Source organism: Oncorhynchus gorbuscha, unplaced genomic scaffold (assembly GCF_021184085.1).
Source record: "Oncorhynchus gorbuscha isolate QuinsamMale2020 ecotype Even-year unplaced genomic scaffold, OgorEven_v1.0 Un_scaffold_537, whole genome shotgun sequence".
NCBI classification, from domain to species: Eukaryota; Metazoa; Chordata; class Actinopteri; order Salmoniformes; family Salmonidae; genus Oncorhynchus; species Oncorhynchus gorbuscha.
Genome location: NW_025745361.1, coordinates 126496 through 243995, shown reverse-complemented (window position 1 = coordinate 243995; position 117500 = coordinate 126496). Strand labels below are relative to the sequence as shown.

At 46.9% G+C, this 117500-nt stretch overlaps 4 protein-coding genes across 9 annotated transcripts in view; 2 read left to right on the top strand and 2 right to left on the bottom strand.

Annotated features, from left to right (window-relative positions):
* Nucleotides 1-38068, top strand: part of LOC124018518 (AP-5 complex subunit zeta-1-like) — a 59954-nt gene extending 21886 nt beyond the window's left edge. For all 4 annotated transcript variants that reach the window (XM_046333849.1, XM_046333850.1, XM_046333853.1 and 1 more), the window contains 13 exons: nucleotides 75-187; nucleotides 420-594; nucleotides 4040-4180; nucleotides 8926-8963; nucleotides 11089-11251; nucleotides 11335-11513; nucleotides 20402-20544; nucleotides 22759-22877; nucleotides 23540-23667; nucleotides 23932-24029; nucleotides 33453-33585; nucleotides 34797-34993; nucleotides 37441-38068. In XM_046333849.1, coding sequence (XP_046189805.1) covers nucleotides 75-187; nucleotides 420-594; nucleotides 4040-4180; nucleotides 8926-8963; nucleotides 11089-11251; nucleotides 11335-11513; nucleotides 20402-20544; nucleotides 22759-22877; nucleotides 23540-23667; nucleotides 23932-24029; nucleotides 33453-33585; nucleotides 34797-34993; nucleotides 37441-37690 — 1877 coding nt within the window. In that variant the 3' untranslated portion in view covers nucleotides 37691-38068. The remainder of the gene's footprint in view (nucleotides 1-74; nucleotides 188-419; nucleotides 595-4039; nucleotides 4181-8925; nucleotides 8964-11088; nucleotides 11252-11334; nucleotides 11514-20401; nucleotides 20545-22758; nucleotides 22878-23539; nucleotides 23668-23931; nucleotides 24030-33452; nucleotides 33586-34796; nucleotides 34994-37440) is intronic.
* Nucleotides 38069-43344: 5276 nt separating this feature from the next.
* LOC124018515 (monocyte to macrophage differentiation factor 2-like) lies at nucleotides 43345-87756 on the bottom strand. 3 transcript variants are annotated; one of them, XM_046333846.1, is made up of 8 exons: nucleotides 87630-87756; nucleotides 83087-83168; nucleotides 82806-82966; nucleotides 64113-64187; nucleotides 44419-44520; nucleotides 44260-44329; nucleotides 43951-44148; nucleotides 43345-43887 (listed from the first exon to the last, which is right to left on the bottom strand). In XM_046333846.1, the coding sequence occupies exons 1-7, from the start codon at nucleotides 87656-87658 to the stop codon at nucleotides 43966-43968; spliced, it is 702 nt and encodes a 233-aa protein (XP_046189802.1). In that variant the 5' UTR covers nucleotides 87659-87756; the 3' UTR covers nucleotides 43345-43887; nucleotides 43951-43965. The 3 variants fall into 3 exon arrangements, with proteins under 3 accessions (XP_046189802.1, XP_046189801.1, XP_046189803.1); XM_046333845.1 differs by having other exon boundaries at nucleotides 43345-44148; XM_046333847.1 differs by having other exon boundaries at nucleotides 43345-44148; nucleotides 64113-64184.
* Nucleotides 87757-94372: 6616 nt separating this feature from the next.
* LOC124018519 (WD repeat domain phosphoinositide-interacting protein 2-like) lies at nucleotides 94373-112380 on the top strand (the record flags this gene model as incomplete). Its single annotated transcript, XM_046333854.1, has 8 exons — nucleotides 94373-94409; nucleotides 100636-100832; nucleotides 101144-101240; nucleotides 108398-108495; nucleotides 108710-108802; nucleotides 109161-109231; nucleotides 110187-110294; nucleotides 112374-112380. Coding segments are annotated over exons 1-8 (708 nt in total), but the record flags the coding sequence as incomplete, so codon positions are not given.
* A 1548-nt stretch (nucleotides 112381-113928) lies between these two features.
* The window catches only part of LOC124018517 (caspase recruitment domain-containing protein 11-like), a 77587-nt gene continuing 74015 nt past the window's right edge, over nucleotides 113929-117500 (bottom strand). Inside the window, exon 5 of the mRNA XM_046333848.1 lies at nucleotides 113929-113948. Coding sequence (XP_046189804.1) covers nucleotides 113929-113948 — 20 coding nt within the window. The remainder of the gene's footprint in view (nucleotides 113949-117500) is intronic.

Sequence of the window (117500 nt, the reverse complement as noted above, 5' to 3'; positions counted from 1 at the left end):
GTGTGTGTGTGTGTGTGTGTGTGTGTGTGTGTGTGTGTGTGTGTGTGTGTGTGTGTGTGTGTGTGTGTGTGTAGATCATGTGACCCTGCTCAGTAAGAGGCTTGTCGATTGGCTGCGCTACGCCAGTGTTCAGCAGGGAGGTGTGGCTTCGTCAGGAGGGTTTTTCACTGGCCCTCGAATACGTCAGGTGACCTCTAATAAACCAATCAAATCACTGCATATGTTTACATGCAGAACTGTAATGAAACATCTGGATGTTCTGAATGTCTTTTCTAAATTGTGTGTGTGTGTGTGTGTGTGTGTGTGTGTGTGTGTGTGTGTGTGTGTGTGTGTGTGTGTGTGTGTGTGTGTGTGTGTGTGTGTGTGTGTGTGTGTGTGTGTGTGTGTGTGTGTGTGTGTGTGTGTGTGTGTGTGTGTAGCCGGGGCCGGTGGTGGAGCTGGACGGCTGTGTGTGTGGTGATTTCTTCACAGTGCTGTGTGTCAGCCAAGCCTTCTCAGACGACCAATGGATGAACCTCTACAGTTTCTCTCTGCTACGCCATTGGCTGATCACATACCACAATGTAACGGATGGCAACAACAGCACAGACGCAGGTGTGTGTGGGGGGGGGAGGTTCCATTGATGTGAATGGAGGGTTATATTAGGCTGTACCTCTGGTCTGCCAGCTCAGTCTCTCCTTCTTCCATGGTAAGGTGACTGGCTGACTGATTGGCTGATTGGCTAGCTGACTGGCTGGCTGGCTAGCTGACTGACTCGCATGCTGGCTGACTGTTTCCTGGCTGGCTGGCTGGCTGTCCAGCTGACTGATTGGCAGACTGATTGGCTGGCTGGCTGACCACAGGCTGACTGACTGTACTGGTTGGCTGACTGTACTGGCTGTCCAGCTGACTGATTGGCAGACTGATTGGCTGGCTGGCTGACCACAGGCTGACTGACTACTGGTTGGCTGACTACTGGCTGGCTGACTGGCTGACTGTACTGGCTGTCCAACTGACTGATTGGCAGACTGATTGGCTGGCTGACTGTACTGGCTGGCTGACTGTACTGGCTGGCGGACTGTACTGGCTGTACTGGCTGGCTGTACTGGCTGCTGACTACTGGCTGGCTGACTGTACTGGCTGGCTGACTACTGGTTGGCTGACTACTGGCTGGCTGACTACTGGCTGGCTGACTGACTGGCTGAGTACTGGCTGACTGGCTAAGTACTGGCTGGCTGACTGACTGTACTGGCTGACTGGCTGAGTACTGGCTGGCTGGCTGACTGACTACTGGCTGGCAGACTGTACTGGCTGACTGTACTGGCTGGCTGACTGTACTGGCTGACTGTACTGGCTGACTGTACTGGCTGACTTTACTGGCTGGCTGTACTGGCTGACTGTACTGGCTGACTGTACTGGCTGGCTGTACTGGCTGGCTGACTGTACTGGCTGGCAGACTGTACTGGCTGACTGTACTGGCTGGCTGACTGTACTGGCTGACTGTACTGGCTGGCTGACTGTACTGGCTGACTGTACTGGCTGGCTGTACTGGCTGACTGTACTGGCTGGCTGACTGTACTGGCTGACTGTACTGGCTGACTGTACTGGCTGACTGTACTGGCTGGCTGTACTGGCTGGCTGGCTGTACTGGCTGACTGTACTGGCTGGCTGACTGTACTGGCTGACTGTACTGGCTGGCTGACTGTACTGGCTGGCTGACTGTACTGGCTGGCTGTACTGGCTGGCTGACTGTACTGGCTGGCTGACTGTACTGGCTGACTGTGCTGGCTGGCTGTACTGGCTGGCTGACTGTACTGGCTGGCTGACTGTACTGGCTGACTGTACTGGCTGGCTGACTGTACTGGCTGGCTGACTGTACTGGCTGGCTGACTGTACTGGCTGACTGTACTGGCTGACTGTACTGGCTGGCTGACTGTACTGGCTGACTGTACTGGCTGACTGTACTGGCTGGCTGACTGACTGTACTGGCTGACTGTACTGGCTGGCTGACTGTACTGGCTGACTGATTGGCTGATTGGCTAGCTGACTGGCTGGCTAGCTGACTGACTCGCATGCTGGCTGACTGTTTCCTGGCTGGCTGGCTGGCTGACTGACTGACTGACTGACTGACTGACTGTACTGGCTGTCTTGCTGACTGATTGGCAGACTGATTAGCTGGCTGACTGACTACTGGCTGGCTGGCTGGCTGACTGGTTGACTGGCTGACTACTTGCTGGCTGGCTGTCCAGCTGACTGATTGGCAGACTGATTGGCTGGCTGGCTGACCACAGGCTGACTGACTGTACTGGTTGGCTGACTACTGGCTGGCTGGCTGGCTGACTGTACTGGCTGTCCAACTGACTGATTGGCAGACTGATTGGCTGGCTGACTGTACTGGCTGGCTGACTGTACTGGCTGGCTCACTGTATTGGCTGGCGGACTGTGCTGGCTGGCTGTACTGGCTGGCTGACTGTACTGGCTGGCTGACTGTACTGGCTGGCTGACTGTACTGGCTGGCTGACTACTGGCTGGCTGACTACTGGTTGGCTGACTACTGGCTGGCTGACTGACTGGCTGGCTGGCTAAGTACTGGCTGGCTGACTGACTGTACTGGCTGACTGGCTGACTACTGGCTGGCTGACTGTACTGGCTGGCTGACTGTACTGGCTGACTGTACTGGCTGGCTGACTGTACTGGCTGACTACTGGCTGACTGTACTGGCTGGCTGACTGTACTGGCTGACTGTACTGGCTGGCTGACTGTACTGGCTGGCTGACTGTACTGGCTGGCTCACTGTATTGGCTGGCGGACTGTGCTGGCTGGCTGTACTGGCTGGCTGACTGTACTGGCTGGCTGACTGTACTGGCTGGCTGACTGTACTGGCTGGCTGACTACTGGCTGGCTGACTACTGGCTGGCTGACTACTGGTTGGCTGACTACTGGCTGGCTGACTGACTGGCTGACTGGCTAAGTACTGGCTGGCTGACTGACTGTACTGGCTGACTGGCTGACTACTGGCTGGCTGACTGGCTGGCTGGCTGGCTGACTGTACTGGCTGACTGTACTGGCTGGCTGACTGTACTGGCTGACTACTGGCTGACTGTACTGGCTGGCTGACTGTACTGGCTGACTGTACTGGCTGGCTGACTATACTGGCTGGCTGACTGTACTGGCTGGCTGTACTGGCTGAATGTACTGGCTGACTGACTGTACTGGCTGGCTGTACTGGCTGGCTGTACTGGCTGACTGTACTGGCTGACTGTACTGGCTGACTGACTGTACTGACTGGCTGTACTGGCTGACTGTACTGGCTGGCTGTACTGGCTGGCTGACTGTACTGGCTGACTGTACTGGCTGACTGTACTGGCTGACTGTACTTACTGACTGACTGTACTGGCTGACTGTACTGGCTGACTACTGGCTGACTGTACTGGCTGACTGACTGTACTGGCTGACTGTACTGGCTGACTGACTGTACTGGCTGACTGACTGTACTGGCTGACTGTACTGACTGGCTGACTGTACTGGCTGACTGTACTGGCTGACTGTACTGGCTGACTGTGCTGGCTGACTGACTGTACTGGCTGACTGACTGTACTGGCTGACTGACTGTGCTGACTGTACTGACTGTACTGACTGACTGGCTGACTGTACTGGCTGGCTGTACTGGCTGGCTGTACTGGCTGACTGTACTGGCTGACTGACTGTACTGGCTGACTGTACTGACTGACTGTACTGACTGGCTGACTATACTGGCTGACTGTACTGACTGACTGTACTGACTGGCTGACTATACTGGCTGACTGTACTGACTGACTGTACTGACTGGCTGACTATACTGGCTGACTGTACTGGCTGACTGACTGTACTGGCTGACTGACTGTACTGGCTGACTGACTGTACTGGCTGACTGACTGTACTGGCTGACTGTACTGGCTGACTACTACATGTAAACATGTCATGGATCTGTTCCATTGGTGTAATGCTCATCTTACAATGTGTTGCTTTAACTGGTTAGTCCACCCCTGACCTCTAACCCTTGACCTCTCTGTGGCCCCAGATGACAGGTCGGAGGTGGACGGCTCTGTGGTTTCCATGGTATCAGCCACGTCGTCCTCCGGCAGACTCCTTCCTCCTAAAGAACGTCTGAGAGAGAAGAGTTTCCAGTACTGCCAACGCCTCATAGAACAGAGTGACCGCAGTATGTACCCTACACCCTCACCCCTACACTACTGCCTCATAGAACAGAGTGGCCGCAGTATGTACCCTACACCCTAACCCCTACACTACTGCCTCATAGAACAGAGTGACCGCAGTATGTACCCTACACCCTAACCCCTACACTACTGCCTCATAGAACAGAGTGGCCGCAGTATGTACCCTACACCCATAGAACAGAGTGACCGCAGTATGTACCCTACACCCTTACCCCTACACTACTGCCTCATAGAACAGAGTGACCGCAGTATGTACCCTACACTACTGCCTCATAGAACAGAGTGGCCGCAGTATGTACCCTACACCCTAACCCCTACACTACTGCCTCATAGAACAGAGTGACTGCAGTATGTACCCTACACCCTAACCCCAACACTACTGCCTCATAGAACAGAGTGGCCGCAGTATGTACCCTACACCCTAACCCCTACACTACTGCCTCATAGAACAGAGTGACCGCAGTATGTACCCTACACCCTAACCCCTACACTACTGCCTCATAGAACAGAGTGGCCACAGTATGTACCCTACACCCTAACCCCTACACTACTGCCTCATAGAACAGAGTGACCGCAGTATGTACCCTACACCCTAACCCCTACACTACTGCCTCATAGAACAGAGTGGCCGCAGTATGTACCCTACACCCATAGAACAGAGTGACCGCAGTATGTACCCTACACCCTTACCCCTACACTACTGCCTCATAGAACAGAGTGACCGCAGTATGTACCCTACACCCTACACTACTGCCTCATAGAACAGAGTGGCCGCAGTATGTACCCTACACCCTAACCCCTACACTACTGCCTCATAGAACAGAGTGGCTGCAGTATGTACCCTACACCCTAACCCCTACACTACTGCCTCATAGAACAGAGTGACCGCAGTATGTACCCTACACCCATAGAACAGAGTGACCGCAGTATGTACCCTACACCCTTACCCCTACACTACTGCCTCATAGAACAGAGTGACCGCAGTATGTACCCTACACCCTAACCCCAACACTACTGCCTCATAGAACAGAGTGGCCGCAGTATGTACCCTAGACCCATAGAACAGAGTGACCGCAGTATGTACCCTACACCCTTACCCCTACACTACTGCCTCATAGAACAGAGTGACCGCAGTATGTACCCTACACCCTAACCCCAACACTACTGCCTCATAGAACAGAGTGGCCGCAGTATGTACCCTAGACCCATAGAACAGAGTGACCGCAGTATGTACCCTACACCCTTACCCCTACACTACTGCCTCATAGAACAGAGTGACCGCAGTATGTACCCTACACCCTTACCCCTACACTACTGCCTCATAGAACAGAGTGGCCGCAGTATGTACCCTAACCGTCCAGTTGATGGTTTGGGATCAAAAGGACTCACTTGAACATCCAAAACCTGATAGAAAATGGAGAAATTATGATGGCCCAGTATGGACCCTAACCCCTACACTATAGTATGGACCCTAACCCCTACACTACAGTATGGACCCTAACCCCTACACTACAGTATGGACCCTAACCCCTACACTACAGTATGGACCCTAACCCCTACACTACAGTATGGACCCTAACCCCTACACTACAGTATGGACCCTAACCCCTACACTACAGTATGGACCCTAACCCCTACACTACAGTATGGACCCTAACCCCTACACTACAGTATGGACCTTAACCCCTACACTACAGTATGGACCTTAACCCCTACACTACAGTATGGACCCTACACTACAGTATGGACCCTAACCCCTACACTACAGTATGGACCCTAACCCCTACACTACAGTATGGACCCTAACCCCTACACTACAGTATGGACCCTAACCCCTACACTACAGTATGGACCCTAACCCCTACACTACAGTATGGACCCTAACCCCTACACTACAGTATGGACCCTAACCCCTACACTACAGTATGGACCCTAACCCCTACACTACAGTATGGACCCTAACCCCTACACTACAGTATGGACCCTAACCCCTACACTACAGTATGGACCCTAACCCCTACACTACAGTATGGACCCTAACCCCTACACTACAGTATGGACCCTAACCCCTACACTACAGTATGGACGCTAACCCCTACACTACAGTATGGACCCTAACCCCTACACTACAGTATGGACCTTAACCCCTACACTACAGTATGGACCCTAACCCCTACACTACAGTATGGACCCTAACCCCTACACTACAGTATGGACCCTACACTACAGTATGGACCCTAACCCCTACACTACAGTATGGACCCTACACTACACTACAGTATAGACCCTAACCCCTACACTACAGTATGGACCCTAACCCCTACACTACAGTATGGACCCTAACCCCTACACTACAGTATGGACCCTACACTACAGTATGGACCCTAACCCCTACACTACAGTATGGACCTTAACCCCTACACTACAGTATGGACCCTAACCCCTACACTACAGTATGGACCCTAACCCCTACACTACAGTATGGACCCTAACCCCTACACTACAGTATGGACCCTAACCCCTACACTACAGTATGGACCCTAACCCCTACACTACAGTATGGACGCTAACCCCTACACTACAGTATGGACCCTACACTACAGTATGGACCCTACACTACAGTATGGACCCTAACCCCTACACTACAGTATGGACCCTAACCCCTACACTACAGTATGGACCCTAACCCCTACACTACAGTATGGACCCTAACCCCTACACTACAGTATGGACCCTAACCCCTACACTACAGTATGGACCCTAACCCCTACACTACAGTATGGACCCTAACCCCTACACTACAGTATGGACCCTAACCCCTACACTACAGTATGGACCCTAACCCCTACACTACAGTATGGACCCTAACCCCCTACACTACAGTATGGACCCTAACCCCTACACTACAGTATGGACCCTAACCCCTACACTACAGTATGGACCCTAACCCCTACACTACAGTATGGACCCTAACCCCTACACTACAGTATGGACCCTAACCCCTACACTACAGTATGGACCCTAACCCCTACACTACAGTATGGACCCTAACCCCTACACTACAGTATGGACCCTACACTACAGTATGGACCCTAACCCCTACACTACAGTATGGACCCGAACCCCTACACTACAGTATGGACCCTAACCCCTACACTACAGTATGGACCCTAACCCCTACACTACAGTATGGACCCTAACCCCTACACTACAGTATGGACCCTACACTACAGTATGGACCCATAATATAGTTGTTACAAATCGGTCCCCAAAATGTTTTGTGTCCCTGTGTTGAATCTGAAAAGCCCAGTGTCCCTGTGTTGAATCTGAAAAGCCCAGTGTCCCTGTGTTGAATCTGAAAAGCCCAGTGTCCCTGTGTTGAATCTGAAAAGCCCAGTGTCCCTGTGTTGAATCTGAAAAGCCCAGTGTCCCTGTGTTCAATCTGTAAATCCCAGTGTGTCCCTGTGTTCAATCTGTAAATCCCAGTGTTGAATCTGTAAATCCCAGTGTCCCTGTGTTGAATCTGAAAAGCCCAGTGTCCCTGTGTTGAATCTGTAAATCCCAGTGTCCCTGTGTTGAATCTGTAAATCCCAGTGTTGAATCTGTAAATCCCAGTGTTGAATCTGTAAATCCCAGTGTTGAATCTGTAAATCCCAGTGTTGAATCTGTAAATCCCAGTGTCCCTGTGTTGAATCTGTAAATCCCAGTGTCCCTGTGTTGAATCTGGAAATCCCAGTGTGTCCCTGTGTTGAATCTGGAAATCCCAGTGTCCCTGTGTTGAATCTGTAAATCCCAGTGTCCCTGTGTTCAATCTGTAAATCCCAGTGTGTCCCTGTGTTCAATCTGTAAATCCCAGTGTTGAATCTGTAAATCCCAGTGTCCCTGTGTTGGTGTTGAATCTGTAAATCCAAGTGTCCCTGTGTTGAATCTGTAAATCCCAGTGTCCCTGTGTTGAATCTGTAAATCCCAGTGTCCCAGTGTTGAATCTGTAAATCCCAGTGTTGAATCTGTAAATCCCAGTGTCCCTGTGTTGAATCTGTAAATCCCTGTGTTGAATCTGTAAATCCCAGTGTCCCTGTGTTGAATCTGTAAATCCCAGTGTCCCTGTGTTGAATCTGTAAATCCCAGTGTATCCCTGTGTTCAATCTGTAAATCCCAGTGTTGAATCTGTAAATCCCAGTGTCCCTGTGTTGAATCTGTAAATCCCAGTGTCGAATCTGTAAATCCCAGTGTCCCAGTGTTGAATCTGTAAATCCCAGTGTCCCAGTGTTGAATCTGTAAATCCCAGTGTCCCAGTGTTGAATCTGTAAATCCCAGTGTCCCTGTGTTGAATCTGTAAATCCCAGTGTCGCTGTGTTGAATCTGTAAATCCAGTGTCCCTGTGTTGAATCTGTAAATCCCCGTGTCCCTGTGTTGAATCTGTAAATCCCAGTGTTGAATCTGTAAATCCCAGTGTCCCTGTGTTGAATCTGTAAATCCCAGTGTTGAATCTGTAAATCCCAGTGTCCCTGTGTTGAATCTGTAAATCCCAGTGTTGAATCTGTAAATCCCAGTGTCCCAGTGTTGAATCTGTAAATCCCAGTGTCCCTGTGTTGAATCTGTAAATCCCAGTGTCCCAGTGATGAATCTGTAAATCCCAGTGTCCCAGTGATGAATCTGTAAATCCCAGTGTCCCTGTGTTAACCCTAACCCTGTGTTGAACAGTAAAGACTGTTTTCTTCTGTTTCAGAGGCGCTGAAGAGAACAGACACAGAGCTACAGAAAGCAGTGAGCTACAACTTTTCCCCTACAATCACACACAGTTATACTGCTGTAGTAACCCTGTTATACTGCTGTAGTAACCCTGTCATACTGCTGTAGTAACCCTGTCATACTGCTGTAGTAACCCTGTCATACTGCTGTAGTAACCCTGTCATACTGCTGTAGTAACCCTGTCACACTGCTGTAGTAACCCTGTCATACTGCTGTCGTAACCCTGTCATACATTTAAGTCATTTAGCAGACGCTCTTATCCAGAGCGACTTACAAATTGGTGCATTCACCTTATGACATCCAGTGGAACAGCCACTTTACAATAGTGCATCTAAATCTTTTAAGGGGGGTGAGAAGGATTACTTTATCCTATCCTAGGTATTCCTTAAAGAGGTGGGGTTTCAGGTGTCTCCGGAAGGTGGTGATTGACTCCTCTGTCCTGGCGTCGTGAGGGAGTTTGTTCCACCATTGGGGAGCCAGGGCAGCGAACAGTTTTGACTGGGCTGAGCGGGAACTGTACTTCCTCAGTGGTAGGGAGGCGAGCAGGCCAGAGGTGGATGAACGCAGTGCCCTTGTTTGGGTGTAGGGCCTGATCAGAGCCTGGAGGTACTGAGGTGCCGTTCCCCTCACAGCTCCGTAGGCAAGCACCATGGTCTTGTAGCGGATGCGAGCTTCAACTGGAAGCCAGTGGAGAGAGCGGAGGAGCGGGGTGACGTGAGAGAACTTGGGAAGGTTGAACACTAGACGGGCTGCGGCGTTCTGGATGAGTTGTAGGGGTTTAATGGCACAGGCAGGGAGCCCAGCCAACAGCGAGTTGCAGTAATCCAGACGGGAGATGACAAGTGCCTGGATTAGGACCTGCGCCGCCGCTTCCTGTGTGAGGCAGGGTCGTACTCTGCGGATGTTGTAGAGCATGAACCTACAGGAACGGGCCACTGCCTTGATGTTAGTTGAGAACGACAGGGTGTTGTCCAGGATCACGCCAAGGTTCTTAGCGCTCTGGGAGGAGGACACAATGGAGTTGTCATCCGTGATGGCGAGATCATGGAACGGGCAGTCCTTCCCCGGGAGGAAGAGCAGCTCCGTCTTGCCGAAGTTCAGCTTGAGGTGGTGATCCGTCATCCACACTGATATGTCTGCCAGACATGCAGAGATGCGATTCGCCACCTGGTCATCAGAAGGGGGAAAGGAGAAGATTAATTGTGTGTCGTCTGCATAGCAATGATAGGAGAGACCATGTGAGGTTATGACAGAGCCAAGTGACTTGGTGTATAGCGAGAATAGGAGAGGGCCTAGAACAGTTATACTGCTGTAGTAACCCTGTCATACTGCTGTAGTAACCCTGTCACACTGCTGTAGTAACCCTGTCACACTGCTGTAGTAACCCTGTCATACTGCTGTCGTAACCCTGTCATACTGCTGTAGTAACCCTGTCATACTGCTGTAGTAACCCTGTCACACTGCTGTAGTAACCCTGTCATACTGCTGTAGTAACCCTGTCATACTGCTGTAGTAACCCTGTCATACTGCTGTAGTAACCCTGTCATACTGCTGTAGTAACCTTGTCACACTGCTGTAGTAACCCTGTCACACTGCTGTAGTAACCCTGTCACACTGCTGTAGTAACCCTGTCACACTGCTGTAGTAACCCTGTCATACTGCTGTAGTAACCCTGTCATACTGCTGTAGTAACCCTGTCACACTGCTGTAGTAACCCTGTCACACTGCTGTAGTAACCCTGTCATACTGCTGTAGTAACCCTGTCATACTGCTGTAGTAACCCTGTCATACTGCTGTAGTAACCCTGTCATACTGCTGTAGTAACCCTGTCATACTGCTGTAGTAACCCTGTCATACTGCTGTAGTAACCCTGTCCCTGTGTGTGCTGTGTGTCACACACAGTTATACTGCTGTAGTAACCCTGTCCTCTCTCTCTCTTGTGTGTGCGTGTGTGTGTGTGTGTGTGCGTGTGTGTGTGTGTGTGTGTGTGTGTGTGTGTGTGTGTGTGTGTGTGTGTGTGTGTGTGTGTGTGTGTGTGTGTGTGTGTGTGTGTGTGTGTGTGTGTGTGTGTGTGTGTGTGTGTGTGTGTGTGTGTGTGTGTGTGTGTGTGTGTGTGTGTGTGTGTGTGCGTGTGTGTCAGTGCTTGGTGGAGGCGGTGCGTATCCTGGACGGTGTGTGTGTGGAGGACGCAGGGTGTGTGTATCGTGCGTTCCCGTGTGTTAAGTCACTGTTCGGCCGTCTGAACTCTGACCTGTCCTGCAGCAGAGTCCTCCTGCCCATCGCTCAGTTCTACCTGAACCACGGTGAGGAGGTGTGTGTGTGCACGTGTGGAGGATAGAGCTCGTGTGTACTTACTGTGTGTGTGTGTGTGTGTGTGTGTGTGTAGGGGAGACTGCAGCGGTGGACAGTGAGTGTGTGTGGAGGTGTGTGTTTGGTGTTCTCCCAGCAGAGTGTTTCAACGACCCCTATCTGGCCCACGAGACGCTGTCCTTCATCAGAGCCAATCAGCTGCAGCTCCACTCCTCTGTACCACTGTACACACACTACTTCCCTAGCCTGCTCAAGGTAACACACACTACTTCCCTAGCCTGCTCAAGGTAACACACACTACTTCCCTAGCCTGCTCAAGGTAACACACACTACTTCCCTAGCCTGCTCAAGGTAACACACACTACTTCCCTAGCCTGCTCAAGGTAACACACACTACTTCCCTAGCCTGCTCAAGGTAACACACACTACTTCCCTAGCCTGCTCAAGGTAACACACACTACTTCCCTAGCCTGCTCAAGGTAACACACACTACTTCCCTAGCCTGCTCAAGGTAACACACACTACTTCCCTAGCCTGCTCAAGGTAACACACACTACTTCCCTAGCCTGCTCAAGGTAACACACACTACTTCCCTAGCCTGCTCAAGGTAACACACACTACTTCCATAGCCTGCTCAAGGTAACACACACTACTTCCCTAGCCTGCTCAAGGTAACACACACTACTTCCCTAGCCTGCTCAAGGTAACACACACTACTTCCCTAGCCTGCTCAAGGTAACACACACTACTTCCCTAGCCTGCTCAAGGTAACACACACTACTTCCCTAGCCTGCTCAAGGTAACACACACTACTTCCCTAGCCTGCTCAGGGTAACACACTACTTCCCTAGCCTGGGACAGTCCAGGCCAGGTATCTGACTATGTGATGTGTTGTAGTTCCTAGCGTGGGACAGTCCAGGCCAGGTATCTGACTATGCCACTTTGTTTACTTTGTCTACACACTCATCTCATATGTATATACTGTACTCGATACCATCTACTGTATGCTGCTCTGTACCATCACTCATTCATATATCCTTATGTACATGTTCCTTATCCCCTTACACTGTGTATAAGACAGTAGTTTTGGAATTGTTAGTTAGATTACTTGTTGGTTATCACTGCATTGTCGGAACTAGAAGCACAAGCATTTCGCTACACTCGCATTAACATCTGCTAACCATGTGTATGTGACAAATAAAATTTGATTTGATTTGATGTGTTGTAGTTCCTAGCGTGGGACAGTCCAGGCCAGGTATCTGACTATGTGTTGTAGTTCCTAGCGTGGGACAGTCCAGGCCTGGTATCTGACTATGTGATGTGTTGTAGTTCCTAGCGTGGGACAGTCCAGGCCAGGTATCTGACTATGTGTTGTAGTTCCTAGTGTGGGACAGTCCAGGCCAGGTATCTGACTATGTGTTGTAGTTCCTAGTGTGGGACAGTCCAGGCCAGGTATCTGACTATGTGTTGTAGTTCCTAGTGTGGGACAGTCCAGGCCTGGTATCTGACTATGTGATGTGTTGTAGTTCCTAGCGTGGGACAGTCCAGGCCTGGTATCTGACTATGTGATGTGTTGTAGTTCCTAGCGTGGGACAGTCCAGGCCTGGTATCTGACTGTGTTGTAGTTCCTAGCGTGGGACAGTCCAGGCCTGGTATCTGACTATGTGTTGTAGTTCCTAGCGTGGGACAGTCCAGGCCAGGTATCTGACTATGTGTTGTAGTTTCTAGCGTGGGACAGTCCAGGCCAGGTATCTGACTATGTGATGTGTTGTAGTTCCTAGCGTGGGACAGTCCAGGCCTGGTATCTGACTATGTGATGTAGTTCCTAGCTTGGGACAGTCCAGGCCAGGTATCTGACTATGTGATGTGTTGTAGTTCCTAGCGTGGGACAGTCCAGGCCTGGTATCTGACTATGTGATGTGTTGTAGTTCCTAGCGTGGGACAGTCCAGGCCTGGTATCTGACTGTGTTGTAGTTCCTAGCGTGGGACAGTCCAGGCCTGGTATCTGACTATGTGTTGTAGTTCCTAGTGTGGGACAGTCCAGGCCAGGTATCTGACTATGTGTTGTAGTTCCTAGCGTGGGACAGTCCAGGCCTGGTATCTGACTATGTGATGTGTTGTAGTTCCTAGCGTGGGACAGTCCAGGCCTGGTATCTGACTGTGTTGTAGTTCCTAGCGTGGGACAGTCCAGGCCTGGTATCTGACTGTGTTGTAGTTCCTAGCGTGGGACAGTCCAGGCCTGGTATCTGACTATGTGATGTATTGTAGTTCCTAGCGTGGGACAGTCCAGGCCTGGTATCTGACTATGTGTTGTAGTTCCTAGCGTGGGACAGTCCAGGCCAGGTATCTGACTATGTGATGTAGTTCCTAGCGTGGGACAGTCCAGGCCTGGTATCTGACTATGTGATGTATTGTAGTTCCTAGCGTGGGACAGTCCAGGCCTGGTATCTGACTATGTGTTGTAGTTCCTAGTGTGGGACAGTCCAGGCCTGGTATCTGACTATGTGATGTGTTGTAGTTCCTAGCGTGGGACAGTCCAGGCCTGGTATCTGATTATGTGATGTGTTGTAGTTCCTAGCGTGGGACAGTCCAGGCCTGGTATCTGACTATGTGATGTGTTGTAGTTCCTAGCGTGGGACAGTCCAGGCCTGGTATCTGACTATGTGATGGATTGTAGTTCCTAGCGTGGGACAGTCCAGGCCTGGTATCTGACTATGTGATGTATTGTAGTTCCTAGCGTGGGACAGTCCAGGCCAGGTATCTGACTATGTGATGTGTTGTAGTTCCTAGCGTGGGACAGTCCAGGCCAGGTATCTGACTATATGATGTATTGTAGTTCCTAGCGTGGGACAGTCCAGGCCAGGTATCTGACTATGTGTTGTAGTTCCTAGCGTGGGACAGTCCAGGCCTGGTATCTGACTATGTGATGTGTTGTAGTTCCTAGCGTGGGACAGTCCAGGCCAGGTATCTGACTATGTGTTGTAGTTCCTAGCGTGGGACAGTCCAGGCCTGGTATCTGACTATGTGATGTGTTGTAGTTCCTAGCGTGGGACAGTCCAGGCCAGGTATCTGACTATGTGTTGTAGTTCCTAGCGTGGGACAGTCCAGGCCAGGTATCTGACTATGTGATGTGTTGTAGTTCCTAGCGTGGGACAGTCCAGGCCTGGTATCTGACTATGTGTTGTAGTTCCTAGCGTGGGACAGTCCAGGCCAGGTATCTGACTATGTGATGTGTTGTAGTTCCTAGCGTGGGACAGTCCAGGCCAGGTATCTGACTATGTGTTGTAGTTCCTAGCGTGGGACAGTCCAGGCCTGGTATCTGACTATGTGATGTGTTGTAGTTCCTAGCGTGGGACAGTCCAGGCCAGGTATCTGACTATGTGATGTGTTGTAGTTCCTAGCGTGGGACAGTCCAGGCCTGGTATCTGACTATGTGATGTGTTGTAGTTCCTAGCGTGGGACAGTCCAGGCCAGGTATCTGACTATGTGATGTGTTGTAGTTCCTAGCGTGGGACAGTCCAGGCCTGGTATCTGACTCTGTGTTGTAGTTCCTAGCGTGGGACAGTCCAGGCCTGGTATCTGACTGTGTTGTAGTTCCTAGCGTGGGACAGTCCGGGCCAGGTATCTGACTATGTGTTGTAGTTCCTAGCGTGGGACAGTCCAGGCCAGGTATCTGACTATGTGATGTGTTGTAGTTCCTAGCGTGGGACAGTCCGGGCCAGGTATCTGACTATGTGTTGTAGTTCCTAGCGTGGGACAGTCCAGGCCAGGTATCTGACTATGTGTTGTAGTTCCTAGCGTGGGACAGTCCAGGCCTGGTATCTGACTATGTGATGTGTTGTAGTTCCTAGCGTGGGACAGTCCAGGCCAGGTATCTGACTATGTGATGTGTTGTAGTTCCTAGCGTGGGACAGTCCAGGCCTGGTATCTGACTATGTGATGTGTTGTAGTTCCTAGCGTGGGACAGTCCAGGCCAGGTATCTGACTATGTGATGTGTTGTAGTTCCTAGCGTGGGACAGTCCAGGCCTGGTATCTGACTCTGTGTTGTAGTTCCTAGCGTGGGACAGTCCAGGCCTGGTATCTGACTCTGTGTTGTAGTTCCTAGCGTGGGACAGTCCGGGCCAGGTATCTGACTATGTGTTGTAGTTCCTAGCGTGGGAAAGTCCAGGCCTGGTATCTATGTGATGTGTTGTAGTTCCTAGCGTGGGACAGTCCAGGCCTGGTATCTGACTATGTGATGTGTTGTAGTTCCTAGCGTGGGACAGTCCAGGCCTGGTATCTGACTATGTGATGTGTTGTAGTTCCTAGCGTGGGACAGTCCAGGCCTGGTATCTGACTATGTGATGGATTGTAGTTCCTAGCGTGGGACAGTCCAGGCCTGGTATCTGACTATGTGATGTATTGTAGTTCCTAGCGTGGGACAGTCCAGGCCAGGTATCTGACTGTGTTGTAGTTCCTAGCGTGGGACAGTCCAGGCCAGGTATCTGACTATGTGATGTGTTGTAGTTCCTAGCGTGGGACAGTCCAGGCCAGGTATCTGACTATGTGATGTATTGTAGTTCCTAGCGTGGGACAGTCCAGGCCAGGTATCTGACTATGTGTTGTAGTTCCTAGCGTGGGACAGTCCAGGCCTGGTATCTGACTATGTGATGTGTTGTAGTTCCTAGCGTGGGACAGTCCAGGCCAGGTATCTGACTATGTGTTGTAGTTCCTAGCGTGGGACAGTCCAGGCCTGGTATCTGACTATGTGATGTGTTGTAGTTCCTAGCGTGGGACAGTCCAGGCCAGGTATCTGACTATGTGTTGTAGTTCCTAGCGTGGGACAGTCCAGGCCAGGTATCTGACTATGTGATGTGTTGTAGTTCCTAGCGTGGGACAGTCCAGGCCTGGTATCTGACTGTGTTGTAGTTCCTAGCGTGGGACAGTCCAGGCCAGGTATCTGACTATGTGATGTGTTGTAGTTCCTAGCGTGGGACAGTCCAGGCCAGGTATCTGACTATGTGTTGTAGTTCCTAGCGTGGGACAGTCCAGGCCTGGTATCTGACTATGTGATGTGTTGTAGTTCCTAGCGTGGGACAGTCCAGGCCAGGTATCTGACTATGTGATGTGTTGTAGTTCCTAGCGTGGGACAGTCCAGGCCTGGTATCTGACTATGTGATGTGTTGTAGTTCCTAGCGTGGGACAGTCCAGGCCAGGTATCTGACTATGTGATGTGTTGTAGTTCCTAGCGTGGGACAGTCCAGGCCTGGTATCTGACTCTGTGTTGTAGTTCCTAGCGTGGGACAGTCCAGGCCTGGTATCTGACTGTGTTGTAGTTCCTAGCGTGGGACAGTCCAGGCCAGGTATCTGACTATGTGTTGTAGTTCCTAGCGTGGGACAGTCCAGGCCTGGTATCTGACTATGTGATGTGTTGTAGTTCCTAGCGTGGGACAGTCCAGGCCAGGTATCTGACTATGTGATGTGTTGTAGTTCCTAGCGTGGGACAGTCCAGGCCTGGTATCTGACTATGTGATGTGTTGTAGTTCCTAGCGTGGGACAGTCCAGGCCAGGTATCTGACTATGTGATGTGTTGTAGTTCCTAGCGTGGGACAGTCCAGGCCTGGTATCTGACTCTGTGTTGTAGTTCCTAGCGTGGGACAGTCCAGGCCTGGTATCTGACTGTGTTGTAGTTCCTAGTGGGACAGTCCAGGCCAGGTATCTGACTATGTGTTGTAGTTCCTAGCGTGGGACAGTCCAGGCCTGGTATCTGACTATGTGATGTGTTGTAGTTCCTAGCGTGGGACAGTCCAGGCCAGGTATCTGACTATGTGATGTGTTGTAGTTCCTAGCGTGGGACAGTCCAGGCCTGGTATCTGACTATGTGATGTGTTGTAGTTCCTAGCGTGGGACAGTCCAGGCCAGGTATCTGACTATGTGATGTGTTGTAGTTCCTAGCGTGGGACAGTCCAGGCCTGGTATCTGACTCTGTGTTGTAGTTCCTAGCGTGGGACAGTCCAGGCCTGGTATCTGACTATGTGTTGTAGTTCCTAGCGTGGGACAGTCCAGGCCTGGTATCTATGTGATGTGTTGTAGTTCCTAGCGTGGGACAGTCCAGGCCTGGTATCTATGTGATGTGTTGTAGTTCCTAGCGTGGGACAGTCCAGGCCTGGTATCTATGTGATGTGTTGTAGTTCCTAGCGTGGGACAGTCCAGGCCTGGTATCTATGTGATGTGTTGTAGTTCCTAGCGTGGGACAGTCCAGGCCTGGTATCTGACTATGTGATGTAGTTCCTAGCGTGGGACAGTCCAGGCCTGGTATCTGACTATGTGTTGTAGTTCCTAGCGTGGGACAGTCCAGGCCTGGTATCTGACTATGTGATGTATTGTAGTTCCTAGCGTGGGACAGTCCAGGCCAGGTATCTGACTGTGTTGTAGTTCCTAGCGTGGGACAGTCCAGGCCAGGTATCTGACTATGTGATGTGTTGTAGTTCCTAGCGTGGGACAGTCCAGGCCAGGTATCTGACTATGTGATGTATTGTAGTTCCTAGCGTGGGACAGTCCAGGCCAGGTATCTGACTATGTGTTGTAGTTCCTAGCGTGGGACAGTCCAGGCCTGGTATCTGACTATGTGATGTGTTGTAGTTCCTAGCGTGGGACAGTCCAGGCCAGGTATCTGACTATGTGTTGTAGTTCCTAGCGTGGGACAGTCCAGGCCTGGTATCTGACTATGTGATGTGTTGTAGTTCCTAGCGTGGGACAGTCCAGGCCAGGTATCTGACTATGTGTTGTAGTTCCTAGCGTGGGACAGTCCAGGCCAGGTATCTGACTATGTGATGTGTTGTAGTTCCTAGCGTGGGACAGTCCAGGCCTGGTATCTGACTATGTGTTGTAGTTCCTAGCGTGGGACAGTCCAGGCCAGGTATCTGACTATGTGATGTGTTGTAGTTCCTAGCGTGGGACAGTCCAGGCCAGGTATCTGACTATGTGTTGTAGTTCCTAGCGTGGGACAGTCCAGGCCTGGTATCTGACTATGTGATGTGTTGTAGTTCCTAGCGTGGGACAGTCCAGGCCAGGTATCTGACTATGTGATGTGTTGTAGTTCCTAGCGTGGGACAGTCCAGGCCTGGTATCTGACTATGTGATGTGTTGTAGTTCCTAGCGTGGGACAGTCCAGGCCAGGTATCTGACTATGTGATGTGTTGTAGTTCCTAGCGTGGGACAGTCCAGGCCTGGTATCTGACTCTGTGTTGTAGTTCCTAGCGTGGGACAGTCCAGGCCTGGTATCTGACTGTGTTGTAGTTCCTAGCGTGGGACAGTCCAGGCCAGGTATCTGACTATGTGTTGTAGTTCCTAGCGTGGGACAGTCCAGGCCTGGTATCTGACTATGTGATGTGTTGTAGTTCCTAGCGTGGGACAGTCCAGGCCAGGTATCTGACTATGTGATGTGTTGTAGTTCCTAGCGTGGGACAGTCCAGGCCTGGTATCTGACTATGTGATGTGTTGTAGTTCCTAGCGTGGGACAGTCCAGGCCAGGTATCTGACTATGTGATGTGTTGTAGTTCCTAGCGTGGGACAGTCCAGGCCTGGTATCTGACTATGTGTTGTAGTTCCTAGCGTGGGACAGTCCAGGCCTGGTATCTGACTATGTGATGTGTTGTAGTTCCTAGCGTGGGACAGTCCAGGCCAGGTATCTGACTATGTGATGTGTTGTAGTTCCTAGCGTGGGACAGTCCAGGCCTGGTATCTGACTATGTGATGTGTTGTAGTTCCTAGCGTGGGACAGTCCAGGCCAGGTATCTGACTATGTGATGTGTTGTAGTTCCTAGCGTGGGACAGTCCAGGCCTGGTATCTGACTCTGTGTTGTAGTTCCTAGCGTGGGACAGTCCAGGCCTGGTATCTGACTGTGTTGTAGTTCCTAGCGTGGGACAGTCCAGGCCAGGTATCTGACTATGTGTTGTAGTTCCTAGCGTGGGACAGTCCAGGCCTGGTATCTGACTATGTGATGTGTTGTAGTTCCTAGCGTGGGACAGTCCAGGCCAGGTATCTGACTATGTGATGTGTTGTAGTTCCTAGCGTGGGACAGTCCAGGCCTGGTATCTGACTATGTGATGTGTTGTAGTTCCTAGCGTGGGACAGTCCAGGCCAGGTATCTGACTATGTGATGTGTTGTAGTTCCTAGCGTGGGACAGTCCAGGCCTGGTATCTGACTCTGTGTTGTAGTTCCTAGCGTGGGACAGTCCAGGCCTGGTATCTGACTCTGTGTTGTAGTTCCTAGCGTGGGACAGTCCGGGCCAGGTATCTGACTATGTGTTGTAGTTCCTAGCGTGGGACAGTCCAGGCCTGGTATCTATGTGATGTGTTGTAGTTCCTAGCGTGGGACAGTCCAGGCCTGGTATCTATGTGATGTGTTGTAGTTCCTAGCGTGGGACAGTCCAGGCCTGGTATCTATGTGATGTGTTGTAGTTCCTAGCGTGGGACAGTCCAGGCCTGGTATCTATGTGATGTGTTGTAGTTCCTAGCGTGGGACAGTCCAGGCCTGGTATCTGACTATGTGATGTAGTTCCTAGCGTGGGACAGTCCAGGCCTGGTATCTGACTATGTGTTGTAGTTCCTAGCATGGGACAGTCCAGGCCTGGTATCTGACTATGTGATGTGTTGTAGTTCCTAGCGTGGGACAGTCCAGGCCAGGTATCTGACTATGTGATGTGTTGTAGTTCCTAGCGTGGGACAGTCCAGGCCAGGTATCTGACTATGTGATGTGTTGTAGTTCCTAGCGTGGGACAGTCCAGGCCTGGTATCTGACTGTGTTGTAGTTCCTAGCGTGGGACAGTCCAGGCCTGGTATCTGACTGTGTTGTAGTTCCTAGCGTGGGACAGTCCAGGCCTGGTATCTGACTATGTGTTGTAGTTCCTAGCGTGGGACAGTCCAGGCCAGGTATCTGACTATGTGTTGTAGTTCCTAGCGTGGGACAGTCCAGGCCTGGTATCTGACTATGTGATGTGTTGTAGTTCCTAGCGTGGGACAGTCCAGGCCTGGTATCTGACTATGTGATGTGTTGTAGTTCCTAGCGTGGGACAGTCCAGGCCAGGTATCTGACTATGTGTTGTAGTTCCTAGCGTGGGACATTCCAGGCCTGGTATCTGACTATGTGATGTGTTGTAGTTCCTAGCGTGGGACAGTCCAGGCCTGGTATCTGACTATGTGGATGTGCTGCCCTCTCTGGTCACGGCTGGGACTGCAGTTGAGCTGCTGCACTCTCTACTGGACTTGCCCTGTCTCACTGCTGCTCTCACCCTGCAGCTCAGGTACACACACACACACACACACACACACACACACACACACACACACACACACACACACACACACACACACACACACACACACACACACACACACACACACACACACACACACACACACACACACGTAGAGATAGAATGCTTATACAGTTGAACTCTGAAGTTTACATACACCTTAGCCAAATACATTTAAACTTAGTTTTTCACAATTCCTGACATTTAATCCTAGTAAAAATTCCCTGTCTTTGGTCAGTTAGGATCACCACTTTATTTTAAGAATGTGAAATGCCAGAATAATAGTATTTATTTAGTAGTAATTATTTATTTCAGCTTTAATTTCTTTCATCACGTTCCCAGTGGGTCAGAAGTTTGCAATCACTCAATTAGTATTTGGTAGCATTGCCTTTAAATTGTTTAACTTGGGTCAAACATTTCAGGTAGCCTTCCACAAACGTCCCACAGTTAGTTTGATGAATTTTGGCCCATTCCTCCTGACAGAGCTGGTGTAACTGAGTGAGGTTTGTAGGCCTCCTTGCTCACCCACAAATCTTCTCTGGGATTGAGGTCAGGGCTTTGTGATGGCCACTCCAATACCTTGACTTTGTTGTCCTTAAGCCATTTTGCCACAACTTTGGAAGTATGCTTGGGGTCATTGTCCATTTGGAAGACCCATTTACCACCAAGCTTTATCTACCTGACTGATGTCTTGAGATGTTGCTTCAATACATCCACATAATATTCCATCCTCATGTTGCCATCTATTTTGTGAAGTGTACCAGTCCCTCCTGCAGCAAAGCACCCCCACAACATGATGCTACCACCCCGTGCTTCACGGTTGGGATGGTGTTCCCCGGCTTGCAAGCCTCCCCCTTTCTCCTCCAAACATAACGATGGTCATTGTGGCCAAACAGTTCTATTTTTGTTTTATCAGACCAGAGGACATTTCTCCAAAAAGTACGATCTTTGTCCCCATGTGAGGTTGCAAACCGTAGTCTGGCTTTTATCTGGTGGTTTTGTAGCAGTGGCTTCTTCCTTGCTGAGCTGCCTTTCAGGTTATGTCGATATAGCAGTGGCTTCTTCCTTGCTGAGCGGCCTTTCAGGTTATGTTGATATAGCAGTGGCTTCTTCCTTGCTGAGCTGCCTTTCAGGTTATGTTGATATAGCAGTGGCTTCTTCCTTGCTGAGCTGCCTTTCAGGTTATGTTGATATAGCAGTGGCTTCTTCCTTGCTGAGCGGCCTTTCAGGTTATGTTGATATAGCAGTGGCTTCTTCCTTGCTGAGCTGCCTTTCAGGTTATGTTGATATAGCAGTGGCTTCTTCCTTGCTGAGCTGCCTTTCAGGTTATGTTGATATAGCAGTGGCTTCTTCCTTGCTGAGCGGCCTTTCAGGTTATGTTGATATAGCAGGGCTTCTTTTGCTGAGGATATAGGTTATTTGATGTAGCAGTGGCTTTTCCTTGCTGACGGCAAAGGTTATGTTGATTCAGTGGCTAATTGACCTAATCTGAGTCAATTCAGGTTAGCTTCTAAAACTATGTAATTTTCTGGAATGTTCCAAGCTGTTTAAAGGTTAGTCAACTTAGTGCATGTAAAATTCTGACCCACTGGAATTGTGATACAGTGAATTAATCTGTCTGTAAACAATTGTTGGAAAAATGACTTGTGTCATGCACAAAGTAAATGTCTTGTAATGTATTCTACGTTGATGACATTCATAGGCTAATTGACCTAATCTGTGTCAATCAGAAGTTGATGAAACCATGTAATTTTCTGTAGTGTTTCTAGCTGTTTAAAGGCACAGTACATACGTAGTGTATTCTAATTGATGACCCACTGGAATTGTGATACAGTGTATTCTATCGTTGATGACATACACAATACATGTAGTGTAATCTACGTTGATGACATACACAAAGTAAATGTCTTGTAGTGTATTCTACGTTGATGACATACACAATACATACGTAGTGTATTCTACGTTGATGACATACACAATACATACGTAGTGTATTCTACGTTGATGACATACACAATACATACGTAGTGTATTCTACGTTGATGACATACACAATACATACGTAGTGTATTCTACGTTGATGACATACACAATACATACGTAGTGTATTCTACGTTGATGACATACACAATGTTCCTAGAAGCATTTCAGAGAAACATCAGAGCAATATAGAAATGTAACATGGTGATCTGTGCGTGTCAGGTCTGCATGCTTCCCTGTGTCTGAGCCAGGGGGGCGTGGTCTGTCATCGCTGGAAGCTTTCCGAAGCCCCGCCCATAGAGGCCTCTTCCTGTTCCTGTTGAGAGGGGAGGCAGGGTCTGGTAATGTCACAAACTACTGTAATATTATAATACCACTACTGTAATATTACTACTGTAATGCTATAATACCACTACTACTGTAATATTACTACTGTAATGCTATAATACCACTACTACTGTAATATCACTACTACTGTACTACTATAATTCCACTACTGTAATATTATAATACCACTACTGTAATATTACTACTGTAATGCTATAATACCACAACTACTGTAACACTAATACTACTGTAATATCACTACTACTGTAATACCACTACTGTAATACCACTACTACTGTAATACCACTACTACTGTAATACCACTACTGTAATACCACTACTGTAATACCACTACTACTGTAATACCACTACTGTAATACCACTACTGTAATGCCAATACTGTAATGCCAATAATGTAATATCACTACTACTGTAATATCACTACTACTGTAATGCCAATACTGTAATGCCAATACTGTAATACCACTACTGTAATGCCAATACTGTAATGCCAATACTGTAATGCCAATACTGTAATACCACTACTGTAATGCCAATACTGTAATGCCAATACTGTAATGCCAATACTGTAATATCACTACTACTGTAATATCACTACTACTGTAATGCCAATACTGTAATGCCACTACTGTAATATAACTGTATTTCTCCCCAGGTGATACCATGGATAGACTGAGTGTGCTCCACGACCTGCTGATGGAGGCAGCTGATTGGTCCAGAGTCATCCAATCAGCTCAAAGTGTTCCAGTGCTGCTGCATGTCTACTTCAACACAGTTACCACGGTAACACACACACACACACACACACAGGCTACAACCAGAATAAGTCAGAGATAAAACATGTATTCTGTGTATATAAGTACAGCTTAGATTGTGTGTGTGTGTGTGTGTGTGTGTGTGTGTGTGTGTGTGTGTGTGTGTGTGTGTGTGTGTGTGTGTGTGTGTGTGTGTGTGTGTGTGTGTGTGTGTGTGTGTGTGTGTGTGTGTGTGTGTGTGTGTGTGTGTGTGTGTGTGTGTGTGTGTGTGTGTGTGTGTGTGTGTGTGTAGGTATCAGATGAGAGGTTGCTGGCCCAGCTGGTGTTGGTGCTGTTGGAGAGAAGCAGTCTGCTGCTCAACATCCCCAAATACACTGCAGAGATACACCGGTCAGTACACACACCTCATCGTACACACACTGCATCACACACACACTGGTCAGGACACACACACTGCATCACACACACTGGTCAGGACACACACACTGGTCAGGACACACACTGGTCAGGACACACACACTGCATCACACACACTGGTCAGGACACACACACTGGTCAGGACACACACACTGCATCACACACACACTGCATCACACACACACTGGTCAGGACACACACTGGTCAGGACACACACTGCATCACACACACACTGGTCAGGACACACACTGGTCAGGACACACACACTGGTCAGGACACACACACTGGTCAGGACACACACTGCATCACACACACTGGTCAGGACACACACACTGGTCAGTACACACACCACATCACACACACACTGGTCAGTACACACACACTGGTCAGGACACACACACTGGTCAGTACACACACCACATCACACACACACTGGTCAGTACACACACTGCATCACACACACACTGGTCAGTACACACACTGCATCACACACACTGGTCAGGACACACACACTGGTCAGTACACACACCACATCACACACACACTGGTCAGTACACACACTGCATCACACACACACTGGTCAGTACACACACTGCATCACACACACTGGTCAGGACACACACACTGGTCAGGACACACACTGCATCACACACACACTGGTCAGTACACACACTGCATCACACACACTGGTCAGGACACACACACTGGTCAGTACACACACTGCATCACACACACACTGGTCAGGACACACACACTGGTCAGGACACACACACTGGTCAGGACACACACTGGTCAGGACACACACACTGGTCAGTACACACACTGCATCACACACACTGGTCAGGACACACACACTGGTCAGGACACACACACTGGTCAGGACACACACTGCATCACACACACTGGTCAGGACACACACACTGGTCACACACACACTGGTCAGGACACACACTGGTCAGTACACACACACTGGTCAGGACACACACTGCATCACACACACACTGGTCAGGACACACACACTGGTCAGTACACACACTGCATCACACACACACACTGCATCACACACACACTGGTCAGGACACACACACTGGTCAGTACACACACTGCATCACACACACACTGCATCACACACACACTGGTCAGGACACACACACTGGTCAGTACACACACTGCATCACACACACACTGCATCACACACACACTGGTCAGTACACACACACTGGTCAGGACACACACTGGTCAGTACACACACTGGTCAGGACACACACTGGTCAGTACACACACTGGTCAGTACACACACTGGTCAGGACACACACTGGTCAGGACACACACTGGTCAGTACACACACACTGGTCAGGACACACACACTGGTCACGCACACTGGTCAGTACACACACACTGGTCAGTACACACACTGCATCACACACACACTGGTCAGGACACACACACTGGTCAGGACACACACTGCATCACACACACACTGCATCACACACACACTGGTCAGGACACACACACTGGTCAGGACACACACTGCATCACACACACTGGTCAGTACACACACTGGTCAGGACACACACTGCATCACACACACACTGGTCAGGACACACTGCATCACACACACACTGGTCAGGACACACACACTGGTCAGGACACACACTGCATCACACACACACTGCATCACACACACACTGGTCAGGACACACACACTGGTCAGGACACACACTGCATCACACACACTAGTCAGTACACACACACTGGTCAGTACACACACACTGGTCAGCACACACACTGGTCACACACACTGGTCAGTACACACACACTCGTCAGGACACACACACTGGTCAGGACACACACTGGTCAGGACACACACACTGGTCACACACACTGGTCAGTACACACACACTGGTCAGCACACACACTGGTCACACACACTGGTCAGGACACACACACTGGTCAGGACACACACACTGGTCAGTACACACACACTGGTCAGTACACACACACTGGTCACACACACTGGTCAGGACACACACGCTGGTCAGGACACACACACTGGCCAGGACACACACACTGGTCAGTACACACACTGGTCAGTACACACACACTGGTCAGTACACACACTGCATCACACACACACTGGTCAGGACACACACACTGGTCAGGACACACACACTGCATCACACACACTGGTCAGTACACACACACTGGTCAGGACACACACACTGCATCACACACACACTGGTCAGGACACACACACTGGTCAGGACACACACACTGCATCACACACACTGGTCAGTACACACACACTGGTCAGGACACACACACTGCATCACACACACGGGTCAGGACACACACACTGGTCAGGACACACACACTGGTCAGTACACACACCACATCACACACACTGGTCAGGACACACACACTGGTCAGGACACACACTGGTCAGGACACACACACTGGTCAGGACACACACTGCATCACACACACTGGTCAGTACACACACCACATCACACACACTGGTCAGTACACACACACTGGTCAGGACACACACTGGTCAGTACACACACTGGTCAGTACACACACTGCATCACACACACTGGTCAGGACACACACACTGGTCAGTACACACACTGCATCACACACACACTGGTCAGTACACACACCACATCACACACACACTGGTCAGGACACACACACTGGTCAGTACACACACTGCATCACACACACACTGGTCAGTACACACACACTGGTCAGTACACACACACTGGTCAGTACACACACTGGTCAGTACACACACACTGCATCACACACACACTGGTCAGTACACACACACTGCATCACACACACACTGGTCAGTACACACACACTGCATCACACACACACTGGTCAGTACACACACCACATCACACACACACTGGTCAGGACACACACACTGGTCAGGACACACACACTGGTCAGGACACACACTGGTCAGGACACACACACTGGTCAGTACACACACTGGTCAGTACACACACTGGTCAGTACACACACACTGGTCAGTACACACACACTGCATCACACACACACTGGTCAGTACACACACACTGCATCACACACACACTGGTCAGTACACACACTGCATCACACACACACTGCATCACACACACTGGTCAGGACACACACTGGTCAGTACACACACACTGGTCAGTACACACACACTGCATCACACACACACTGGTCAGTACACACACACTGCATCACACACACACTGGTCAGTACACACACTGCATCACACACACACTGGTCAGTACACACACTGCATCACACACACACTGGTCAGGACACACACTGGTCAGTACACACACTGCATCACACACACACCGGTCTGGACACACACCACATCACACACACACTGGTCAGGACACACACTGGTCAGTACACACACACTGGTCAGTACATACACTGCACCACACACACACTGGTCAGGACACACACACTGGTCAGTACATACACTGCATCACACACACACTGGTCAGGACACACACACTGGTCAGTACATACACTGCATCACACACACACTGGTCAGTACACACACTGCATCACACACACACTGGTCAGTACACACACTGCATCACACACACACTGGTCAGTACACACACTGCATCACACACACACTGGTCAGGACACACACACTGGTCAGTACACACACTGCATCACACACACACTGCATCACAGACACACTGGTCAGTACACACACACTGCATCACAGACACACTGGTCAGTACACACACACTGGTCAGTACACACACTGGTCAGGACACACACACTGGTCAGGACACACACACTGGTCAGTACACACACTGCATCACACACACACTGGTCAGTACACACACTGCATCACACACACACTGGTCAGTACACACACTGCATCACACACACACTGGTCAGTACACACACTGCATCACACACACACTGGTCAGTACACACACTGCATCACACACACACTGGTCAGGACACACACACTGGTCAGTACACACACTGCATCACACACACACTGCATCACAGACACACTGGTCAGTACACACACACTGCATCACAGACACACTGGTCAGTACACACACACTGGTCAGTACACACACTGGTCAGGACACACACACTGGTCAGGACACACACACTGGTCATTACACACACTGCATCACACACACACTGCATCACACACACATTGGTCAGTACACACACACTGCATCACACACACACTGGTCAGTACACACACTGCATCACACACACACTGCATCACACACACACTGGTCAGTACACACACCACATCACACACACACTGGTCAGTACACACACCACATCACACACACACTGGTCAGTACACACACCACATCACACACACACTGGTCAGTACACACACCACATCACACACACACTGGTCAGTACACACACCACATCACACACACACTGGTCAGTACACACACCACATCACACACACACCGGTCAGTACACACACACTGGTCAGTACACACACCACATCACACACACACTGGTCAGTACACACACCACATCACACACACACTGGTCAGTACACACACCACATCACACACACACTGGTCAGTACACACACCACATCACACACACACTGGTCAGTACACACACCACATCACACACACACTGGTCAGTACACACACCACATCACAGTTGAGGTAATGTGTACATGTAGGTAGGGGTGAAGGGTACATGTAGGTAGGGGTGAAGGGTACATGTAGGTAGGGGTGAAGGGTACATGTAGGTAGGGGTGAAGGGTACATGTAGGTAGGGGTGAAGGGTACAGTTTAGTTGAGGTAATGTGTACATGTAGGTAGGAGTGAAGGGTACATGTAGGTAGGGGTGAAGGGTACATGTAGGTAGGGGTGAAGGGTACATGTAGGTAGGGGTGAAGGGTACATGTAGGTAGGGGTGAAGGGTACATGTAGGTAGGGGTGAAGGGTACATGTAGGTAGGGGTGAAGGGTACATGTAGGTAGGGGTGAAGGGTACATGTAGGTAGGGGTGAAGGGTACATGTAGGTAGGGGTGAAGGGTACATGTAGGTAGGGGTGAAGGGTACAGGTTAGTCGAGGTAATGTGGACATGTAGGTAGGGGTGAAGGGTACATGTAGGTAGGGGTGAAGGGTACATATAGGTAGGGGTGAAGGGTACATGTAGGTAGGGGTGAAGGGTACATGTAGGTAGGAGTGAAGGGTACATGTAGGTAGGGGTGAAGGGTACATGTAGGTAGGGGTGAAGGGTACATGTAGGTAGGGGTGAAGGGTACATGTAGGTAGGAGTGAAGGGTACATGTAGGTAGGGGTGAAGGGTACATGTAGGTAGGAGTGAAGGGTACATGTAGGTAGGGGTGAAGGGTACAGGTTAGTTGAGGTAATGTGTACATGTAGGTAGGGGTGAAGGGTACATGTAGGTAGGAGTGAAGGGTACATGTAGGTAGGAGTGAAGGGTACATGTAGGTAGGAGTGAAGGGTACATGTAGGTAGGGGTGAAGGGTACATGTAGGTAGGGGTGAAGGGTACATGTAGGTAGGAGTGAAGGGTACATGTAGGTAGGAGTGAAGGGTACATGTAGGTAGGAGTGAAGGGTACATGTAGGTAGGGGTGAAGGGTACATGTAGGTAGGGGTGAAGGGTACATGTAGGTAGGGGTGAAGGGTACATGTAGGTAGGGGTGAAGGGTACAGGTTAGTCGAGGTAATGTGGACATGTAGGTAGGGGTGAAGGGTACATGTAGGTAGGGGTGAAGGGTACATAATATCTCAATATTCTACTGCTCGAGCTCCTCTTCCTCTTATAGAATATTATCCTAATGTTCTACTGCTTGAGCTCCTCTTCCTCTTATAGAATATTATCTCAATGTTCTACAGCTTGAGCTCCTCTTCCTCTTATAGAATATTATCCTAATGTTCTACAGCTTGAGCTCCTCTTCCTCTTATAGAATATTATCCTAATGTTCTACTGCTTGAGCTCCTCTTCCTCTTATAGAATATTATCCTAATGATCTACAGCTTGAGCTCCTCTTCCTCTTATAGAATATTATCCTAATGTTCTACTGCTTGAGCTCCTCTTCCTCTTATAGAATATTATCCTAATGTTCTACTGCTTGAGCTCCTCTTCCTCTTATAGAATATTATCTCAATGTTCTACAGCTTGAGCTCCTCTTCCTCTTATAGAATATTATCCTAATGTTCTACTGCTCGAGCTCCTCTTCCTCTTATAGAATATTATCTCAATGTTCTACTGCTTGAGCTCCTCTTCCTCTTATAGAATATTATCCTAATGATCTACAGCTTGAGCTCCTCTTCCTCTTATAGAATATTATCCTAATGTTCTACTGCTTGAGCTCCTCTTCCTCTTATAGAATATTATCCTAATGTTCTACTGCTTGAGCTCCTCTTCCTCTTATAGAATATTATCTCAATGTTCTACAGCTTGAGCTCCTCTTCCTCTTATAGAATATTATCCTAATGTTCTACTGCTCGAGCTCCTCTTCCTCTTATAGAATATTATCTCAATGTTCTACTGCTTGAGCTCCTCTTCCTCTTATAGAATATTATCCTAATGTTCTACTGCTTGAGCTCCTCTTCCTCTTATAGAATATTATCCTAATGTTCTACTGCTCGAGCTCCTCTTCCTCTTATAGAATATTATCCTAATGTTCTACTGCTTGAGCTCCTCTTCCTCTTATAGAATATTATCCTAATGTTCTACTGCTTGAGCTCCTCTTCCTCTTATAGAATATTATCCTAATGTTCTACTGCTTGAGCTCCTCTTCCTCTTATAGAATATTATCTAATGTTCTAATGTTCAATGTTCTACTGCTTGAGCTCCTCTTCCTCTTATAGAATATTATCCTAATGTTCTACTGCTTGAGCTCCTCTTCCTCTTATAGAATATTATCCTAATGTTCTACTGCTTGAGCTCCTCTTCCTCTTATAGAATATTATCCTAATGTTCTACTGCTCGAGCTCCTCTTCCTCTTATAGAATAATATCTCAATGTTCTACTGCTCGAGCTCCTCTTCCTCTTATAGAATAATATCTCAATATTCTACTGCTCGAGCTCCTCTTCCTCTTATAGAATAATATCTCAATATTCTACTGCTCGAGCTCCTCTTCCTCTTATAGAATATTATCTCAATGTTCTACTGCTTGAGCTCCTCTTCCTCTTATAGAATATTATCTCAATGTTCTACTGCTCGAGCTCCTCTTCCTCTTATAGAATATTATCTCTAAAGTATTCTGGAGCTCCTACACCTGAATATGAAACAGTTCCGGAACCCAAAATGAGTTCCGGAACCCATTCCAGTCCAAGTCAACCACTGATCAGAAGTAATCAGGTAGGGTTATTTTATGATGTTTCCACTGGATCAGAGCATGAAATGTTTCTCTTTCACTCTGAGTAGTTATTGTTGGATAATAAGAACCTAACATTATCAAAAAGGAGAGAGGATCTCTGGCAGTCTCTATGGGAGTACCACAGGGTTCAATTCTCCGGCTGACTCTTTTCTCTGTATATATCAACGATGTCGTTCTTGCAGCGGTTGATTCCCTGATCCACCTCTACACAGAAGACACCATTCTGTATACATCTGGCCCTTCTTTGGACACTGTGTTAACAAACCTCCAAACGAGCTTCAATGCCATACAACACTCCTTCCGTGGCCTCCAACTGCTCTTAAACGCTCGTAAAACTAAATGCATGCTCTTCAACCGATCACTACCCGCCCGCCCGACTAGCATCACTACTCTGGACGGTTCTGACTTAGAATATGTGGACAACTATAAATACCTAGGTGTCTTGCTAGACTGTAAACTCTCTTTCCAGACTCGTATTCAACATCTCCAATCCGAAATTAAATCTAGAATCCTTCCTTCCTATTTCACAACAAAGCCTCCTTCACTCACGCCGCAAAACTCCCTCGTAAAACTGATATCCTACCGATCCTGGACTTGACGATGTCATTTACAAAATAGCCTCCAACACTCTACTCAGCAAATTGGATGCAGTCTATCACAGTGCCATCCGTTTTGTCACCAAAGCCCCATATACCACCTACCACTGTGACCTGTACACTCTCGTCGGCTGGCCCTCGCTACATATTCGTTGCCAAACCCACTGGCTCCAGGTCATCTATAAGTCTTTGCTAGGTAAAGCTCCGCCTTATCTCAGCTCACTGGTCACCATAGCAACACCCACCCATAGCACGCGCTCCAGCGGGTATACCTCACTGGTCATCCCCAAAGCCAGCACCCCCTTTGGCCGCCTTTCCTTCCAGTTCTCTGCAGCCAGTGAGTCTCCAAGTTGGAGACTTATATCTCCCTCAATAACTTTAAGCATCAGCTAACTGAGCAGCTTACTGACCGCTGCAGCTGTACACAGCCCATCTGTAAATAGCCCAACTACCTACCTCATCCCCATATTGGTTTGATTTTATTTTTTGCACACCAGTATTTCTACTTGCACATCATCATCTGCACTCCAGTGTTAATCTGCTAAATTGTGAATACTTCGGTACTATGGCCTATTTATTGCCTTACCTCCTACCATTTGCACACACTGTATATAGACTTTTTTCTATTGTGTTATTGACTGTACGTTTGTTTATTCCATGTGTACCTCTGTGTTGTTGTTTGTGTCGCACTGCTTTGCTTTATCTTGGCCAGGTCACAGATGTAAATGAGAACTTGTTCTCAACTGGCCACCTGGTTAAATAAAGGTGAAGATAAAGGGATGGTCTGTGCGGAAGGTTACTGACGTTCCCGTTTTTGTAGCAGTCAGCAAAAAGTGTTTCTGGATTGTCCACGAGGAGCTTCTCTCTGTACTCTCTCGGTGCCTTGTCATGTTTAATATCTATAAGGGGTACTGTACTGATCTCTTCACAGTGCCCTGTAGATGATGTGGAGGGGGTTACCCTGTATATGTCCTTGTAAAATAATCCACCTTTTATACAACTCTCAGTCTATCTTTTGGAAAAACATGCTGAACAATTCAGGAGCTCATCTGCTCATTAACTCTCAATCTTTCCACTCTCTCTCTCTCTCTCTCTCTCTCGTTTCTCTCTCTCTCTCGTTTCTCTCTCTCTCTCTCTTCTCTCTCTCTCTCTCTCTCTCTCTCTCTCTCTCTCTCTCTCTCTCTCTCTCTCTTTCTCTCGCTCTCGTTTCTCTCTCTCTCTCTCTCATTTCACTCTCGCTCTCGTTTCTCACTCTCATTTCTCTCTCTCTCTCGTTTCTCTCTCTCTCGTTTCTCGTTTCTCGCTCTCGTTTCTCACTCTCATTTCTCTCTCTCTCTCGTTTCTCGTTTCTCACTCTCATTTCTCTCTCTCTCTCGGTTCTCTTTTGATTTTCTCTCTTGTTTCTCTCACTAGAGTTTTTAGCCACCACTTGTTGAAGCTGTGTAAGCTCCACCCCTCTCTGGTTGTGGACCAATCACGGGAGCTGCTGGAGTTTGCTGGAACCACCACTAACATCCACAGCAAAGAAGACCTGTACACACATGTGGTGAGAACTATATACTATACACTATAATATACACACATGTGGTGAGAACTATATACTATACACTATAATATACACACATGTGGTGAGAACTATATACTATACACTATAATATACACACATGTGGTGAGAACTATATACTATACACTATAATATACACACATGTGGTGAGAACTATATACTATACACTATAATATACACACATGTGGTGAGAACTATATACTATACACTATAATATACACACATGTGGTGAGAACTATATACTATACACTATAATATACACACATGTGGTGAGAACTATATACTATACACTATAATATACACACATGTGGTGAGAACTATATACTATACACTATAATATACACACATGTGGTGAGAACTATATACTATACACTATAATATACACACATGTGGTGAGAACTATATACTATACACTATAATATACACACATGTGGTGAGAACTATATACTATACACTATAATATACACACATGTGGTGAGAACTATATACTATACACTATAATATACACACATGTGGTGAGAACTATATACTATACACTATAATATACACACATGTGGTGAGAACTATATACTATACACTATAATATACACACATGTGGTGAGAACTATATACTATACACTATAATATACACACATGTGGTGAGAACTATATACTATACACTATAATATAATACTATATACTAATACTATAATACTATACATACTATACACACTGATATACACACTGATATACACACTACTATAAACACTACACACACTATGCTATACATACTATACACACTATGCTACACACACTATGCTATACACACTATACACACTATGCTATACACACTATGCTATACACACTCTACTATACACACTATACACACACACACATACTCACACTAGAGAAACCTTTACAGACACATGGTGACAGATTGAGTCTGTGTGTGCCTGTGTGTGCCTGTGTGTGCCTGTGTGTGTCTGTGTGTGTGTGTCTGTGTGTGCCTGTGTGTGTGTGTGTGTGTCTGTGTGTGCTGTGTGTGCCTGTGTGTGTCCTGTGTGTGTGTCTGTGTGTGCCTGTGTGTGTGTGCCTGTGTGTGTGTGCCTGTGTGTGCCTGTGTGTGTCTGTGTGTGCCTGTGTCTGTGTGTGCCTGTGTGTGCCTGTGTGTGCCTGTGTGTGTCTGTGTGTGTCTGTGTGTGTGTGTGTGCTAGGTGTGGGTGCTAGGTGAGTACCTGTCGGTGTCATTTGACTCTCGGTGTTCCGTGGATCTGGTTACTTCCTGTTTCGAGGCATTGGAGGCAGTCCTCTTCGAGATCACTTCCTCTGGAAGCCCCTCCCCCAGGGTGGTTACCTCCTTACTGAGCGCGCTCGCTAAACTGGCTTCCCGTTCCCACGACCTCATACCCAGGTAACACACACACACACACACACACACACACACACACACACACACACACACACACACACACACACACACACACACACACACACACACATGGGCTTCTCAATGTTCCCCCGACCTCATACCCAGGTAACACACACACACACACACACAATGGGCTTCTCGTTTCCACGACCTCATACCCAGGTAACACACACACACAATGGGCTTCCCGTTTCCACGACCTCATTCCCAGGTAACACACACACACACACAATGGGCTTCCCGTTTCCACGACCTCATTCCCAGGTAACACACACACACACACAATGGGCTTCCCGTTCCCACGACCTCATACCCAGGTAACACACACACACACACACACACACACACACACACACACACACACACACACACACACACAATGGGCTTCTCGTTCCCACGACCTCATACCCAGGTAACACACACACACACACACACAATGGGCTTCTCGTTTCCACGACCTCATACCCAGGTAACACACACACACAATGGGCTTCCCGTTTCCACGACCTCATTCCCAGGTAACACACACACACACACACAATGGGCTTCCCGTTCCCACGACCTCATACCCAGGTAACACACACACACACACACACACACACACACACACACACACACACAATGGGCTTCCCGTTCCCACGACCTCATACCCAGGTAACACACACACACACACAATGGGCTTCTCGTTCCCACGACCTCATACCCAGGTAACACACACACACACACACACACAATGGGCTTCTCGTTTCCACGACCTCATACCCAGGTAACACAAACACACACACACACACAATGGGCTTCTCGTTTCCACGACCTCATACCCAGGTAACACACACACAATGGGCTTCCCGTTCCCACGACCTCATACCCAGGTAACACACACACACACACAATGGGCTTCTCGTTCCCATGACCTCATTCCCAGGTAACACACACACACACACAATGGGCTTTCAGAGTGTTGCATTATAGGTTTGAAATGCAAATCGCTCTAGTGGCTTCCTACCTACTGCACCTTGCAGCCATCAGGCCTACTGCACCTTGCAGCCATCAGGCCTACTGTACCATGCAGCCATCAGGCCTACTGCACCTTGCAGCCATCAGGCCTACTGTACCATGCAGCCATCAGGCCTACTGTACCATGCAGCCATCAGGCCTACTGTACCATGCAGCCATCAGGCCTACTGCACCATGCAGCCATCAGGCCTACTGCACCATGCAGCCATCAGGCCTACTGCACCATGCAGCCATCAGGCCTACTGCACCATGCAGCCATCAGGCCTACTGTACCATGCAGCCATCAGGCCTACTGCACCATGCAGCCATCAGGCCTACTGCACCATGCAGCCATCAGGCCTACTGCACCATGCAGCCATCAGGCCTACTGCACCTTGCAGCCATCAGGCCTACTGTACCATGCAGCCATCAGGCCTACAGGCTCACTGCTGTAGTAGCTCCCTACCTACTGCACCATGCAGCCATCAGGCCTACTGCACCTTGCAGCCATCAGGCCTACTGTACCATGCAGCCATCAGGCCTACAGGCTCACTGCTGTAGTAGCTCCCTACCTACTGCACCATGCAGCCATCAGGCCTACTGCACCATGCAGCCATCAGGCCTACTGCACCATGCAGCCATCAGGCCTACAGGCTCACTGCTGTAGTAGCTCCCTACCTACTGCACCATGCAGCCATCAGGCCTACTGCACCATGCAGCCATCAGGCCTACAGGCTCACTGCTGTAGTAGCTCCCTACCTACTGCACCATGCAGCCATCAGGCCTACTGCACCATGCAGCCATCAGGCCTACTGCACCATGCAGCCATCAGGCCTACTGCACCATGCAGCCATCAGGCCTACTGCACCATGCAGCCATCAGGCCTACTGCACCATGCAGCCATCAGGCCTACTGCACCTTGCAGCCATCAGGCCTACTGTACCATGCAGCCATCAGGCCTACTGTACCATGCAGCCATCAGGCCTACTGTACCATGCAGCCATCAGGCCTACTGCACCATGCAGCCATCAGGCCTACTGCACCATGCAGCCATCAGGCCTACTGCACCATGCAGCCATCAGGCCTACTGCACCATGCAGCCATCAGGCCTACTGCACCATGCAGCCATCAGGCCTACTGCACCATGCAGCCATCAGGCCTACTGCACCATGCAGCCATCAGGCCTACTGCACCATGCAGCCATCAGGCCTACTGCACCATGCAGCCATCAGGCCTACTGCACCATGCAGCCATCAGGCCTACTGCACCATGCAGCCATCAGGCCTACTGCACCTTGCAGCCATCAGGCCTACAGGCTACAGTCATAAATTACACACACTATAGCCAGTCACTACAGCCGTTCCTGTGTGTGTGTGTGTGTGTGTGTGTGTGTGTGTGTGTGTGTGTGTGTGTGTGTGTGTGTGTGTGTGTAGGGTTTCTCTGTTCCTCTCTAAGCTTCGTAGCGGAGCAGTCTCCTGGTGTGGCAGTGAGGAGGATGTTGTCGCCGTAGTGACCAGAGGGGAGGAGTTATGGTCGCTGCTGAAACTTCCGAGCGTGGCGCTGAGTGTTCTAACCCCGCCTTCCCTCGCCACCTCCCCCCGCTGGCACCGAGACGCCAACGCAACGCTGCCACCTCGACTCAGAACACTGACTGGCCTCACACACACACACGCTAAAATATAATCACACATAGACCTTAAATCAGTTATGTTCAGTAAATGTTCTGTATGTTTTCAATATCTTGTTATTATACAGTGAGGGCCAAAAGTATTGGGACATGTTGTTGTTGTTGTTGTTGTGCACAACATAATCTGAAACACAACAAACAGGAAATACATCCAACACGTTTGTAGAGTTACAAGCTTGATGTAGTTATAGAGGAATATGGGACCAAATACTAAATGTTTGACTGATGTACGACACAAGTTCATTTTTCCCAATGCTTTTGGTGCCCTAAAATGGGGGGGGGGGACGATGTGCAAACAATGCTGTAATTTCTAAATGTTTCACCTGATATGGATGGGAATAGCCTCAAATTAAAGCTGACATTCTGCACTTTAACCTCAATCAACGTGTTGGAGTACAGAGCCTAAACAACAACATGTCACTGTTGTTTACACACAAACACATTTTATAGATCTGTTTTAATCAACAGTTTCTCTGATAGAAGATCATATATACGGGAATGAGTGAGCCATCTAGATATAGTTATACTAGACAGGACTGACTGAGCCATCTAGATATAGTTATACTAAACAGGACTGACTGAGCCATCTAGATATAGTTATACTAGACAGGACTGACTGAGACATCTAGATATAGTTATACTAAACAGGACTGACTGAGCCATCTAGATATAGTTATACTAGACAGGACTGACTGAGCCATCTAGATATAGTTATACTAGACAGGACTGACTGAGCCATCTAGATATAGTTATACTAGACAGGACTGACTGAGCCATCTAGATATAGTTATACTAGACAGGACTGACTGAGCCATCTAGATATAGTTATACTAAACAGGACTGACTGAGACATCTAGATATAGTTATACTAAACAGGACTGACTGAGACATCTAGATATAGTTATACTAGACAGGACTGACTGAGCCATCTAGATATAGTTATACTAGACAGGACTGACTGAGCCATCTAGATATAGTTATACTAAACAGGACTGACTGAGCCATCTAGATATAGTTATACTAAACAGGACTGACTGAGACATCTAGATATAGTTATACTAGACAGGACTGACTGAGCCATCTAGATATAGTTATACTAAACAGGACTGACTGAGCCATCTAGATATAGTTATACTAGACAGGACTGACTGAGACATCTAGATATAGTTATACTAAACAGGACTGACTGAGCCATCTAGATATAGTTATACTAGACAGGACTGACTGAGCCATCTAGATATAGTTATACTAGACAGGACTGACTGAGCCATCTAGATATAGTTATACTAAACAGGACTGACTGAGCCATCTAGATATAGTTATACTAGACAGGACTGACTGAGCCATCTAGATATAGTTATACTAGACAGGACTGACTGGGCCATCTAGATATAGTTATACTAGACAGGACTGACTGAGACATCTAGATATAGTTATACTAAACAGGACTGACTGAGCCATCTAGATATAGTTATACTAGACAGGACTGACTGAGCCATCTAGATATAGTTATACTAGACAGGACTGACTGAGACATCTAGATATAGTTATACTAGACAGGACTGACTGAGACATCTAGATATAGTTATACTAGACAGGACTGACTGAGCCATCTAGATATAGTTATACTAGACAGGACTGACTGAGCCATCTAGATATAGTTATACTAGACAGGACTGACTGAGCCATCTAGATATAGTTATACTAAACAGGACTGACTGAGCCATCTAGATATAGTTATACTAGACAGGACTGACTGAGACATCTAGATATAGTTATACTAAACAGGACTGACTGAGCCATCTAGATATAGTTATACTAGACAGGACTGACTGAGCTATCTATAATGACAGACATCTACAGTGCCTTAAAGGTGTCAGTATAAAGGTACCACAGTATTACTCCTTAAAGGTGTCAGTATAAAGGTACCACAGTATTACTAATTAAAGGTGTCAGTATAAAGGTACCACAGTATTACTCCTTAAAGGTGTCAGTATAAAGGTACCACAGTATTACTCCTTAAAGGTGTCAGTATAAAGGTCCCACAGTATTACTCCTTAAAGGTGTCAGTATAAAGGTACCACAGTATTACTCCTTAAAGGTGTCAGTATAAAGGTACCACAGTATTACTCCTTAAAGGTGTCAGTATAAAGATACCACAGTATTACTCCTTAAAGGTGTCAGTATAAAGGTACCACAGTATTACTAATTAAAGGTGTCAGTATAAAGGTACCACAGTATTACTCCTTAAAGGCACCACAGTATTACTCCTTAAAGGTACCACAGTATTACTCCTTAAAGGTGTCAGTATAAAGGTACCACAGTATTACTCCTTAAAGCTGTCAGTATAAAGGTACCACAGTATTACTCCTTAAAGGTGTCAGTATAAAGGTACCACAGTATTACTCCTTAAAGGTGTCAGTATAAAGGTCCCACAGTATTACTCCTTAAAGGTGTCAGTATAAAGGTACCACAGTATTACTCCTTAAAGGTGTCAGTATAAAGGTACCACAGTATTACTCCTTAAAGGTGTCAGTATAAAGATACCACAGTATTACTCCTTAAAGGTGTCAGTATAAAGGTACCACAGTATTACTCCTTAAAGGTGTCAGTATAAAGATACCACAGTATTACTCCTTAAAGGTGTCAGTATAAAGGTACCACAGTATTACTCCTTAAAGGTACCACAGTATTACTCCTTAAAGGTACCACAGTATTACTCCTTAAAGGTGTCAGTATAAAGGTACCACAGTATTACTCCTTAAAGGTGTCAGTATAAAGGTACCACAGTATTACTCCTTAAAGGTGTCAGTATAAAGGTACCACAGTATTACTCCTTAAAGGTGTCAGTATAAAGGTACCACAGTATTACTCCTTAAAGGTGTCAGTATAAAGGTACCACAGTATTACTCCTTAAAGGTGTCAGTATAAAGGTACCACAGTATTACTCCTTAAAGGTGTCAGTATAAAGGTCCCACAGTATTACTCCTTAAAGGTCCCACAGTATTACTCCTTAAAGGTGTCAGTATAAAGGTACCACAGTATTACTCCTTAAAGGTGTCAGTATAAAGGTACCACAGTATTACTCCTTAAAGGTGTCAGTATAAAGGTACCACAGTATTACTCCTTAAAGGTGTCAGTATAAAGGTACCACTGTATTACTAATTAAAGGTGTCAGTATAAAGGTCCCACAGTATTACTCCTTAAAGGTCCCACAGTATTACTCCTTAAAGGTGTCAGTATAAAGGTACCACAGTATTACTCCTTAAAGGTGTCAGTATAAAGGTACCACAGTATTACTCCTTAAAGGTGTCAGTGTAAAGGTACCACAGTATTACTCCTTAAAGGTGTCAGTATAAAGGTCCCACAGTATTACTCCTTAAAGGTCCCACAGTATTACTCCTTAAAGGTGTCAGTATAAAGGTACCACAGTATTACTCCTTAAAGGTGTCAGTATAAAGGTACCACAGTATTACTCCTTAAAGGTGTCAGTATAAAGGTACCACTGTATTACTAATTAAAGGTGTCAGTATAAAGGTACCACAGTATTACTCCTTAAAGGTGTCAGTATAAAGGTACCACAGTATTACTCCTTAAAGGTGTCAGTATAATGGTACCACAGTATTACTCCTTAAAGGTGTCAGTATAAAGGTACCACAGTATTATTCCTTAAAGGTGTCAGTATAAAGGTACCACAGTATTACTCCTTAAAGGTGTCAGTATAAAGGTCCCACAGTATTACTCCTTAAAGGTACCACAGTATTAATCCTTAAAGGTACCACAGTATTACTCCTTAAAGGTGTTAGTATAAAGGTACCACAGCATTACTCCTTAAAGGTGTCAGTATAAAGGTCCCACAGTATTACTCCTTAAAGGTGTCAGTATAAAGGTACCACAGTATTACTAATTAAAGGTGTCAGTATAAAGGTACCACAGTATTACTCCTTAAAGGTGTCAGTATAAAGGTCCCACAGTATTACTCCTTAAAGGTGTTAGTATAAAGGTACCACAGTATTACTCCTTAAAGGTGTCAGTATAAAGGTCCCACAGTATTACTCCTTAAAGGTGTTAGTATAAAGGTACCACAGCATTACTCCTTAAAGGTGTCAGTATAATGGTACCACAGTATTACTCCTTAAAGGTGTCAGTATAAAGGTACCACAGTATTACTCCTTAAAGGTGTTAGAATAAAAGTACCACAGTATTACTCCTTAAAGGTGTCAGTATAAAGGTACCACAGTATTACTCCTTAAAGGTGTCAGTATAAAGGTACCACAGTATTACTCCTTAAAGGTACCACAGTATTACTAATTAAAGGTGTCAGTATAAAGGTACCACAGTATTACTCCTTAAAGGTGTCAGTATAAAGGTACCACAGTATTACTCCTTAAAGGTGTCAGTATAAAGGTACCACAGTATTACTCCTTAAAGGTGTCAGTATAAAGGTACCACAGTATTACTCCTTAAAGGTACCACAGTATTACTAATTAAAGGTGTCAGTATAACGAGGTTGACTGTAGTGCAGGTCAGGTCTTCCTTCTGGTAGTTCACTGAATCCTGTTTCTAATTGGACAGAGGTCCTTCTGGTAGTTCACTGAATCTTGTCTCTAATTGGACAGAGGTCCTTCTGGAAGTTAATTGATTCCTGTCTCTAATTGGACAGAGATCCTTCTAATAATAATAATATAATAATGATAATATATGCCATTTAGCAGACGCTTTTATCCAAAGCGACTTACAGTCATGTGTGCATACATTCTACGTATGGGTGGTCCCGGGAATCGAACCCACTACCCTGGCGTTACAAGCGCCATGCTCTACCAACTGAGCTACAGAAGGACCACTAACTTCTGGTAGTTCACTGAATCCTGTTTCTAATTGGACAGAGATCCTTCTGGTTGTTCACAGATTCCTGTCTATAATTGGACAAAGAGAAAGATCCTTCTGGTAGTTCATTGATTCCTGTTTTCTAATTGGACAGAGATCCAATTCAAATTTTATTGGTCACATACACATGGTTAGCAGATGTTAATGCGAGTGTAGCGAAATGCTTGTGCTTCTAGTTCCGACAATGCAGTAATAATCAACGAGTAATCTAACAATTTCACAACAACTACCTTATACACACAAGTGTAAAGGGATGAAGAATATGTACATAAAGATATATGGATGAGCGATGGCCGAACGGCCATATATAACCCATATAAACATTATATTAAGTGGCATTGTTTAAAGTGACTAGTGATACATTTTTCATTCATTTTGAATTATTCAAGTGGCTGGAGTTGAGTCAGTGTGTTGGCAGCAGCCACTCAATGTTAGTGGTGGCTGTTTAACAGTCTGATGGCCTTGAGATAGAAGCTGTTTTTCAGTCTCTCGGTCCCAGCTTTGATGCACCTGTACTGACCCCGCTTTCTGGATGGTAGCAGGGTGAACAGGCAGTGGCTCGGGTGGTTGATGTCCTTGATGATCTTTATGGTAATTCATTGATTCCTGTCTCTAATTGGACAGAGATCCTTCTGGTAGTTGACTGATTCCTGTCTCTAATTGGACAGAGATCCTTCAATTCACTGATTCTTGTTTCTAATTGGACAGAGATCCTTCTGGTAGTTGACTGATTCCTGTCTCTAATTGGACAGAGATCCTTCAATTCACTGATTCCTGTCTCTAATTGGACAGAGATCCTTCAATTCACTGATTCCTGTTTCTAATTGGACAGAGATCCTTCTGGTAGTTGACTGATTCCTGTCTCTAATTGGACAGAGATCCTTCTGGTAGTTGACTGATTCCTGTCTCTAATTGGACAGAGATCCTTCTGGTAGTTGACTGATTCCTGTTTCTAATTGGACAGAGATCCTTCTGGTAGTTGACTGATTCCTGTTTCTAATTGGACAGAGATCCTTCAATTCACTGATTCCTGTTTCTAATTGGACAGAGATCCTTCTGGTGTGGAACATACAGGCATTATATAATCAAAGCCTGTTTCCAGCATGTGGTACTTCTACTAATAAATGTAATGGATGGATGAGTTGGATGTGGTGATGTCATCATGTAAACAGTCAGACCAGATCCCTGTTTAGTTATCACCACGGTAGGTGTGTACAGGACCAGATCCCTGTTTAGCTAGCACTACGGTAGGTGTGTGTCTCAGTGTCTAGGTGTGTACAGGACCAGATCCCTGTTTAGCTAGCACCACGGTAGGTGTGTGTCTCAGTGTCTAGGTGTGTACAGGACCAGATCCCTGTTTAGCTAGCACCACGGTAGGTGTGTCTCAGTGTCCAGGTGTGTACAGGTGTCTCCAGATAGCGTAGTAGTGTGTAGCTGCTCCCATGGCAACGAACAGGTGCCAGATGGCGTGAGCGAATGGGACGACTCCATCGCTCTTAAAGAAGGCCACACCCACCACGTAGAAAATCCCACCCACCGCCAGCTCACACAAACCTGCCCTGTCCGCCTGCAACCAACACACACACGATCAGGGTTTAGGGGATAAACTCCTTTGAAAGCTTGAACATTGACTTTAGGTAAATGTTTCTGGACAATCAATGGTGTGTGTGTGTGTTACCATGGACAGGATGACAAGTGCAGGCCCCGCCCCCATGGCCACGTATCCTAGTAACTCCAACAGTTTATACCTGCAGGGAGTGACATCACCTAAGATTATTAACGTCAGGGAGAGTGGTGTGTGTGTGTACATGCGAGCGCGTGTGAGTGTGTGTGGTACCTCTCGTGGAAGTAGAAGACGTATGTGGAGCCGATAACTGCCATGATCCAGATAATCCATCGCATGTGACTCGACCACGGACCCAACTCCCTCAGCATCAACCTAGAAACCACAGACCCAACTCCCTCAGCATCAACCTAGAAACACATGACCACGGACCCAACTCCCTCAGCATCTACCTAGAAACACATGACCACGGACCCAACTCCCTCAGCATCAACCTAGAAACCACAGACCCAACTCCCTCAGCATCAACCTAGAAACACATGACCACGGACCCAACTCCCTCAGCATCTACCTAGAAACACATGACCATGGACCCAACTCCCTCAGCATCTACCTAGAAACACATGACCACGGACCCAACTCCCTCAGCATCAACCTAGAAACCACGGACCCAACTCCCTCAGCATCAACCTAGAAACACATGACCATGGACCCAACTCCCTCAGCATCAACCTAGAAACCACGGACCCAGCTCCCTCAGTATCAACCTAGAAACACATGACCATGGACCCAACTCCCTCAGCATCAACCTAGAAACACATGACCACGGACCCAACTCCCTCACCATCAACCTAGAAACACATGACCACGGACCCAACTCCCTCAGCATCAACCTAGAAACACATGACCACGGACCCAACTCCCTCAGCATCTACCTAGAAACACATGACCACGGACCCAACTCCTTCAGCATCTACCTAGAAACACATGACCACGGACCCAACTCCCTCAGCATCAACCTAGAAACCACAGACCCAACTCCCTCAGCATCAACCTAGAAACACATGACCATGGACCCAACTCCCTCAGCATCAACCTAGAAACACATGACCACGGACCCAACTCCCTCAGCATCTACCTAGAAACACATGACCATGGACCCAACTCCCTCAGCATCAACCTAGAAACACATGACCACGGACCCAACTCCCTCAGCATCAACCTAGAAACCACGGACCCAACTCCCTCAGCATCAACCTAGAAACCACAGACCCAACTCCCTCAGCATCAACCTAGAAACACATGACCATGGACCCAACTCCCTCAGCATCAACCTAGAAACACATGACCACGGACCCAACTCCCTCAGCATCAACCTAGAAACCACGGACCCAACTCCCTCAGCATCAACCTAGAAACCACAGACCCAACTCCCTCAGTATCAACCTAGAAACCACAGACCCAACTCCCTCAGTATCAACCTAGAAACACATGACCATGGACCCAACTCCCTCAGCATCAACCTAGAAACACATGACCACGGACCCAACTCCCTCAGCATCTACCTAGAAACACATGACCACGGACCCAACTCCCTCAGCATCAACCTAGAAACCACAGACCCAACTCCCTCAGCATCAACCTAGAAACACATGACCACGGACCCAACTCCCTCAGCATCTACCTAGAAACACATGACCATGGACCCAACTCCCTCAGCATCTACCTAGAAACACATGACCACGGACCCAACTCCCTCAGCATCAACCTAGAAACCACGGACCCAACTCCCTCAGCATCAACCTAGAAACACATGACCATGGACCCAACTCCCTCAGCATCAACCTAGAAACCACGGACCCAACTCCCTCAGTATCAACCTAGAAACACATGACCACGGACCCAACTCCCTCAGCATCAACCTAGAAACCACGGACCCAACTCCCTCAGCATCAACCTAGAAACCACAGACCCAACTCCCTCAGCATCAACCTAGAAACCACAGACCCAACTCCCTCAGCATCAACCTAGAAACACATGACCATGGACCCAACTCCCTCAGCATCAACCTAGAAACCACGGACCCAGCTCCCTCAGTATCAACCTAGAAACACATGACCACGAACCCAACTCCCTCAGCATCTACCTAGAAACACATGACCACGGACCCAACTCCCTCAGCATCAACCTAGAAACACATGACCACGAACCCAACTCCCTCAGCATCAACCTAGAAACACATGACCACGGACCCAACTCCCTCAGCATCAACCTAGAAACCACGGACCCAACTCCCTCAGCATCAACCTAGAAACCACAGACCCAACTCCCTCAGTATCAACCTAGAAACCACAGACCCAACTCCCTCAGTATCAACCTAGAAACACATGACCATGGACCCAACTCCCTCAGCATCAACCTAGAAACACATGACCACGGACCCAACTCCCTCAGCATCTACCTAGAAACACATGACCACGGACCCAACTCCCTCAGCATCAACCTAGAAACCACAGACCCAACTCCCTCAGCATCAACCTAGAAACACATGACCACGGACCCAACTCCCTCAGCATCTACCTAGAAACACATGACCATGGACCCAACTCCCTCAGCATCTACCTAGAAACACATGACCACGGACCCAACTCCCTCAGCATCAACCTAGAAACCACGGACCCAACTCCCTCAGCATCAACCTAGAAACACATGACCATGGACCCAACTCCCTCAGCATCAACCTAGAAACCACGGACCCAGCTCCCTCAGTATCAACCTAGAAACACATGACCATGGACCCAACTCCCTCAGCATCAACCTAGAAACACATGACCACGGACCCAACTCCCTCACCATCAACCTAGAAACACATGACCACGGACCCAACTCCCTCAGCATCAACCTAGAAACACATGACCACGGACCCAACTCCCTCAGCATCAACCTAGAAACACATGACCACGGACCCAACTCCCTCAGCATCTACCTAGAAACCACGGACCCAACTCCCTCAGCATCAACCTAGAAACACATGACCATGGACCCAACTCCCTCAGTATCAACCTAGAAACACATGACCATGGACCCAACTCCCTCAGCATCAACCTAGAAACCACAGACCCAACTCCCTCAGCATCAACCTAGAAACACATGACCATGGACCCAACTCCCTCAGCATCAACCTAGAAACCACGGACCCAGCTCCCTCAGTGTCAACCTAGAAACACATGACCATGGACCCAACTCCCTCAGCATCAACCTAGAAACACATGACCACGAACCCAACTCCCTCAGCATCAACCTAGAAACACATGACCACGGACCCAACTCCCTCAGCATCTACCTAGAAACCACAGACCCAACTCCCTCAGCATCAACCTAGAAACACATGACCACGGACCCAACTCCCTCAGCATCAACCTAGAAACCACAGACCCAACTCCCTCAGCATCAACCTAGAAACACATGACCACGGACCCAACTCCCTCAGCATCAACCTAGAAACACATGACCACGGACCCAACTCCCTCAGCATCAACCTAGAAACACATGACCACGGACCCAACTCCCTCAGCATCAACCTAGAAACACATGACCACGGACCCAACTCCCTCAGCATCAACCTAGAAACCACGGACCCAGCTCCCTCAGCATCAACCTAGAAACACATGACCACGGACCCAACTCCCTCAGTATCAACCTAGAAACCACAGACCCAACTCCCTCAGTATCAACCTAGAAACCACAGACCCAACTCCCTCAGTATCAACCTAGAAACACATGACCATGGACCCAACTCCCTCAGCATCAACCTAGAAACCACAGACCCAACTCCCTCAGTATCAACCTAGAAACACATGACCATGGACCCAACTCCCTCAGTATCAACCTAGAAACACATGACCACGGACCCAACTCCCTCAGCATCAACCTAGAAACACATGACCACGGACCCAACTCCCTCAGCATCAACCTAGAAACACATGACCACGGACCCAACTCCCTCAGCATCTACCTAGAAACACATGACCACGGACCCAACTCCCTCAGCATCAACCTAGAAACACATGACCACGGACCCAACTCCCTCAGCATCAACCTAGAAACCAGAGACCCAACTCCCTCAGCATCAACCTAGAAACCACGGACCCAACTCCCTCAGCATCAACCTAGAAACCACGGACCCAACTCCCTCAGTATCAACCTAGAAACACATGACCACGGACCCAACTCCCTCAGCATCAACCTAGAAACACATGACCACGGACCCAACTCCCTCAGCATCAACCTACAAACACATGACCACGGACCCAACTCCCTCAGTATCAACCTAGAAACCACAGACCCAACTCCCTCAGTATCAACCTAGAAACACATGACCATGGACCCAACTCCCTCAGCATCAACCTAGAAACCACGGACCCAACTCCCTCAGCATCAACCTAGAAACCACGGACCCAACTCCCTCAGCATCAACCTAGAAACCACGGACCCAACTCCCTCAGCATCAACCTAGAAACCATGGACCCAACTCCCTCAGCATCAACCTAGAAACCACGGACCCAACTCCGTCAGCATCAACCTAGAAACCATGGACCCAACTCCCTCAGCATCAACCTAGAAACCACGGACCCAACTCCCTCAGCATCAACCTAGAAACCACAGACCCAACTCCCTCAGTATCAACCTAGAAACACATGACCATGGACCCAACTCCCTCAGCATCAACCTAGAAACCACGGACCCAACTCCCTCAGCATCAACCTAGAAACCACGGACCCAACTCCCTCAGCATCAACCTAGAAACCACGGGCCCAACTCCCTCAGTATCAACCTAGAAACCACGGACCCAACTCCCTCAGCATCAACCTAGAAACCACGGACCCAACTCCCTCAGCATCAACCTAGAAACACATGACCACGGACCCAACTCCCTCAGCATCAACCTAGAAACCACAGACCCAACTCCCTCAGTATCAACCTAGAAACACATGACCATGGACCCAACTCCCTCAGCATTAACCTAGAAACCACGGACCCAACTCCCTCAGCATCAACCTAGAAACCACAGACCCAACTCCCTCAGTATCAACCTAGAAACACATGACCATGGACCCAACTCCCTCAGCATCAACCTAGAAAACACAGACCCAACTCCCTCAGCATCAACCTAGAAACACATGACCATGGACCCAACTCCCTCAGCATTAACCTAGAAACCACGGACCCAACTCCCTCAGTATCAACCTAGAAACACATGACCACGGACCCAACTCCCTCAGCATCAACCTAGAAACACATGACCACGGACCCAACTCCCTCAGCATCAACCTAGAAACACATGACCACGGACCCAACTCCCTCAGTATCAACCTAGAAACACATGACCACGGACCCAACTCCCTCAGCATCAACCTAGAAACCACGGACCCAACTCCCTCAGCATCAACCTAGAAACCACGGACCCAACTCCCTCAGTATCAACCTAGAAACACATGACCATGGACCCAGCTCCCTCAGCATTAACCTAGACACCACGGACCCAACTCCCTCAGCATCAACCTAGAAACCACGGACCCAACTCCCTCAGCATCAACCTAGAAACCACGGACCCAACTCCCTCAGCATCAACCTAGAAACCACGGACCCAACTCCCTCAGCATCAACCTAGAAACACATGACCACGGACCCAACTCCCTCAGCATCAACCTAGAAACACATGACCATGGACCCAACTCCCTCAGCATCAACCTAGAAACCACGGACCCAACTCCCTCAGCATCAACCTAGAAACAACTCCCTCATGACCATGGACCCAACTCCCTCAGCATTAACCTAGAAACCACGGACCCAACTCCCTCAGTATCAACCTAGAAACACATGACCACGGACCCAACTCCCTCAGCATCAACCTAGAAACACATGACCACGGACCCAACTCCCTCAGCATCAACCTAGAAACACATGACCATGGACCCAACTCCCTCAGCATCAACCTAGAAACACATGACCACGGACCCAACTCCCTCAGTATCAACCTAGAAACACATGACCACGGACCCAACTCCCTCAGCATCAACCTAGAAACCACGGACCCAACTCCCTCAGCATCAACCTAGAAACCACGGACCCAACTCCCTCAGTATCAACCTAGAAACACATGACCATGGACCCAGCTCCCTCAGCATTAACCTAGACACCACGGACCCAACTCCCTCAGCATCAACCTAGAAACCACGGACCCAACTCCCTCAGCATCAACCTAGAAACCATGGACCCAACTCCCTCAGCATCAACCTAGAAACCACGGACCCAACTCCCTCAGCATCAACCTAGAAACACATGACCACGGACCCAACTCCCTCAGCATCAACCTAGAAACCATGGACCCAACTCCCTCAGCATCAACCTAGAAACACATGACCATGGACCCAACTCCCTCAGCATCAACCTAGAAACACATGACCACGGACCCAACTCCCTCAGCATCAACCTAGAAACACATGACCACGGGCCCAACTCCCTCAGCATTAACCTAGAAACCACGGACCCAACTCCCTCAGCATTAACCTAGAAACCACGGACCCAACTCCCTCAGCATCAACCTAGAAACACATGACCACGGACCCAACTCCCTCAGCATCAACCTAGAAACCACGGACCCAACTCCCTCAGCATCAACCTAGAAACCACGGACCCAACTCCCTCAGCATCAACCTAGAAACACATGACCACGGACCCAACTCCCTCAGCATCAACCTAGAAACACATGACCACGGACCCAACTCCCTCAGCATCAACCTAGAAACCACGGACCCAACTCCCTCAGCATCAACCTAGAAACACATGACCACGGACCCAACTCCCTCAGCATCAACCTAGAAACACATGACCACGGACCCAACTCCCTCAGCATCAACCTAGAAACACATGACCACGGACCCAACTCCCTCAGCATCAACCTAGAAACACATGACCACGGACCCAACTCCCTCAGCATCAACCTAGAAACACATGACCACGGACCCAACTCCCTCAGCATCAACCTAGAAACACATGACCACAGACCCAACTCCCTCAGCATTAACCTAGAAACACATGACCACAGACCCAACTCCCTCAGCATCAACCTAGAAACACATGACCACGGACCCAACTCCCTCAGCATCAACCTAGAAACACATGACCACGGACCCAACTCCCTCAGCATCAACCTAGAAACACATGACCACATCAACCTAGAAACACAACCACGACCCAACTCCCTCAGCATCAACCTAGAAACACATGACCACGGACCCAACTCCCTCAGCATCAACCTAGAAACACATGACCACGGACCCAACTCCCTCAGCATCAACCTAGAAACACATGACCACGGACCCAACTCCCTCAGCATTAACCTAGAAACACATGACCATGGACCCAACTCCCTCAGCATTAACCTAGAAACACATGACCACAGACCCAACTCCCTCAGCATTAACCTAGAAACACATGACCACGGACCCAACTCCCTCAGCATTAACCTAGAAACACATGACCACGGACCCAACTCCCTCAGCATCAACCTAGAAACACATGACCACGGACCCAACTCCCTCAGCATCAACCTAGAAACCACAGACCCAACTCCCTCAGCATCAACCTAGAAACACATGACCACGGACCCAACTCCCTCAGCATCAACCTAGAAACACATGACCACGGACCCAACTCCCTCAGTATCAACCTAGAAACACATGACCACGGACCCAACTCCCTCAGTATCAACCTAGAAACACATGACCACAGACCCAACTCCCTCAGCATCAACCTAGAAACACATGACCATGGACCCAACTCCCTCAGCATCAACCTAGAAACACATGACCACGGACCCAACTCCCTCAGCATCAACCTAGAAACACATGACCACGGGCCCAACTCCCTCAGCATTAACCTAGAAACCACGGACCCAACTCCCTCAGCATTAACCTAGAAACCACGGACCCAACTCCCTCAGCATCAACCTAGAAACACATGACCACGGACCCAACTCCCTCAGCATCAACCTAGAAACCACGGACCCAACTCCCTCAGCATCAACCTAGAAACCACGGACCCAACTCCCTCAGCATCAACCTAGAAACACATGACCACGGACCCAACTCCCTCAGCATCAACCTAGAAACACATGACCACGGACCCAACTCCCTCAGCATCAACCTAGAAACCACGGACCCAACTCCCTCAGCATCAACCTAGAAACACATGACCACGGACCCAACTCCCTCAGCATCAACCTAGAAACACATGACCACGGACCCAACTCCCTCAGCATCAACCTAGAAACACATGACCACGGACCCAACTCCCTCAGCATCAACCTAGAAACACATGACCACGGACCCAACTCCCTCAGCATTAACCTAGAAACCACGGACTCAACTCCCTCAGCATTAACCTAGAAACACATGACCACAGACCCAACTCCCTCAGCATCAACCTAGAAACACATGACCACGGACCCAACTCCCTCAGCATCAACCTAGAAACACATGACCACGGACCCAACTCCCTCAGCATCAACCTAGAAACACATGACCACGGACCCAACTCCCTCAGCATCAACCTAGAAACACATGACCACGGACCCAACTCCCTCAGCATCAACCTAGAAACACATGACCACGGACCCAACTCCCTCAGCATCAACCTAGAAACACATGACCACAGACCCAACTCCCTCAGCATTAACCTAGAAACACATGACCATGGACCCAACTCCCTCAGCATTAACCTAGAAACACATGACCACAGACCCAACTCCCTCAGCATTAACCTAGAAACACATGACCACGGACCCAACTCCCTCAGCATTAACCTAGAAACACATGACCACGGACCCAACTCCCTCAGCATTAACCTAGAAACACATGACCATGGACCCAACTCCCTCAGCATCAACCTAGAAACCACAGACCCAACTCCCTCAGCATCAACCTAGAAACACATGACCACGGACCCAACTCCCTCAGCATCAACCTAGAAACACATGACCACGGACCCAACTCCCTCAGTATCAACCTAGAAACACATGACCACGGACCCAACTCCCTCAGTATCAACCTAGAAACACATGACCACAGACCCAACTCCCTCAGCATCAACCTAGAAACACATGACCACGGACCCAAATCCCTCAGCATCAACCTAGAAACACATGACCACGGACCCAACTCCCTCAGCATCAACCTAGAAACACATGACCACGGACCCAACTCCCTCAGCATCAACCTAGAAACCAGAGACCCAACTCCCTCAGCATCAACCTAGAAACCACGGACCCAACTCCCTCAGCATCAACCTAGAAACCACGGACCCAACTCCCTCAGTATCAACCTAGAAACACATGACCACGGACCCAACTCCCTCAGCATCAACCTAGAAACACATGACCACGGACCCAACTCCCTCAGCATCAACCTAGAAACACATGACCACGGACCCAACTCCCTCAGTATCAACCTAGAAACCACAGACCCAACTCCCTCAGTATCAACCTAGAAACACATGACCATGGACCCAACTCCCTCAGCATCAACCTAGAAACCACGGACCCAACTCCCTCAGCATCAACCTAGAAACCACGGACCCAACTCCCTCAGCATCAACCTAGAAACCACGGACCCAACTCCCTCAGCATCAACCTAGAAACCATGGACCCAACTCCCTCAGCATCAACCTAGAAACCACGGACCCAACTCCCTCAGCATCAACCTAGAAACCACGGACCCAACTCCCTCAGCATCAACCTAGAAACCACGGACCCAACTCCCTCAGCATCAACCTAGAAACCATGGACCCAACTCCCTCAGTATCAACCTAGAAACACATGACCATGGACCCAACTCCCTCAGCATCAACCTAGAAACCACGGGCCCAACTCCCTCAGTATCAACCTAGAAACCACGGACCCAACTCCCTCAGCATCAACCTAGAAACCACGGACCCAACTCCCTCAGCATCAACCTAGAAACACATGACCACGGACCCAACTCCCTCAGCATCAACCTAGAAACCACAGACCCAACTCCCTCAGTATCAACCTAGAAACACATGACCATGGACCCAACTCCCTCAGCATTAACCTAGAAACCACGGACCCAACTCCCTCAGCATCAACCTAGAAACCACAGACCGAACTCCCTCAGTATCAACCTAGAAACACATGACCATGGACCCAACTCCCTCAGCATCAACCTAGAAACCACAGACCCAACTCCCTCAGCATCAACCTAGAAACCACGGACCCAACTCCCTCAGCATCAACCTAGAAACACATGACCATGGACCCAACTCCCTCAGCATTAACCTAGAAACCACGGACCCAACTCCCTCAGTATCAACCTAGAAACACATGACCACGGACCCAACTCCCTCAGCATCAACCTAGAAACACATGACCACGGACCCAACTCCCTCAGCATCAACCTAGAAACACATGACCACGGACCCAACTCCCTCAGTATCAACCTAGAAACACATGACCACGGACCCAACTCCCTCAGCATCAACCTAGAAACCATGGACCCAACTCCCTCAGCATCAACCTAGAAACCACGGACCCAACTCCCTCAGCATCAACCTAGAAACCACGGACCCAACTCCCTCAGCATCAACCTAGAAACCACGGACCCAACTCCCTCAGCATCAACCTAGAAACCATGGACCCAACTCCCTCAGTATCAACCTAGAAACACATGACCATGGACCCAACTCCCTCAGCATCAACCTAGAAACCACGGGCCCAACTCCCTCAGTATCAACCTAGAAACCACGGACCCAACTCCCTCAGCATCAACCTAGAAACCACGGACCCAACTCCCTCAGCATCAACCTAGAAACACATGACCACGGACCCAACTCCCTCAGCATCAACCTAGAAACCACAGACCCAACTCCCTCAGTATCAACCTAGAAACACATGACCATGGACCCAACTCCCTCAGCATTAACCTAGAAACCAACCTCCCTCAGAAACCTAGAAACCACAGACCGAACTCCCTCAGTATCAACCTAGAAACACATGACCATGGACCCAACTCCCTCAGCATCAACCTAGAAACCACAGACCCAACTCCCTCAGCATCAACCTAACCACGGACCCAACTCCCTCAGCATCAACCTAGAAACACATGACCATGGACCCAACTCCCTCAGCATTAACCTAGAAACCACGGACCCAACTCCCTCAGTATCAACCTAGAAACACATGACCACGGACCCAACTCCCTCAGCATCAACCTAGAAACACATGACCACGGACCCAACTCCCTCAGCATCAACCTAGAAACACATGACCACGGACCCAACTCCCTCAGTATCAACCTAGAAACACATGACCACGGACCCAACTCCCTCAGCATCAACCTAGAAACCACGGACCCAACTCCCTCAGCATCAACCTAGAAACCACGGACCCAACTCCCTCAGTATCAACCTAGAAACACATGACCATGGACCCAGCTCCCTCAGCATCAACCTAGAAACCACGGACCCAACTCCCTCAGCATCAACCTAGAAACCACGGACCCAACTCCCTCAGCATCAACCTAGAAACCATGGACCCAACTCCCTCAGCATCAACCTAGAAACCACGGACCCAACTCCCTCAGCATCAACCTAGAAACACATGACCACGGACCCAACTCCCTCAGCATCAACCTAGAAACCATGGACCCAACTCCCTCAGCATCAACCTAGAAACCACCACGGACCCAACTCCCTCAGCATCAACCTAGAAACACATGACCACGGACCCAACTCCCTCAGCATCAACCTAGAAACCATGGACCCAACTCCCTCAGCATCAACCTAGAAACACATGACCATGGACCCAACTCCCTCAGCATCAACCTCAGCATCAACAACCTAGAAACACATGAAACACATGACCACGGACCCAACTCCCTCAGCATCAACCTAGAAACACATGACCACGGACCCAACTCCCTCAGCATCAACCTAGAAACCACGGACCCAACTCCCTCAGCATTAACCTAGAAACCACCACGGACCCAACTCCCTCAGCATCAACCTAGAAACACATGACCACGGACCCAACTCCCTCAGCATCAACCTAGAAACACATGACCACGGACCCAACTCCCTCAGCATCAACCTAGAAACACATGACCACGGACCCAACTCCCTCAGTATCAACCTAGAAACACATGACCACGGACCCAACTCCCTCAGCATCAACCTAGAAACCACGGACCCAACTCCCTCAGCATCAACCTAGAAACCACGGACCCAACTCCCTCAGTATCAACCTAGAAACACATGACCATGGACCCAGCTCCCTCAGCATCAACCTAGAAACCACGGACCCAACTCCCTCAGCATCAACCTAGAAACCACAGACCCAACTCCCTCAGCATCAACCTAGAAACCACGGACCCAACTCCCTCAGCATCAACCTAGAAACACATGACCACGGACCCAACTCCCTCAGCATCAACCTAGAAACACATGACCATGGACCCAACTCCCTCAGCATCAACCTAGAAACCACGGACCCAACTCCCTCAGCATCAACCTAGAAACACATGACCATGGACCCAACTCCCTCAGCATTAACCTAGAAACCACGGACCCAACTCCCTCAGTATCAACCTAGAAACACATGACCACGGACCCAACTCCCTCAGCATCAACCTAGAAACACATGACCATGGACCCAACTCCCTCAGCATCAACCTAGAAACACATGACCACGGACCCAACTCCCTCAGCATCAACCTAGAAACACATGACCACGGACCCAACTCCCTCAGCATCAACCTAGAAACCACGGACCCAACTCCCTCAGCATCAACCTAGAAACCACGGACCCAACTCCCTCAGTATCAACCTAGAAACACATGACCATGGACCCAGCTCCCTCAGCATTAACCTAGACACCACGGACCCAACTCCCTCAGCATCAACCTAGAAACCACGGACCCAACTCCCTCAGCATCAACCTAGAAACCACGGACCCAACTCCCTCAGCATCAACCTAGAAACCACGGACCCAACTCCCTCAGCATCAACCTAGAAACCACACCCAACTCCCTCAGCATCAACCTAGAAACCACGGACCCAACTCCCTCAGCATCAACCTAGAAACACATGACCACGGACCCAACTCCCTCAGCATCAACCTAGAAACCACGGACCCAACTCCCTCAGCATCAACCTAGAAACCACGGACCCAACTCCATCAACCTAGAAACACATGACCACGGACCCAACTCAGCATCAACCTAGAAACACATGACCACGGACCCAACTCCCTCAGCATCAACCTAGAAACACATGACCACGGACCCAACTCCCTCAGCATCAACCTAGAAACCACGGACCCAACTCCCTCAGCATCAACCTAGAAACACATGACCACGGACCCAACTCCCTCAGCATCAACCTAGAAACACATGACCACGGACCCAACTCCCTCAGCATCAACCTAGAAACACATGACAACCTAGAAACACATGACCACGGACCCAACTCCCTCAGCATCAACCTAGAAACACATGACCACGGACCCAACTCCCTCAGCATTAACCTAGAAACACATGACCATGGACCCAACTCCCTCAGCATTAACCTAGAAACACATGACCACAGACCCAACTCCCTCAGCATTAACCTAGAAACACATGACCACGGACCCAACTCCCTCAGCATCAACCTAGAAACACATGACCACGGACCCAACTCCCTCAGCATCAACCTAGAAACACATGACCACGGACCCAACTCCCTCAGCATTAACCTAGAAACACATGACCACGGACCCAACTCCCTCAGCATCAACCTAGAAACACATGACCACGGACCCAACTCCCTCAGCATCAACCTAGAAACCACGGACCCAACTCCCTCAGCATCAACCTAGAAACCACGGACCCAACTCCCTCAGCATCAACCTCAACCCCTCAGTAAACACATGACCACGGACCCAACTCCCTCAGCATCAACCTAGAAACACATGACCACGGACCCAACTCCCTCAGCATCAACCTAGAAACCACGGACCCAACTCCCTCAGTATCAACCTAGAAACACATGACCATGGACCCAGCTCCCTCAGCATTAACCTAGACACCACGGACCCAACTCCCTCAGCATCAACCTAGAAACCACGGACCCAACTCCCTCAGCATCAACCTAGAAACCATGTACCCAACTCCCTCAGCATCAACCTAGAAACCACGGACCCAACTCCCTCAGCATCAACCTAGAAACACATGACCACGGACCCAACTCCCTCAGCATCAACCTAGAAACCATGGACCCAACTCCCTCAGCATCAACCTAGAAACCACGGACCCAACTCCCTCAGCATCAACCTAGAAACACATGACCACGGACCCAACTCCCTCAGCATCAACCTAGAAACCATGGACCCAACTCCCTCAGCATCAACCTAGAAACACATGACCATGGACCCAACTCCCTCAGCATCAACCTAGAAACACATGACCACGGACCCAACTCCCTCAGCATCAACCTAGAAACACATGACCACGGGCCCAACTCCCTCAGCATTAACCTAGAAACCACGGACCCAACTCCCTCAGCATTAACCTAGAAACCACGGACCCAACTCCCTCAGCATCAACCTAGAAACACATGACCACGGACCCAACTCCCTCAGCATCAACCTAGAAACCACGGACCCAACTCCCTCAGCATCAACCTAGAAACCACGGACCCAACTCCCTCAGCATCAACCTAGAAACACATGACCACGGACCCAACTCCCTCAGCATCAACCTAGAAACACATGACCACGGACCCAACTCCCTCAGCATCAACCTAGAAACACATGACCACGGACCCAACTCCCTCAGCATCAACCTAGAAACACATGACCACGGACCCAACTCCCTCAGCATTAACCTAGAAACCACGGACTCAACTCCCTCAGCATTAACCTAGAAACACATGACCACAGACCCAACTCCCTCAGCATCAACCTAGAAACACATGACCACGGACCCAACTCCCTCAGCATCAACCTAGAAACACATGTCCACGGACCCAACTCCCTCAGCATCAACCTAGAAACACATGACCACGGACCCAACTCCCTCAGCATCAACCTAGAAACACATGACCACGGACCCAACTCCCTCAGCATCAACCTAGAAACACATGACCACGGACCCAACTCCCTCAGCATCAACCTAGAAACACATGACCACAGACCCAACTCCCTCAGCATTAACCTAGAAACACATGACCATGGACCCAACTCCCTCAGCATTAACCTAGAAACACATGACCACAGACCCAACTCCCTCAGCATTAACCTAGAAACACATGACCACGGACCCAACTCCCTCAGCATTAACCTAGAAACACATGACCACGGACCCAACTCCCTCAGCATCAACCTAGAAACACATGACCACGGACCCAAATCCCTCAGCATTAACCTAGAAACACATGACCACGGACCCAACTCCCTCAGCATTAACCTAGAAACACATGACCATGGACCCAACTCCCTCAGCATCAACCTAGAAACACACAACTCCTTCTGTCTCAGTATGGGGAACTTCATATGGAAGGTGTACGACAGTGTGATTGGTGGAATAAGTGGGTGGATCATCATCGACGGATGTAACATCAGCGCTCTGTGATTGGTCAGAAAGTTTTGATTGAGTGGTGTTGTTTTTTGTTTGTTAACGTGTTTTCATTGGTCAGTTCCTGTGTAGCGATAATGATGCTTTAACGTAGCAGGTTAGGAGAATTAACGTAGCAGGTTAGGAGAATTAACGTAGCAGGTTAGGAGAATTAACCTAGCAGGTTAGGAGAATTAACCTAGCAGGTTAGGAGAATTAACCTAGCAGGTTAGGAGAATTAACCTAGCAGGTTAGGAGAATTAACCTAGCAGGTTAGGAGAATTAACCTAGCAGGTTAGGAGAATTAACCTAGCAGGTTAGGAGAATTAACCTAGCAGGTTAGGAGAGAATTAACGTAGCAGGTTAGGAGAATTAACCTAGCAGGTTAGGAGAATTAACCTAGCAGGTTAGGAGAATTAACGTAGCAGGTTAGGAGAATTAACGTAGCAGGTTAGGAGAATTAACCTAGCAGGTTAGGAGAATTAACGTAGCAGGTTAGGAGAATTAACCTAGCAGGTTAGGAGAATTAACCTAGCAGGTTAGGAGAATTAACGTAGCAGGTTAGGAGAATTAACGTAGCAGGTTAGGAGAATTAACCTAGCAGGTTAGGAGAATTAACCTAGCAGGTTAGGAGAATTAACCTAGCAGGTTAGGAGAATTAACCTAGCAGGTTAGGAGAATTAACCTAGCAGGTTAGGAGAATTAACCTAGCAGGTTAGGAGAATTAACCTAGCAGGTTAGGAGAATTAACCTAGCAGGTTAGGAGAATTAACGTAGCAGGTTAGGAGAATTTGACGTAGCAGGTTAGGAGAATTAACGTAGCAGGTTAGGAGAATTAACGTAGCAGGTTAGGAGAATTAACGTAGCAGGTTAGGAGAATTAACGTAGCAGGTTAGGAGAATTAACGTAGCAGGTTAGGAGAATTAACGTAGCAGGTTAGGAGAATTAACGTAGCAGGTTAGGAGAATTAACGTAGCAGGTTAGGAGAATTTGACGTAGCAGGTTAGGAGAATTTGACGTAGCAGGTTAGGAGAATTAACGTAGCAGGTTAGGAGAATTAACGTAGCAGGTTAGGAGAATTAACGTAGCAGGTTAGGAGAATTAATGTAGCAGGTTAGGAGAATTAACGTAGCAGGTTAGGAGAATTAACGTAGCAGGTTAGGAGAATTAACGTAGCAGGTAGGAGAATTGGTGTAGCAGGTTAGGAGAATTGGCGTGGCAGGTTAGGAGAATTAACGTAGCCGGTTAGGATAATTGACGTAGCAGGTTAGGATAATTGACGTAGCAGGTTAGGAGAATTAACGTAACAGGTTAGGAGAATTAACGTAACAGGTTAGGAGAATTAACGTAGCAGGTTAGGAGAATTGACGTAGCAGGTTAGGAGAATTGACGTAGTAGGTTAGGATAATTGACGTAGCAGGTTAGGAGAATTAACGTAACAGGTTAGGAGAATTAACGTAACAGGTTAGGAGAATTAACGTAGCAGGTTAGGAGAATTGACGTAGCAGGTTAGGAGAATTAACATAGCAGGTTAGGAGAATTAACGTAGCCGGTTAGGATAATTGACGTAGCAGGTTAGGAGAATTAACGTAGCCGGTTAGGATAATTGACGTAGCAGGTTAGGAGAATTAACGTAGCCGGTTAGGATAATTGACGTAGCAGGTTAGGAGAATTAACGTAGCCGGTTAGGATAATTGACGTAGCAGGTTAGGAGAATTAACGTAGCCGGTTAGGATAATTGACGTAGCAGGTTAGGAGAATTAACGTAGCCGGTTAGGATAATTGACGTAGCAGGTTAGGAGAAAAACTAATGTACACACACACATATCTAAAAGGGGGTGTACACACACACACCTACCAGGGGGTGCACCCACACACACACACCTACCAGGGGGTGCACACACACACACACACACACACACACACACACACACACCTACCAGGGGGTGTACACACACACACACCTACCTGGGGGTGTACACACACACACACCTACCAGGGGGTGTACACACACACACACCTACCAGGGGGTGTACACACACACACACCTACCAGGGGGTGCACACACACACACACACCTACCAGAGGGTGCACACACACACACCTACCAGAGGGTGCACACACACACACCTACCAGAGGGTGCACACACACACACACACACACCAGAGGGTGCACACACACACACACACACCTAGCAGGGGGTGTACACACACACACCTACCAGAGGGTGCACACACACACACCCACACCTACCAGGGGTTGCACATACACACACACACACCTACCAGCGGGTGCACACACACACACACACACACACCTACCAGGGGGTGTACACACATACACACCTAGCAGGGGGTGTACATACACACACACACCTACCAGAGGGTGCACACACACACACACACCTACCAGGAGGTGCACAAACACACACCTACCAGGGGGTGTATACACACACACCTACCAGGGGGTGTACACACACACACACACACCTAGCAGGGGGTGTAAACACACACACACACCTACCAGGGGGTGTATACACACACACACCTACCAGGGGGTGTATATACACACACATCTACCAGGGGGTGTATACACACACACACCTACCAGGGGGTGTATAGACACACACACATACCTACCAGGGGGTGTATACACACACACACACCTAGCAGGGGGTGTACACACACATCTACCAGGGGGTGTATACACACACACACCTACCAGGGGGTGTATACACACACACACCTACCAGGGGGTGTATACACACACACACCTACCAGGGGGTGTATATACACACACATCTACCAGGGGGTGTATACACACACACACCTACCAGGGGGTGTATAGACACACACACACACCTACCAGGGGGTGTATACACACACACCTAGCAGGGGGTGTACACACACATCTACCAGGGGTGTATACTACCACCTACCAGGGGTGTATACACACACACCTACCAGGGGGTGTATACACACACACATCTACCAGGGGGTGTATACACACACACATCTACCAGGGGGTGCACACACACACATCTACCAGGGGGTGCACACACACACATCTACCAGGGGGTGCACACACACACATCTACCAGGGGGTGCACACACACACATCTACCAGGGGGTGTATACACACACATCTACCAGGGGGTGTATACACACACACCTACCAGGGTGTGTATAAACACACACACCTACCAGGGGGTGTATACACACACACCTACCAGGGGGTGTATACACACACACCTACCAGGGGGTGTAAACACACACCTACCAGGGGGTGCACACACACACACACCTACCAGGGGGTGTATACACACACACCTACCAGGGGGTGCACACACACACACCTACCAGGGGGTGTATACACACACACTACCAGGGGGTGCACACACACACACACCTACCAGGGGGTGTATACACACACACCTACCAGGGGGTGTAAACACACACACCTACCAGGGGGTGTATACACACACACACATCTACCAGGGGGTGCACACACACACACACCTACCAGGGTGTGTATACACACACACACATCTACCAGGGGGTGTACACACACACACACCTACCAGGGGGTGTACACACACACACCTACCAGGGGGTGTATACACACACACCTACCAGGGGGTGTATACACACACATCTACCAGGGGGTGTAAACACACACACACCTACCAGGGGGTGTATACACACACACACCTACCAGGGGGTGTATACACACACACACCTACCATTTACATTACATTTACATTTAAGTCATTTAGCAGACGCTCCTACCAGGGGGTGTATACACACACACACCTACCAGGGGGTGTATACACACACACACCTACCAGGGGGTGTAAACACACACACACACCTACCAGGGGGTGTATACACACACACACCTACCAGGGGGTGTATACACACACACACCTACCAGGGGGTGTAAACACACACACACACACACACCTACCAGGGGGTGCACACACACACACACACCTACCAGGGGGTGTATACACACACACACATCTACCAGGGGGTGTACACACACACACACACACCTACCAGGGGGTGTACACACACACACCTACCAGGGGGTGTATACACACACACATCTACCAGGGGGTGTAAACACACACACACACACCTACCAGGGGGTGTATACACACACACACCTACCAGGGGGTGTATACACACACACACCTACCTGGGGGTGTAAACACACACACATACACACACACACCTACCAGGGGGTGTATACACACACACACACCTACCAGGGGGTGTATACACACACACACCTACCAGGGGGTGTAGGAAGCAGCGATGAAGAAGTAGATGGCCATTCTGTCACACATGTGGAAACGCTGCTCCACTCTACTGTAGAGAGACACACAGTTAATATACACACACACACAGTTAATATGCACACACACAGTTAGTATACACACACACACACCGTTAGTATACACACACACACAGTTAGTATACACACACACACACACAGTTAGTATACACACACACACAGTTAGTATACACACACATACAGAGTTAGTATACACACACACAGTTAGTACACACACACACACAGTTAGTATACACACACACACACACAGTTAATATACACACACACACAGTTAATATGCACACACACAGTTAGTATACACACACACACACCGTTAGTATACACACACACACAGTTAGTATACACACACACACAGTTAGTATACACACACACACAGTTAATATACACACACACAGTTAATATACACACACACACAGTTAATATACACACACACACAGTTAGTATACACACACACACAGTTAGTATACACACACACACAGTTAGTATACACACACACAGTTAATGCACACACACAGTTAATATACACACAGTTAGTATACACACACAATTAATATACACACACACACACAGTTAATATACACATACACACAGTTGATATATACACACACAGTTAGTATCCACACACAGTATACACACACACACAGTTAATATACACACACACACAGTTAGTATACACACACACACATACACACAGTTAGTATACACACACACACACACACACACACACAGTTAGTATACACACACACACAGTTAGTATACACACACACACAGTTAGTATACACACACACACACACAGTTAGTATACACACACACACACACACAGTTAGTATACACACACACACACACACAGTTAGTATACACACACACACACACACACAGTTAGTATACACACACACACAGTTAGTATACACACACATACAGAGTTAGTATACACACACACAGTTAGTACACACACACACACAGTTAGTATACACACACACACACACAGTTAATATACACACACACACAGTTAATATGCACACACACAGTTAGTATACACACACACACACAGTTAGTATACACACACACACAGTTAGTATACACACACACACAGTTAATATACACACACACAGTTAATATACACACACACAGTTAGTATACACACACACAGTTAGTATACACACACACACAGTTAGTATACACACACACACAGTTAGTATACACACACACAGTTAATGCACACACACAGTTAATATACACACACAATTAATATACACACACACACAGTTAATATACACATACACACAGTTGATATATACACACACAGTTAGTATCCACACACAGTATACACACACACACAGTTAATATACACACACACACAGTTAGTATACACACACACAGTTAGTATACACACACACACACAGTTAGTATACACACACACACAGTTAGTATACACACACACACACAGTTAGTATACACACACACACACACAGTTAGTATACACACACACACAGTTAGTATACACACACACAGTTAGTATACACACACACACACACAGTTAGTATACACACACACACACACACACAGTTAGTATACACACACACACACAGTTAGTATACACACACACACACACACAGTTAGTATACACACACACACACAGTTAGTATACACACACACACACACACACACACACAGTTAGTATACACATACACACACACACAGTTAGTATCCACACACAGTATACACACACACACAGTTAGTATACACACACACAGTTAGTATACACACACAGTTAGTATACACACACACACACACAGTTAGTATACACACACACACACAGTTAGTATACACACACACACACAGTTAGTATACACACACACACAGTTAGTATACACACACATACAGAGTTAGTATACACACACACAGTTAGTATACACACACACAGTTAGTATACACACACACAGTTAGTATACACACACACACACAGTTAGTATACACACACACACACAGTTAGTATACACACACACACACAGTTAGTATACACACACACACAGTTAGTATACACACACACACACAGTTAATATACACACACACACACAGTTAATATACACACACACAGTTAATATACACACACACAGTTAGTATACACACACACACACACACACAGTTAGTATACACACACACACAGTTAGTATACACACACACACAGTTAATATACACACACACGGTTAATATACACACACACACAGTTAATATACACACACACACAGTTAATATACACACACACACAGTTAGTATACACACACACAGTTAGTATACACACACACAGTTAATATACACACACACAGTTAATATACACACACACACACGGTTAATATACACACACACACAGTTAGTATACACACACACAGTTAGTATACACACACACAGTTAGTATACACACACACAGTTGATATACACACACACACAGTTAGTATCCACACACAGTATACACACACACACAGTTAGTATACACACACAGTATACACACACACACAGTTAGTATACACACACACACACACAGTGAATATACACACACACACACACACACAGTTAATATACACACACACACAGTTAATATACACACACACACAGTTAGTATACACACACACACACAGTTAGTATACACACACACACAGTTAGTATACACACACACACAGTTAGTATACACACACACACAGTTAGTATACACACACACACACACACAGTTAGTATACAGACACACACACAGTTAGTATACACACACACACAGTTAGTATACAGACACACACAGTTAGTATACACACACACACACACACAGTTAGTACACACACACACAGTTAGTATACACACACACAGTTAGTATACACACACACACACACAGTTAATATATACACACACACAGTTAATATACACACACACACAGTTAATATACACACACACAATAGTTAATATACACACACACAATAGTTAATATACACACACACAATAGTTAATATACACACACACAGTTAGTATACACACACACAGTTAATATACACACACACAGTCAGTATACACACACACACAGTTAGTATACACACACACACAGTTAGTACACACACACATACAGAGTTAGTATACACACACACAGTTAGTATACACACACACACACACAGTTAGTATACACACACACACACAGTTAGTATACACACACACACACAGTTAGTATACACACACACACACAGTTAGTATACACACACACACAGTCAGTATACACACACACACAGTTAGTATACACACACACACAGTTAGTATATACACACATACAGAGTTAGTATACACACACACAGTTAGTACACACACACACACAGTTAATATACACACACACAGTTAATATACACACACACAGTTAGTATACACACACACACACACAGTTAGTATACACACACTGTCACGAACCGGCTCAAAGCCCGTAACAAAGGGAGACAACGTGGAGATAAGGAGTAACAAAAGATATATTTATTAACTAAAGCAACTAAGGAAAATATCCAATGGTGTGTGTAATCAGTAGTCCGTAGTGTAAGTGAGTGTTTTGCATGCATGAATGTGATAATGCAGGGTGTTGAAAGGTGCCAAAGCACACAAACAAAAGGCCACCAAGAACCACACCACAATCTACAACAGGTGTCTGCATGGAGAGAGTCTCCTCCATGAATGTGGAAGAGGTCTATTTATCCTGGGAGACACCTGGCCCAGGTGTTTCCCATGTAGCTGACGACCCTCTCAACTCCGCCCACCGGCATCCTAATAAGGAAACAAGAACAAAGACAGAATACGGCAGACAGAGTGGGAGGGTCGTCACATTCCCCCCATAAAACCGGGGACCAACAAGGACCCCGGAACAACATACCAGCCTCCCGCGTCCCAAATTGACACAGGCCTCTGCGTCCCAAATTGACACAGGCCTCTGCGTCCCAAATTGACACAGGCCTCTGCGTCCCAAATTGACACAGGCCTCTGCGTCCCAAATTGACACAGGCCTCTGCGTCCCAAATTGACACAGGCCTCTGCGTCCCAAATTGACACAGGCCTCTGTGCCCCAAATTGATGAGGGTTTACGTGTTCACACTTACAATTTGCCCCAGCCAACCTCCTCCCCAGACCTCAGCAACCTTCGCACAGGAAGCAACATTTAAGAGGAAAGAAAACAAGACCAGGAGGGAGCAGACAGGACAGAGAGAACATGACAATACGAAACAATGGTCAGTCACGTAAACATTAGGAACAGGGCGCACGAGAGAGCGCATCAGCAATCACGTTTTCAGTCCCCCGGATGTGCCTCACATCTAGATGGAATGATTGTAAAAATAAACACCATCGCATTATCCTCTGGTTTGGACACATCATGGACCTCAAAAAGTGAGGGGTTATGGTCGGTGTAGACCACAATAGGTACTACCCCCGACCCGACATACACTTCGAAGTGTTGTAGCGCCCAAATGAGTGCTAGCGCTTCCTTTTCAATAACCGAATAGTTCAACTGATAATCGTTAAACTTTTTAGAAAAGAAACTAACAGGCTTCTCAATCCCAGACACATCTGCTTGCAGCAAAACTGCACCTGCCCCCACATGACTAGCATCCACCTGCAAGGTAAATGACAAATCCATGCGAGGAGCAGCCAGCACTGGAGTTGAGGTAAGCAACCTCTTTGAATCTTCAAAAGCGTGTTGACAACGAGTAGACCAAACGTAAACAGCCTTAGCTTTCAGCATATCTGTCAAGGGAGCGACCACAGTAGAGAAGTTATTACAAAAACTACGGTAATAACCAATCATGCCCAAGAAACGCATCAGTTCCTTTTTAGTAGTTGGTGGTGGAAAAGCATCAATAGCCACCACTTTAGCCCGAACAGGACGCACTTCACCCTGCCCAACCACTTTTCCAAGGTATGTAACGGTCGCCTGAGCAAACTCACATTTTGCCAGATTGATTGTGAGGCGACCTGCAGCCAGACGTTCAAACAAGGCTTGAATACGGGACAGATGTTCTTCCCAAGTATCTGCATAGATCACTACATCGTCCAAATAAACAGCGCACCCGGTCAGACCGGCGACAACCCTGTTCATAAGTCGCTGAAAAGTGGCAGGTGCATTGCGCAGACCGAAACTCATAACTGAATACGAGTACAGACCAAAGGGTGTAATAAAGGCAGAGATTTCACGTGCCCTACTCGTCAGTGGCACCTGCCAATAGCCTTTTAACAGGTCAAATTTGCTCACAAACTTAGCTGCACCGACTTGATCAACACAGTCCTCCATCCGAGGAAGAGGAAATGAATCTGGCTTTGTGACACTGTTTACCTTACGGTAGTCCGTACAAAAACGGTTTGTTCCATCCGGTTTACTGACCAAGATACAGGGAGAAGCCCAACTGGAGAAAGAAGGCTCTGCTATCTTACTCTCCAGCATGTACTTGACCTCAGCATCCAGACAACGTAGTTTCTCTGAAGAAACTCTATAGAACCGCTGACGAATGGGGTCAGCACCTCCAATGTCAATATCATGTTCTATTAAGTTTGTACGTGTAGGTGTATCAGAAAATAAACCTGGAAATCTCTGAATCAGACCAACCATCTCTTTCCGCTCATCAACAGGTAGGTGAGTGAGAAGACTGTCTAAAATATCCAGTGTTTCTGAATTTTTCAATCTACCCTGCAATATACAATCGTCAGGACCAGGAACATCTTCCTCCTCATGCACAGATCTAGCACGACAAGAACCCAAGGAAACAACGGTATCAGCCAAAAGAACAGGTTTACCGTCCTCTGTAGAATCCCACTGTTCAGTCTCAGAGGAACGTGCATAATAGGGTTTTAACAGATTTACATGGCACAGCTGGTGTGCTTTCCTCCGTTCTGGAGTGGCAACTAGATAATTTTGCTCAGTGTACTGGCGCACCACTGTATATGGACCTTGAAACTTGGCTTGAAAAGGAGAACCAACAATTGGCAGCAGAGCAAGAACCTGGTCACCTGGACTAAAGTGACGAGGCTCAGTTCGGCGATCAAATATGCCCTTCATCCTATCCTGTGAAGATGATAACTTCTCTTTAGCCATTTCACCAGCGGCATACAGCCGTCGCCGGAAATCACACACATACGAACACAGGGACTGAGGAGGCTCGGGAGACTTCCAGTCATCCTGGAGAACAGATAAAAGTCCACGCACCCTATGTCCAAACACAAGGTCATTTGGACTGAAACCTGTGCTCTCCTGTGAAACTTCCCTAGCGGCTAACAGTAACCAAGGTAACCCCTCCTCCCAATCCTTATCCATCTCAGTACAATAAGCTCTCAACAAAGACTTAAGTGTTTGATGGAAACGTTCCAGTGCTCCTTGACTTTGCGCGTGATAGGCGCTAGACACATTGTGTTTAATATGGAGCTGTTGAAGAACCTGACCAAACAGATTAGAGGTAAAATTAGATCCTTGATCACTCTGAATGACCTTAGGGATTCCAAACAATGAGAGAAACTGAGTCAAAGCTTTTAACACCGATTTAGTCGTGATAGATCGGAGAGGATAGGCAGCAGGAAACCTAGTGGTCTGACACATCACAGTGAACAGGTAACTGCTACCCTTTTTAGAACGAGGCAGAGGACCCACACAGTCAATAATCAGATACTCAAAAGGTTGGCTGAGTACAGGAATAGGAAACGATGGTACTGGTTTAATAGCTTGATTAGGCTTACCAGTTAATTGACAGGTGTGACAAGTTTTGATAAAATCAGAAACATCCCTCTTTAATCTAGGCCAAAAGAAATGTCTTAATATGCGATTGTAGGTTTTCCTCACCCCCATATGTCCAGCAACGTCACTGTGAGAAGTTTCCAACACCAACTCACGAAGCTTAACTGGTACAACAACCTGACTAATTGCCTCCCCCAGACAAACACTATCATGAGACACCCACTTTCTCATCAGGACATCCTCTTGGAGAAAATAGCCATGGGCGACATCTCCCAACTGTTCTATAGGCACAATTTGATCACGCAACTCTTCCAACGTGGGGTCATCCCGTTGAGCATTGATTAGATCTGAGCGGGTTACAGATAACGGGATAACAGGGAAAACAGTGACATACTTTGTATTATTATCATTAGTCGGCGCAGTGACTAGTTCGCCACGGCTCATAGAACGTGTCACTGCACACGCAGAGAACACCTCTGGGAAACTCTGTACACTTATCAGGAATCCCAACAAATGACGGCTTAGTGGAAACCACTAGAGATGGAAACACAACTGGCCATACACGCTCACCTGCTAAGTTATTCCCAAGGATAACGTCGATACCCTCAATAGGCAACGAAGGACGCACCCCCACAACAACTTCACCCTTCACCAGCCCACAATCCAACATCAGTTTATGCAATGGAACTGACAGAGTGTTCAAACCTATTCCCCTAATTAGAACACTATTCCCCGAATCAGTCTCAGCAGAAAAGGGTAACACAGACTCCAACACAAATGATTCAGAGGCACCTGTGTCTCTCAGGATCTTCACTGGCACTAGGTCTTTACTTCCTAACATAGACACAAAACCTTCTGTAATGAAAGGTAAATAGTCTGGATCAATATGGACTTTCACATTCTCCTGGGCCTGAGGAAATGAGTCAAGAATGAACTGATGTGGAACAGGTGCAGCTAACGCAGCAGGCTTAGATTTAGCGTAAGCACCCTTTGACCTGAGAAGTGGACATTCGTTTTTCCAATGACCTGAACCTTGACAGTAGTGACACTCCTGCCCAAAGTCAGCCTTACCATGGGAGTCAGGTTCAACCCTAGTTGAATAGAACTCTGCCCGAGAATCAAAGTATCTCGGTGAGCGAAGCCCAAATCTATCCGAACGCCCCCACTCTTTCCGAATACGGGGTTTTGCAAAGACACTTTTGTGAGTCAACACATACTCGTCCGCCAAAACCGCAGCTTCAGCAACATTCTTTACTTTCTGTTCATTAATATAAGTGGCAATACGATCAGGAATTGTGTCCTTAAATTGCTCTAACATAATCAGATCACACAGCCCTTGGAAAGTCACAACTGCAGAGGCAGAACACCAGCGATTAAACTGTAAAGATAACTGTCGCGCAAACTCAACATGAGTCTGGTTATCGTCCCTTTTTAAAGTTCTAAATCGTTGGCGGTAAGCCTCAGGGACCAATTCATAAATCTGTAACACAGCTGTTTTAACTTTATCATAACTGGCACTGTCGTGTACACTAAGAGCTGAATATGCTTCCTGCGCTTTACCAGTCAGCACACACTGCAACATTAAAGTGCGGTCAGAATCAGGCCAACTCCTAGCGTTAGCAACCCGCTCAAACAACGAAAAGAATGTCTCGGGGTCCCTTTCATTAAACCGAGGCAATAACCGCAAGTTCCCAACAATATCAAATGTCTCTGGGGCACAACCAAAAGCGGAACTACCCCTAGGTAAATCTGGGTCACCTTCCCAAAACAAACTCTCCCCTGAGATCTTTCCTTCCCTAATCAACTCTATACGTTCTTGTTGCAACTTGATTTTAGCACGCTCCATATATTGTTTAAATGCCAATTCCTTTTCATATTTCACACGATCATGCTCTAGCTTCTCACGATCATGCTGCCGATCATGCTCTAGCTTCTCACGATCATGCTCTAGCTGTAACAAAAGCAGTTCTTTCTGCTGTTCAAAAAGAAGGCTACTAGGACTAACCGATGGAATGGCCATTGTAACGTTATGGGGAGACAACAAATCCTCAGCAGAGGCTGGCCCGGTGGTAACTTCAAGAATACCACTCTCCATCAGATTGGCTTTCAATATCAACCTAATAGAATTCTTTAGACGTTTATCACTAATCTCAACCTTGTAGTGTTCCGCGACCTTCAACAGCTGTTCTTTAGTACCTAAATCTAACAATTCCTCTGATGGAGAGCGAATGAACTTATCTACATAAGACGCCATAATCACACAAAAAAAAATTCTCGCTCTTCCCTCTGCTGAGCACACCAGAACACAACCCGAGAATTGACAATCACCCTGAGCACCACAGAAGAGAGATGAGATATGGAGCTTCCCCAAAACCTACAATAACTCAACCCTAGTCTTCGTGCAGATTTGCGGTGGGAATTTACGCACTGTAGCCCGCTGGCAAGGAAATAGAACTCCCCAGCATGCTGGCAAATTCCACCAAGCCACGGATGTGCCCCCGAGACAACTGCTCAGTCCACAGACACCACACAAAAATAACAAACATTAACCATGCCCAACATATTCCAAAAAATGAAACACGTCGCTAAACCTATCAGGGGAAAAAGGCTATAGCTCCGGGTAGCAAGTTCCACTACCCTACACAAATCTCCTACCGAGGTACACAGCCGATTTACTCACCTCCTCAGACTGACTTCCCAACAGAAAGTAGAACAAGAGTTTCCAGGCTAGGCAAGGCCTGGAAACTAACCATTATACTCTCTCCAACGCAGCACACAAACCAAACAACAAAGGCAACCAATACTGGGCCGATCACACTCAAACACCATATTCAAACCAAACACGTACCTCCACGGTCTCCCAAACCAATAGTTCAAAGATCCCGGACGAGCCCCCACTTGTCACGAACCGGCTCAAAGCCCGTAACAAAGGGAGACAACGTGGAGATAAGGAGTAACAAAAGATATATTTATTAACTAAAGCAACTAAGGAAAATATCCAATGGTGTGTGTAATCAGTAGTCCGTAGTGTAAGTGAGTGTTTTGCATGCATGAATGTGATAATGCAGGGTGTTGAAAGGTTCCAAAGCACACAAACAAAAGGCCACCAAGAACCACACCACAATCTACAACAGGTGTCTGCATGGAGAGAGTCTCCTCCATGAATGTGGAAGAGGTCTATTTATCCTGGGAGACACCTGGCCCAGGTGTTTCCCATGTAGCTGACGACCCTCTCAACTCCGCCCACCGGCATCCTAATAAGGAAACAAGAACAAAGACAGAATACGGCAGACAGAGTGGGAGGGTCGTCACAACACACACAGTTAGTATACACACACACACAGTTAATATACACACACATGGTTAATATACACACACACACAGTTAATATACACACACACAGTTAGTATACACACACACACAGTTAGTATACACACACACAGTTAGTATACACACACACACAGTTAGTATACACACACACAGTTAATATACACACACACACAGTTAGTATACACACACACATAGTTAATATACACACAAACAGTTAATATACACACACACACAGTTGATATACACACACACACAGTTAGTATCCACACACAGTATACACACACACACAGTTAGTATACACACACAGTATACACACACACACAGTTAGTATACACACACACACACAGTGAATATACACACACACACACACACACACAGTTAATATACACACACACACAGTTAGTATACACACACACACACAGTTAGTATACACACACACACAGTTAGTATACACACACACACAGTTAGTATACACACACACACAGTTAGTATACACACACACACACACAGTTAGTATACACACACACACACACACAGTTAGTATACAGACACACACACAGTTAGTATACACACACACACAGTTAGTATACACACACATACAGAGTTAGTATACACACACACACACAGTTAGTACACACACACACACACACAGTTAGTATACACACACACACACACAGTTAATATACACACACACATAGTTAATATACACACACACAGTTAATATACACACACAGTTAATATACACACACACAGTTAGTATACACACACACAGTTAATATACACACACACACACACAGTTAGTATACACACACACACACACAGTTAATATACACACACACACAGTTAATATACACACACACAATAGTTAATATACACACACACAGTTAGTATACACACACACACACACAGTTAATATACACACACACAGTTAGTATACACACACACACAGTTAGTATACACACACACACAGTTAGTATATACACACACACAGTTAGTACACACACACAGTTAGTATACACACACAGTTAGTACACACACACACAGTTAGTATACACACACACACACAGTTAATATATACACACACAGTTAATATATACACACACACACACAGTTAATATATACACACACACACAGTTATTATACACACACACAGTTAGTATACACACACAGTTAGTACACACACACACAGTTAGTATACACACACAGTTAGTATACACACACACACAGTTAATATATACACACACACAGTTAATATACACACACACAGTTAGTATACACACACACAGTTAGTATACACACACATAGTTAATATACACACACACAGTTAGTATACACACACACAGTTAATATATACACACACACAGTTAGTATACACACACACAGTTAGTATACACACACACAGTTAATATACACACACACAGTTAGTATACACACACACAGTTAATATATACACACACACAGTTAGTATACACACACACAGTTAGTATACACACACACAGTTAATATACACACACACAGTTAGTATACACACACACAGTTAATATATACACACACACAGTTAGTATACACACACACAGTTAGTATACACACACACAGGTAGTATACACACAGTTAGTATACACACACACAGTTAGTATACACACACACAGTTAGTATACACACACACAGTTAATATATACACACACACAGTTAGTATACACACACAGTTAATATATACACACACACAGTTAATATATACACACACACAGTTAGTATACACACACACACAGTTAATATATACACACACACAGTTAGTATACACACACACAGTTAGTATACACACACACACAGTTAGTATACACACACACAGTTAGTATACACACACACAGTTAATATATACACACACACAGTTAGTATACACACACAGTTAATATATACACACACACAGTTAATATATACACACACACTGTTAGTATACACACACACACAGTTAATATATACACACACACAGTTAGTATACACACACACAGTTAGTATACACACACACAGTTAATATATACACACACACAGTTAGTATACACACACAGTTAATATATACACACACACAGTTAATATATACACACACACAGTTAGTATACACACACACACAGTTAATATATACACACACACAGTTAGTATACACACACACAGTTAATATATACACACACACAGTTAGTATACACACACACAGTTAGTATACACACACACAGGTAGTATACACACACACAGTTAGTATACACACACACAGTTAGTATACACACACACAGTTAGTATACACACACACAGTTAATATATACACACACACAGTTAATATATACACACACACAGTTAATATATACACACACACAGTTAATATATACACACACACAGTTAATATATACACACACACAGTTAGTATACACACACACACAGTTAATATATACACACACACAGTTAGTATACACACACACAGTTAATATATACACACACACAGTTAGTATACACACACACACAGTTAATATATACACACACACAGTTAGTATACACACACACAGTTAGTATACACACACACACAGTTAGTATACACACACACAGTTAATATACACAGGTAGTATACATGCTTATTATACACAGTTATTAGATTTACAACTTTAAAAAAGGCTGATTAACAGAGTCATGTTGAGTTTACGCCAGAGTTTCTTCATAGTTTAAATCGCTGGTGTTCCGCCTCTGCGGTTCCGACTTTCCAGGGGCTGTGTGATCTGCTCGAGCAATTTAAAGGACACAGTCCCTGATCGTACAGCTACTGTACGTACATTAAGGAAGGAAAAGTTAAGACTGTCTCTGAACCTGCGGTTTTGGTGGACGAGTATGTTTTGACTCACGAAAGTGTCTTTGCAGAGCCCTGTATTCGGAGTGAGTGGATGCATTCGGGGGGAGATTTGGGCCCTGCCCACTCAGACACTGGTCCACGGGTTCCATTCATCTAGGGTTGAGCCTGGCTCCCGTGGTAAAGCTGACTTCAGTCAAGAGTGTCACTACTGTCAGGGTTTCCGATCATTAGAAAAACCTTCTCAAGGCTGAGAGTAAATTCAGTACTCGTGCTAAAGTTAACCATAAGCCTATGGCGTTAGCAGCACCTGTCCCACATCAGTTCACTCCTGTCACTCCGTCTCAGGCCCAGGGGAACGTGAAAGTCCCAATTTATCCACACTATTTACCTTTCAATACAGAGGGGTTTAGTATCTCTGTTAGGAAGTAACGACCCAGTGAAGATCCTGAGACACAGGTGCCTCTGAGTCGTTTGTGTTGGAGACTGTGTTACCCTTCTCTGCTGAGACTGATTCAGGGAATAGTGTTCTAATTAGGGGAATAGTGTTCTAATTAGGGGAATAGTGTTCTAATTAGGGGAATCGGTTTGAACACTCTGTGTGTTCAATGTGTGTAAATATAATCAAGAATTAGAACAATGACTGTCTGTTCCTTGATAGAAATTAAAGAACTTATCGTCAGACTGGCTAGAATGCTTATCTACACAGGAAGACCTTGGCTCGGTCATAAATTATATTAAATTGGTAGGGAGACGATGTGGGAAGGATTGAGATACTGCCTTTGTACCAGGTTGGGAGAAGAGACGGGACAGTTCGAAAACTAATGACATCATTTTCAGTTTATAACCTGTGGTAATCTGTATCGTGTTCAGTACTCTCGTGAATAAACTCTGCTGATTGATTTTGAGACTGGTCCATTTTATGCAAATAAGGGTCTTACCAATTCTTAGGAGTGGGCAGAGTGTTTAATTAAATTAGTTAAATAAAACAAAGGAATTTAATTCCTGTAACAGAGATGAACCTGGAAAAGATTCCCCTAAGCAAGCTGGTCCTGGGGCTCTGTTCACAAACACAAACAGACCCCACAGAGAGATGAACCTGGAGAAGAGTTCCCTAAGCAAGCTGGTCCTGGGGCTCTGTTCACAAACACACCCTACAGAGAGATGAACCTGGAGAAGAGTCCCCTAAGCAAGCTGGTCCTGGGGCTCTGTTCACAAACACAAACAGACCCCACAGAGAGATGAACCTGGAGAAGAGTTCCCTAAGAACCCTGGGGCTCTGTTCAGAGAGATGAACCTGGAGAAGAGTCCCCTAAGCAAGCTGGTCCTGGGGCTCTGTTCACAAACACAAACACACCCTACAGAGAGATTAACCTGGAGAAGAGTCCCCTAAGCAAGCTGGTCCTGGGGCTCTGTTCACAAACACAAACAGACCCTACAGAGAGATGAACCTGGAGAAGAGTCCCCTAAGCAAGCTGGTCCTGGGGCTCTGTTCACAAATACAAACAGACCCCACAGAGAGATGAGCCTGGAGAAGAGTCCCCTAAGCAAGCTGGTCCTGGGGCTCTGTTTACAGAGAGATGAACCTGGAGAAGAGTTCCCTAAGCAAGCTGGTCCTGGGGCTCTGTTCACAAACACACCCCATAGAGAGATGAACCTGGAGAAGAGTCCCCTAAGCAAGCTGGTCCTGGGGCTCTGTTCACAAACACAAACAGACCCTACAGAGAGATGAACCTGGAGAAGAGTCCCCTAAGCAAGCTGGTCCTGGGGCTCTGTTCACAAACACAAACAGACCCTACAGAGAGATGAACCTGGAGAAGAGTCCCCTAAGCAAGCTGGTCCTGGGGCTCTGTTCACAAACACAAACAGACCCCACAGAACCCCAGGACAGCAACACAATTCGACTCAACCAAATCATGTGAAAACAAAAAGATATTTACTTTGGAAAGAATTAACAACAGAGCAAACAAGAATGCTCTTTGGCCCTAAACAGAGAGTACACAATACCTGACCACTGTGACTGACCCAAAATGAACAGAAGCTTTGACTATGTACTGTGAGCATAGCCTTGCTATTGAGAAAGGTCACTGTTGGCTCTCAAGAGAAGACAGGCTATGTGCACACTGCCCACAAAATGATGTGGAAACTGAGCTGCACTTCCTAACCTCCTGTCCAATGTAATGACCATATTTCCCTCAGATTACACAGATCCACAAACAAACCCAAGGTTGATCAACTCCCACATCTACTGGGTGGAATACCACAGTGTGACATCACACATCTACTGGGTGGAATACCACAGTGTGACATCACACATCTACTGGGTGAAATACCACAGTGTTCCATCACACATCTACTGGGTGGAATACCACAGTGTGACATCACACATCTACTGGGTGAAATACCATAGTGTGACATCACACATCTACTGGGTGGAATACCACAGTGTGACATCACACATCTACTGGGTGGAATACCACAGTGTGACATCACACATCTACTGGGTGGAATACCACAGTGTGACATCACACATCTACTGGGTGAAATACCACAGTGTGACATCACACATCTACTGGGTGAAATACCACAGTGTGACATCACACATCTACTGGGTGAAATACCACAGTGTGACATCACACATCTACTGGGTGGAATACCACAGTGTGACATCACACATCTACTGGGTGGAATACCACAGTGTGACATCACACATCTACTGGGTGAAATACCACAGTGTGACATCACACATCTACTGGGTGGAATACCACAGTGTGACATCACACATCTACTGGATGAAATACCACAGTGTGACATCACACATCTACTGGGTGAAATACCACAGTGTGACATCACACATCTACTGGGTGAAATACCACAGTGTGACATCACACATCTACTGGGTGGAATACCACAGTGTGACATCACACATCTACTGGGTGAAATACCACAGTGTGACATCACACATCTACTGGGTGAAATACCACAGTGTGACATCACACATCTACTGGGTGAAATACCACAGTGTGACATCACACATCTACTGGGTGAAATACCACAGTGTGACATCCCACATCTACTGGGTGGAATACCACAGTGTGACATCACACATCTACTGGGTGGAATACCACAGTGTGACATCCCACATCTACTGGGTGAAATACCACAGTGTGACATCACACATCTACTGGGTGAAATACCACAGTGTGACATCACACATCTACTGGGTGAAATACCACAGTGTGACATCACAGCAGCAAGATGTGTGACCTGTTGCCACGAGAAAAGGGAAACCAGTGAAGAACAAACACCATTGTAAATACAACCCATATTTATGCTAATTTATTTTCCCTTGTGTACTTTAACCATTTGCACATCGTTACAACCCTGTATATAGACATAATATGACATTTGAAATGTCTCTATTCCTTTGGAACTTCTGTGAGTGTAATGTTTACTGTTCAGTTTTGTTGGCTATTTCATCTATTTCACTTGCAATGTAAACATATGTTTCCCACACCAATAAAGCCCCTTAAATTGAATTTAAAATTGAGATAAAGACCGAAATACTAACTAGAGGTGTCTGATCAGAGATACTAACTAGAGGTGTCTGATCAGAGATACTAACCGGAGGTGTCTGATCAGAGATACTAACCGGAGGTGTCTGATCAGAGATACTAACCAGAGGTGTCTGATCAGAGATACTAACTAGAGGTGTCTGATCAGAGATACTAACCGGAGGTGTCTGATCAGAGATACTAACCGGAGGTGTCTGATCAGAGATACTAACCAGAGGTGTCTGATCAGAGATACTAACTAGAGGTGTCTGATCAGAGATACTAACCGGAGGTGTCTGATCAGAGATACTAACCGGAGGTGTCTGATCAGAGATACTAACCGGAGGTGTCTGATCAGAGATACTAACTAGAGGTGTCTGATCAGAGATACTAACCAGAGGTGTCTGATCAGAGATACTAACTAGAGGTGTCTGATCAGAGATACTAACCAGAGGTGTCTGATCAGAGATACTAACTAGAGGTGTCTGATCAGAGATACTAACTAGAGGTGTCTGATCAGAGATACTAACCAGAGGTGTCTGATCAGAGATACTAACTAGAGGTGTCTGATCAGAGATACTAACTAGAGGTGTCTGATCAGAGATACTAACCAGAGGTGTCTGATCAGAGATACTAACTAGAGGTGTCTGATCAGAGATACTAACCGGAGGTGTCTGATCAGAGATACTAACCGGAGGTGTCTGATCAGAGATACTAACCGGAGGTGTCTGATCAGAGATACTAACTAGAGGTGTCTGATCAGAGATACTAACCAGAGGTGTCTGATCAGAGATACTAACTAGAGGTGTCTGATCAGAGATACTAACCAGAGGTGTCTGATCAGAGATACTAACTAGAGGTGTCTGATCAGAGATACTAACTAGAGGTGTCTGATCAGAGATACTAACCAGAGGTGTCTGATCAGAGATACTAACTAGAGGTGTCTGATCAGAGATACTAACCAGAGGTGTCTGATCAGAGATACTAACCGGAGGTGTCTGATCAGAGAGACTAACCGGAGGTGTCTTATCAGAGAGACTAACCGGAGGTGTCTTATCAGAGAGACTAACCGGAGGTGTCTTATCAGAGAGACTAACCGGAGGTGTCTGATCAGAGAGACTAACCGGAGGTGTCTTATCAGAGAGACTAACCGGAGGTGTCTGATCAGAGATACTAACCGGAGGTGTCTGATCAGAGATACTAACCGGAGGTGTCTGATACTAACCGGAGGTGTCTGATCAGAGATACTAACCGGAGGTGTCTGATCAGAGATACTAACTAGAGGTGTCTGATCAGAGAGACTAACCGGAGGTGTCTGATCAGAGAGACTAACTGGAGGTGTCTTATCAGAGAGACTAACCGGAGGTGTCTGATCAGAGAGACTAACCGGAGGTGTCTTATCAGAGAGACTAACCGGAGGTGTCTGATCAGAGAGACTAACCGGAGGTGTCTGATCAGAGATACTAACTAGAGGTGTCTAATCAGAGATACTAACTAGAGGTGTCTAATCAGAGAGACTAACTAGAGGTGTCTGATCAGAGATATTAACTAGAGGTGTCTGATCAGAGAGACTAACCGGAGGTGTCTGATCAGAGAGACTAACTGGAGGTGTCTTATCAGAGAGACTAACCGGAGGTGTCTGATCAGAGATACTAACTAGAGGTGTCTGATCAGAGAGACTAACTAGAGGTGTCTGATCAGAGAGACTAACTAGAGGTGTCTGATCAGAGAGACTAACCGGATGTGTCTGATCTTCCAGGCCACGGTGTGAAACAGAAGGACTAACCGGAGGTGTCTGATCAGAGAGACTAACCGGAGGTGTCTGATCAGAGAGACTAACCGGAGGTGTCTGATCAGAGAGACTAACCGGAGGTGTCTGATCAGAGAAACTAACAGGAGGTGTCTGATCAGAGAGACTAACCGGAGGTGTCTGATCAGAGAGACTAACCGGAGGTGTCTGATCAGAGAGACTAACCGGAGGTGTCTGATCAGAGATACTAACTAGAGGTGTCTGATCAGAGAGACTAACCGGAGGTGTCTGATCAGAGAGACTAACCGGAGGTGTCTGATCAGAGAGACTAACCGGAGGTGTCTGATCAGAGAGACTAACCGGAGGTGTCTGATCAGAGAGACTAACCGGAGGTGTCTGATCAGAGAGACTAACCGGAGGTGTCTGATCAGAGATACTAACCGGAGGTGTCTGATCTTCCAGGCCACGGTGTGAAACAGAGTGGAGGAGATGAATAGACCACTAAGCCCCGCCCCGTACAACCAGGCAGCAGCAGCCTGCCATTGGTCCACAGACAGGAAGTAGAGTACAGACCCGCCCACCAGGCTGGGGATGATCCAGAGCTGTGGAGGATAATGGGTAAACAAGGCATTATGGGTAGAACCAGGTACAGCAGGGTGAACAGCAGCTGTGTTTCCAGAGATAAGAGATGAATCTGTAGACAGGTTGTGTGTGTAACTCACTCCATGTGTGGCACAGTTGGCAGCGTGTTCGTAGTCTGTAGGCTGGTATCTCCTACTGGATGGAACTCTGCCATTCATGAACCTGGAACACACACACCCAGGATACTGTACATGTTGAATGTGTCTCCTGGCCTCTATAAGTAGTGTCAGACTGTGTCAGGTACTGCTGAGCTCTGACATCCACATTAAAACCTTACTTGGGCTCTATGCATAGCAGCCCGTGTGTGTGTGTGTGTGTGTGTGTGTGTGTGTGTGTGTGTGTGTGTGTGTGTGTGTGTGTGTGTGTGTGTGTGTGTGTGTGTGTGTGTGTGTGTGTGTGTGTGTGTGTGTGTGTGTGTCTTTAATCAGCAGTAAATCTCTCAATCCCGGTTTACAGAGAGAGGCACATCTGGACATGTTATGAAACCACATTTCGTAAGTCAACACACACACATACATCGTAGGTTTCAGGGTAGTGCTTGCTGGACGCCAGGTCAGCTGTGCATTATCTGATTCCACACAGGGTCCCTCAGGCCTAGCAGAAGCTGTGTGACAGGGTAAGGTTCAGGGCAGCTATTTACTTCCATGTTGTGGTTGGTTAGTTGTGTCATTCCACATATTGTGTTAAATCTGTTTCAGTATTTTCTCTAAATCCCTTTCAGTATTTTCTCTAAATCCCTTTCAGTATTTTCTCTAAATCCTTTTCTACCATTTTGATATATAAGATGATCCATTTCCCCATATAAAGGTTTTAGTTACCTAGAGAGGTACAGGATGTGGAGGCTATTCTAACAGGCCTTATTCAGCTCATAAAGGTTTTAGTTACCTAGAGAGGGACAGGATGTGGAGGCTATTCTAACAGGCCTTACTCAGCTCATAAAGGTTTTAGTTACCTAGAGAGGTACAGGATGTGGAGGCTATTCTAACAGGCCTTATTCAGCTCATAAAAGTTTTAGTTACCTAGAGAGGTACAGGATGTGGAGGCTATTCTAACAGGCCTTACTCAGCTCATAAAGGTTTTAGTTACCTAGAGAGGGACAGGATGTGGAGGCTATTCTAACAGGCCTTACTCAGCTCATAAAGGTTTTAGTTACATAGAGAGGTACAGGATGTGGAGGCTGCTCTAACAGGCCTTACTCAGCTCATAAAGGTTTTAGTTACCTAGAGAGGTACAGGATGTGGAGGCTGCTCTAACAGGCCTTACTCAGCTCATAAAGGTTTTAGTTTCCTAGAGAGGATGGTTGGTCTCACTGTGGTCCATCACTCTCCTAGACTACCAGAGAGGATGGTTGGTCTCACTGTGGTCCATCACTCTCCTAGACTACCAGTATCTCTTCAGTAGCAGAGTGAGGATGGTGGTCTCACGGTGGTCCATCACTCTAACCCTAACCCTACTCTCCAGTATCTCTTCAGTAGCAGAGTGAGGATGGTGGTCTCACGGTGGTCCATCACTCTAACCCTAACCCTACTCTCCAGTATCTCTTCAGTAGCAGAGTGAGGATGGTGGTCTCACGGTGGTCCATCACCCTAACCCTACTCTCCAGTATCTCTTCAGTAGCAGAGTGAGGATGGTGGTCTCACGGTGGTCCATCACCCTAACCCTACTCTCCAGTATCTCTTCAGTAGCAGAGTGAGGATGGTGGTCTCACGGTGGTCCATCACTCTAACCCTACTCTCCAGTATCTCTTCAGTAGCAGAGTGAGGATGGTGGTCTCACGGTGGTCCATCACTCTAACCCTAACCCTACTCTCCAGTATCTCTTCAGTAGCAGAGTGAGGATGGTGGTCTCACGGTGGTCCATCACTCTAACCCTACTCTCCAGTATCTCTTCAGTAGCAGAGTGAGGATGGTGGTCTCACGGTGGTCCATCACTCTAACCCTACTCTCCAGTATCTCTTCAGTAGCAGAGTGAGGATGGTGGTCTCACGGTGGTCCATCACTCTAACCCTAACCCTACTCTCCAGTATCTCTTCAGTAGCAGAGTGAGGATGGTGGTCTCACGGTGGTCCATCACTCTAACCCTAACCCTACTCTCCAGTATCTCTTCAGTAGCAGAGTGAGGATGGTGGTCTCACGGTGGTCCATCACTCTAACCCTACTCTCCAGTATCTCTGGTAGTATCTCTGACTCGGTACCGGTAGCCCCTGTATAATATAATATATGCCATTTAGCAGACGCTTTTATCCAAAGCGACTTACAGTCATGTGTGCATACATTCTATGTATGGGTGGTCCCGGGGATCGAACCCACTACCCTGGCGTTACAAGCGCCATGCTCTACCAACTGAGCTACAGTCTTGTTATTGTTATGTACTTTTCTTGTGTTACTTTTAGATTTATTTTTATTTTTAATTACTAAATATTTTCTCAACCAACATTGCAGTTCAAGAAATAGAGTTAAGGGCTTGTAAGTAAGTATTTCTCACTTAGGTCTACACCTGTTGTATTCAGCGTATGTGACACACAACATGTGATTTGATTCAGCTAATGGACAACAGGCGTGTGTGTCTCAGTGAGCCTGAAGGGACAAAGGCTCTGATCAGAGAAAGCATTGTTATCGTCCAAAAGAGGGGCACTCTGCCTCCAACTCTGCCTATATCTCCCCCTCCATTCTCTCACTCCCTCTCTCTACCTCCATCTTCCCCCTCTTTTACTCTCCCCACTCTCACCCTCTCTCTTCCTGTCTTTCTCTATCATTAGTGTGAGCGGCCAAGGCTGATCTAACGACCCTCCTATGGTATCAGCGTTATAATGGAGCACACACACTAGGGGGGTGGCTGTGTCTACCTCGGCTGGGCTTGAACTTTCACCTGCTCTCTCACATTCCGCTTGTTGCGTTAGAATGGGAAACTATAATCTACAGCAGTGAACAGAATGTTAGTAATGCTGAATATCAGACGTGGTGTCTGATCCACCGGGTCTTTAAATCTAAGAGGATCTGTTTCTGAATCCTGCTAGTGGCAAGACACACACACACACACACACACACACACACACACACACACACACACACACACACACACACACACACACACACACACACACACACACACACACACACACACACACACACACACACACACACACACACACACACACACACACACTTGTCCCCAAGCGCATCGGTGCACATGGCTTCACATCAGCTAGCAAAACACCTATCTCCAACCGTCAACCAACCTAACCCCAACCAACCTAACCCCAACCGTCAACCAACCTAACCCCAACCAACTTAACCCCAACCAACCTAACCCCAACCGTCAACCAACCTAACCCCAACCGTCAACCAACCTAACCCCAACCGTCAACCAACCTAACCCCAACCGTCAACCAACCTAACCCCAACCAACCTAACCCCAACCGTCAACCAACCCAACCCCAACTGTCAACCAACCTAACCCCAACTGTCAACCAACCTAACCCCAACTGTCAACCAACCTAACCCCAACCGTCAACCTAACCCCAACCGTCAACCAACCTAACCCCAACCAACCTAACTCCAACCGTCAACCAACCTAACCCCAACCAACCTAACCCCAACCAACCTAACCCCAACTGTCAACCAACCTAACCCCAACCGTCAACCAACCTAACCCCAACCGTCAACCAACCTAACCCCAACCGTCAACCAACCTAACCCCAACCGTCAACCAACCTAACCCCAACCGTCAACCAACCTAACCCCAACCGTCAACCAACCTAACCCCAACCGTCAACCAACCTAACCCCAACCGTCAACCAACCTAACTCCAACCGTCAACCAACCTAACCCCAACCGTCAACCAACCTAACCCCAACCGTCAACCAACCTAACCCCAACCGTCAACCAACCTAACCCCAACCGTCAACCAACCTAACCCCAACCAACCTAACCCCAAACGTCAACCAACCTAACCCCAACTGTCAACCAACCTAACCCCAACCGTCAACCAACCTAACTCCAACCGTCAACCAACCTAACCCCAACCAACCTAACCCCAACCGTCAACCAACCTAACCCCAACCGTCAACCAACCTAACCCCAACCGTCAACCAACCCAACCCCAACCAACCTAACCCCAACCAACCTAACCCCAACCGTCAACCAACCTAACCCCAACCGTCAACCAACCCAACCCCAACCAACCTAACCCCAACCAACCTAACCCCAAACGTCAACCAACCTAACCCCAACCGTCAACCAACCTAACCCCAACCAACCTAACCCCAACCTAACCCCAAACGTCAACCAACCTAACCCCAACCGTCAACCAACCTAACCCCAACCGTCAACCAACCTAACCCCAACCAACCTAACCCCAACTGTCAACCAACCTAACCCCAACTGTCAACCAACCTAACCCCAACTGTCAACCAACCTAACCCCAACCGTCAACCAACCGAGTAGCAGAGTAGTACAAGCATTTCGCTACACTCGCATTAACATCTGCTAACCATGTGTATGTGACAAATAAAATTTGATTTGATTTGAACCGACAAACAACAATATTAGTTAAGTAGTTCAATAAAAGATCACTTTATCAGAGATATATGAATTCCTCTGTCTAGAATAATATTCTGCCTACCTTCCATATCGGCTCTTCTTGAAGTCCATACCGGAGACAAAATGTATTTATCTGTTTCACTTGTTACTGTTCTCAACTAGCGAGGCAACAACGGATTTCCCTGTGCGTCTGAACACAAACAGGAGCTGGGTGGGAGGGCGGGAGGGAGGGAGGGAGGGTGGGAGGGAGGGGGAGGGACTCACATACGCTGCTGCTACTATACCTACTCAGAGAGGCTGCTGCTACTATACCTACTCAGAGAGGCTGCTGCTACTATACCTACTCAGAGAGGCTGCTGCTACTATACCTACTCAGAGAGGCTGCTGCTACTATACCTACTCAGAGGCTGCTGCTACTATACCTACTCAGAGAGGCTGCTGCTACTATACCTACTCAGAGAGGCTGCTGTTACTATACCTACTCAGAGAGGCTGCTGCTACTATACCTACTCAGAGAGGCTGCTGCTACTATACCTACTCAGAGAGGCTGCTGCTACTATACCTACTCAGAGAGGCTGCTGTTACTATACCTACTCAGAGAGGCTGCTGCTACTATACCTACTCAGAGAGGCTGCTGCTACTATACCTACTCAGAGAGGCTGCTGCTACTATACCTACTCAGAGAGGCTGCTGTTACTCTGTTTATTATCTATCCTGATTGACCAGTCACTTTTACCCATACCTACTCATTAACATCTGCTAACCATGTGACCATTAACATCTGCTAACCATGTGACCATTAACATCTGCTAACCATGTGACCAATAACATCTGATAACCATGTGTATGTGACCATTAACATCTGCTAACCATGTGTATGTGACCATTAACATCTGCTAACCATGTGTATGTGACCATTAACATCTGCTAACCATGTGACCATTAACATCTGATAACCACGTGTATATGACCATTAACATCTGCTAACCATGTGACCATTAACATCTGCTAACCATGTGACCAATAACATCTGATAACCATGTGTATGTGACCATTAACATCTGCTAACCATGTGTATGTGACCATTAACATCTGCTAACCATGTGTATGTGACCATTAACATCTGCTAACCATGTGACCATTAACATCTGATAACCACGTGTATGTGACCATTAACATCTGCTAACCATGTGTATGAGACCATTAACATCTGCTAACCATGTGTATGTGACCAATAACATCTGCTAACCATGTGTATATGACCATTAACATCTGCTAACCATGTGTATGTGACCATTAACATCTGCTAACCATGTGACCAATAACATCTGCTAACCATGTGTATGTGACCATTAACATCTGCTAACCATGTGTATGTGACCATTAACATCTGCTAACCACGTGTATGTGACCATTAACATCTGCTAATCACGTGTATGTGACCATTAACATCTGCTAACCATGTGTATGTGACCATTAACATCTGCTAACCATGTGACCATTAACATCTGCTAACCATGTGACCAATAACATCTGATAACCATGTGTATGTGACCATTAACATCTGCTAACCATGTGTATGTGACCATTACCATCTGCTAACCATGTGACCATTAACATCTGCTAACCATGTGACCAATAACATCTGCTAACCATGTGACCATTAACATCTGCTAACCATGTGACCATTAACATCTGCTAACCATGTGCATGTGACCATTACCATCTGCTATCCATGTGACCATTAACACCTGCTAACCATGTGTATATGACCATTAACATCTGCTAACCATGTGTATGTGACCATTACCATCTGCTAACCATGTGACCATTAACATCTGCTAACCATGTGACCAATAACATCTGCTAACCATGTGACCAATAACATCTGCTAACCATGTGACCATTAACACCTGCTAACCATGTGACCATTAACACCTGCTAACCATGTGACCATTAACACCTGCTTACCATGTGACCATTAACACCTGCTAACCATGTGTATATGACCATTAACATCTGCTAACCATGTGTATGTGACCATTAACATCTGCTAACCATGTGACCAATAACATCTGCTAACCATGTGTATGTGACCAATAACATCTGCTAACCATGTGTATGTGACCATTAACATCTGCTAACCATGTGACCATTAACATCTGCTAACCATGTGACCATTAACATCTGCTAACCATGTGTATGTGACCATTAACATCTGCTAACCATGTGTATGTGACCATTAACATCTGCTAACCATGTGTACGTGACCATTAACATCTGCTAACCATGTGTACGTGACCATTAACATCTGCTAACCATGTGTACGTGACCATTAACATCTGCTAACCATGTGTACGTGACCATTAACATCTGCTAACCATGTGTACGTGACCATTAACATCTGCTAACCATGTGTACGTGACCATTAACATCTGCTAACCATGTGACCATTAACACCTGCTAACCATGTGACCATTAACATCTGCTAACCATGTGTATGTGACCATTAACATCTGCTAACCATGTGACCAATAACATCTGCTAACCATGTGTATGTGACCAATAACATCTGCTAACCATGTGTATGTGACCATTAACATCTGCTAACCATGTGACCATTAACATCTGCTAACCATGTGACCATTAACATCTGCTAACCATGTGTATGTGACCATTAACATCTGCTAACCATGTGTATGTGACCATTAACATCTGCTAACCATGTGTACGTGACCATTAACATCTGCTAACCATGTGTACGTGACCATTAACATCTGCTAACCATGTGTACGTGACCATTAACATCTGCTAACCATGTGTATGTGACCATTAACATCTGCTAACCATGTGTACGTGACCATTAACATCTGCTAACCATGTGACCATTAACACCTGCTAACCATGTGACCATTAACATCTGCTAACCATGTGTATGTGACCAATAACATCTGCTAACCATGTGACCATTGCCTTCTGCTAACCATGTGACCATTAACATCTGCTAACCATGTGACCATTAACATCTGCTAACCATGTGACCATTAACATCTGCTAACCATGTGACCAATAACATCTGCTAACCATGTGACCATTGCCATCTGCTAACCATGTGACCATTAACATCTGCTAACCATGTGACCATTAACATCTGCTAACCATGTGACCATTAACATCTGCTAACCATGTGTATGTGATAATTAACATCTGCTAACCATGTGTACAGTGCCTTGCGAAAGTATTCGGCCCCCTTGAACTTTGCGACCTTTTGCCACAATTCAGGCTTCAAACATAAAGATATAAAACTGTATTTTTTTGTGAAGAATCAACAACAAGTGGGACACAATCATGAAGTGGAACGACATTTATTGGATATTTCAAACTTTTTTAACAAATCAAAAACTGAAAAATTGGGAGTGCAAAATTATTCAGCCCCTTAAGTTAATACTTTGTAGCGCCACGTTTTGCTGCGATTACAGCTGTAAGTCGCTTGGGGTATGTCTCTATCAGTTTTGCACATCGAGAGACTGACATTTTTTCCCATTCCTCCTTGCAAAACAGCTCGAGCTCAGTGAGGTTGGATGGAGAGCATTTGTGAACAGCAGTTTTCAGTTCTTTCCACAGATTCTCGATTGGATTCAGGCCTGGACTTTGACTTGGCCATTCTAACACCTGGATATGTTTATTTTTTAACCATTCCATTGTAGATTTTGCTTTATGTTTTGGATCATTGTCTTGTTGGAAGACAAATCTCCGTCCCAGTCTCAGGTCTTTTTCAGACTCCATCAGGTTTTCTTCCAGAATGGTCCTGTATTTGGCTCCATCCATCTTCCCATCAATTTTAACCATCTTCCCTGTCCCTGTTGAAGAAAAGCAGGCCCAAACCATGATGCTGCCACCACCATGTTTGACAGTGGGGATGGTGTGTTCAGGGTGATGAGCTGTGTTGCTTTTACGCCAAACATAACGTTTTGCATTGTTGCCAAAAAGTTCAATTTTGGTTTCATCTGACCAGAGCACCTTCTTCCACATGTTTGGTGTGTCTCCCAGGTGGCTTGTGGCAAACTTTAAACGACACTTTTTATGGATATCTTTAAGAAATGGCTTTCTTCTTGCCGCTCTTCCATAAAGGCCAGATTTGTGCAATATACAACTGATTGTTGTCCTATGGACAGAGTCTCCCACCTCAGCTGTAGATCTCTGCAGTTCATCCAGAATGATCATGGGCCCCTTGGCTGCATCTCTGATCAGTCTTCTCCTTGTATGAGCTGAAAGTTTAGAGGGACGGCCACGGTCTTGGTAGATTTGCTAACCATGTGACCATTAACATCTGTTAACCATGTGACCATTAACATCTGCTAACCATGTGACCATTAACATCTGTTAACCATGTGACCATTAACATCTGTTAACCATGTGACCATTAACATCTGCTAACCATGTGACCATTAACATCTGCTAACCATGTGACCAATAACATCTGCTAACCATGTGACCAATAACATCTGCTAACCATGTGACCAATAACATCTGCTAACCATGTGACCATTAACATCTGCTAACCATGTTTTAATTTGTCTAACTTTTTAACTCTGCATTGTTATGAAAGACATACATTCACATTCCTTCACATACAGTATATATATATATATATATATATATATATATATATATATATATATATATATATATATATAATATACAGGGCATTCGGAAAGTATTCAGACCCCTTGACTTTTTCCAAATTGTTTTACGTTACAGCCTTATTCTAAAATTGATTAAATAAAATCCTCTGCAATCTACACTCAATAGCCCATAAAAAAGGTTTTTAGAAATTAGAGCAAATATATTAATCTTTTTTTTTTTAAACATACCTTATTTACATCACACCCTTTGTTATGGGACTCGACCTTTAACTCAGTTGCATCCTGTTTCCATTGGTCATCCTAGAGATGTTTCTACAACTTGATTGGAGTCCACCTGTGGTAAATTCCAACAGTTGACAGAGCATTTCAAAGCAAAAACCAAGCCATGTGGTCGAAGTAATTGTCCGTAGAGTTCAGAGACAGAATTGTGTCGATGCACAGATCTGGGAAAGGGTACTAAAACATTCCTGTAGCCTTGAAGGTCCCCAAGAACACAGTGGAACCGCCTAGACTCTTCCTAGAGCTGGCCGCCCGACCAAACTGAGCAATCGGGGAAGAAGGGCCTTGGTCAGGGAGGTGACCATGAACCTGAAGGTCACTCTGATAGAGCTCCAGAGTTCCTCTGTGGAGACGGTAGAACCTTCCAAAAGGATAACCATCTCTGCAGCACTCTACCAATAAGGCCTTTATCGTGGAGTGGCCAGACAGAAGCCACTCCTCAGTAAAAGGTACATGACAGCCCGCTTGGAGTTTGCCAAAGGCACCTAAAGACTCAAGATTCTCTGGTCTGATGAAACCAAGATGGAACTTTTTGGCCTAAATGCCAAGCGTCATGTCTGGAAGAAACCTGGTACCATCCCTACGGTGAAGCATGGTGGTGGCATCACCATGCTGTGGGGATGTTTTTCAGCGGCAGGAACTGGGAGACTAGTCAGGATCGAGGGAAAGATGAACGGAGCAAAGTACAGAGAGATCCTTATTGAAAACCTGATCCAGAACCTCAGACTGGGGCGAAGGTTCACCTTCCAACAGGACAATGACCCTAAGCATACAGCCAGGTGTGGCTTCGGGACAATCTCTGAATGTCCTTGAGTGGGCCAGCCAGAGCCCGGACTTGAACCCGATCGAACACCTCTGGAGACCTGAAAATAGCTGTGCAGCAATGCTCCCCATCCAACCTGACAGAGCTTGTGAGGATCTGCACAGAAGAATGGGAGAAACTCCCCCAAGTATAGGTTTGCCAAGCTTGTAGTGTCATACCCAAAGAATCCTCAAGGCTGTAATCGCTGGTAAAGGTGCTTCAACAAAGTACTGAGTAAAAGGTCGGAATACTTAAGTAAATGTCATATTTTAGTTTTTACAATTTTTAATACATTTGCCAAAAAATTCTAAACCTGTTTTTGCTTTGTCATTATGGGGTATTGTGTGTAGATTGATGAGGAAAAAACAATTTAATACATTTTAGAATAATGTTGTAACGTAACAACATGTGGAAAAAGTGTCTTACTTCTGAAAAATGTTGCTTTGTTGGTAAAGGGCTTGTAAGCAGCATTTCACGGTAAGGTCTACTATACCTGTTGTACTCAGCATTTCACTGTAAGGTCTACTACACCTGTTGTATTCAGCATTTCACTGTAAGGTCTACTACACCTGTTGTATTCAGCATTTCACCGTGAGGTCTACTACACCTGTTGTATTCAGCATTTCACCGTGAGGTCTACTACACCTGTTGTATTCAGCATTTCACTGTAAGGTCTACTACACCTGTTGTATTCAGCATTTCACTGTAAGGTCTACTACACCTGTTGTATTCAGCATTTCACTGTAAGGTCTACTACACCTGTTGTATTCAGCATTTCACTGTGAGGTCTACTACACCTGTTGTATTCAGCATTTCACTGTGAGGTCTATTACACCTGTTGTATTCAGCATTTCACTGTGAGGTCTACTACACCTGTTGTATTCAGCATTTCACTGTGAGGTCTACTACACCTGTTGTATTCAGCATTTCACTGTGAGGTCTACTACACCTGTTGTATTCAAGGCATGTAACAAGTACAATTTGATTTGAGTACATTACATTACAGTACATTACATTACCTTGACAACAACGGGCGGGCATCTTGGACGCTGTCTCCAGTTCTTATACGGCAGTTGTCCAGTGTCTGAAATTATGAAAATGTATGTTGTCACACTGCGCCATCTCCTGGTGACAAGTACGGCAGAATATCAATAATATCAATCGTATAGCCACAGCCACAGAACAATGAGACAGATATTTCACCGGATGTGTAAATATGAAGCATCCGGTTGGCGTTTCCACTCACTACCAAACATGGTGATGAGAGGACGCACAGTGCCCGGAAGTGTGCTTCCCAACGGAAATCTCTGCCCACCTCCTTGCTTGTTCTGCCACCTATGTTTGTGTTCCCATTGGAGACCACAGGCTCTGGTCTATCTTGGGTTAGTTCATAAAATCTTTGGTATAAAGTGGTCGTTGAACAGATTATTGTTTCAACTGAAACGAGATTCCGATAAATGTGTAGATTTTTTGAGACGTTCCCATGAAGTGATTGTCATTTATCACACTTCTTCCATCCTCAAACACAACCGTAAACCAAACCTGTGAAATGGTGGAAGGGCCCCTTTAAGAAACTGTCGCAAAACCCTGCTGCCGCCCATGCGCAGAGAGAGGGGGCAACAGCGACGGAGAAAACAACAACAACAAGAGAACAGTGAGATGGCTCCATGAATACAGGCCAACTTCACCCAGTTACTATCCACAACCTACCCGACTGCTGCTTTCTCACACGGCTGGATTAGATGGTGCCGGGCCCATGAACTTGGCTAGTCAGAGCGGGGAGACCGGCTGTAGCCAGCTCCTCTTCGCCAACTTTAACCAGGACAACACGTAAGGAAGGCCCGGGGAGAAGGGAGAGGAGGACCGGGGAGAAGGGAGAGGAGGGCCGGGGAGAAGGGAGAGGAGGACCGGGGAGAGGAGGGCCGGGGAGATGGGAGAGGAGGACCGGGGAGAAGGGAGAGGAGGACCGGGGAGAGGAGGGCCGGGGAGAAGGGAGAGGAGGGCCGGGGAGAAGGGAGAGGAGGGACGGGGAGATGGGAGAGGAGGGCCGGGGAGATGGGAGAGGAGGGCCGGGGAGAAGGGAGAGGAGGGCCGGGGAGAAGGGAGAGGAGGGCCGGGGAGATGGGAGAGGAGGACCGGGGAGAAGGGAGAGGAGGGCCGGGGAGATGGGAGAGGACGGCCGGGGAGAAGGGAGAGGAGGGACGGGGAGATGGGAGAGGAGGGCCGGGGAGATGGGAGAGGAAGGCCGGGGAGAAGGGAGAGGAGGACCGGGGAGAAGGGAGAGGAGGGCCGGGGAGATGGGAGAGGAGGGCCGGGGAGAAGGGAGAGGAGGGCCGGGGAGATGGGAGAGGAGGGCCGGGGAGATGGGAGAGGGGGGCCGGGGAGAAGGGAGAGGACGGCCGGGGAGAAGGGAGAGGAGGACCGGGGAGAAGGGAGAGGAGGGCCGGGGAGAAGGGAGAGGAGGACCGGGGAGAGATGCTAGTTAGCTGACAAGCTGTCTGATCATGTTGCCTACTTTAGCATCCATGTCGTCAGCCAGCTAAAACGCTATCCAGCCAGCTAGCTAAAGTGCTTGGATAAACAAGAAGCATAAACTAGTTGTCTAACACAAAAGGCGCGGGGATCATTCCTTAATATGATAAAGTGTATTGATACCTGAACCAATATCTGGGCAAAGGACGATGAAAAGGCGAGATCTCCTCTCTGCCCAGAAAGCTACGGTTCACCTGGGCCCTCATGTATAAACGCTACACATTCACAGAATATGGCCCTAAACATGCGTGAACCAGTTTTCACAGTCTGAAAACTGAACTTGACTTGAGAATGTGCTTATCCTCCCGTAAACTTTAGACCATGCGCATGTACTAATCCCCGGTTTGACCGGTGTAGGCCGGCATTGTGAATACGAATTTGTTCTGATTTGCCTAGTTAAATAAACTTAAATGTTTAAGTGTGCTGAGCGATTAGTGCTTTTTCAGGTCGTTTCCGTTCATTATATAAAAAAAACCCTGTTTCGATTCTTTAAAAAAATGTTTGTATGAAATGCATTATGAAATAATTACATTAAAATGATTAGCGCCTTTTAGTGGAAATACCAAAGCCAAAAATTGTGCACATTCAATTGCCAAAACATTGAAAATATTCCACTGTCTCTGTCAGGTCCACATAGGAAATGACTAATAAATGATACATTTTTGGAAAGTTCTAATGCTACTGTCCCCACGACAACAACAAAAAAGACTTAAACACATGTAATGTTGTCCTTGAAACCTTTACTGTAAATACTGTAGAATTCCATTCATTCCAATGGAGAACTGCTCCTACTGAGGAGTGCCAATATGGCTTAAAGCTTCTCAATGGCCAATACATAGCATCAGCAGGGTTTATATACATCATTGGTCTGTGTGTATCTAACCTAACTTAGCAGGCGTAAAAGCACAGAATTTCTAAACCTAAAGTGAATCCATTTTTGTCCAAGATGGAAAAGAACAGGCGCAATGTATGATGGTCATTGTAGTTGATTAGTAAGTTTGAGCTGAACTTGGTTGAATATTTGCATAATGAAAACTTCAACTCCCTTCAGCGCCCAGCCTCCCATAGTTTTTAAAAATTTCACCTTTAATTAATTAACGAGGCAAGTCAGTTAAGAACACATTCTTATTTACAATGACAGCCTACCAGGGAACAGTGTGTTAACTCACAAAAACCCTCAAACTAATAATTGAACCAACGTTGAAGTATTGCATTGCAAGAAGGCAAAAGGAGCCTTGTAGTAGCCTTGGGAAATATATGATGTCACTTTTATTCAGAACAAAAAAACAGGCAGCTAGGCCTAAATATAATAACACGACGCAATCATTTGCTGTTTAGTGAGAAGAGCGGAAATCAATGTATTTTAAAATATATTTATTTTCACTAAGTATTTAGTAGTTTATTTTTGATACATTGATCTTGGTGGTGTTTTGATACATTGATCTTGATGGTGTTTTGATACATTGATCTTGATGGTGTTTTGATACATTGATCTTGGTGGTGTTTTGATACATTGATCTTGGTGGTGTTTTGATACTTGGTGGTGTTTTGATTGATCTTGGTGGTGTTTTGATACATTGATCTTGGTGGTGTTTTGATACATTGATCTTGGTGGTGTTTTGATACATTGATCTTGGTGGTGTTTTGATACATTGATCTTGGTGGTGTTTGGTGATTTCTACCCGTCCCTGGTGGAGTCTGTGTAAGTGGATGCCATTGCTGACCACTTTCTGGGTAGTGGGATTGCAACACACACCGTGTGACCCAATGTCACTCAAACACACACTGTCATAGTCAGGCCAGTGTCACCAGCCTGTCTCTGTCTCTCTCCCCTCAGTCAGGCCAGTGTCACCAGCCTGTCTCTGTCTCTCTCCCCTCGGTCAGGCCAGTGTCACCAGCCTGTCTCTGTCTCTCAGGCCAGTCACAAGCCTCGGTCAGGCCAGTGTCACCAGCCTGTCTCTGTCTGTCTGTCTCCCCTCGGTCAGGCCAGTGTCACCAGCCTGTCTCTGTCTCTGTCTCTCCCCTCGGTCTGGCCAGTGTCACCAGCCTGTCTCTGTCTCTCTCCCCTCGGTCAGGCCAGTGTCACCAGCCTGTCTCTGTCTCTCTCCCCTCGTCAGGCCAGTGTCACCAGCCTGTCTCTGTCTCTCTCCCCTCGGTCAGGCCAGTGTCACCTGCCTGTCTCTGTCTCTCTCACCTCAGTCAGGCCAGTGTCACCAGCCTGTCTCTCTCTCTCCCCTCAGTCAGGCCAGTGTCACCAGCCTGTCTCTCTCCCCTCGGTCAGGCCAGTGTCACCAGCCTGTCTCTCTCTCTCCCCTCGGTCAGGCCAGTGTCACCAGCCTGTCTCTCTCTCTCCCCTCGGTCAGGCCAGTGTCACCAGCCTGTCTCTCTCTCTCATCAAGTCAGGTATCTGTTCTAACGTGTGTGTGTGTCCTCTCTCCAGGTCTTTAGCTGTCACCAGGAACCAAATCAGGCCAGTGTCAAGCCTTCTTCTCCCCCCTATCGTCTGTGGACAAGCCTTGGTCAGCAGATTCTATGAATGTAGTGAGTATCAATATCATATGGATTTATGACGTGTCAATATAATATAATATAATATATATGAAAAATACTGCACTTACTAGATACCACCCAGTCATAACCATCACTCTTAATGTTGTTTTACAGTAATATGGAATGGCTATATATTTACTATATATACATTGCTTTCAGAAAGTATTCAGACCCCTTGACCTTTTCCATGTTTTGTTACATTACAGAATTATTCTAAAATGTATTAAATTGTTTTTCCCCCTCATCAATCTACACACAATACCCTATAATGACATCACAATACCCCATAATGACATCAGGCCATAATGACATCACAGCCCCATAATGACATCACAATACCCCATAATGACATCAAATTTTCTCCGGCCTGGTCAGGCCAGTACCCTATAATGACATCACAATACCAAATCATAATGATATCACAATACCCCATAATGCCATCACAATACCCCATAATGACATCACAGTACCCTATAATGACATCACAATACCCTATAATGACAAAGCAAAAACAAGTTTTTCAAATTTTGATAATTTATCAAAATAATTTACATAAATATTCAGACCCTTTACTCTGTACTTTGTTGAAGCACCTTTTCTAAAATGTATTAAATTGTTTTTGATTACAGCCTCAGGTCTTCTTGGGTATCACGCCCTAAAGCTTGGCACACCTGTATTTAGGAGTTTCTCCCATTCTTCTCTGCAGATCCTCTCAAGCTCTGTCAGGTTGAATGGGGAGCGCGCTGCACAGCTATTTTCAGGTCTCTCCAGAGATGTTTGATCAGGTTCAAGTCCGGGCTCTGGCTGGACCACTCAAGGAATATTCAGAGACTTGTCCCGAAGCCCTTCCTGCGTCAGGTCTTGGCTGTGTGCTTAGGGTTGTTGTCCTGTTGGAAGGTGAACCTTCGCCCAGTCTTAACCTGCTCCAGAGCCCTCAGGGCTTTTCATCAAGGACCTCTTTGCACTTTGCTCTGTTCATCTTTCCTCGATCCTGACTAGTCTCCCAGCCCCTGTCGCTGAGAAACATTCCCACAGCATGATGCTGCCACCACCATGCATCACCGTAGGGATGCTGCCACCACCATGCTTCACCGTAGGGATGCTGCCACCACCATGCTTCACCGTAGGGATGGAGCCATGTTTTCCTCCAGACGTGACGCTTGGCATTCAGGCCAAATAGTTCAATCTTGGTTTCATCAGACCAGAGAATCTTGTTTCTCATGTTCAGAGTCCTTTAGGTGCCTTTTGGCAAACTCAAGCGGGCTGTCATGTGCCTTTTACTGAGGAGTGGCTTCCGTCTGGCCACTCTACTATAAAGGCCTGATTGGTGGAGTGCTGCAGAGATGGTTGTCCTTCTGGAAGGTTCTCTCATCTCCACAGAGGAACTCTGGAGCTATGTCAGAGTGACCATCAGGTTCTTGGTCGACCTGACCAAGGCCCTTTTCCACCGATTGCTCAGTTTGGCCGGGCGACCAGGTCTAGGAAGAGTCTAGGCGGTTCCAAACTTCTTCCATTTAAGAATCATGGAGGCCACTGTGTTCTTGGGGACCTTCAATGCTAAATAAACTTTTTATTTTGTATAAATCTGCAAACATTTCTACAGTTTTCTCTTAGTTAGCAGAAATTTAAAAAAAAATAGTAAAATCAAAAGAAATATGTTTTTGCTTTCTCATTATGGGATATTGTGATGTCATTATGGGGTATTGTGATGTCATTATGGGGTATTGTGATGTCATTATGGGGTATTGTGATGTCGTTATGGGGTATTGTGATGTCATTATGGGGTATTGTGATGTCATTATGGGGTATTGTGATGTCATTATGGGGTATTGTGATGTCATTATGGGGTATTGTGATGTCATTATGGGGTATTGTGATGTCGTTATGAGGTATTGTGATGTCGTTATGAGGTATTGTGATGTCATTATGGGGTATTGTGATGTCGTTATGAGGTATTGTGATGTCATTATGGGGTTTTGTGATGTCATTATGGGGCATTGTGATGTCATTATGGGGTATTGTGTGTAGATTGATGAGGGGAAAATGTCATCCATTTTAGAACAAGGCTGTAACATAGTCAAACGTAAAAAGTCAAGGGGTCTGAATACTTTCCTGAAGGTCCTGTACTACAGACATGTATTCCACTCACAGGCCATACAGTCATCATCCCCACTGTTAATGTAGGATCACTATAATATGGAATAGCTCTCTAGAATATTAGAGCAATGGGGTTATACTGTGTGGTACTAATGTGTGTGTGTGTGTGTGTGCACGCTCAGCGGACACAGAGGATGTGTGTATTGTAGAGCGTCTGTTCAGCAGTAGTCTGGTGGCGATCGTCAGTCTGAAGGCTCCTAGGAAGCTGAAGGTCTGTCACTTCAAGAAAGGAACGGAGATCTGTAACTATAGTTACAGTAACACTATACTGGCTGTCAAGTTACAGGTAACACTATACTGGCTGTCACACAACAGACAGGTACACACAACACACACACACACACACACACACACACACACACACACACACACACACACACACACACACACACACACACACACACACACACACACAGGAACACACACACACACACACACACACACACACACACACACACACACACACACACACACACACACACACACACACACACACACACACACACACACACACACACACAGTGAGATGTGATGATGAGCAGGAGTGTGTGTTTCAGAGGCTGATAGTATGTCTGGACAGGTGTGTTAAACTCCTAGCTACAACACTGAAGATTCCTGTGTGTGTTTCAGAGGCTGATAGTATGTCTGGAGGAATCTCTGTACATCCACAACATCAGAGACATGAAGGTCCTGCACACCATCAGAGAGACACCTCCCAACCCCTCAGGTAAAACCCTTAACCTAGAACTACATCTAGCCCAACCCCTCAGGTAAAACCCTTAACCTAGAACTACATCTAGCCCAACCCCTCAGGTAAAACCCTTAACCTAGAACTACATCTAGCCCAACCCTCAGGTAAAACCCTTAACCTAGAACTACATCTAGCCCAACCCCTCAGGTAAAACCCTTAACCTAGAACTACATCTAGCCCAACCCCTCAGGTAAAACCCTTAACCTAGAACTACATCTAGCCCAACCCTCAGGTAAAACCCTTAACCTAGAACTACATCTAGCCCAACCCTCAGGTAAAACCCTTAACCTAGAACTCACATGGGGTAGCCCAACCCTCAGGTAAAACCCTTAACCTAGAACTACATCTAGCCCAACCCCTCAGGTAAAACCCTTAACCTAGAACTACATCTAGCCCAACCCCTCAGGTAAAACCCTTAACCTAGAACTACATCTAGCCCAACCCCTCAGGTAAAACCCTTAACCTAGAACTACATCTAGCCCAACCCCTCAGGTAAAACCCTTAACCTAGGACTAAATCCCAACCCCTCAGGTAAAACCCTTAACCTAGGACTAAATCCCAACCCCTCAGGTAAAACCCTTAACCTAGGACTAAATCCCAACCCCTCAGGTAAAACCCTTAACCTAGGACAACATCTAGCCCAACCCTCAGGTAAAACCCTTAACCTAGGACTAAATCCCAACCCCTCAGGTAAAACCCTTAACCTAGGACTAAATCTAGCCCAACCCTCAGGTAAAACCCTTAACCTAGAACTAAATCCCAACCCCTCAGGTAAAACCCTTAACCTAGGACTAAATCCCAACCCCTCAGGTAAAACCCTTAACCTAGGACAACATCTAGCCCAACCCCTCAGGTAAAACCCTTAACCTAGGACTAAATCCCAACCCCTCAGGTAAAACCCTTAACCTAGGACTAAATCCCAACCCCTCAGGTAAAACCCTTAACCTAGGACAACATCTAGCCCAACCCCTCAGGTAAAAACCCTTAACCTAGAACTACATCTAGCCCAACCCCTCAGGTAAAACCCTTAACCTAGAACTAAATCCCAACCCCTCAGGTAAAACCCTTAACCTAGGACAACATCTAGCCCAACCCTCAGGTAAAACCCTTAACCTAGAACTACATCTAGCCCAACCCCTCAGGTAAAACCCTTAACCTAGAACTACATCTAGCCCAACCCCTCAGGTAAAACCCTTAACCTAGAACTACATCTAGCCCAACCCCTCAGGTAAAACCCTTAACCTAGGACTAAATCCCAACCCCTCAGGTAAAACCCTTAACCTAGGACTAAATCCCAACCCCTCAGGTAAAACCTTTAACCTAGAACTACATCTAGCCCAACCCCTCAGGTAAAACCCTTAACCTAGAACTACATCTAGCCCAACCCCTCAGGTAAAACCCTTAACCTAGGACTAAATCCCAACCCCTCAGGTAAAACCCTTAACCTAGGACTAAATCCCAACCCCTCAGGTAAAACCCTTAACCTAGAACTACATCTAGCCCAACCCCTCAGGTAAAACCCTTAACCTAGAACTACATCTAGCCCAACCCCTCAGGTAAAACCCTTAACCTAGAACTACATCTAGCCCAACCCTCAGGTAAAACCCTTAACCTAGAGGCTAAATCCCAACCCTCAGGTAAAACCCTGTAACCTAGGACAACATCAGCCCAACCCCTCAGGTAAAACCCTTAACCTAGGACTAAATCCCAACCCTCAGGTAAAACCCTTAACCTAGAACTAAATCCCAACCCCTCAGGTAAAACCCTTAACCTAGAACTACATCTAGCCCAACCCCTCAGGTAAAACCCTTAACCTAGAACTACATCTAGCCCAACCCCTCAGGTAAAACCCTTAACCTAGAACTACATCTAGCCCAACCCCTCAGGTAAAACCCTTAACCTAGGACTAAATCCCAACCCCTCAGGTAAAACCCTTAACCTAGGACTAAATCCCAACCCCTCAGGTAAAACCCTTAACCTAGACTAAATCCCAACCCCTCAGGTAAAACCCTTAACCTAGAACTACATCTAGCCCAACCCCTCAGGTAAAACCCTTAACCTAGAACTAAATCCCAACCCCTCAGGTAAAACCCTTAACCTAGGACTAAATCCCAACCCCTCAGGTAAAACCCTTAACCTAGGACTAAATCCCAACCCCTCAGGTAAAACCCTTAACCTAGGACTAAATCCCAACCCCTCAGGTAAAACCCTTAACCTAGAACTACATCTAGCCCAACCCCTCAGGTAAAACCCTTAACCTAGGACTAAATCCCAACCCTCAGGTAAAACCCTTAACCTAGAACTACATCTAGCCCAACCCCTCAGGTAAAACCCTTAACCTAGAACTACATCTAGCCCAACCCCTCAGGTAAAACCCTTAACCTAGGACTATATCCCAACCCCTCAGATAAAACCCTTAACCTAGGACTAAATCCCAACCCCGCAGGTAAAACCCTTAACCTAGGACTAAATCCCAACCCATATATATACTAAAGTATGTGGAAAACCTTTCAAATTAGGGGTTTCGGCTATTTCAGCCACACCCGTTTCAGACAGGTGTTTAAAATCGAGCACACCGCCATGGAATCTCCATAGACAAACATTGGCAATAGAATGGCCTTACTGAGGAGATCAGTGGCTTTCAACACGCTCACAGAATGGAAAATGGTTTGTCGATATCGGCGTGGTAGAACTTGACTGGCCTGCACAGAGCCCTGACCTCAACCCATGGAACACCTTTGGGATGAATTAGAACGCCGACTACGAGCCTCATCGCCCAACATCAGTGCCGACCTCAGTAATGCTCTTGTGGCTGAATGGAAGCAAGTCCCCTCAGCAATGTTCCAACATCTAGTGGAACCTGAACCTGTTTAATCCAACCGTATTGTATTTAGTAGTTTTGTGTTCTCTCCTACTGTAATATCTGTGTGTTCTCTCTCCAGGGTTGTGTGTTCTCTCCCCAGGGTTGTGTGTTCTATCCCCAGGGTTGTGTGTTCTCTCCCCAGGGTTGTGTGTTCTCTCCCCAGGGCTGTGTGTTTTCTCTCCTACTGTAATATCTGTGTGTTCTCTCCCCAGGGTTGTGTGTTTTCTCCTACTGTAATATCTGTGTGTTCTCTCCCCAGGGTTGTGTGTTCTCTCCCCAGGGTTGTGTGTTTTCTCCCCAGGGCTGTGTGTTTTCTCCCCAGGGTTGTGTGTTCTCTCCCCAGGGTTGTGTGTTTTCTCTCCAGGGTTGTGTGTTCTCTCCCCAGGGTTGTGTGTTTTCTCCTACTATAATATCTGTGTTTTCTCTCCCCAGGGTTGTGTGTTTTCTCTCCAGGGTTGTGTGTTCTCTCCTACTGTAATATCTGTGTGTTCTCTCCCCAGGGTTGTGTGTTCTCTCCCCAGGGTTGTGTGTTCTCTCCCCAGGGTTGTGTGTTCTCTCCCCAGGGTTGTGTGTTCTCTCCCCAGGGTTGTGTGTTCTCTCCCCAGGGTTGTGTGTTCTCTCTCCAGGGTTGTGTGTTCTCTCTCCAGGGTTGTGTGTTCTCTCCCCAGGGTTGTGTGTTCTCTCTCCAGGGTTGTGTGTTCTCTCCCCAGAGTTGTGTGTTCAATCCTACTGTAATATCTGTGTGTTTTCTCCCCAGGGCTGTGTGTTTTCTCCCCAGGGTTGTGTGTTCTCTCCCCAGGGTTGTGTGTTCTCTCCCCAGGGTTGTGTGTTCTCTCCCCAGGGTTGTGTGTTCTCTCCCCAGGGTTGTGTGTTCTCTCTCCAGGGTTGTGTGTTCTCTCTCCAGGGTTGTGTGTTCTCTCTCCAGGGTTTTGTGTTCTCTCCTACTGTAATATCTGTGTGTTCTCTCCCCAGGGTTGTGTGTTCTCTCCCCAGGGTTGTGTGTTTTCTCCTACTGTAATATCTGTGTGTTCTCTCCCCAGGGCTGTGTGTTTTCTCCTACTGTAATATCTGTGTGTTCTCGCCCCAGGGTTGTGTGTTCTCTCCCCAGGGTTGTGTGTTTTCTCCCCAGGGTTGTGTGTTCTCTCCCCAGGGTTGTGTGTTCTCTCCCCAGGGTTGTGTGTTCTCTCCCCAGGGTTGTGTGTTCTCTCCCCAGGGTTGTGTGTTCTCTCCCCAGGGTTGTGTGTTCTCTCCCCAGGGTTGTGTGTTCTCTCCCCGGGGTTGTGTGTTCTCTCCCCAGGGTTGTGTGTTCTCTCCTACTGTAATATCTGTGTGTTCTCTCCCCAGGGTTGTGTGTTCTCTCCTACTGTAATATCTGTGTGTTCTCTCCCCAGGGTTGTGTGTTCTCTCCCCAGGGTTGTGTGTTCTCTCCCCAGGGTTGTGTGTTCTCTCCCCAGGGTTGTGTGTTCTCTCCCCAGGGTTGTGTGTTCTCTCCCCAGGGTTGTGTGTTCTCTCCCCAGGTTTGTGTGTTTTCTCCCCAGGGTTGTGTCTTTTCTTCCCAGGGCTGTGTGTTTTCTCCTACTGTAATATCTGTGTGTTCTCTCCTACTGTAATATCTGTGTGTTCTCTCCCAGGGTTGTGTGTTCTCTCCCCAGGGCTGTGTGTTTCTCCCAGGGTTGTGTGTTTTCTCCCTAGGGCTGTGTGTTTTCTCCTACTGTAATATCTGTGTGTTCTCTCCTACTGTAATATCTGTGTGTTCTCTCCCCAGGATTGTGTGTTCTCTCCCCAGGGCTGTGTGTTTTCTCCCCAGGGTTGTGTGTTTTCTCCCCATGGTTGTGTGTTTTCTCCTACTGTAATATCTGTGTGTTCTCTCCCCAGGGTTGTGTGTTCTCTCCCCAGGGTTGTGTGTTTTCTCCCCAGGGTTGTGTGTTTTCTCCCCAGGGTTGTGTGTTCTCTCCCCAGGGTTGTGTGTTCTCTCCCCAGGGTTGTGTGTTCTCTCCCCGGGGTTGTGTATTCTCTCCCCAGGGTTGTGTGTTCTCTCCCCAGGGTTGTGTGTTCTCTCCCCAGGGTTGTGTGTTCTCTCTCCAGGGTTGTGTGTTCTCTCTCCAGGGTTGTGTGTTCTCTCTCCAGGGTTGTGTGTTCTCTCTCCAGGGTTGTGTGTTCTCTCTCCAGGGTTGTGTGTTCTCTCTCCAGGGTTGTGTGTTCTCTCTCCAGGGTTGTGTGTTCTCTCTCCAGGGTTGTGTGTTTTCTCCTCCTGTAATATCTGTGTGTTTTCTCCCCAGGGTTGTGTGTTTTCTCTCCAGGGTTGTGTGTTTTCTCCTACCGTAATATCTGTGTGTTTTCTCTCCAGGGTTGTGTGTTTTCTCCTCCTGTAATATCTGTGTGTTTTCTCCCCAGGGTTGTGTGTTCTCTCTCCAGGGTTGTGTGTTTTCTCCTACTGTAATATCTGTGTTTTCTCTCCCCAGGGTTGTGTGTTTTCTCTCCAGGGTTGTGTGTTTTCTCCTACTGTAATATCTGTGTGTTCTCTCCCCAGGGTTGTGTGTTCTCTCCCCAAGGGTTGTGTGTTCTCTCCCCAGGGTTGTGTGTTCTCTCCCCAGGGTTGTGTGTTCTCTCCCCAGGGTTGTGTGTTCTCTCCCCAGGTTTGTGTGTTTTCTCCCCAGGGTTGTGTCTTTTCTTCCCAGGGCTGTGTGTTTTCTCCTACTGTAATATCTGTGTGTTCTCTCCTACTGTAATATCTGTGTGTTCTCTCCCCAGGGTTGTGTGTTCTCTCCCCAGGGCTGTGTGTTTTCTCCCCAGGGTTGTGTGTTTTCTCCCTAGGGCTGTGTGTTTTCTCCTACTGTAATATCTGTGTGTTCTCTCCTACTGTAATATCTGTGTGTTCTCTCCCCAGGATTGTGTGTTCTCTCCCCAGGGCTGTGTGTTTTCTCCCCAGGGTTGTGTGTTTTCTCCCCATGGTTGTGTGTTTTCTCCTACTGTAATATCTGTGTGTTCTCTCCCCAGGGTTGTGTGTTCTCTCCCCAGGGTGTGGGTTGTGTGTTTCTCCCCAGGGTTGTGTGTTCTCTCCCCAGGGTTGTGTGTTCTCTCCCCAGGGTTGTGTGTTCTCTCCCCGGGGTTGTGTGTTTTCTCCCCAGGGTTGTGTGTTCTCTCCCCAGGGTTGTGTGTTCTCTCCCCAGGGTTGTGTGTTCTCTCCCCAGGGTTGTGTGTTCTCTCCCCAGGGTTGTGTATTCTCTCCCCAGGGTTGTGTGTTCTCTCTCCAGGGTTGTGTGTTTTCTCCTACTGTAATATCTGTGTGTTCTCTCCCCAGGGTTGTGTGTTTTCTCCTACTGTAATATCTGTGTGTTTTCTCCCCAGGGTTGTGTGTTTTCTCCTACTGTAATATCTGTGTGTTTTCTCCCCAGGGTTGTGTGTTTTATCCTCCTGTAATATCTGTGTGTTTTCTCCCCAGGGTTGTGTGTTCTCTCTCCAGGGTTGTGTGTTTTCTCCTACTGTAATATCTGTGTGTTTTCTCCCCAGGGTTGTGTGTTTTCTCCTACTGTAATATCTGTGTGTTTTCTCCCAGGGTTGTGTGTTTTCTCCTACTGTAATATCTGTGTGTTTTCTCTCCAGGGTTGTGTGTTTTATCCTCCTGTAATATCTGTGTGTTTTCTCCCCAGGGTTGTGTGTTCTCTCCCCAGGGTTGTGTGTTTTCTCCTACTGTAATATCTGTGTGTTTTCTCCCCAGGGTTGTGTGTTTTCTCCTACTGTAATATCTGTGTGTTTTCTCTCCAGGGTTGTGTGTTTTATCCTCCTGTAATATCTGTGTGTTTTCTCCCCAGGGTTGTGTGTTCTCTCCCCAGGGTTGTGTGTTTTCTCCTACTGTAATATCTGTGTGTTTTCTCCCCAGGGTTGTGTGTTCTCTCCCCAGGGTTGTGTGTTTTCTCCTACTGTAATATCTGTGTGTTTTCTCCCAGGGTTGTGTGTTCTCTCCCCAGGGTTGTGTGTTTTCTCCCCAGGGTTGTGTGTTTTCTCCTACTGTAATATCTGTGTGTTCTCTCTCCAGGGTTGTGTGTTCTCTCCCCAGGGTTGTGTGTTCTCTCCCAGGGTTGTGTGTTCTCTCCCCAGGGTTGTGTGTTCTCTCCCCAGGGTTGTGTGTTCTCTCCCCAGGGTTGTGTGTTGATCTCCCAGGGTTGTGTGTTCTCTCCCCAGGGTTGTGTGTTTTCCCCCAGGGTTGTGTGTTCTCTCCCCAGGGTTGTGTGTTTTCTCCTACTGTAATATCTGTGTGTTTTCTCCCCAGGGTTGTGTGCTCTCTCCATCAGTAATGATAACTGTTACCTGGCCTACCCCGGCAGTGCTACAATAGGAGAGGTCCAGGTGTTTGACACGGTCAACCTGGTATGACACACACACACACACACACACACACACACACACACACACACACACACACACACACACACACACACACACACACACACACACACACACACACACACACACACACACACACACACACACACACACAGACACACACACACACACATTGAAGATGGCTAGCTCTACTACAACTGTGGTGTTTCAGTCTCTGTGTGTTTAACTGTGTCTCCAGAGGGCGGCCAACATGATCCCAGCCCATGACAGTCCATTAGCAGCTGTGGTGTTTGATGCTAGCGGAACCAAACTGGCCACAGCCTCGGAGAAGGTGGGACACTTTAAACTGTTACACTGAACTACTGAGGTGGTGTCAGCCGGTACCTCTGCCCTGACCCTTAATCCCGACCCTTAACTCTGGCCCTTAACCCTGACCCTTAACCTTGACCCTTAACCCTGACCCTTACCATACAGATACTATTTTCTATCCATCTCTATGGCCCTTAACCCTGACCCTTAACCCTGACCCTTAACCCTGGCCTTGGCCCTTAACCCTGACCCTTCCATGGTAGCAGATCTGATGGGTATTAACAGTGTAGTGGTGGACCGGCTGGAAGTGTGTGTGTTGTAACCTCGCTGTATCAGGGATCAGCTATCCTGTGTGTAATGTAACCAGTGTGTTCTGATAGGGTACGGTGATTCGTGTGTTCTCCATCCCTGAGGGACAGAAACTGTTTGAGTTCCGTCGAGGAGTCAAAAGGTAGGACGTCTTCTTCGTCTCCCTCCTTCTTCATCTCCCTCCTTCTTCTTCATCTCCCTCCTTCTTCATCTTCTCCCTCCTTCTTCATCTCCCTCCTTCTTCTTCATCTCCCTCCTTCTTCTTATTCTTCTCCCTCCTTCTTCATCTCCCTCCTTCTTCTTCTTCATCTCCCTCCTTCTTCATCTCCCTTCTTCATCTCCCTCCTTCTTCATCTCCCTCCTTCTTCATCTCCCTCCTTCTTCATCTCCCTCCTTCTTCTTCTCTCCTCCTTCTCCCTCCTTCTTCTTCTCCCTCCTTCTTCTTCTTCTTCTCCCTCCTTCTTCATCTCCCTCCTTCTTCGTCTCCCTCCTTCTTCTTCATCTCCCTCTGTCTTCTTCTTCTCCCTCCTTCATCTCCCTCCTTCTTCATCTTCCTCCTCCTTCTTCTTCTCCCTTCTTCTTCTTCTCCCTCCTTCTTCTTCATCTCCTCCTCCTTCTTCTTCTCCCTCCTTCTTCATCTCCCTCCTTTCTTCATCTCCTCCTTCTTCTTCTTCTCCCTCCTTCTTCATCTCCCTCCTTCTTCATCTCCCTCCTTCTTCATCTCCCTCCTTCTTCTTCTCCCTCCTTCTTCATCTCCCTCCTTCTTCTTCATCTCCCTCCTTCTTCTTCATCTCCCTCCTTCTTCTTCATCTCCCTCCTTTTTCTTCTCCCTCCTTCTTCATCTTCTCCCTCCTTCTTCTTCATCTCGCTCCTTCTTCTCCTTCATTCCACTCTATATAGTAATATGTGTTTTAATAGTGGACAATATTAAATGAGCTACAGCTGAGTTCAGTCTGACACACTGAAGTGTGTGTGTGTGTGTGTGTGTGTGTGTGTGTGTGTGTGTGTGTGTGTGTGTGTGTGTGTGTGTGTGTGTGTGTGTGTGTGTGTGTGTGTGTGTGTGTGTGTGTGTGTGTGTGTGTGTGTGTGTGTGTTAGGTGTGTATCTATCTGTTCCCTGGCCTTCAGTATGGAAGGCCTCTACCTATCAGCATCCAGTAACACGGAGACGGTCCACATCTTCAAACTAGAGACGCAGAAAGAGAAGTAAGTACCCCGCCCCCTCACCTGGCTGCATTAGTCTGATTCTAGATGTTGTCCTGTATATTAACATGGTGTGTGTGTGTAGGTCAACAGAGGAGGTGTTGTCCTGTATATTAACATGGTGTGTGTGTAGGTCAACAGAGGAGGTGTTGTCCTGTATATTAACATGGTGTGTGTGTGTAGGTCAACAGAGGAGGTGTTGTCCTGTATATTAACATGGTGTGTGTGTGTAGGTCAACAGAGGAGGTGTTGTCCTGTATATTAACATGGTGTGTGTGTAGGTCAACAGAGGAGGTGTTGTCCTGTATATTAACATGGTGTGTGTGTGTAGGTCAACAGAGGAGGTGTTGTCCTGTATATTAACATGGTGTGTGTGTGTAGGTCAACAGAGGAGGTGTTGTCCTGTATATTAACATGGTGTATATTAACATGTGTGTGTAGGTCAACAGAGGAGGTGTTGTCCTGTATATTAACATGGTGTGTGTGTAGGTCAACAGAGGAGGTGTTGTCCTGTATATTAACATGGTGTGTGTAGGTCAACAGAGGAGGTGTTGTCCTGTATATTAACATGGTGTGTGTGTGTAGGTCAACAGAGGAGGTGTTGTCCTGTATATTAACATGGTGTGTGTAGGTCAACAGAGGAGGTGTTGTCCTGTATATTAACATGGTGTGTGTAGGTCAACAGAGGAGGTGTTGTCCTGTATATTAACATGGTGTGTGTGTGTAGGTCCAACAGAGGAGGTGTTGTCCTGTATATTAACATGGTGTGTGTAGGTCAACAGAGGAGGTGTTGTCCTGTATATTAACATGGTGTGTGTAGGTCAACAGAGGAGGTGTTGTCCTGTAGGTGTGTGTGTAGGTCAACAGAGGAGGTGTTGTCCTGTATATTAACATGGTGTGTGTGTCAACAGTGTTGGTCAACAGAGGAGGTGTTGTCCTGTATATTAACATGGTGTGTGTGTGTAGGTCAACAGAGGAGGTGTTGTCCTGTATATTAACATGGTGTGTGTGTGTAGGTCAACAGAGGAGGTGTTGTCCTGTATATTAACATGGTGTGTGTAGGTCAACAGAGGAGGTGTTGTCCTGTATATTAACATGGTGTGTGTGTGTAGGTCAACAGAGGAGGTGTTGTCCTGTATATTAACATGGTGTGTGTAGGTCAACAGAGGAGGTGTTGTCCTGTATATTAACATGGTGTGTGTAGGTCAACAGAGGAGGTGTTGTCCTGTATATTAACATGGTGTGTGTAGGTCAACAGAGGAGGTGTTGTCCTGTATATTAACATGGTGTGTGTAGGTCAACAGAGGAGGTGTTGTCCTGTATATTAACATGGTGTGTGTGTGTGTTGTCCTGTAGGTCAACAGAGGAGGTGTTGTCCTGTATATTAACATGGTGTGTGTGTGTAGGTCAACAGAGGAGGTGTTGTCCTGTATATTAACATGGTGTGTGTAGGTCAACAGAGGAGGTGTTGTCCTGTATATTAACATGGTGTGTGTAGGTCAACAGAGGAGGTGTTGTCCTGTATATTAACATGGTGTGTGTGGGTCAACAGAGGAGGTGTTGTCCTGTATATTAACATGGTGTGTGTGTGTAGGTCAACAGAGGAGGTGTTGTCCTGTATATTAACATGGTGTGTGTAGGTCAACAGAGGAGGTGTTGTCCTGTATATTAACATGGTGTGTGTGTGTAGGTCAACAGAGGAGGTGTTGTCCTGTATATTAACATGGTGTGTGTAGGTCAACAGAGGAGGTCAACAGAGGAGGTGTTGTCCTGTATATTAACATGGTGTGTGTGTAGGTCAACATGGTGGAGGTGTTGTCCTGTATATTAACATGGTGTGTGTAGGTCAACAGAGGAGGTGTTGTCCTGTATATTAACATGGTGTGTGTAGGTCAACAGAGGAGGTGTTGTCCTGTATATTAACATGGTGTGTGTGTAGGTCACCAGAGGAGGTGTTGTCCTGTATATTAACATGGTGTGTGTGTGTAGGTCAACAGAGGAGGTGTTGTCCTGTATATTAACATGGTGTTGTAGGTCAACAGAGGAGGTGTTGTCCTGTATATTAACATGGTGTGTGTGTAGGCCAACAGAGGAGGTGTTGTCCTGTATATTAACATGGTGTGTGTGTGTGGTCAACAGAGGAGGTGTTGTCCTGTATATTAACATGGTGTGTGTAGTGTAGAGGAGGTGTTGTCCTGTATATTAACATGGTGTGTATGGTGTGTGTAGGTCAACAGAGGAGGTGTTGTCCTGTATATTAACATGGTGTGTGTGTCAACAGAGGAGGTGTTGTCCTGTATATTAACATGGTGTGTGTAGGTCAACAGAGGAGGTGTTGTCCTGTATTAACATTAGGTCAACAGAGGAGGTGTTGTCCTGTATATTAACATGTGTGTGTAGGTCAACAGAGGAGGTGTTGTCCTGTATATTAACATGGTGTGTGTAGGTCAACAGAGGAGGTGTTGTCCTGTATATTAACATGGTGTGTGTAGGTAGAGGAGGTCAACAGAGGAACAGAGGAGTGTTGTCCTGTATATTAACATGGTGTGTGTGTGTGTAGGTCAACAGAGGAGGTGTTGTCCTGTATATTAACATGGTGTGTGTGTGTAGGTCAACAGAGGAGGTGTTGTCCTGTATATTAACATGGTGTGTGTGGTCAACAGAGGAGGTGTTGTCCTGTATATTAACATGGTCAACAGAGGAGGTGTTGTCCTGTATATTAACATGGTGTGTGTGTAGGTCAACAGAGGAGGTGTTGTCCTGTATATTAACATGGTGTGTGTGTGTAGGTCAACAGAGGAGGTGTTGTCCTGTATATTAACATGGTGTGTGTGTGTAGGTCAACAGAGGAGGTGTTGTCCTGTATATTAACATGGTGTGTGTAGGTCAACAGAGGAGGTGTTGTCCTGTATATTAACATGGTGTGTGTAGGTCAACAGAGGAGGTGTTGTCCTGTATATTAACATGGTGTGTGTGTTGTCCTGTATATTAACATGGTGTGTGTGTGTAGGTCAACAGAGGAGGTGTTGTCCTGTATATTAACATGGTGTGTGTGTGTAGGTCAACAGAGGAGGTGTTGTCCTGTATATTAACATGGTGTGTGTGTGTAGGTCAACAGAGGAGGTGTTGTCCTGTATATTAACATGGTGTGTGTGTGTAGGTCAGAGGAGGTGTTGTCCTGTATATTAACATGGTGTGTGTAGGAACAGAGGAGGTGTTGTCCTGTATATTAACATGGTGTGTGTGTGTAGGTCAACAGAGGAGGTGTTGTCCTGTATATTAACATGGTGTGTGTAGGTCAACAGAGGAGGTGTTGTCCTGTATATTAACATGGTGTGTGTAGGTCAACAGAGGAGGTGTTGTCCTGTATATTAACATGGTGTGTGTGTGTAGGTCAACAGAGGAGGTGTTGTCCTGTATATTAACATGGTGTGTGTGTGTAGGTCAACAGAGGAGGTGTTGTCCTGTATATTAACTGGTGTGTGTGTGTGTAGGCCAACAGAGGAGGTGTTGTCCTGTATATTAACATGGTGTGTGTAGGTCAACAGAGGAGGTGTTGTCCTGTATATTAACATGGTGTGTGTGTGTGGTCAACAGAGGAGGTGTTGTCCTGTATATTAACATGGTGGTGTGTGGGTCAACAGAGGAGGTGTTGTCCTGTATATTAACATGGTGTGTGTAGGTCAACAGAGGAGGTGTTGTCCTGTATATTAACATGTCAACAGAGGAGGTGTTGTCCTGTATATTAACATGGTGTGTGTGTGTAGGTCAACAGAGGAGGTGTTGTCCTGTATATTAACATGGTGTGTGTGTAGGTCAACAGAGGAGGTGTTGTCCTGTATATTAACATGGTGTGTGTGTGTAGGAGGAGGTGTTGTCATATTAACATGGTGTGTGTAGGTCAACAGAGGAGGTGTTGTCCTGTATATTAACATGGTGTGTGTAGGTCAACAGAGGAGGTGTTGTCCTGTATATTAACATGGTGTGTGTAGGTCAACAGGAGGTGTTGTCCTGTATATTAACATGGTGTGTGTAGGTCAACAGAGGAGGTGTTGTCCTGTATATTAACATGGTGTGTGTAGGTCAACAGAGGAGGTGTTGTCCTGTATATTAACATGGTGTGTGTGTGTAGGTCAACAGAGGAGGTGTTGTCTGTATATTAACATGGTGTGTAGGTCAACAGAGGAGGTGTTGTCATATTAACATGGTGGTGTGTGTAGGTCAACAGAGGAGGTGTTGTCCTGTATATTAACATGGTGTGTGTAGGTCAACAGAGGAGGTGTTGTCCTGTATATTAACATGGTGTGTAGGTCAACAGAGGAGGTGTTGTCCTGTATATTAACATGGTGTGTGTGTAGGTCAACAGAGGAGGTGTTGTCCTGTATATTAACATGGTGTGTGTGTGTAGGTCAACAGAGGAGGTGTTGTCCTGTATATTAACATGGTGTGTGTGTGTAGGCCAACAGAGGAGGTGTTGTCCTGTATATTAACATGGTGTGTGTGTGTAGGTCAACAGAGGAGGTGTTGTCCTGTATATTAACATGGTGTGTGTGTAGGTCAACAGAGGAGGTGTTGTCTGTATATTAACATGGTGTGTGTGTGTAGGTCAACAGAGGAGGTGTTGTCCTGTATATTAACATGGTGTGTGTAGGTCAACAGAGGAGGTGTTGTCCTGTATATTAACATGGTGTGTGTAGGTCAACAGAGGAGGTGTTGTCCTGTATATTAACATGGTGTGTGTGTAGGTCAACAGAGGAGGTGTTGTCCTGTATATTAACATGGTGTGTGTAGGTCAACAGAGGAGGTGTTGTCCTATATTAACATGGTGTGTGTAGGTCAACAGAGAGGTGTTGTCCTGTATATTAACATGGTGTGTGTGTGGCAACAGAGGAGGTGTTGTCCTGTATATTAACATGGTGTGTGTAGGTCAACAGAGGAGGTGTTGTCCTGTATATTAACATGGTGTGTGTGTGTAGGTCAACAGAGGAGGTGAGGTGTTGTCCTGTCCTGTATATTAACATGGTGTGTGTGTGTAGGTCAACAGAGGAGGTGTTGTCCTGTATATTAACATGGTGTGTGTGTAGGTCAACAGAGGAGGTGTTGTCCTGTATATTAACATGGTGTGTGTAGGTCAACAGAGGAGGTGTTGTCCTGTATATTAACATGGTGTGTGTGTGTAGGCCAACAGAGGAGGTGTTGTCCTGTATATTAACATGGTGTGTGTAGGTCAACAGAGGAGGTGTTGTCCTGTATATTAACATGGTGTGTGTAGGCCAACAGAGGAGGTGTTGTCCTGTATATTAACATGGTGTGTGTAGGTCAACAGAGGAGGTGTTGTCCTGTATATTAACATGGTGTGTGTGGCTGTAGGTCAACAGAGGAGGTGTTGTCCTGTATATTAACATGGTGTGTGTCAACAGAGGAGGTGTTGTCTGTATATTAACATGGTGTGTGTAGGTCAACAGAGGAGGTGTTGTCCTGTATATTAACATGGTGTGTGTGTGTAGGTCAACAGAGGTGTTGTCCTGTATATTAACATGGTGTGTGTGTGTAGGTCAACAGGAGGTGTTGTCCTGTATATTAACATGGTGGTGTGTGTAGGTCAACAGAGGAGGTGTTGTCCTGTATATTAACATGGTGTGTGTAGGTCAACAGAGGAGGTGTTGTCCTGTATATTAACATGGTGTGTGTAGGTCAACAGAGGAGGTGTTGTCCTGTATATTAACATGGTGTGTGTAGGTCAACAGAGGAGGTGTTGTCCTGTATATTAACATGGTGTGTGTGTAGGTCAACAGAGGAGGTGTTGTCCTGTATATTAACATGGTGTGTGTGTGTAGGTCAACAGAGGAGGTGTTGTCCTGTATATTAACATGGTGTGTAGTGTAACAGAGGAGTGGTTGTCCTGTATATTAACATGGTGTGTAGGCCAACAGAGGAGGTGTTGTCCTGTATATTAACATGGTGTGTGTAGGTCAACAGAGGAGGTGTTGTCCTGTATATTGGCTTATGGTGTGTGTGTGTAGGTCAACAGAGGAGGTGTTGTCCTGTATATTAACATGGTGTGTGTGTAGGTCAACAGAGGAGGTGTTGTCCTGTATATTAACATGGTGTGTGTGTGTAGGCCAACAGAGGAGGTGTTGTCCTGTATATTAACATGGTGTGTGTAGGTCAACAGAGGAGGTGTTGTCCTGTATATTAACATGGTGTGTGTGTGTAGGCCAACAGAGGAGGTGTTGTCCTGTATATTAACATGGTGTGTGTAGGTCAACAGAGGAGGTGTTGTCCTGTATATTAACATGGTGTGTGTGTGTAGGCCAACAGAGAGTGTTGTCCTGTATATTAACATGGTGTGTAGGTCAACAGAGGAGGTGTTGTCCTGTATATTAACATGGTGTGTGTGTGTAGGTCAACAGAGGAGGTGTTGTCCTGTATATTAACATGGTGTGTGTAGGTCAACAGAGGAGGTGTTGTCCTGTATATTAACATGGTGTGTGTGTGTAGGTCAACAGAGGAGGTGTTGTCCTGTATATTAACATGGTGTGTGTAGGCCAACAGAGGGTGTTGTCCTGTATATTAACATGGTGTGTGTGTGTGTAGGTCAACAGAGGGGAGGTGTTGTCCTGTATATTAACATGGTGTGTGTGTGTAGGTCAACAGAGGAGGTGTTGTCCTGTATATTAACATGGTGTGTAGGTCAACAGAGGAGGTGTTGTCCTGTATATTAACATGGTGTGTGTGTAGGTCAACAGAGGAGGTGTTGTCCTGTATATTAACATGGTGTGTGTGTGTAGGTCAACAGAGGAGGTGTTGTCCTGTATTAACATGGTGTGTAGGCCTCAACAGAGGAGGTGTTGTCCTGTATATTAACATGGTGTGTGTAGGTCAACAGAGGAGGTGTTGTCCTGTATATTAACATGGTGTGTCATGTGTAGGTCAACAGAGGAGGTGTTGTCCTGTATATTAACATGGTGTGTAGGTCAACAGAGGAGGTGTTGTCCTGTATATTAACATGGTGTGTGGTCAACAGAGGAGGTGTTGTCCTGTATATTAACATGGTGTGTGTGTGTAGGTCAACAGAGGAGGTGTTGTCCTGTATATTAACATGGTGTGTGTAGGTCACCAGAGGAGGTGTTGTCCTGTATATTAACATGGTGTGTGTGTGTAGGTCAACAGAGGAGGTGTTGTCCTGTATATTAACATGGTGTGTGT

Bases quoted from the DNA above. Each gene is read 5' to 3' on its own strand.
- LOC124018515 (XM_046333845.1), bottom strand. From the start codon at position 87,658: ATGGACTTCAAGAAGAGCCGATATGGAAG. The intron at 64,188-82,805 runs GTTAGTATCTCT...GTCTCTCTACAG, and splicing joins TGGAAGATCAGACACCTCCG to TAGAGTGGAGCAGCGTTTCC. The intron at 44,521-64,112 runs GTAGGTGTGTGT...TGTGGTTTCTAG, and splicing joins GCTGCTTCCTACACCCCCTG to GTTGATGCTGAGGGAGTTGG.